The 144,179-nt window shown below is 43.9% G+C and overlaps 1 protein-coding gene across 1 annotated transcript; it reads left to right on the top strand.

Annotated features, from left to right (window-relative positions):
* Nucleotides 1-46,827: 46,827 nt before the first annotated feature.
* Nucleotides 46,828-102,666, top strand: C9H14orf132 (chromosome 9 C14orf132 homolog). Its single transcript, XM_053602710.1, has 2 exons — nucleotides 46,828-47,068; nucleotides 95,653-102,666. Exons 1-2 carry the CDS (start codon nucleotides 47,042-47,044, stop codon nucleotides 95,875-95,877), a joined length of 252 nt encoding a protein of 83 aa, XP_053458685.1. The 5' UTR covers nucleotides 46,828-47,041; the 3' UTR covers nucleotides 95,878-102,666.
* The last annotated feature ends 41,513 nt before the right edge of the window (nucleotides 102,667-144,179 follow it).

Below are 144,179 nucleotides of genomic sequence, written 5' to 3'. Positions count from 1 at the left end.
CCAAGATGCTCTGTGTTACTCATACTTGCTCCTGATCCCAGTATGATGGCTCCTGGAGATAGTTTCATTTCCTTCTTCATTTCGGTCCTCCTCTTTGCACCCTCCTCTTCATCTCGCTAATGTTTAGGTCTCTCTCCTTGGGTTCATTTATCATTTAAAGAACATTATCATCAAGTCCTTCTTCATGTCAATCATACGAGTATATACTTCTGTGGAAAGATATCTTTGGCTGGGCTTTGCTGTCCCCATGATTTTTATTCATCTCTGTGTATGTACAATTACACCATTTTCAATCTTCTAGCTGATGCAGAGAAGTAGTCTGATGTCAGTCTGAGTTTTTCTCCTTTTGGGGTAGTTTATTTCTGCCAAGAATCTTTTGAAATCTTCTCTGTATCCTGAGAGTTAAGAGATTGCCAGGCTATGCCTATGTCTGTGCCTTTTATTATTAATTCTTCCTAGAACTTGGTGAACCTTTTCTGTTCATAGACTCATTTTTTCCCCTCCGGAAAGTTGTCTTTTGTTATTTGTTCATTGATTGTCTTTTCTCCATATATCTCTTTTTTATTTTTTGAAACTCCTATTGTGTTAAGTCCCCCGCATCTGTCCTTCTAGTCACTTATCTTTTACCTTCTGATAATCATGTTGTTCTGGAATTTTAGATATTCCATGCATTCATCCTTTGAGCCAGTGATACGGGTCTCAGCTATGATCAATGCCTCCTACTCTTTTTTTAGCTCAGAGACCACACTTTTCAGTCCCAGAGATCCTTCATACTATCACCCAAACCTCTTTATATTACTCTATATATTTGTTTTTTTAAATTCAAGTCATCATCAATTTCCACCACCTCCTCTATTTCTGTTGGTCATGAATTCCTTTCCTCTGTCTTGCTTTGAACCTTCTTGATAGGTTATGAGATTTTTTTTTTCACCTCTTTAAGGATCTGGTTTATTGATTACTAATGTGTCCTAAGGAGCAGAAGTTTCATAGTTGAGAATGTGTAGACCAATGGAAAGCCCTCCGCTTCTACTAAAGCTCCTGGCTACAGAGTCTTCCCTGCTCTAAAGGCTTCTTGTGCTATCCCAGCATCAAGGCAGAACTTGGTCCACTGCTTCATCATCTTCAGCACTTGATGTCCAGGGGGGTCAGGTATTAAGTGAATGTCAACCTTTCCTTCCATCCCCACCCCGCACTCCTAGAAGTCTTCAGATCGCTAAGGCTGAAATTCTTCCCACTGAATATCTTAAAATGCTCAGTCTTCAGTCTGGAACTCTCAGGTGATCTCTGGGTTCTTGTTAAATCCCATAGGAGATAAGGCTTCATAAACTTAATTACCACAAAGCTCAGTACACCATAGGAACTTGCCTCTGGACCTCACAGGCAATAGATGGAGAAGGGAGACAAGGACATAGCCAGATCACAGGTTTCCAGATTCTCCCTCTTTATCATTATTACCATTAAATATTAGTAGGTAGGAGGTTGACACAGGGGAAAGAGAAAGAAGTATTTTGCAATTCACAGTGCTTGGGAATTTAGAACTGGCATTTATCAGGCTTCTATTATGTGCCAGATAGATCAATACTTCTGTGCATTATCTTATTTCATTTTTGCATCAATCCTAGAATTAGATACATTTATTCCCAATCATAGATAAGAAAGTAACTATAGATGAGAGATACTTAAGTAGTTTATATGTATTGCCTAAGTCAACAGCTAGAAGTAGCAGAGATGGGATCAAAACCCAGGTCTTCCTTATTCCAAGGGTCATGATGTTTGCAGTAAACATGCTGAACACAGGTCTTTTTAAAATGTGTTCTTACAAAACAAAATAAAACAAGCCCCTCTGTCTGGAGTGCCTGATTATTTTATAAGGCTTTATAACATTCACATATCTGTGGGGTGACACTACTTGGAATGAACTTGCTGTTCTGACCAGGGGCAGAGTTCATTTTCCTCTTCTAAGAGTCTGCCAGAACTAAGAATAGGCTGGGGTAGACCTGTGTGTTTAACAATGCTCCAAGTGAGGAGTGCCAGCCTTGCAAAGCATCAGCTTGGCCAGCAGGATGATTAGCAAAGGCGAAGGGGAAGACAGGAAAGGTAGGCAGAGAGAAAGCTGTGTACTCCATGTTGAGGCAGGGCTGGGATCACTTGGACTTGCCTCTCAGGGGTGCAAGACACAAGCATAGAAATATACACACACGCAAGCTGCTATGCTTTCAGTGTGCTCCCCCATCCAGATTTCAGAAATACCCAGTGTGTTGGAAACTTATTCCCCAAATTCATATATTGTTGGCATTTGGAGGAGGAATCTTTGGGAGGTAATAAGGATTAGATAGTTCCACCATGATGGGACTAGTGGCTTTACAAGAAGAGGAAGAAAGACTTGAACTGGCATATTGCTCTGTCTCTTCATCTGATGCCTCCCCCCTGTCATGATGCAGCAAAAAAGCCTTCATTGGATGCTGGTGCCATGCTGTGCTCTTGGACTTCCTGGCCTCTAGAACCATGAGATAACTAAAACTGCATTCTTATAAATTACCCCAGTCTGTGTGTTTGGTTATAGCCCCAGAAAATGAACTAAGACACATACATATACATATGTCACATGTACACACACCACCCACACATGTACAAACAAAACACACACATGCACACATACACATACCACACACATACACACGTGACATACACATACCACACACATTCACACTGCACTGTGCATAGACATACACATAGCACACACATACATACACATGCACCCCTACACACAAATGTACACATGATGTACAGTTCAATGCTTTATTCAACTTGAACATATACTGAACTCTAATGAAATAGCTTTAGTATGGGAGTAAACAATACAAACTTCCCAGTTAATGTCTTTGTATTAAAAAAAAACAACAGTCTTTTTTACTAGTCTTTTTTATATATTGCACAAGCAGCTTTATGCTAGCAATAAAGAAAATGAGAAACAGTTGCCCAGAATCCCTCTAGTCTAGCCTAACACTTTAATTCTTCCATGTCCTTCTGCATCCCTTAGTCAGCTGAAGACTTATTTTTGCAAAGCTCAAATCCTGTCTTCTTTAGTCTTTTCCCTCGTCACAACATTATATTTTTAGAGTTATCAGCCATAATTTATTCCATTCAGTGAAGATAATTTACTTTGTTGTGTAAATATCTCTACTGATGTATCATTTTAGTTGTTTGCAAATTTTTGCCACCATATGTAACAGTACAGAGCACATTTTCTTGAAGACAGGTTCTACAGTTTTGGAGTAGCTGGGTGGCTAGCTGGATGGGTGGGTAGGTGGGTGGGAGAGATTGGGATAAAGCTGCATAGCTCATCCCTCTCTGCCCCAGACAGAGCCTTCCTTTGGTTGCTAAGATAGCAGACGTCTGCAATAATTTTTTTTCAAAAAAGAGTGACATTGCCACCTATGTGTTTGAAACTTAGAGATCAGGATAATTCCTAAGAACATTCCTGTCTGGCTCCCATTGTTCATTAATGTATATTTTCATTCATTAATGGACATTTTCATTTAATTAATCATTCACTCAGCACTTTTTGAAGAGGGTAGGTAAAAATATGAACAGAGAGTCATTGCTTTATTGGGCCACAATTTAGTAGGAAAAAGAGACACTCTAATAATTATCATGATGGTAAAAATTCATGGTTATTGAGGTTTTACTAGTCACCAGAACATTATCTTGTTAATTTACACTAGAGGCTTCACAGGTGCTACCTGTGATATGCCCATTTTACACATAAGAAGATTGCGGGAGTAAGGAATCAAAGGTCCCACAGTGAAGAAGTGCCACGTTGAGCTCTCTACTGCCATGCAACCCTGCATGTCCTTAAGAGGTGACTTTCCAAGCCACATGACAACTATGTACTGTGCAGTACAAACCACAGGCAATGTGAGCCCCAAAGGGAGGCAGGAGAGTCAGGGAGGCCCAGAGGGGGTAAGTGACTGCAGTAAATTTCCCTTCTTTAGGAGGGACAGAGCTGAGGATGGACTCCAGAGTTCCTGCTGCTTCAGCAAGAAGAAAGGCCCTGGCTCCTGTGTCCTCGGCAGAGTTGGGGTGGGGAGTACTGCAGAGATTCCTGGGACATTCAGTGCTTTCCAGGGCAACAACAGCAGAAGTGACAAGAAGGAAAAAGTCCCATGACAAAAGACAGTGGAAAGGCAGGATTTTCAGCACAGAAAATCCTCTTGGGCTCTTTGAAAAACTGGGTCAGCTCCCAGACACAAACACCCTCTTTGCCTGGACTTCTCTACCTGGAACCACATTTCCCACACCACAGACGTCATTACTGTCCCCCAGGGGACTGTACGGTCTGACAAAGCTGCCGAAAGTTAATGACCAAAATGATGTAAAATATCAAGGAAATGAGAGTCAGAGAAAATGTCCCTCATTCTGTGCCACCCTCCTTCTGCACCCTCCACTCTTCATCCTCTAGGGCTGAAGTTTGGAGACACAAAAACCCCATGGAAGCTTCTGGAAATGATGGAAGGGGCTGTGCTTGAAAGGAGATGAAAGCAGGCGAGGCAGGCCAGCTTTGGCTCATTTTCCTGGTTTTCTCGCTGCTATAGACTTCTGCAAAGACATCATCTGGGGGACAGGAAAGAGCCCAGGATGCACTTACCAACTCAGAGTGTGACCTTGGGTGTGTCACTCCCCCTCACTGGTGCTTAATCCCTCCTCAGGGATCCTGAGAAGGCATCAGCCCAGGTGTAACAGTCAGGACCATTCAGAGAACCCACCCAATAAGAGCTGCTCTGTACATGACCTGTAGATATGTGTCTCTGAACTATATGTACACACACACACACCCCTCTTAAAGATATTTACCATATGTATATCTTTATATAACTATCATCCATCTATACAGAGACAATAGATATCTTTATATGTGTGTATATGTGACATATTTTATATGTGTATATATTACACACACTTAAATATACTTGTATGTTTATACATATTTATGTGTATATTTTTATACTATGTGTTTATAATTTATATATCTACGCATATATAGCCTGCCACACAGACACTCACCTGTGAATGCGTCTATAAATATGAGTGACAATGATGACCTTAATGATAATATGACAAAGTGCACTCACCCACAGATGCAGCTCCACCCAATTTGGATAGTAAAAAGGATATAAACTGGCGGTGCCTATGGCTCAGTCGGTAAGGCGCCGGCCCCATATACCAAGGGTGGCGGGTTCAAACCCGGCCCCGGCCAAACTGCAACCAAAAAATAGCCGGGCGCTGTGGCGGGCACCTGTAGTCCCAGCTACTCGGGAGGCTGAGGCAAGAGAATCGCTCAAGCCCAGGAGTTGGAGGTTGCTGTGAGATGTGTGATGCCACGGCACTCTACCGAGGGCCATAAAGTGAGACTCTGTCTCTACAAAAAAAAAAAAGGATATAAACGTGGCGATCAAATGTGAGTTCTCATCCCAAGACTGTCACTTAAATAGCAAGTAGCTTAACCTACTTGAGCCTGATTTATCCCAGAGACCTAGATGATATTCAGCCCAAGAATCAAGAGACAGTCAAGTTCTGCCTTTGCTGGCTGTCATGTCCCATGAGGGAAATTTCAGCTCAGAAAACAGGCAAGCAAAGGAGCTTTTATGACCAGTGGGGACCCTGGCTCCAAAACCTGATGAGGATGAGTGTACCCTACCATCCCCAGAGAATTCCTTTTCCTGAGCTAAGCTGGCTTGACAAGCCTGGAACTGAGGTGGCTTGCTCTGTGCCCATACCCTACCCGCTGACAGCTGTGTCTGGACTCACCTCTCTGCCTCCTGTGCTCTGCCTCAGCTCCCTTTCCTGCTTCCCGCTGCCTCTCAGCTTCCAAAGACATGGCCCCCGCCCTTCATGTAATAGTTGCTTGCTTTTCCTTTCTCATTTTTCTTTCTGCCTTGCTCTACCTGGTATATACTTTACTTTGAGTACAGTGATTTTTGTTTTTTTTTTGAGACAGAGTCTCACTATGTCACCCTCAGTAGAGTGCTATGGCGTCACAGCTCATAGCAACCTCAAACTCTTGGACATAAGCAATTCTCTTGCCTTAGCCTCCCAAGTAGCTGGGACTATAGGTGTCTGCCACAGTGCCAGGCTATTTTTTGTTTGTAGTTGTTACTGTTGTTTGGCTCGCCTGGGCTGGATTCAAACCCGCCAGCACCAGTGTATGCGGCTGGCACCCTAGCCACTGAGCTACAGGCACCAGGCCAGAGCTTAAGATTTTGACTCCTATTTCTACTCTTTTTTTTTTTTTTTTTTTTGTAGAGACAGAGTCTCACTTTACCACCCTTGGTAGAGTGCCATGATGTCACAGGACTCACAGCAACCTCCAGCTCTTGGGCTTTTGCCATTCTTCTGCCTCAGGCTCCCCAGCAGCTGGGACTACAGGCACCCGCCACAACACCCGGCTATTTTTTGGTTGCAGTTCAGCCGGGGCTGGGTTTAAACTCACCACCCTCGGTATATGGGGCTGGCGCCCTACTCACTTAGCTACAGGCACCACCCCCTATTTCTACTCTTAATGTCATGTCCTCCACTTTGTATTTAGTGTTCTCATTTTTATGCCCCAGTAAGTGGGCTGATTGAATGGTACATAGAATAGCCCGTGAGTTGGACACTGTGCTAGGTCCATCTCAGCTTCCAAGGAGCTTGCAGCCTGGCCTCATGATTCCATGCTCACACTTACTCCAATATTCTTTGTTATTGAATGTTTAGGTTTCATTCAGATTTCCCCTTTTGGAAATATTCTAGGATTAATATCTTTGGGCTCAAGAGCCTTCCCAGTTTGGGGATCCTCCATTTCTTCAATGTTCTATGGAACACCTCTACACTGTCAGGTGGTTTGTTTTCAACTGGACAACATCCCTGCCCTTCTGTTCCTTTCTCTGTTGCATCACTATTCCCAGAATCTTCCTTCAATATAGTTTCTGTTTTGATCCTACAAATGAGAGGACCTTGCTTAAGGTATGGAAGAGAAAAGAGAAGAAGTCGTCATTATTCAAAGGAATCTGGGGGCAGGCAGCTGGGATCCTTGGTACCAAATGCCCTTCACTTCTGGGCATCCACTGGAGTCTTCCTGCTTCGGGGTGTGGGCGGCTGGAATCACTGATGGTGTCTTTGCTGGGAAACACTCACATCCCTCATTGGGAATCACCCTCCCAGTGGGGTATGGCCTCACCCAAGGTTATATCCTCACTACGGGAATTGCAAACCTCCAGGTTTGGCCAATGCCTGGGTGCAAAGTTCCAGCTCTTTCTCCAGTTTGAGAGAACACTGAAGGATCATCACAGCTCCAGAGCTCCACTAGCTGGAGCATCACAGCAACCCACACTCAAATCGACTTCTGCCCAGACTGCCTTCCTCTGTTCTATACAGGTCCATCCCTGAGAGCATTCTCAGTAAACTTTTCTACACAACCATCTTCTCAGAGTTGTTTCTGGGGAACCCCCCTCTAAAATACTGATCTCTGCTGCCCAAGCTCTTACAATGATTGTATAAGCCATGTGATTTTAGAGTTTATTTGCTGTGGCAACTGCACTAATTATCTTGACTAAATCAGAAATTGAGACTATAAGGGAAGTTCTGCCATAGCAATAAACCTAAAACACATGACAATTGCTTTGTTGTGGGGTGACAGGTATTGAGGAAAAATATAACTTAGGTTGACAATATGTCAATTCATGTTGTCATAAAATATGACACTACATAGAGTGAAGCCTGCCTATGGCTATTGGGAGGCAGACCACACTCGTACTGAATTGACAGCTCTCAGGCAGGGTGTGGAAAACGTATCTTTCAGGGTGTGTGCTGGTTGCTACTGGCTGCATTTGATAAAGTATTATAAGAAGAGATGAGCTCAGAGCAAAATTGGGGGGATAGAGTCCAGAAATGTGGAGATTACAGGGATAAAAAGCCAACAGCTGGCGGTGCCTGTGGCTCAAAGGGGTAGGGCGCCGGCCCCATATACCGGAGGTAGAGGGTTCAAACGCAGCCCCCAGCCAAAAACTGCAAAAAAAAAAAAAAAAAAGAAAGAAAGAAAAAGAAAAGAAAAGCCAACTGCTTCTAGACCCCACACAGGAAGACATAGGATCAAGCAGACATTAAGGTACAAAGCCCAGCCAAACTTCCCTGTAAAGATCAAGTTCACAGCAAAGATCAGAATAGGGTGTGGATTTCTTACCTACTGTTTGGATAATGTTGATAGAGCCTCCATTCAAATGCATAGGGCTTAGGGCATAGGGCAAAGGGCAAAGGAGCAAAGGAAGAATGCAGGTTGGGAAATAGTTTCAAAACAAATTTTGGGTGCAGTTACTCGGCCAGCAGCAAATAAATCAGAAGTAACAGGCATACGTTGGAGATATTGTGGGTTCAGTTCCAGATGGCTTCAGTAAGGTGACTAGCACAATAAAGTGAGTCATGTGAATTTTTAAATTTCCCAGTGCATAGAAGAGTTATACTTACATATAGTCTATTAAGTATGCAACAGCATATGTCTAAAAGATATACACATCATACTTTTATGAAAAAATGCTAGTAATCATCTGAGCTTTCAGTGAGTCATGATCTGTTTTGCTGGTGAAGAGTCCTGCCTTGATGTTAATAGCTGCTGACCAAATCAGGGTGCTGGTTGCTGAACGTTGGGGTGGCTATGGCAATGTATTAAAATAAGACCAAAATGAAGTTTTCCACGTTGATTAAACTCTTTCATGAAATATTTCTCTGTGGTAGTCAATATCTGTTTGATAGTAGATAAGGTTCTTCTCCCAAAGGAAGAATCATGGCACAATAAGTCAACAAAAAACGTCATTACATACTTTGCATCTCTAAAAGGGTCTTTAAGTACAATCACATATATAAAACCACTCTGGAGTGGCATCAGTGATCAGACTTTGAGTCTACCAAAGGCTAATGGAAATGTTTTTGGAGCCTCTGTCTGAGCCCTTCCAGGAACAGGAAGCTCATTACTCCACAAGACAGATGATGCTTCAGGCTCAGTGCCCATACTTAGCTCAGGGGTTAGGGCACCGACCACATACACTGGAGCTGGTGGGTGTGAACCTGGCCAGAGCCTACTAAACAACGACAATAATAATAAAAAAAAAATAGCTGGGTGTTGTGGCAGGCTATTTTTCCAAGTAGTCCCAGCTACTTGGAAGGCTGAGGCAACAGAATAGCTTAAGCCAAAGAGTTTGAGGTTGCAAGGGTGACATAGTGAGACTCTGTCTCCTCACCCCCCAAAAAAAAGGACAGGTGATGCTCCTGAGTGCAATTCAAACTCCTCTTCACAGGGCCCTTTATTTATTTTATTTATTTATTTATTTATTTATTTATTTTGAGACAGTCTCGCTATGTCACAGCTCACAGCAACCTCAAACTCCTGGGCTTAAGTGATTCTCTTGCCTCAGCCTCCCAAGTAGCGGGACTACAGGTGCCCGGCTATTTTTTGTTGCAGTTGTCATTGTTGTTTAGCTGGCCGGAGCAGGGTTCGAACCCTCCAGCCTTGGTGTATGTGGCTGGCGCCATAACCACTGTGCTATGGGCACCAAGCCACACAGGGCCCTTTAGATGCAGTCTCTAGGGGTCCTCAAACTATGGCCTGTGGGCCACATGAGGCAGTGTGATTGTGTTTGTTCCCATTTTGTTTTTTTACTTCAAAATAAGATATGTGCAGTGGGCATAGGAATTTGTTCATAGTTTTTTTTTTTAAAACTATAGTCTGGCCCTCCAACAGTCTGAGGGACAGTGAACTGGCCCACTGTTTAAAAAGTTTGAGGACACACTGAAACACGCTCCACCCCCCATCCGTGAACCTCACCTCACTCAGGAACTTGGGAGTGTCTAGCTCTGCCAATTGTAGAATTCAGTGTGCTGAGAGAAAGCAGCAATTTATTTAACCAGGGCAAGTTAGCCTATTGGCAGAAGCACATTTCTTATGCACTAGAGCCCTCTGCTGGCTAAATATAAATCTTGACAGTACTGCAGAAGGACCTTCTAATACTGTTTTGATTTGTTAAAGCCCTTTTTTGTTCATATATTTACAGACTTTTCCCCTGTATTTTGTGACTTGCTTAGTCAAATGCTTTGCTCCTCTTTCCACTAACTTTGTTTTCCCTTTAAAGTGGGAGTTTGGATAACAACCAACCTATAGAGGTTACTGGGGAGCAAATTATAAGTTGAAGGCTTGGTCTTCTTCCATATTCATAATTATAAACCTTTCTGAATATATTCTTTACACTCTAATTTATTCTTACCCTCCTCTAACCAGTTATATTTCATTTTCTTCCCTTCTCTTAAAAGCCTGAAGGTAACATCTTTGATAAATACTGGCTGTCATCTGCTGAAATGATAGTCAAGTTCTTGTGAGAGAAATTTATCTTCTCACCAAAAAGCATTCAGTTCCACTTTTAGATGTTCCAAAATCTAGATATTGATTTCTGAATCTTTTGTATCCCCAGAAGTGTACATGTGTAAGTCTTTTTAAAAAGCCATATATTTTTGAAGATCACTCCAAGGAAAAGTCTTCATGTTATCAAGACATGAGCCTTTTCTTTACAATAAACATAAATTTCACATGTTGGTGAAGTGAAAGTGTTTGGAGAAATACTACTGCTAAAATGGCCTCAATAGGCTGAAACTTTGAAAACCACCTCCCTCTAAGCAAAAAGAATAGATGATTTATGATAGAAATAATGAAGCTTCCGATTTTCACATCCATTTAATTCAACATCACAAGTAACCATTGAATGTCTACCCTCTGGAAGTCACTGAGCTCAGCTTGGATAATTTGTCTCCATCTTCCTCTACCTAGCATGAAGGTCCTTGCTCATTCTATCCTCCCCAGCCACGTCTACCGTGGCCTTTCCAGGGCCACCACACAGGACCCTGGGTGGCCCCAGAATGTGTCTCCCGGTTCTCACCCTCTGTATTAGTTGATGGGAGTCCCTCTACATTCCCCCCATCTCCATACCAGGAACTGCTGCTCAGATTCTCAATCTGCAGCTCAAACCTTTTTAGGTGTCGCTGTTTGCTTGCCCTCTGTCCCCAGCAAAGGTCCCCCTGCCTTCACTAAGTATCTATAGTACTTTGTCCACCATTAGCCATGCTCTTTGACATTTTGTTCTTTCCCATACCTATGAGGCCACACAGGGGGGAGTTGTGCCTTTTAGTTGTGCTGTGTGCAGCCTGGAGACACCATAACACATGTGTGAATGGACAAATGGATTGAAATGGAAAGCAATTTGTAGTTTAGGAAATATTTTCAGACGTGAAGCAATTTAATCATCACAGCAGCTCTGTAGGCTTGATACTATTATATTTCATATATCCCATTATTTGCTGGAAATGGGAGAGATGGGAAAAGAGAGAGGAAGAGAAAGAGAGAGAACGAATTAAGTAGGTTCCTGCCCTCAGGAGGTTTACAAGCTAGTGAGGAAGACAGAGACACTGTAAACACTGTAAAAACCTAAATAAAATACTACAAAATCAAATGTGGGGTCAAGAGGCAAAAGAGATGACTTCAAATTTAAGTGGCAAATGAGAAAAATCCTAGCAATAACTTGAACACACCACACAGGGGCAGAAGAAGCTCATTAGAATTAGGATTGAATTTTCCTTACCGAGTATGTGCCTGCTCACAATTCTACATTGGGTGGAGACACAGAAGGAAATAAGGGTCCTTACATTTATTGAGTGCTTTCTGTATACTAGAAAGTTTACATGGCAAGAGTCACCCAATCCTCTATCACAATTAAACCTGTAAGGGATTCTTACCTGTCTTCACCCATCTCTTCTTCTCAACTCCTCCCCATCTCCCCTTCCCCCCCACCATGATTTGACTCGCCCAAGGTCACACACATGACCAGCAATGGAGCTTACCTGCGGCATATGTCACCAGACACTGGTAAGAAAAAGTCAGCTAAAATGTTTAACAAACTACAAAAGGACAAATACGGGCAGGTGAAAGGATGTAGAACAACTGAAGAGCCCAGGACGAAGAAATTTGCACTTATTAGTAAGCTTTTCTGCAAGGAATCGATGGGGATGAAGATGGAGGCAGAGCACGAATCCTTAGAGGCATCCCTGGTGGGTGCGGACCCAGGAGAAAGGCAGAATAGCCACTGTAAGAAAAGCATAACCCCGACCCCATTGCCTCTATGTCTACTGCAGAACAAATGCCTTAAACCACTGAGAATGGGTAATATACACTCTGTCACCTCTAGGGAACTAGTGAAAACCCACTCTAGCTGGGAGAAAGGGACAGAAAAATACCCTTTACTTTGAGAAAGGGGCAAGATCACTGTCTAATGACCAGACCCACGGTTGGTTATGGGCAAGATCACTGAGAAGGCCCCATCTCCAAGACCCAGAGACACAGCTCTTGCCTAAAACTGAAGCTTAGTTAGAACAGAAGAGAATGCCCCACCCTTCCCCTCGCCAGAGGCAGGATGACTTCATGACAGAGTCCGTGCCCAGAAGGGTCCTGCATTTGGCTTAGTACTCTTTGCCATCTTGAATTTTTTTGTAATTTTTGAGCATGGGATCCCTACAGTTTCATTTTTCACCTGAAAATTATGTAGTACATCCTGCCAGTAAGCTGCAAAAGAGTTGAATTACAGCTAACAGTAGTCTACAGCTGGGAGAGAGGCAAGGGCATGGGGACATTCTCTCCCACTCTCTCAGACATGGCACAACAAACCTGAAATCAAAGATGGAACAGATATTGATAAAAAAAAAAAAAATAAAACTCTGCAAAAGCAGCAGATCAATATAAATTCATTGGTAAATTCTACCAGATATTCAAGGAAGAAATAATATCAATGACATACAAACTCTTTCAGAATATAGACGAGTAAAGAGTTCCCAGATCATTTTCTGAGGCCAGCATTACCTAGACATCAGACTAAGAAGAGAAATTGAAATAAAATAAAAACAACAAAATTTTAAGAAAAAACTAGAGATGAATATCATTCATGAGTAGAAATACAAAATTTCTCAGCAAAATACTAGCAAATTGTGCATATGTTTATTTTTGTATATATGTATGTAATATGATATATTATAAGACGGGGTTATTGTAGGAAATTCAGGCTATTTCAACATTCAAAAATCAATCAAGGTAATTAATCACATCAAAAGACTAAAAATGAAAAAACATATGATCGCCTCAATACATGCAGTCAATAAAATTAAACTATTAATCTATTCTATTTTGAATAGAAGGGAACATCCTTAACATGAAAAGTTTCTCTACCAAAAAGAAAAAAGCCACAAGATAATAATATACTTCATGATAGGGTACTGAATTTTTTCCCCCAAATATTAGGAACAAGGCTAGGATGTTCCCTTTCACCGTGCTTATCCATACTGCAGATTTTACCTTATTTAATAAGGTAAGAAAAAGTAATAAAAGTCACAAAAGGGAAGACATAAAACTCTATTTGCAGACAATGTGAATTACTATGTAGAAAATATCCAAAAATGTTCAAAAAAGATCTATTAGATCTAGTAATTTCACAAGGTCACAAGATTAAAGATTAACGTTTTAAAAAACCATCATATTTCTTTATACTATCAATGAGTAATTAGAATTTGAAATAAAAATAATAGTACCATTTCAAATAGTACCAAAAATATAAAATACTTAGGTACAAATCTTACAAAATATATATAATATCAGTATGCTTATATCTTCAAAACACTAATGAAGCAATGAAAAAATACCTAAATAAAAGAAGAGACAGACAATGTTCATGAAATTGGAAGACAGTATTATTAAGATGTTAATTCTTACCACACTGATCTGCAGCGTTAGTGCAATTCCAATCAAAATCTCCACAGGATTTTATTTGTAGAAATTGGCAAAGTGATTCTAAATCTTGTATGAAAAGTTAAAAAAAAAAAAACTGGAATGGCAAAACAAATTGGAAGAAAAAGAGTAAAATTAGAGGGCTCACAGATTCCCAAATATGATCTGAATCTGAATCTGATCACCTCGATACATGCATACAGGTGATACCTAACTGAATCTGATCAAATCAGATTCCTAAATTTGCTATAAATCTGATCGTCAAGATAGTCTGTTATTAAAGAAAGGATTCACATACAGTTTAATGGAACAGGCTAGAATAGACCAATATGTATATGGCCATTTCATTTTTGATAAAGTTCCAGAGGCAACTTAACATGGATAAATGATAGAGTCGTTTTCAACAAATTATAATTGGACTATTGGATATCTCAATGCAGATAATGTGAACATCAAGGCATACCTCACACACGATATAAATATTAACTCAAAATATATTTCAGTCCTGAATGCAAAACCTAAAACCACAATACTTCTGGAAAAAAACGTAGGGGAAAATCTTTATAGCCTTAGATTAGGTGAAGTTTTCTAAATACAATACCAAAACCATGATCCATAAGAGAAAAATGTCATAAATAGGACCTTATCAAAAGGTTTACAAAGTTAAAAATATATTTACCATATGACATAACAATCCCAATTTATCTAAGTTAAACTAAAACTATATTTCCACAAAAACTATACATGAGCAATATATCAGAAATGATGCAGTAAGGATCTTACATAATAAATTTCCACCCCACCTTCAATAATGGAACAAATAGACAAAAAAAAAAAAAAAAAAAGAGGAAATAGAGACTTGAGCAATACCATAAGGCAATTATACCTGTCACTGAGGAAGAAAACATCTGTAGAACATTTCACTCAAAAGCAAAACACAGTTTCTTAAATGTACATGGAACATTCTAGAGGATAGATCATAAGTCAGGTCATAAAACAATTCTCAACAAATTTAAAAGGATTGAAATTATACAATGTATTTCTTTTTTAATGAAATCATAGCTGCATACATTAATGCAATTATGGAGTACAATGTGCTGGTTTTATATACAATTTGAAGTATTTTCATCAAACTTGTTAACATAGCCTTCAGCACATTTTCTTAGTTATTGTGTTAAGACATTTATATTCTAAACTTAGTAAGTTTCACATGTACCCTTGTAAGATGCACCCTAGGTGTGGTCCCACCAATTACCCTCCCTCCACCCATCCTTTCCTCTCCCCTCCCCTCCCTCCCCTCTTTCCCCTTCTTCTTGGGCTATAATTAAGTATAGCTTTCATATGAAAGCTATAAATTGGTTTCATAGTAGGGCTGAGTACATTGGATACTTTTTCTTTCATTCTTGAGATACTTTGCTAAGAAGAATATGTTCCAGCTCCATCCATGTAAACATGAAAGAGGTAAAATCTCCATCTTTCTTTAAGGCTGCATAATATTCCATGGTGTACTATACCACAATTTATTAATCCATTCATGGGTCGATGGGCACTTGGGCTTCTTCCATGACTTAGCAATTATGAATTGGGCTGCAATAAACATTCTGGTACAAATATCTTTGTTATAATGTGATTTTTGGTCTTCTGGATATATACCTAGTAGAGGAATTGTAGGATAGAAAGGCAGGTCTATTTTTAGATCCTTAAGTGTTCTAACATCTTTCCAAAAGGAACATATTAGTTTGCATTCCCACCAGTAGTGCAGAGGTATTTCCTTTTCTCCACATTCACACCAACATCTCTGGTTTTGAGATTTTGTGATGTGGGCTAATCTTACTGGAGTTAGATGATATTTCAAAGTGGTTTTGATTTGTATTTCTCTGATGATTAAGGGTGATGAGCATTTTTTCATATGTCTGTAGGCTGTGCACCTGTCTTCTTCAGAGAAGTTTCTCTTCAAGTCCCTTGCCAAGCCTGCGATGGGATCACTTGTTCTTTTCTTGCTAATATGTTTGAGTTCTCTATGGATTCTGATTATTAAACCTTTGTCAGAGAAATAATCTGCAAATATCTTCTCCCATTCTGAGGGTTGTCTGCTTGATTTATTTACTGTGTTCTTGGCTGTGCAGAAGTTTTTAGTTTGATCAGATCCCAGTAATATATTTTTGGTGTTGTTTCAATTGCCTGGGGGGGTCCTCCTCATAAAATATTCACCCAGGCCGATTTCTTCAAGAGCTCCCCCTGCACTTTCTTCTAGTATTTTTATAGTTTTGTGTCTTAAGTTTAAATCTTTAATTCAGTGAGAGTCTGTCTTAGTTAATGGTGAAAGGTGTGGGTCCAGTTTCAATTATCTACAGGTTGCCAGCCAGTTCATCCAGCACCATTTGTTAAATAGGGAATCTTTTCCCCATTAAATATTTTTAATTGGCTTGTCAAAGATCAAATAACAGGAAGTAGCTGAGTTCATCTCTTGGTTCTCTATTCTGTTCCATACATCTATTTCTCTGTTTTTTGTGCCAGTACCATGCAGTTTTGATCACTATCGATTTATAGTATAGTCTGAAGTCTGGTAGCATGATTCCTTCTGCTTTGTTTTTATTTCTGAGTAATGTCTTGGCTATTGGATGTTTTTTCTAATTCCATATAAAATGAAGTATTATTTTTTTGAGATCATTAAAGTGTGACAGTGAAGCTTTAATAGGGATTGCATTAAAATTGTATATTGCTTTGGGTAATAATGGACATTTTAACAATGTTGATTCTTCCCAGCCATGAGCATGGTATGTTTTTCCATTTGTTAACATCTTCAGCTATTTGTTTTCTTAGAGTTTCATAGTTCTCTTTATAGAGATCTTTCGCGTCCTTTGTTAGGTAAACTCCCAAATATTTCATCTTCTTTGGCACTACTGTGAAAGGAATAGAGTTCTTGACTGTTTTTCCAGCTTGACTATTGTTGGTATATATAAAGGCTACAGATTTATGAGTGTTGATTTTGTAAACTGAGATGTTGCTGTATTCCTTGATCACTTCTAAGAATTGTGTGGTAGAATCCCTGGTGTTTTCCAGATATATAATCATATCATCTGCAAAGAGTGAAAGTTTTATCTTTTCTCATCCTATATGGATACCCTTGATCGCCTTTTCTTGCCTGATTGCGATGGCTAAGACTTCCATTGCAATGTTAAAAAGCAGTGGAGGGGAGGCGCCTGTGGCTCAAAGGAGTAGGGTGCTGGCCCCATATACCAGAGGTAGTGGGTTCAAAACTGGCCCCCACCAAAAACTGCAAAAATTGCAAAAAAAAAAAAAAAAATAGCAATGGAGAGAAAGGGCAGCCTTCCCTGGTTCCTGAGCTGAATGGAAATGATTTCAATTTAACTCCATGCAATATGATATTGGCTGTGGGTTTGCTGTAAACGGCCTCTATCAGTTTAAGAAATGTTCCTTCTACACCAATTTTCTTAAGTGTTCTGATTATGAAAGGATGCTGGATATTATCAAAAGCTTTTTATGCATCAATTGAGAGAATCATATGGTCTTTATTTCTTATTTTGTTTATATGATGAATTATATTTATAGATTTACATATATTGAACCAGCCTTAAGACCCTGGGATAAAACCCACTTGGTCATGGTGTATAATTTGTTTGATGTGTTGCTGGATTCTGTTTGTTAGGATCTTGTTGAATATTTTTGCATCAATATTCATTAGTGATATTGGTCTATAATTTTCTTTTCTTGTTGGATCTTTTCCTGGTTTGGGGATCAAGGTGATGTTTGCTTCATAGAATATGTTGGGTAGTATTCCTTCTCTTTATTTTGGAAAAGGTTGAGTAATATACCAAATCTCTTTAAAGGTTTGGTAGAATTCTGATCTGAGGCCATCTGGTCCTGGGCTTTTCTTTTTAGGGAGATTTTGTATAGTTAATGCTATTTCAGAACTTGATATAGGCCTGTTCAACATTTCCACTTCATTCTGGCTAAGTCTAGGAAGGTGGCATGCTTCCAAGTATTGGTCTATTTCCTTCAGATTTTCGTATTTCAGAGAATAGAGTTTCTTGTAATATTCATTAAGGAATTTTTGAATTTCTGAGGAGTCTATTATTATTTCGCCTTTACTATTTCTGATTGATGAAATTAGAGATTTTACTTTTTCTCCTGGTTAGGTTAGCCAAAGGTTTATCTATTCTTTTTTTTTTTTTTTTTTTTTTTTTTTTGTTGGGGATTCATTGAGGGTACAATAAGCCAGGTTACACTGATTGCAATTGTTAGGTAAAGTCCCTCTTGCAATCATGTCTTGCCCCCATAAAGTGTGACACACACCAAGGCCAAACCCATCTCCCTCCTTCCCTCTTTCTGTTTCCCCCCATAACCATAATTGTCATTAATTGTCCTCATATCAAAATTGTACATAGGATTCATGCTTCTCCATTCTTGTGATGCTTTACTAAGAATAATGTCTTCCACTTCCATCCAGGTTAATACGAAGGATGTAAAGTCTCCATTTTTTTTAATAGCTGAAGAGTATTCCATGGTATACATATACCACAGCTTGTTAATCCATTCCTGGGTTGGTGGGCATTTAGGCTGTTTCCACATTTTGGCGATTGTAAATTGAGCTGCAATAAACAGTCTAGTACAAGTGTCCTTATGATAAAAGGATTTCTTTCCTCCTGGGTAGATGTCCAGTAATGGGATTGCAGGATCAAATGGGAGGTCTAGCTTGAGTGCTTTGAGGTTTCTCCATACTTCCTTCCAGAAAGGTTGTACTAGTTTGCAGTCCCACCAGCAGTGTAAAAGTATTCCCTTCTCTCCACATCCACGCCAGCATCTGCAGTTTTGAGATTTTGTGCTGTGGGCCATTCTCACTGGGGTTAGATGATATCTCAGGGTTGTTTTGATTTGCATTTCTCTAATATATAGAGATGATGAACATTTTTTCACGTGTTTGTTAGCCATTCGTCTGTCGTCTTTAGAGAAAGTTCTATTCATGTCTCTTGCCCATTGATATAAGGGATTGTTGGCTTTTTTCATGTGGATTAATTTGAGTTCTCTATAGATCCTAGTTATCAAGCTTTTGTCTGATTGAAAATATGCAAATATCCTTTCCCATTGTGTAGGTTGTCCCTTTGCTTTGGTTATTGTCTCCTTAGCTGTACAGAAGCTTTTCAGTTTAATGAAGTCCCCTTTGTTTATTTTTGTTGTTGTTGCAATTGCCATGGCAGTCTTCTTCATGAAGTCTTTCCCCAGGCCAATATCTTCCAGTGTTTTTCCTATGCTTTCTTGGAGGATTTTTATTGTTTCATGCCTTAAATTTAAGTCCTTTATCCATCTTGAATCAATTTTTGTGAGTGGGGAAAGGTGTGGGTCCAGTTTCAGTCTTTTACATGTAGACATCCAGTTCTCCCAACACCATTTATTGAATAGGGAGTCTTTCCCCCAAGGTATGTTCTTGTTTGGTTTATCAAAGATTAGGTGGTTGTAAGATGTTAGTTTCATTTCTTGGTTTTCAATTCGATTCCAAGTGTCTATGTCTCTGTTTTTGTGCCAGTACCATGCTGTCTTGAGCACTATGGCTTTGTAGTACAGACTAAAATCTGGTATGCTGATGCCCCCAGCTTTGTTTTTGTTACTAAGAACTGCCTTAGCTATACGGGGTTTTTTCCGGTTCCATACAAAACGCAGAATCATTTTTTCCAAATCTTGAAAGTATGATGTTGGTATTTTGATAGGAATGGCATTGAATAGGTAGATTGCTTTGGGAAGTATAGACATTTTAACAATGTTGATTCTTCCCATCCATGAGCATGGTATGTTCTTCCATTTGTTAATATCCTCTGCTATTTCCTTTCTGAGGATTTCATAGTTTTCTTTATAGAGGTCCTTCACCTCCTTCGTTAGGTATATTCCTAGGTATTTCATTTTCTTTGAGACTATGGTGAAGGGAGTTGTGTCCTTAATTAGCTTCTCATCTTGACTGTTATTGGTGTACACAAAGGCTACTGACTTGTGGACATTGATTTTATATCCTGAAACATTATTGTATTTTTTGATGACTTCTAGGAGTCTTGTGGTTGAGTCTTTGGGGTTCTCTAAGTGTAAGATCATGTCGTCAGCAAAGAGGGAGAGGTTGACCTCTTCTGCTCCCATTTGGATTCCCTTAATTTCCTTGTCTTGCCTAATTGTATTGGCTAGAACTTCCAGCACTACGTTGAATAGTAAAGGTGACAGAGGACAACCTTGTCTGGTTCCAGTTCTAAGAGGAAAAGCTTTCAGTTTTACTCCATTCAGTAAAATATTGGCTGTGGGTTTGTCATAGATAGCTTCAATCAGTTTTAGAAATGTACCACCTATGCCTATACTCTTCAGTGTTCTAATTAGAAAAGGATGCTGGATTTTATCAAATGCTTTTTCTGCATCTATTGAGAGGATCATGTTATCTTTATTTTTGCCTCTGTTAATATGGTGGATAACATTTATAGACTTGCGTATGTTAAAACAGCCTTGCATCCCTGGGATGAAGCCTACTTGATCATGACGAATGACTTTTTGATGATAAGCTGTAATCTATTGGCTAGGATTTTGTTGAGAATTTTTGCGTCTATGTTCATGAGTGAGATTGGTCTGAAATTCTCCTTTTTGTTTGGGTCTTTTCCTGGTTTTGGTATGAGGATGATGTTTGCTTCATAGAATGTGTTGGGGAAGATTCCTTCTTCCTCAATTTTTTGGAATGATTTCTTCAGTACAGGAATAAGCTCTTCCTTGAAGGTTTGATAGAATTCTGGAGTGAAGCCATCTGGACCAGGGCATTTTTTGGTTGGAAGCTTTTTTATTGTTTCTTTGATCTCAGTGCTTGAAATTGGTCTGTTCAGGAGCTCTATTTCTTCCTGGCTGAGTCTAGGGAGAGGGTGTGATTCCAAATATTGATCCATTTCTTTCACATTGTCAAATTTCTGGGCATAGAGTTTCTGGTAGTATTCAGACATGATCTCTTGTATCTCTGTGGGATCAGTTGTTATTTCCCCTTTATCATTTCTGATTGAGGTTACTAGAGATTTTACTTTTCTATTCCTCATTAGTCTGGCCAATGGTTTATCTATTTTATTTATTTTTTCAAAAAACCAACTCCTTGTTTCATTAATTTTCTGAATGATTCTTTTGTTTTCAATTTCATTGATCTCTGATTTGATTTTGGATATTTCTTTTCTTCTACTGAGTTTAGGCTTAGATTGTTCTTCTTTTTCCAATTCCATAATATCTCTCGTGAGATTGTTGATGTGCTCTCTTTCTGTTTTTCGAATGTAGGCATCTAAAGCGATGAATTTTCCTCTCAAAACTGCTTTTGCAGTATCCCACAGGTTTTGGTAGCTTGTGTCTTCATTGTTGTTATGCTCAAGGAAGTTAATGATTTCCTGTTTTATTTCTTCCTGCACCCATCTGTTATTCAACAGAAGATTGTTTAGTTTCCATGCCTTTGGGTGGGATCGAGCATTTTTGTTAGAGTTGAGTTCCACCTTTAGTGCCTTACGGTCTGAGAAGCTATAAGGTAAAATTTCAATTCTTTTGATTCTGTTGATATTTGTTTTGTGTCCCAGGATATGATCAATTTTGGAGACTGTTCCATGGGGTGATGAGAAGAATGTCTATTCTTTATCTTTGGGATGGAGTGTTCTATATGCGTCTATCAAGCACAGTTGTTCTAGGGTCTCATTTAAGTCTCTTATATCCTTGTTTAATTTCTGTTTATAGGATCTGTCCAGCTCTGTAAGAGGAGTGTTAAAGTCCCCTGTTATGATGGTATTATCAGATATCATATTGCTCAGACTGAGTAAGGTCTGCTTCAAGAATCTGGGAGCATTTAAATTGGGTGCATAAATATTTAGAATTGAAACATCTTCTTGTTGTATTTTTCCCTTGACCAATATAAAGTGACCATCTTTGTCTTTTTTGACTTTAGTTGCTTTGAATCCACATGAATCTGAAAATAAGATTGCAACTCCTCTTTTCTTCTGAATGCCATTTGCCTGAAAAATTGTCTTCCAACCCTTGACTCAGAGCTTTCATTTGTCTTTTGAAGCCAGGTGTGTTTCTTGCAGACAGCAAATGGATGGCTTGTGTTTTTTAATCCAGTCAGCCAATCTGTCTCTTTAGTCGAGAATTCAAACCATTAACATTTATGGAGATAATTGATAAGTGTGGTAGTATTCTATTCGTCTTATTTTGTGAGAGTCCATTGCTTAGTTTTATCTTTTGCATCAGTGTGGAGGTTAGGTTCTGTCCTTTAATTTCTGAGTTCTTACTTTGCTGCTGATCCATTGTGGTGGTCAGTGTGCAGAACAGGTTGAAGTATTTCCTGTAGAGCTGGTCTTGTTGTGGTGAATTTCCTCAATGTTTGTATATGTGTAAATGATTTGATTTCTCCATCAATTTTGAAGCTTAGCTTAGCAGGGTACAGAATTCTGGGATGGAAATTGTTCTGTTTAAGTAGATTAAAGGTAGATGACCATTGTCTTCTTGCTTGGAAAGTTTCATTAGAGAAGTTTGCGGTCACTCTGATGGATTTGCCCCTGTAGGTCAACTGGCGCTTACTCCTGGCAGCTTGCAGAATCTTTTCTTTTGTGTTGACTTTGGACAGGTTCATCACAATGTGTCTTGGAGAAGCTTGGTTAGAGTTGAGGTGACCTGGGGTCCGATAGCCCTCTGAAAGCAGTGTGTCAGAATCTTTGGTGATATTTGGGAAATTTTCTTTTATAATATTCTCTAGTATGGCTTCCATTCCTCTGGGGCATTCTTCTTCCCCTTCTGGAATTCCTATAACTCGTATGTTGGAACGCTTCATAAAGTCCCATAATTCTGACAGTGAACGTTCTGCTTTCTCTCTCTTCTTTTCTGCCTCTTTTACTATCTGAGTTATCTCAAAAACTTTGTCTTCTACCTCTGAAATTCTTTCTTCTGCATGGTCTAACCTGTTGCTGATACTTTCCATTGCATCTTTAAGTTCCCTGATTGACTGTTTCATTTCCTTCAGCTCTGCTATATCCTTTTTATATTCTTCATATCGTTCCTCTCTGATTTGATTCTGTTTTTGGATTTCCTTTTGGTTATTTTCCACTTTATTAGCAGTTTCCTTCATTGTTTCCATCATTTTTTTCACTGTTTTGAACATGTGTATTCTAAATTCCCTTTCTGTCATTCCTAACATTTCTGTATATGTGGAATCCTCTGCAGTAGCTACCTCATGGTCCCTTGGCGGGGTTGTTCTGGACTGGTTCTTCATGTTGCCTGGAGTTTTCTGCCGATTCTTCCTCATGGGTGATTTCTTTTATCTGTTTCCTTGCCCTAATTTTCCTTTCACTTCCTCGTGCTCTTTAAGTTCTCGTGCCTGTGGAAGTTGCGGGTGGGTTTAGACGGATTGAACACACGCGACCACTTGCCGGTTTTCCACTGTTTTAGTCCTCCTCTTGGGGTCCAAAAGTCTCTCGCTGACTCCCTGTATCCTCTCAGGGGTGATGATAGGCAGATCCCACCAGCCAGAGATGCCTGGAGTCCCTTATCCCCAGACTCACAGTGCCCAGATGCAAGGAAGCTGTTACTCAGCTGCCATCTTGCTCCGCCTCCAGAATTAAGATCCAAAGGTTTATCTATTCTAATGACCTTTTCCAAAAACCAACTTTTTGATTTATTGATCTGTTGTATATTCCTTTTGTTTTCAATTTCGTTTCATTCTGCTCTAATTTTGGTTATTGCTTTTCTTCTGCTGGGTTTGGGATTGGAATGTTCTTCCTTTCCCAGTTGATTGAGATGTCCCATTAAGTTGTTAACTTCCTCTCTTTCTGTTCTCTTTAGGAAAGTTTGCAGTGCTATAAATTTCCCTTGTACGAATGCCTTTGAGGTATCCCAGAGGTTCTGATAATTCGTGTCTTCATTATCATTTTGTTCCAAAAATTTGGTAACTTCCTTCTTAATCTTGTCTATGACCCATCTATCATTCAGCATAAGGTTATTTAGTTTCCATGTTGTTGTATGAGTTTGCAGATTCCTGTTGTTACTGAGTTCAACTTTAATTCCATGATGGTCTGAGAAGATGCAAGGAATAATTTCTATTCCTTTAAATTTGCTGAGGTAAGACTTGTGACCTAAGATGTGATCAATTTTGGAGTATGTTCCATGGGCTGATGAGAAGAATGTGTATTCAGTTTTGTTAGGATGAAATGTTCTGTAGATGTCTGTTAAATCCAATTGTTGAATGGTTAAGTTTAAGTCTAAAATTTCTTTGCATAACTTCTTTTTTTTTTTTTTGTAGAGACAGAGTCTCACTGTACCGCCCTCAGGTTGTGTGCCGTGGCGTCACACAGCTCACAGCAACCTCTAACTCTTGGGCTTATGCGATTCTCTTGCCTCAGCCTCCCGAGCAGCTGGGACTACAGGCACCCGCCACAACGCTCGGCTATTTTTTTGTTGCAGTTTGGCTGGGGCTGGGTTTGAACCCGCCACCCTCGGCATATGGGGCCAGCGCCCTACTCACTGAGCCACAGGCACTGCCCTTCTTTGCATAACTTCTTATTGGAGAATCTATCCAACACTGCCAAAGAAGTGTTAAAATCTCCAACGATTATGGTACTGGAGGAAATCACATTGCTCATGTCTGTTAGAGTCTCTGTTATAAATGGAGGTGCATTCTGGTTCAGTGCATAAATGTTAATAATTAAAATCTCATCATGTTGAGTGTTACCCTTAACAAATATGAAGGTGACCATCCTTATCTTTCCTTACTTATGTTGGTTTAAATCCTATCGTATCTGTGAATAAAATTGGAACACCTGCTTTTTTCTTATTTTCATTTGCCTGAAATATAGATGACTATCCCTTCACCCTGAGTCTATATTTATCTTTTAAGGTAAGATGAGATTCTTGTATGCAGTAGATATCTGGCCTGAGTTTTTGTATCCAGTCAGCCAACCTGTGCCTCTTTAGAGGACAATGTAAGCCATTCACATTAACTGTGGATATTGATAAGCATCTTAGAATTTTGAGTATTGAGTTTTTTGAAGGTCCAGGCAACATTTTTAATTCTTTCACCACTGTGGAAGTTGGAATTTGGTCAAAAGTTTCTGAGTGAGTTTACTTTTGTGGTGATGGATTGCGCTGGTCATTATGGAGGATAGGTCTGAGAATATCCTAGAGAGCTGGGTTAGTTATGGCAAATTTCTTCAACATGTAAATGTCATTAAAGTATTTAATTCTCCATCATAAATGAAACTTAGTTTCGCTAGATACAGGATCCTGAGTTGAAAGTTATTTTCTTTTAGGAGATTAAAAGTTGATGACCACCCTCTTCTAGCTTGAAAGGTTTCAGCCGAGAGATCTGCAATCATTCTAATGTTCTTTCCCTTATAGGTTATGGTTTTCTTAAATTTGGTTGCTTGCAGAATTTTCTACTTCATATTAAATTTGGCAAAGTTGATTATAATGTGCCAAGAGATGTTTTATATGGGTTTAGTCATGCTGGGGTCTGAAACTGTCTGCCATCTGAATGTCAGAATCTCTTGGCATGTCTGGAAGTTCTCCTTCATTATCTCATGAAGTAGAGCATCTGTACCTGTCAAAGCCACCTCGATGCCTTCAGGAATTTCTATAAGGCAAATATTAGTTTTCTTCGAATGATCCCAAAGCTCTCGGAGAGATTGACCCATTTTTGCTCTCCACTTCTCTGCCTCTTTGAGTGTTTGTGAGCATTCAAAAGCTTTGTCTTCAATGTCAGAAATCCTTTCTTCTTACTGCTCCATTGTGTTACTGACGGATTCTACTGTATTTCTCAGATCTTTGAGGACTGCAAGTTCTTGTCTCACTGTGTCAAAATCTTTGGTGATTTTTGTCTTTGAATTCATGGAATTCTTGAGACAACTTTTGAAATGCTCCTTGAATTTCTAATTCTAACTTTACCTACATTCTATTAATTTTATTTGCAATCCAAATTCTGAATTTGACTTCTGACATCTCAGCAATTTGTTTATGAATAGGATCTTCTGTTATGTCCTCCATGTCGTTCCTTGGGGGGAGGGGAGTTTGATCTACTCTGGTTATTCATGTTGCCAGAGTTTTTCTGCTGATTCCACCCCATGATTATTTTACCCTGTTTGGCTAGATGAGCAGATAAGGTGAAGTTGGGTTGGGGGCTCCTGGAGTAGTGAATAACCATCCCTTTGCCCAAGAGGTGGGACTGCTGTCTGTACCTTTTCCCCTAGAGCTTTGCAAAGGACCTGTACAGTGCTATAGCCTGAGACACTGGGGACCTGCTTGGTGTGGTGGGGCTAAGTGGCTCTGTCTTGTTTTCAGTTGGTCTCTGTCCACTCCTAGTGAATCAGTAACTCTGGGTTGAAGTCTCAGCTGTGGAGAAATGCAAGCAAGTCCCGCAACCCCCTACGAGCAATAACTGGAAAAGGAAAATCAAACTTTCCCACAAACACACACCCAGGGTACCACTTTGGATAGTCCTCAGGTGATTTAACTGAGTCCTCAGTTAAAAAAATCCCAATTAATTGTCCCAGTCAGCACCCAGTCTCAAGTGAGAGAGTTCAAAAAGTCTCTGGCTACTAGATAGCAGGGGTCTGCTGGCAGCTCGAGTATGACTCGCTCCAGTGCTCTGTGGAGTCATAAGGACCCACCCAGCAAATGAATTCGTCTGGGAAGGTTGATTCCTCCTTCCCCACCTTACACCTCTGTCACACCCAGTCACTGGTAACCCCGTAGGGCTGTGACCCAGTTCCCTCCAATGAGCAGATGCTCCAGGGGGTTGCACCTGCCTGGGACGCAGGAGGATCTATGTCTCCTTGGCCAGGCCACCGCACTCTGCCACCATCTGGCAGTGGGAGCTAAGGCCTGACAACCTCGAGTGCTTAATGGAAGCTGGGGTGGTTCACTCAGTTCTAGCCACATTCCTGATTGATGTTGCTGACCTTTATATTTTTACAGAATTTGTGTTTCTATCCTGGCTATATTCCCCTGCATGCCAGGCACTGTTTGAGTTCACAGAAACTGTGCCTCAGTCCTGCCCTGTGCTGTTCCTGGAGCTGGCATCTCTGTCTTTGCTGAGCTCTGTGTTGGGGTGGGTGTGGTTAGAGCTCATGCTCAGCTCTCAATTCTTGCCTCTCCTTGGGCTGGTGCAGTTGCCCCACCTGTTTTGTCTCAGCTATGATCCCCTTGGGGCTGGGTGCTTCTTAGGCTCACTAAAGCAGTCCTTCTGACTCAGCCCTGCCCTGGGAGTATGCCCTCTCTGCATGCGCATATTCTATTTTCTGTCCCAGCTGATATATGTCCCTTCTGTGGCTCATTTATCTTGTTTTCCAACAATCCTCCCTTTCAGAGGTAACTGATAGATTTGATTCCAAGCTACACCATATTTCTTTGGCAGAAATATTGACAATTTTTGGAAGCAATGCTGAACAATCTTATGATCAATAACAAAGACAATCAATGTCTTTCTTTACTTTGCATGGAGGATTCATGCATTTGTGTGTGTGTGTGTGTGTGTGTGTGTGTGTCTATGTGTCTAATTGGAAAGAGGGAAAGCAATGGTTTGCCATGGTAATGTAAATACTATATCTTTTTTTGTATATTGTTAACCATGGAGTCTTGAACCTAGAAGGTATTTACTAGACCCAACGGGAAGGAACCATGGTTAAAGTATTCACTGTGAAACACCCAGCATCTAACATGAAGTGAGTAGGAAGTAAGTGTTGAATAAACAATCCCTCACAGTTAGTCAGTCTGATCCAGCCAGTACATTTGAGTATTTACACCCTTAGGCTTTGGAATCAATTGTGTGAGGTAGCCTGACAACTTCCACATCTCCTTCTCCACCTTTAGATTCTCTTCTGAGCTCTAGGACTGCAGCACTGCCTGCCTACCAGACACCTCCACTGGTATGGCCCAACTGTACCCCAACTACCATCTGACAAAACTGGACTTGGTTTCCCCTTTCTGCTCCTCCTCCAGGGTCCTCATCTCAGGAAATGGCAAAACTACCCACTTGGTTAGGCAAACTGAAACTTGGGCATCCCCATATCTAATCAATTCTCAGTCCTCTGAAAACCACTGACTCCTATACATCTCATCATCACAACCACATCCAAGCCATGTCTCAGAATAAGTACAGTCTCTTCTCAACTGATCTCTTAACTGATGTCTTCCTTTATTCCATCCCGCAATTAGAAAGAGTGTTACCTTTAGAAAGATGCATGCTTCAGTTCTCCCAGCACCATTTATTAAATAGGGATTCTTTTCTTCAGTGTATACTTTGGTTTATCGAAGCTCAGATGGCAATATGAAGCTGAGTTTCATCTCTTAGTTTTCTATTCTGTTCCCTATGTCCATTTCTCTGTTTTTGTGCCAATACCATGCTGTTTTGATTACTGTGGACTTGTAGTATAAACTGAAGTCAGGTAAACTAATGGCTCTGGATTTATTTTTATTGCTGAGAATTGCCTTGTCTATACAGGGTTTTTTTCTGAGTCTATACAAAATGAAGAACCATTTTTTCAAGTTCTTCAAAGTATGATGTTGGTATTTTAATGGAGATTGCATTAAATGTAGATTGCTTTGGGTAGTATAGACATTTTAACGATGTTAATTCTTCCCCATCAAGAGCGTGATATGTTCTTCCATTTGTTAATGTCTTCTGCTATTTCTTTTCTCAGGGTTTCATAATTCTCTCTGTCCATCTTCCCTAATTACCAGCAAGAAGTAATCAAAACCACCTTGAGATATTACCTAAACCAGGTGAGTATAGCCCACATTACAAAATCCCAAAGCTGCAGATGCTGACATGGGTGTGGAGAAAAGGGAACACTTTCACACTGTTGGTGGAATTGCAAACTAATACAACCTTCCTGGAAAGAAGTGTGAAGAATCCTCAAAGAACTAAAAGTAGACCTTACATTTGATCCCACAATCCCATTACTAGGTGTGTACTCAGAAGAAAAAAATTATTTTACCATAAGAACATAGGCACTAGAATGTTTATCACAGCTCAATTCACAGTCACCAAGATGTGGAATCAACTCAAGTGCCCATCAACCCATGAATGGATGAATAAACTATGGTATATGTACATCATGGAATACTATTCATCCATAAAAAAGATGGAGACTTTACTTCTTTTGTATTTATCTATATGGAGTTGAAGACATTCTAGTTAGTAAAGTATCACAAGTGTGAAAAAGCAAATATCCAATGTACTCAATTCTAATATGAAAGCAGTAGACAAACAAATATATACCCACAAAAGAGAAAAACACAATTAAACTCAAGTGAGAGGGGGAGGGAAGAGGAGAGAAGGGACAGAGAGAAGGAGGAAGATGGATTGGTGTGCTCTCAACTAATCAGCACAATATCAGGGTACATGGCACACCTCCTTGTGAGGGGCACAACTGCAACTTAGACTCTACCTAAGGTTGCAAACACTGCAACCTAATTATCTGTATGCTTGTGTTAAGCTGAAATTAAAAAGAAAAAACAAAGTTCTCACTCCTTTGTGTGTCCTCCCAGTCTGCTGTGACCTTTCCCTTGTCTGCCTGTCCAGACAGACACCCATTTGCTTTTTTCCCTCCTTTCTTCTCTTTCTCCCAGAAACTTTTGCACTAACCCAGTTTGGGGTTATTTGCCTACCCTATGTGCTCATGTGACCCTTGGCGCATTCTAGCTCTTTTCACAATATATTGCAATTACTTATTTCATGATTTGTTCTTTCCACTTGAATATGCATTCTAGGAGGGCAGAGGGAAGAGTGTGGTCTTAGTCATTTTGTCTCCAGAAGTTACTGCAGTTCCTTTCAGTGTAAATAATAATAACATAGTAATTGGAAGAGGAGGATAAGGAAAAAGAGGACCAGGGGAAATGGTAGCAAAAGAGGAAGGGGAGGGAGAAATGGAGGAGGGACAGGAGAAAATGGAGAGAAAACGGTGCTCAGTAATATTTATTAGATGGATAGATAGATAGTTGGATGGATAGATGAATGGATGGATGAACGGGTGGTTGTCAATCCCTACTTGGCCACTTACTAATAATTGGAATGTGACAGTCATTGGTGCTACTCATGGATACCCAGATCACTCCTTCCTCTGGCTATCTGGTAGATCTGTGGTCCCTAACCCCTAGGCTGTGGACCTGTACTGGTTCATGGCCTGTTAAGGACTGGGCCACACAGCAGGAGGTAAGTGGCAGGTAAGCCAGTGAAACTTCATCTATATTTACAGCCATTCCCCACCATTTGCATCACTGCCAGATCAGAGGAGGTGTTAGATCCTATAAGAGCATGAACCTGTTGTAAGCTGTGCATGTGAGAGATCTAGGTTGCTAATGTCTGATGATGTGAGGTAGAGCTGAAATGGTGATGCTAGTGCTGTAGAAAAGCAAGCTCAGGGCTCTCACTGATTCTGCATTATACTGAGTTGCATAATTATTTCATTATACACATATTACAAAGTAATTATAATATAAATAAAGTGTGCCATAAATGCAATGTGCTTGAATTATCCCTAAGTCACCACCCCCACACCAGGTCTGAGGAAAAATTATCTTCCATGAAACCAGTCCTGGTGCTAAAAAGGTTGGGGCTTCCGTGGTATGCCATACTTCCTGACTTTCTTGTGGTTCTAAGAAGGGATCTATATCACTTTTGTCCCAGAGCAGTGTGAAATCTTCTATTGTCCCCTTCTCTCTTAACATGGCAACTGGCAACATTCAAGATAGTGGTTGCTCTGTCAGCCTGGATCCTTGGCTTCCACCTCCTCCTCCCCTTCAGTAGAATAAACAGAACTTCCCTGATGATTTTCTATGAATATGTAGCAGGAGTGAGAAATGCCATTTATTGTTTTAAGTCAGTGAGACTTTGCGGTTGTTTGCAGGACAGCTATCCCAGTGGACACAGAGCATGAGTAAGGCAGATAACCTCTGTGAATCACAACTTCCTTTTCTGTAAATGAGAATAATGATATAGCCATAATGATTGAAGAAAGAAAGTCTATATGGCAGACAAGCCGGGGCCTTTGCTGCTCTACCTTCTGGGGCCTTCTCTGTTCTCTCCAAGGGCTGCCATCTGCCTGGGTTACTCTTGGGTAATCCAGGCAGAGGTTCACTTGGCTCTGGGGTCCTCCCAAAACTTCCATGAGATCTCAATACTTTGCTCCCGCAGCCCTGGCCAACATGCCCTCCTGATTCCTCTTTCCCTAGCCACTTGATTTTATCTGCTTTTGTCCAGAACTAGGTCTTATATCACCCTGCATTCTTCTAATTTCCATTGTTTGTGAGATACACTTTGCTTTGACTCACTGTTCAAAGATAAACTTTTAGAACCTCAGTCAAAACACAACTGATTGAAACCTTGGCTTTTACAGCTGTTTTGTCAACTAAGAGTATAAGAAAAATGAATTTAGAAACCCAATTAACCACTCTGTTCTCCCATAGATTGGTCATTCCCTCAAGGCCATAAGCCCCAGCTGCTGAGTTTACCTTTAGTGCTGGAAGACTGTAGGTAAAAAGGAATTACCCAGAATAAAAAATGTAAATGTCAATATTTCAGAGTGCTAGCTGGCCATCTGATTTGGAAGTAGAAGGATGTCCAAGTAATACATAGGATGAACCTGGTGTCTGAGCTCAGATTCTCAGTTCTGATCAGAGTCTTCACAACAGCAGGCTCATTTCTGATTCTGTTTTCAACTGTGGAAGACAAACTTAAATGTGACACATTCTGATCATTGGCACTTTTTCCACTAAGAATTAGGAGATATGTTGACTGCGGGGGAATAGAAACCTATTCACGTGATCTCACACACAGATGGGATGTCTGAAATGGTGAAGGGAAGCTTACAGATATCAAGCACAGGGAGTCTCTGGAAACTGACGATGCCAGCCTCCTGCTTCTCCCTGGCCAGTGCACAGACGTGGTGGGTGTGCCTCTTGGATGAAGTGGCTAAGGGCAACACCAAGAGATGAGGAAACAACAAGAACCCCGGTGACCTGGCAGAGTGAAGTCCTCCCCAGTGTAGAACAGACAGATGTGCTGCCCCATTTGGCAGGCCCAGGAAGGTGTTTATGATGATAATGCAGGATCACTTGGATTGACACCATCAATGGATATCCAGAGTGGTCATTTACAGCTTGAGAAATGATTAATAAGCATAGTTATCCATCACTGGAAATCAAGGTCACTGATGTGGGATTCTCTTCTCTGCTGCCAGGGCTCCTGGGCTGTACAATGTGAGAGAAGGCAAGCGGGTGAGAGAAGGCAGCATGCCCTTGAAACCTGCCTGTGCCTATCCAGCAAAAGGACCTGCTCCCCAAACAATGCAAAGTGCAGCCTCTCTGACAACGCCAGTGGCCCAAACACTCACGCCCAAATCCACTCCTTTTGACCAGGTGGTGTCAAATTTGGTTTACTCTGAGTGTGAGATAAAGAGCTCCCATGGGCAGTAATGATTTGTGGGAGCCTGGGCATTCACTGTGGGCATGTGGCCATCAGATACTCTGACCAAAGACCAGGAAGTGGGTCCAGCAGGCTGTATGCTTTAAGGACACACTGAAAAGCACAAGGACCTGGAGCCCCATGAGTGAATCACAAAGTAAGTCAATTAACTACTCGACTGAGAATAGTAATGGCCTGTTTTACTGAATGTGCGCCATGCACAGGTGCTGGGACTGGCACTTTACATGTAATTTTCATGACAAGCTCATGATGTGCTGTCATTGTTCCCACTGTGTGAGTAGAAAGTCTTTGGCTTCTAGGTCTAGAGATATTTCCATCTCTAAACCCAGGGTTAGGCATGGTGATGCCATGTGTCCAATCTCAGCATAGGATGCTTGTAAAATATGGAAAGTTCCATATGCCTTTGAACATCCTTCTTCAATAAGGGGACTCTTGTAAAAAAAAAATCTATATCCCAGGTATAAACCTCCCCTACAACCACATACATGACCACAAAATGTCATACTTAGAAAATCAAACTTTAAAAAATCAAATCAGATCCAGCTCTAGGCACCTGTCTTAAAAGTTTCCAAGAAGTCCAATATCCCACACGGGAGGATTTCCTCTCACTTTAGTTACACTGGAGCCCTCAAAGCTTACTTAGACCATAAATCTCGGGGAAACTTGCCCTCTCCTTCCTGGTGCCTGGACTCACTATTTCCCACTCACACTGGATGTTTGTAAGAGCAAAGCCCAGCCATCCTCTCCTCCAGGAAAAACCTAAATCAGCACCTTTCTAAGCTCAGGGCCAGTCCACACCCTTCCCCATGGTTTATGAAAAGAAACACCTGAATCATGAAACAGAAAAGTTATTAAATTCTCTTTGAGAATAGAGAGCCTCCCATTTGAACCGAAAGCCTGGCTGTCATGCTATTAGGCTAGGGCAGGGGACAAATCCATTTCACTTTCATGGCAGAGTCTTCAGCAGCCAAAGAAGCCAAATGCCAATTAATTTCTCAAACATTCACTCTGTCACATCTGTCTGTTCACTGGGCTTCTTTGAACAAAGTATACCACAGGTAAAAACAAAATGGTTGAAACAAGTGGGGCCCACTGTTTGCACCTCACAGGTGAGGGACCAAGAGTTATCCCAAGGTCTCTGAGCTGCCAGAGAAGCTCATCAGACCCAAATATTGCCCGAAGCTGGGCTCAAAAGCCCAGCACTTTTTAGATCTTGGTTTTTAAACACCAGTCCCACTAAAAGAAACCAAAGATCCTTGGAAAAAATGACAGTCCCCAGGCCAGGACAGGAAAAGTATACTATGGGGCCTGTAACATATAATTGTGTCTGAAAAGCAAATGCTTAAAAAAAAAAAAAAGATAGGAACATTTGAAAAGGACACAGAAACTAACTTGAATCAATTTGAAGGGCAAAATATCAGACGTGAGCAGCAAAATAATGGTAGTTGCTATGAACTGAATTGTGGCCTCCCTTAAAGTCTTTTGTTGGAGCCTTAATGTTCAATGTAATGGTATTTGGAGATAGGGCCTTTGGGAGGTAATTAGGTTTACATAAGGGCACGAGAATGGGGCCAGCATGATGAGATAGTGTCCTTATAAGAACAGACATACCAGAGAGCCTCTGTCACTCTCCCTGCCACATGAAGACACAGCAGGAGATGGCTATCTTTAATCCAATGATGCTGCTGCCTGCATGTTGAACTTTTAGTTTTCAAAACTGTGAGCAAATCAATTTCCAATGTTTAAGCCTCCCAGACTGTGACATTTTGTTATGGCAGATCTATAACTGAGTAAGACGATAAAAAGAGACCACGCTGGAATCTAGCTGGGTACAGAGGAGCAGATGAACACACTCAGCTCTCTGCACTTTGTTTGAATAAAACAAAGAATCCATTGAATAAAATAAAAATCCAATAGTCCACACAGATATGAAAGGAAACCAGCCAGGAGTTCCAGAGAAAGTGTTTAACTCTCATTGTAGCAGTGTGTCTTTACCTGATAGATTGTGAAAGGTAATCACAGACAGCCAGGTTCAAGTCGTGAAGTGACCCCAAAGAGTGAGAAGTTGGGAGGTAGAGGAGTTGTTACCCTGAGTGACCACTGGGAAGGTCTGTTCCCCAAGTGAAAAGCAAGGTTTTTAGAGCAGAAAAGTCCAGTTTGGGCGCGTTAGGTAGGTGAAAACAACAAATGTCAACTACACCCTGTCCTCCGACTGCCCAGCTTCCACATACCCTCCAAAATGCCCGCACCTAACAGAGTGCAACAAACCATATACAATCAAACACAGCCCTCTCCCCCACTCCCAAATAGAGACACCGTCAAGCCATGTCCACATCCATATCCAAATCTGTGATCTCTGGGCAAATGTCATTGATCTTGGTTAGATCAGAATGCAATTTCTGCAGGTCCAGAAGCTTAAGGCTGAATGATAAACTGACTCCTCCACTTAACACGTCTCTTGTACAACAGTGGAGAGGAAAAAAAGAAAAAATTGTAACAAAAATCCCTTTAGGAAAAGAGAAAAGGAAGAAAGAACATAAGACTGTCACTTCACATTACCTAGCTCATGCAGAAGGACAAGGACTCCCTCCTGGCAATGGTTAAGTTCCTTGGGTAGCCACTTTGGCCTCTCTCTGCTTCTGCCATCTCCCTCATCTGCTGACCTTCACTGCTGGGTTGTGAAGGGTATTCCTTTGACAGCTACACTCTCTGGCAATCCAATTCCCAGCGCTGAAAGTTTAAGGCTTCCTGATTGCCATGATTGCCTCAGGGGTTGAGCAACTCAAGCTTTTAGTTTCTCAGGATTGGGGTTTCTCTAGAAGTCCAGTGACCTGCAAATTCATTAAAATTCTGGCATGTTATGTTTGTTTTAGGACAATTCCTTGCACCAACACCCAAAGCTAGAACTCCGCTTGAGGTGTAGTCTTTGCACCCAGGCCACAGCTTGGAAAATTCTACAGATTAGAATTTGCCAAGTGTCCCTCTGTTCTCTGTCTACCCCAACCATTCATCAGTGATGTGGCCTCCATCTTGGCCAGGTAACCCAGCAAACACAGTGAAGGGAGGTGAGTGGGCTCATCTGCGCTGTGCCCAGGCCAAATCACAGTGATGTCTCTTTTTATGGGGCAACTCTCACCCTTGTCTGTGGCACACATAGGACATCAAGGTCATACTTGAGAGGGATTAGGGGGTTGGACGAGGCAGTTATTACACTTTCTGAGGATCCCTACATGTCTTGCTCTGTTTCTTTCTTCCAGATTTACTTGATTAAGAGGTAGGGCTGATTTTCCTAATTCTGTAAGAAGGAAGATTACCTGGCTCTCAGTCAACTTGGATTATTGACCACATGCAGCAAAAGCCTTTTTTAGGAAAACTATCACTCATCACTGGGACGTGTCTGCTTCCACCAAAGATCATCTCTTCTCTGTAGGAATTTACTAAAGCCCACAATAAGCAGCCAGCATATCCCAAGATCCTTTCTTCTGCCATGTCTCTAAATGTCCAATACCAGCAGGCACATGGCCCCAGTTTCAGTACAAGCAAGTGACTCTCAACCTGCTGATTTGTTCCTGGGTAACAGGGACTGCCAAATTTCCAGCTGCAGATAAATTGTCGTTGCTATCCACCATTCACCTGATTCCTCTTTTCAGATGCTATCACTTGCAATACCCCATTTCTGCTACCAACTTTAATATTGAGTCAGATCTTTTGGTTTCAGGAGATAAAACTGAAAAATCCAAGGGTAACTATGCCTTCAGGCACCATAGGATTCAGGCTGATGCTACTGAGAATATTTCTCAGCAATTAGCTCTGTTTTCCTATGTCTTTGGTAAAAATATGGCTAATAGCAGCTCCCAATTTTTGTCCTACCAGATTAGTGACTTCACAGAAAGACAGCTTCTCATCAAAATGCTAATTCTCATTCGACCAACTTGGCATTATGTGTTTAACCCTGAATCAAATTCCCATAGTGGTGGGGGAGGGGTTTAGCCTCAGCAGAGCCCCCTGGACAAAGAGCTGAGCATGGGAGAAATTAGGGCCTTGTCACCAGAGGAGGGAGAATGAATGCTTGGTAGGCACAAGCAACACATGCCCACCATAACTTTCCAGCTTTAAATGGCAGCCATACCTGGAGAGCACAGAGAAGGAGGGAAAGAATGACTGTGGAACATCCACTGTGTGTCTTTCATTTGCTTATTTTTCAACACAATTTTTTGATCACCTATTATTACAAATAATAGAAGAAGCTAATTTGTATATAGCAATGAATTCATGTATAGCATTTGTTTACTGTGCTTCACACTATTAATTCATTTGATCTTCACAACTCTGCAAGGTAAGTCTCAAAATTATCATCCTCATTTTACAGGAAACAGAAGCACAGAAAACGTGCAAACCATTCAAGGTCACACAGAGTCAGTTGTAGAGCTGGGCCTCTGTGTTCCTTTCCTAGGTCTATCATGACCAGATACCATGAACTGGTGGCTTAAAAGAGCAGAAATTTATTCTCCACACTGCTGGAGACTAGAAGTCCCTGAAGAAGGTGTCAGCAGAACCATACTTCCTTGTGACTCTGGGTAGATGCCCTCCTGCCTCTTCCTTGAGTTTGGCAGTCATGTTTGGCATAGCCTTCGTTCAGTCTGCTTTCATGATCGTACGATGTCCTCCCTGTGTGTCTGGCTCTTTTCTCCTCTTCTTACAAGGACACCAGTCATATCAAATAGGTCCTACACTATCTTATTTTACTTCTGCAAGATCCTATTTCCAAGATGGGTCATAGTCAAAGATACTGGGGATTTGAACTTCAATGTATCCTTTGGAGGCACACATAGAGACCTTCAAGCCAGGCCTGGTCCTGGAGTCTTTGCTCACCTCTTAGCCCCAGGTCAGAGAGACAGCCATCAGGGTGCCCAGGGTGAGGAAGCCAGAGTGTGCCTTCTAGGAGCTCTCATAGTGCAGGGAGACGTTTGCAGTAAAGAGACCTCCGTGGAGGCCAGGCACCCACTCAGCCTGAAGCAGGTTCCACGGGAGGTGAGAAGGATGTAGCAGCAGGGTCAGGGAAGGTGGGAGTGAACCGCAGATAGAAGGGGCATCATGGACAAAGACAAGGGAATGAAGGAACTTGGTTTATTTATTAAGTCAAATCAGTTCAAAGGGAAGTCCGAGGGGGAAATGGGAAAGAGGATGCTGAAGAGACAGCAGGGGCAGAGCCCTGAGTGTGCAGCAGCTGTGCTGGAGCGCTGAATCAAGATGGCATGTCCTGGACATTGTGAGGAGCTGTCCCATGGGGCAAGCAAGGGGCTAGAGCAGAGGTGCTGAGTCTTAATCAGATCCTCACTGTCCTGTGAGGTCGGTGCCGCTAGCCTCATTTTATACAACATAGAAATCGAGGCTCCCAGAGATTGGGAGGTGGATAAGAGGGGCTTGGGGACTTGACATGGCTGGGGCAGCCTGGAGCCACCAGGGTTCTCACAGTCAGTGTTATTGTTGTTCTGAGAGATGACAGCATGTGGCTGCTCTGGACAGGCAGAGTGGAGGAAGAAGCATCTTCCAATTAGCTTCCTACATCACCGCCCTGCCACCCACCCCCAGCAGAACTGCATGTTCTCCCACTGTCTCCTCCAATGCAATCAAGTGCTTTAATTAAAGTGAGTTCGTCAGATTCTTCACAGGCACAGCCAACAAAGGAAGCAAAAACAGCAATTATCTTCTTGAGACAAAGCCTGGAGATTTGGAAGTTTCCAGTGAAGAAAAGCAAGTATGGGTGTCCTGGAAGGATTTAGCTGGGGGGTTGGAGAGAGGGAGGCCCCATCCCTTCTGTGCCTGAGAGATGCTGGCGGACACACAGCCCGGATTCCTGAGGGGGCCCTGGGATTTCTAGGGTAGGCCTTTCAACTCCGGCTGTCAGTGGAGTTCCCGGGACTGGGCCTGGGATGCCAGGGTGAAACAGGCTGCTGCCTTCCCCAGAGAGCAAAATGAGGTGGCTGGGTTTGAAATGACTCTCTGTTTTGTCTATTTGAGAAACAGGGGGCTTATGCAGGTTAGAATTGCCTATGCCTGGTCCCCTTGCTAGAGTATCCTTTTTTTTTTTTTTGTAGAGACAGAGTTTCACTTTATTGCCCTCGGTAGAGTGCCGTGGCATCAAACAGCTCACAGCAACCTCCAACTCCTGGGCTTAGGCGATTCTCCTGCCTCAGCCTTCCGAGTACCTGGGACTACAGGCGCCCACCACAATGCCCGGCTATTTTTTTTGTTGTTGTTGTTGTTGCAGTTTGGCCGGGGCTGGGTTCGAACCCGCCACCCTCGGCATATGGGGCCGGCGCCTCACTCACTGAGCCACAGGCGCCACCGGAGTATCCTTTATTTTGAGACAGGGTCTCCCTATGTCACCCTCGTAGAGTACTTGCCATGGCATCACAGCTCACAGCAACCTCAAACTCTTGGGCTTAAGTGGTCCTCTTGCCTCAGCCTCCCAAGTAGCTGGGGACTACAGGTGCCTGCCACAATGCCCAACTATTTTTTGTTGCAGTTGTCATTGTTGTTTAGCTCGCCTGGGTCGGTTTCAAACCCACCAGCCTTGGTGCTACCAAGCAACCACTGTGCTATGGGTGCCAAGAGCCGTTGCTAGAGCATCTTGTCTGCCCTCTGCTCACCTGCTCCCAGCCAGTCATTCCTGAGGGCCAAAAGCCTGCCCAGACCCCTCTGGCCTTCCTGCATCCCAGCCCAACTCCACAAATGAGTTGGGTGGACTATGCCAGTGTTTGACAGTAGAAACAAGGCACAAATTATATATACAATTTAAAATGTTCTAAGTAGCCACATTAAAAAGAAAACTAAAATGAAACAGATTAAATTGATTTTCAAAATATAGCAGAACCTCTGTAAGTTGACCATCCAAGGGTCTGTAACAAACTGGTCAACATTCAGAAGTGGTCAATTTAAAGAACTTCCATCAAGTACATGTAATGCATGTCCAGTCCATGAAAATTAGGTCAACTTAAGGAGGTGGTCAATGTAGAGAAGTGGTCAGCTATGGAGGTTCTACTGTATATTATTTAGCCTAGTAGGTCTGAAGTATTGTTATTCAACATGTAACTAATATTAAAAATCATTAAGTCTTTTACACTAAATCGTTGAAATCCTGTGTGTATTTTACACTTCCATCTCAATTCTGTTGTCCCATATTGCAAGGACCAGTGTGGTCAGTGTTGAACACAGCAGGTCTGCATTGTGTGTTAATGGGGGCTAGTGGTCTCAGTTCCATTTACCAATTTGGCATATCTCCCTGCTGTGGAACTGTGGCCCGGGAGGGTGCATTCACCACCCACCCTCAGGAAGCCTGGCAAAGGGCCTGGTGGCTGTTAGGAGCTTTGAAATTTCTTTGGAGTGAATGAATGATTGTGTGTGAGCATCCTTCTGCCCTCACAGTAAGAAATGATTCTAGATGTTAGCCTCTATTTCTCTGGGTGTGGCAATGGCGAGGGCATCCTGCTCCAAGTCCCCTTTTCTTTCCTAAGCTACGGGAACCCATTGTCAATGAGGAAACCAGGGACCAACAGGTGAGCTTCTGTCCATCATTTTAAGTACCAGCCCTGATGGGTGTGCAAGAGCAAAGGAAAGGAGATGGGGCCATGGAAGGGCCAGAGGGAGACATTTTGCTTTCTGCATCCTTCTGCTTACTTTTATCCACGTATTTAACCATAAATTCTTACTAGCTCATTAGTTTGTTCATTCATGAAACACTCCTACAGCACTCCATTTAAGCCTAGTACCTGCTAGACGCTGGTGCGTTTGGTGAGTAAACTAGAAACCATTCTACCTCTTTCGCTGTAATTCTCTGATGTAACTCTTCTAGCAGAACATTTGTAAAAATGAGAGCAAACCTAAGCACATGAGTGACCCCTGTATACCGTGGCTCCTCCCTTCTCTCCACACCCTCTAATTAATCTCTCCTTGCATCTACAAAGTGCCTACTGAATGCCACCGGGCACTCTTACCATCATCTCATCAACCCTCCACCTTTAGAGATGAAAAGCTCTGGCTCAGAGGCTAAGTGGCTTGCTTGGTGTCATCAGCTTTGGGGAGAAAGCCAAGATGCAAACTCGATTCTTCCACCTCCCAAAACAGGCAGTTTGGGGCCACACCTCAGGTCTTTGTCACTGCTGTTGAAGCACTTTGCAGTTCTGGCCAACAGTGCCCAGCACACAGAGGGTGCTCAGAAAGCATGTACTGAGTGGATGGATGAATTAATTAAATAATTCTCCCTCCCTTTATAATTATTTGTGATTTTTCATTGTTCTAACTAAAATATAGAAACCCTGGCATAAAAGACAGATGGGCTTTGGAATCATCTAGGTCTGCATTCAAATCCTTCTTTTACCTGTATTTGCTGAGTGACCCGAAAAGGTTAACCTCTCTGAACCCTTATTCTTTGTGGTTTAGAGGCAACATATATGAGATACTATGCCTGCAGGGAATAGTGTTAGGCTCTCAGTAAATTGAGTACCTGTTGAGTTGAATTTGAATTGCAATTGCAATTTCATAGCAGAGTCCTAGGGAGAAAATCAGGCTTAATTTTGGTTGGAAGAAAGATGACAGGGCACCAGACTCACCTGGGGAATGTGCAGAATCCAGATTGCACAGCCTCCGTCCAAACCATCTGGTTCAGGAAGAATCTGCGTTTTAACAAAGTCCCCTGGTGATCTAGTTTCCAGCAGCCCAGGGGTCACATCTGTCCCTGGGGGAGAGCCTATAGTGAATAGTCAGAAAAAACTGTGTCTCACTGAGTGACAAGCATTGGGGCCAAGCCTCATAGGACAGCAGGGCTTCTTGTTCATCTTGCTGCCCCCATTGGCCTCAAATTTTCCAATTGTTAAAAAGGGGTGAGTCCTAGGCTGTGTCCAGCCCTGTGATGTGCCTTGAATAATTTATCAAGTCACTCAGCAAGAAGCTCATGAAATCTTAAACCCTTTTAAGTCTTCCCAGGAAGGGCAGGCATTCACCCAAAGACTCTGTGCTCCACATGGGTCCCAGCTGAAGAGTGGTGCCAAGGTCAACGCCCTGCTGTGACCTTTAGGCTGAGATCCTTTAAGGAACAGACTGTTCCTTCTTGCTGGATCTCAAGTTCTCCACACACATGAATTATGTATCTAGTTCTTGGCCTAACAACAGTTGAGACTGCTCCTGGAACCCGCAGGCACATTCCCTAACCCGCCCTCACACCACACTGCAAGGATCAAGACCATGCAGGTGGCCCATGACCGTAGGCCTGGCTCCAGGGAAATTTCCTCTTGCCTCTAGTCCTTAGGCCTGGCTCCAGGGAAATTTCCTCTTGCCTCTAGTCCTCTGTGTGGTCAGGTTAAGCAACCTCACTGCTCCTGGCCTCAGCTGGGGATCATCAGACCTCTTGGCCTGACCCGACCGTTGTGAACATGCCTCTGAACGAGGCAGTCAGTCGTGAAGATAAAGACTATTCTCATTGTTATTCCTGACAGTTATCCCCACACCCCAGTTTCCTCGGGGAGGTGCCACTGGCTTCATAATGAGGGTCACACATGCAGAAGGCTGTATTACAGCAGGACAACCTGGAGGCTCAAGGATTTACCACTTTGAAAGTGAGCAGTGAGTGAGGCTGCTTTGTGTCCTAAAGGAGATATGACCTCACTCCCTCTAGGTTACTCACTAAAAACAAAATCCCCCCAAAATAGCCTAGGGAAATTGGCCATCAGAGCCTCAAATTCTTGTCATTCTCCATAAGAACATGCAGGGATGCTCAGGACTCACAGCAGATTGCTTCTCCCAACAAGTAAATAACATTGAAAAGGAGAAATTCTATGGAAAAAAATAAAATAAGGTTTTGTGATAGGGAATGATGAGTTCCTTGAACCAGGATAATCGGGAGGGCTTGCTGGAGGAGGTGGGTTTTGAAATGAAAAGTTAACTGTCAGAAGAAAGATCTAGAGAAAGAGAGAGTTCCAAAAAGAAGGAAGAGCAAAGACTTATTCCCTGTGGGTGTGATCCTCAGACAGAAGGAAGTGCTGTATAGCTGACACACCGAGAATGAGAGGGTCGCTGGGCTGAGAATAGGGTGGAAGGGAGAGAGAATACTGAGGATGGATCCTTTGCTAATTCTCCTAAACACCCTTAGGAAAGGCAACCTTTCCCCTAGGAGGACACAGCCCTTTGCTTGGGCACAGAGTTCAATGAGGGAGGTATGGCTGAATCTGAAACCCTCCTCACCTCTCTGCCAGACACCTTGTGCAGTGTGCAGCTTTCAGAACTGTACATGAGGACCTAGGTAGCTTGTGATGAAGCCAAGTGGAAGGTGAAAATAATAGCTCGGTGCTGGCCAGGTTAAATTTAAGATGCTATTAGCAACCCAGGAGAGGTAACTGAGTAGACAGTTGAATGAACCCCTATGAAGCCTGGGACAGGGGTCTGGGACCATTTTACATGCCTGGATAAGGTCACTCATGTAGTGCATAAAGAGAGTAGCATGATCTTTCTAGTGTGCATATCTGCCTGTGGAGGGTTTACCAGTCAGTGGGTGACACCAGCAAGGTGCCTAGGAATCAAAATTTAAGGAAGCACTCTATGGTCATGATCCAGCAAATGCAGGGCTGGTACCTGAGAGTGAATGCCACCTTAAATCATGAGTCTCCTTAAGTCTAGTCCCAGTCCTAGGTAATTCAATGGAAACTGGAAGGTCATTACAACAAACGTGCTGGTACAACTGGGCATCTCTTCAGGGAAGAACAAGGGAACTTCAACCTTTATTCAACATCGTATATAAAAACAAAAATGAATTGTAACCCTAAGCATAAACCCTACAATTATAAAACGTTTAGAAGAAAATCTTCATGATCTTGAGGTAAGCAAAGATTTCTTAGATGGGACACAAAAAGCATGGCTCATAGAAGGAAAAAGAAGATCAGGTGGATTTTATCAAAACTGAGAACTAAAATATATATTTTATATAAATGATAGAATATTAGTCATCCTTAAAAAAGAAAGAGATCCTGCCACTTGCAATAGGATGGATGAACCTGGAGGATATTATGCTAAGTGAATGAGCCAGACACAGAAAGAAAAATATACTGTATGATATCCCTTGTGCACGGAAACGGAAAGAAAAATTGAATACATAGAGAATAGAATAATTGTTACCTGAGGTAGAAGGGGAAATAGTAAGATGTAGGCCACAGAGTACAAAGTTTCAGCCATGTAGAATGAACAAGTCTAGAGACCTCAGGTACAACATGATGACTGCAGTTAATAATATTATAGTATAAACTGGTGATTTACCTTATCAAAAGAGTAGATTTTTGGTACTCTTATCATGAAGGAAGGAAGGAAGGAAAGAAGGAAGGAAGGAAGTTGTATAAGATGATGGATATGTTAATTTGCTTGATTATGGTAATCATTTCACTATGCATAAGGCATATGGAGATAAATATATCAAAACATCATGTTGTACACCTTAAATATATACAGTAAAAAAGCCAGAAACAAAAAAATAAATAAATAGCTATGTAAAACATTTTTTAAATAAAAAAGTGCTGTAGACTAAGAGAAAATATCACAGTTTATGTATTGGACATAGGACTTGTATCCAAAATAAATAAAGAACTCAATATTAAAACTTAATACTGTCAAAAATATTAGGAGTAGAGTATAAAAAAAAAAGAGGGCAGTGCCTGTGGCTCAAAGGAGTAGGGTGCTGGCCCCATATGCCAGAGGTGTCAGGTTCAAACCCAGCCCTGGCCAAAAACTGCAAAAAAAAAAAAAGAGTAGCGTATAAATGTCTTAGCACAACAAGTAAGTAAGGGAGGTGAAGGTTATGTTAATCAGTTTGATGTAAGCATTCCAGAGTGTATATCAAATCAGCACATTGTACCCCATAAATGCATTAATGTCCACGGTTATGATTTAATAAAAAAAAACTTAATACTAAACTAATACTTAATACAAAAAAGACAAGAGATCTAGTTTTTTAAAAATATGCAAAAGATTTGAACAAACCATTCACAGAAGAAAATAAATGAATGACCATTAAGCACATGAATTAGTGCTCGACATCACCAGTCATCAAAGAAATGCAAATTTAAACCATAATGAAATACCACTTTATACCCTCCAACATGGCTAAAAAGAAAAAAAAAAGCAATGAAAATACCAAGTGTTGGTGAGAACATGAGGCAACTGGAATTCTCATACACTGTTGGTGTGAACATAAAATGTACAAACACTTTGTTAAACAGACTAGCAGTTTTTTATAAGCATATAACTAAGAAACAAAATATCTATACATAACCTTCACAGACAATCTAAACATAGACCTTCACAGACAACCTGATGGGCCTGACAACTAGGGGAGCACATGTTATAAATCCCAGCTGGAGAACAGGACAAGTTGAGATGTGATGTCAGGAAAGGAGGCAGTAAAAGCAGGCAAGTTCTTTCTTTTTCTGCCTTTTTGTTCCATTCAGGCCCCCACTAAATGACCAAAATATCCATCAAACGCCTAGTGTATCAATAAACGGATATAGACATATAAATAAGATATCATATAGTAGCGAAAAACAACAGACATCAGCTACTTAAATAATGCTGAGTAAAAAAGGGAAGGGGAAGTTACCAAAGAGCAATTTTATCTTATAAATACTTAAAACAAAGTAATCTATAAAGGCAAAACTATTAAGAAAAGCAAGAACAATAATATGCCTATTTAGGTGAGGGGGCATGGAAGAGATGCCTTTGAGAGATACACACCAGGACTTGAAGATTATTGCATATTGTTTTAGTCCTTTTTTTTTGTTTTTCCTCTTTAAAATTCATTTCAGGTTAATGTGAGGGTATAAGCAACCAGGCCAATATATTTGATTTTGTTAGGTAGAGGTCATCTTATGGTTATGTCCCACACACGCGGGTATGCCAACTGCCCCCCAACCCCATGCCCACTCAGTGAGAGCATCCTAACCCCCTCCCCCTCCCTCATTACTCCTCCCTCCAACTTGAAATGAAAGGAGTTTTTCTCCTGTTTGGGTTCATTGGATCGTCTACTGGCTTCATATTAATATTGAGTACGTTAGATATTTGCTTTTCCATTCTTGTGATACTTTACTAAGAAGATGTGTTTCAACTCCATCCAGGAAATTACAGAAGATGTGAAGTCACCATCCTTTTTTACAGCTATGAGAGGCTTTATTATTCTTTAAATTGTACAGACACAACATATATGTCCTTATGTACAGGTGAGACTTCAAGATAAAAGTATACAATATTTTACAGCTAACGAGACACCATGGTGGGTGCTGAGCAGGCTTATCAGCCATGGGACACAGGAAGGATGGGACCGAGGGAGGCAGCTCTTGCCTAGACTGTCTGGGCAGGTACATGGGCTAGGCTGGGGAGGTGGCAGGAATTATGGGTGGTGTGGAGGCAACCAACTGGCTGAGGTCAAGGAGTGGAGGGAGGGCCAAGGGCCTGGAAGGTTTAGAGACCCACGAAGGAAGGGAGGAGGCAGGCAAGATGAGAAAGGAGAAAGGTGGGAAGAGAGAGGCAGGGAGGGAAAAAAGCAAAAGAGAGAAAGAAGGAAAAGGAGAAAGAGGAGAGAGAAAGAAAGGGAGAAGAAAAAGATAAGACAACTTGAAGACCCTCTGTGAGTCAGTGAGCTCCTGGTCCCTTTCCCACAGCCCCTACTGGGCCCTCAGTTGCTGAACGACCTTGAATAAACCTCTTCATCTGTCTATGCCACAACTTCCTTGCTTGTGAAAAAGTCTGCGAGTATGGGGCTGCGATAGGCCCCTTCGGACATCCTTGCTGTTCTCATTTTAGCTATGGGATCTGCATGGTTTGGGGTATTTGCTTGAGGTAAGAGAAAGTGGTAAGAGAGCCACAGAGTACCAGTTGTGCAGGTTGTGCACTGTGCAATCCTAGAAGACAATCTTCACAGTGTAGTCTCCATTACATTATTAGCTTTGTTAGTGCTCACATTTATTAAGACCACCACATGGCATACACGTTATTTCACTCAATTCTTAGGTTTCGTTACCCTTATTTTACAGAATGGGAAATCTAGGCTCAAAACATACTAACTTACAAAACAAAGTAGAACTAGGATTTAACCCCCCTTCTTCCCAGTTCTAGAGTCGGGAGCACCCCGGACACTGGGTGGAGACTTAGCACTGACAGCCGGGTCCCCTTACCATGGTCCTCAACGACGAGGGCAAGGCATGTCAGCCTCACGAGAGCACTGCCCACAGCCCCTGGCGCGCTGGGCTCGGCTGCACGTATCAGGGTGCCAACGGCGCTGGATTTGGGTTGCAGGCTGGTTCTTCCACAAACTAGAGGGACGACTTCAGGCCTCAGTTTTCCCATCCAGCCCACACAGGCAGAAGACTGTAGGCCGTTCGGTTTGGCCCCGCCCCAAGAGGTGGGGCTGGTAGTGTCACGTGGAGGGAAGCCCCGTTCCCCGGAGCCCCGCCCCGCGCTACAGGCCCTCCGCCCAGTTGCCGTCTGGAGCTTGGAGCCCAGAACGTCCAGTCCAGGGCACGGTGAGGACTCTGGAGGACCCGCCAGGCCAGGGCTGGCGTGGTCACTGCCGCCGCTAAGGGGGGCCCGGGCGCGCTTGCTCACTGATCGGCCAGCTCCCGGCCAGCTGTGCAGACGGCTGGACCAGCAACAGCAGCGAGGACTCCAGCGCGGGCGGTAGCAGCGACATCATGGATCTCTCCTTTATGGCTGCGCAGGTAACGGGGACCCTTCGCCGCGCACCTTGGGCCACCAGGTTTGGGGAGCTTTGGGGCCACAGTCTTTCCCTCCCCGCTGGACCAGACGCACCCGGAGGGCTCAGGTTAAGCAGTGGCGCGCGCCCGGGATCCTCTCCTGGTCCTTTGTCCCGAGCGGGGCACCCCCACCTGGTGCTCGCTTCGTGGGCGGCGAGCTCGTCTCCCGGGGTGGGGCTGACGGTGCGCTCTGCGCGCAGCTGGAGCTGTTCCCGCCGAGGTGCAAGGAGGCTGCGAGGAGTCTGCACAGCCCGAGTCGTACCCTCCTTGCCCATCCCCCACTTGCCGTCCTCTTTCTGTGTCCCGGAGCCCTCCAAGACTGGGGCAGCCCAGACTCGCGGGAACACGAATGGGTGGACATCCTACCTCTTCTGTTTTCCCGAGGCGCCGATAATTTATCACTTGCCGGTGACCTCGGACGCCTCCCTCACCACTTGTCTCCTCTGTGAGTGGGGACCAAAGCCCCAGCCGCCTGAAGAAGGCGGTGAGAACTGTGTTGTGTGACCTGCCAAAATATAAGCGCTGCAGTCGTTTTATCCCTTTTTGCTTTGTGCTGAGGCTGATTTGCCAGCAGTGCCTAACGTGACCATAAGCCTTCACTAGACACAAAACAGTCTCCCAATGACAGGAAAAACAAATGACCTCTCACTGCTTGGGTTTTTTTTCCAGGAGAATCCCCTTGAGTTCTGAGCGTGTGTGGTCATTGTGTTTTCTGTGCATTTAACTCTCTCTGAGCCAGAACAAAGATGAACACCCAGTTTCTCCATCCTTTGGTGGCACTTGGAAAGACCCAGTGCTACCCACAGTCGCTACCGAAGGTCTGCGAATGGTTTGGAAGAATAAGTCCCTTTGTACCAAATTCAGAACTTGCATCTCCTCTGGTCGGGACCAGACAGGTAGAAAGGCCTCTCATGCTCCCTTCTGTCTGATGGGTGTGTGACAGGGACCCCACTTACTTTGACAGGGAATGAAGTTTGAGGGGACACTTTCCTTTTCCCCAAACTTCACGAGTGGTGGAAGGAAGCCTGTCTAAAAAGTAACAGCAAAATCCAGACTGTGTATGTGGACGTCAAGTCCCCAAATAGAGACATAAAAGGATGTAGAACCCTCAAGGTGGCTTCAAGGAACCCAGATCCAGGCTCTTTGGCAGCCTCCTGACAAATTTTCAATCATGCTAATTGCTCTTCTGAGTATCACTGGCCCCTTTTTGCCTGATTTTTTGTCTCCTGTTTCTAAACCCATGCTAATAAATATGACTGTGTAGACATCATTTTAGGTGATGGTGACATTAGCCACATGATTACTGAGGAGGCTTTCCAGAATTTATTTCTAGTGGGAAGAAGAGTGTACACAATGTCTCTGCCTCCCCCTCTGGATCCCACTGCAAGGCTTGAGTTACCATGGTTACAAGATAAATTGATCACTGCAAACCCTGGGGCTGGCTAGAGCATCAGGGGTTGCCATGGTAATTTGACAAAATAAACAGGGCTTTGTAGCACCTTCAGCAAAACCTGCACAGACACTAGGTTCTTATTTTTCTTTTTTGTGGAATTCAAATTTCACTTGGTCAACACATTCTCCTTGATAGATGTTTGGCATTGATTACGTGTTCAGTACTGTGCTGGCCAGGAGGATCAGAAACTAGAAGTGCCACACAGATGGGAACAAGTGCTGAGGTTGGCTGAGCACCTACTGTGTGCTAACCTCTGGGCACTTGAGCACTTTACTACAGGAAATCCTTGCAAGTCTGTGATGTAGGCCCAGCTTTACAGATCAGGATACTAACCTTCAACAAGATTAAATAATTTGCCCAAGGACACACCATTAGTAAGGAGAACTGGGTTTCCAGTTGGGACCTGAGTCTTTTTCCATCTTTCATCCCGAGAAAGTCACAATATAAGGGACAGGACAGACATGTTTTGAAATGGTTCATCTCTTCTTCCCCCAGGAAAGTGGTCTTGCTATTATGCCTCTCTGTCACGTAGTCCCTGCTGGGTTGTACACTGGTTAGTGGAGAGCCTTCTAGTGTTTGGTCTGACCTGCATATCCCTGTCAGGGTGGGAACCGCTATCTGTGGCACTTAGTAGTGCTCGGCCAGAGTGAGTGCTCAGGACCACCAGCTGTGTATGACAGTCAGTCACTACCCCCCACCGCAGTCTGTCCCAGAGAAATGTTAGTGGACCTTCCCAGTTCCTCAGCTAGAGTTGAGTATTTGCCTTGTGCCAAGCTCCATGCCAGGCACTGGCACAAGGATGCTGGGGGCAAAGTTGAATGTGATATAGATTTTCTTTCTGGGTGTTTATAGGGAATTGGAGAAATGATAGCCCAGGCCAAGACCTAGTGTGGAAATGGCTCAAATGCTGGGCTGAGCAAGGAACCTGGCACACAGTAAGTCCTCAACAAGTATGTGTTGGATGATTAGATGAGGATGATGCAAGCTGTGTGTTCATAAAAAGACACTAGTGGAAAGAGACTGAACTCGAGGTGTTGAAAGCCCTCCCCATTAAACAGCTGTCATCATCAGGCCTTTGAAATGAAGGCTCTAGATGGGTTAGAGCTATGGGAAGATTTCCCCTGGTAGGCCTGGGAATACGAGTATTCTAGGTGGAGCCACATGGATGTAGGGCAGCCCAGACCCCTCCAGAAAGCTCGTTGGGGGCTGGGGGCACAGGAAGACTGAGAGAGCGAGGCCATGGCCAGGTTAAATAAGATGCTGACTGTTGGGATGAGAAGTTCCCATTTAATCAGTAGGTATTTGGAGCCATTGCAGGTAATTGAGCAAAGGAATGGCACATGTAGTTGAAATAGTGCCTTGGGAAGACCCGGCCCCAGTGGAGGATAGAAGCTAGAGAGATGGGCAGAAGTGCAGGCTGGCACCATTAACTGATTAAGGTAATGAAACCACATCCACATGACTCAGACTCCATGCTCCCAAGCTGTTTCTCCTTTCCCATGTCATTAAATGTGATTCCTGTTTTCAGCTTAAATCCCAGAACATATTAACCATTCTAGAAATATTTTCCTCTCAAAAGCTGAGCATTAAAAAGACACCCTCTGTGAATGTATGCAATGACACCATTTATCAGCAAATCCTCCTAGGCAGGGGTAACCCCCCACCCCCACCCCCACCCCCAGCACAGTACATGAGGCTGTAAGGATGTGGGACAGACTCTGGACACGATGGTGTGAAGGTGCAGCTTGAGGGCCCGGTCTCACCTCTGAGCCTAGCTGCCCTTGCCCCAAGCTCCACTCCAGATAACTCCTGGGCCCCTAGAGACTCTAAAGTGTGTGTAAAGTGAAAAGGGGCATTGTTGCTCTATGGCTGGAAGTGGTCAGGAGGGTAGTGCCACCCAGGCCCCCTGGATAGGGGGCCTAGGAGGCTGGATAGAGGCGGAGGGTCACAGACTTTTAAATCTGAGCCCCAAATTCCTGTGTCACTAGTGGGGTAGCCCCTGTCCAAAGGCAGCCACCATCTAATCCTTCCCCCACTCCTGTACTCACTTGCTGCCCCCACCACCACCCTCAAGAGCTGTAATCTGATTCCCCTCCCCTTGAATATGGAGCTGGCCTTAGTGACTTTCTTGGCCAAGCAAATGCAGTACTGGTGACATTCTGGAATTTCTGAGCTAGATCCTAAGGATCTGGGATTGTGGCAAGCTTGCATGCAAGATGTACAGCAATGCTGAGGGCCACTGTGCTGGGGGAAGGGAACAAACACTTAAGGAATCTTCAGCATGCTGGGCCAACACCAGTTACAGGGGCCTGGGGCAGACAGCAATGACAGGCGTGCTCATTCATTCACATATGTTCACATGGCATCACCCTCCTGTTGTATAGCTCAGCCTCATTTTTCTTGTGCACTGTCCCATTCCTTTACTCACTGGTGTCAGTCCAGTAGTTCCCAAATGTCACTGCCATTGGAGTCACCTGGGGGCTTTTTAATCATTCTGCTGTCCAGGTTTCCCCCAAATAATCCCGTTGGGATCTGGGGTGGGAGCTGGGCGTCAATTTTTGCTCATCATCCCCTAATTGATTCCCAGGTTTTGTCAAGGGTGAGACCCAGAGTATAAACCCACCCTCTAGAGTTCTCCCCTCGCCCACCCCTGGGTGAATCTGATCCTGAGCTAGCTCTCTGGTCACTCTTAGGTCATTAAAACTCATGTGGTCACTGGATACCACCAGACATATTGTTGATTCTGCAATTTAAAATATTTAGGCCCAGAATAATCAAACTTTGGAAGTTGCTCCAAAATTGAAGTTCTCCTTATGATGTCATCACTACACCTTATACAGCAGTCCAAGAATGGGAGGGAAGGAAGGGTCCCTGACCAGGAATCAGCTTCAGAGAATCTTCCATCCTCTGATTTCTGCAAAATGTTGTATTTGTGCATATTTTTAAACAAAGCCATGAAGAGGCCCCTAATGGTTTCCTAGGGCTGCTGTAACAAATCATCACAAACTGGATGGTTTACAACAATGGAAATGTATTCTCTCAGTTCTGGAGGCTAAGAGTCCACAGTCAAGGTGTCTGGAGGGGTGTGCTCCTTCTGAAGGTTCTGAGGGAGAGTCTGGTCTGTGTCTCTTAGCATCACAGTGTTGCCTGCAGTCCTTGGCATTTCCTGGCCTGTAGACCTGTCACTCTGATTGCTGCCTTTGTGATCAGGTGACGTTCTCCCCGTGTGTCTTTCTGAGTCTCTTCTTATAAGAATACCAGTCATACTGGCATAGGCCCCAGTGACTTCAACTTGATTACATCTTCAGAGACCTTATTTACAAAGACACATTTAAAGGTACCAACAGTTAGAACTTCATCATATCTCCCAAGGGGACACAATTCAACAGGATCTAAAGACCTTTGTGTTAGTGGCCATTGGTCTAGAGAGGCAGTGATCAGATCACTTACATAAACCTTAGTTTCATCACCTGTGAAATTGGGATAAACTGCCTTCCTTGAGGAACTGTTCATTTAGTCATTCAGCAAATGTTTCCTGTATGCCAAGCTCTCCCTACATGGAGTGCTGGGGGAAGGGGGTATTCTGCAGGCCCTGTGCGTGATACATGAGAGGATGGGAGTAAAGACAGGGGCCTCAGGAGACCCAGGAGCCCAGAGGTCAGGGAAAGCTTCTGGAGCTTTGAGTTGAGCTGAGTTTGAAGGATGCAGAGTTGCTATGCAGACATAAGAGTTGGGACTTCCCAAGCGCGCAACTGCGTGCACAAAGGCAAGAGGCTTGAAATGATGTCTCCTGTTGGGGGTGTGAATTGTAAGCAGGCATTGGCTAGAGCAGAGGAGAGAGGTGGCAAAGGAGTGGGAGATGAAGCCAGGGAGCCTGAGGCCAGCTGGGTGACCTCAGGAATGGAGTCAGGTGTGGTGGGGGTTGTGGTGCCCCGGAGAGCTGGGCCTGGCCTGGAAGGGGCCTCCCCTTAGCTCCAGCCCTTTATGTGTGCCATGCAGACACACGGGCTTGAGGCTGCAGGTGCTTCAGGTTTTAAAGAAAGCTGAAATTCTGGATTTTTAAATGGCAACGAATTTATTTATTTATTTATTTTTTATTTTTTTGAGACAGAGTCTAACTGTGTCGCTCTGGATAGAGTGATGTGGCGTTACAGCTCATAACAACCTCAGACTCTTGCTTGAGCTCAAATGATCCTTTTGCCTCATCCTTTCAAGCAGCTGGGACTACAAGCATCTGCCATAACATCTCCCTAGTTTTTCAATTTTTTTATATTAGAGACAGAATCTTGCTCTTGTTCAGTGTGGTCTCAGTGTGGTCTCTGAACCAAGCAATCCACCTGCTTCAGCCTCCCAGAGTTCTAGGATTACAGGTGTGAGCCATCCTGCCTGGCCTAATATAAAATTTTTAACAAACAATAAAAACCATGATGTAGACTGCTGTGGTTACTTAACTGCTTATTATATCAATTAATAAGTGGTTTAAAGTAATAACTTATTTTGCTCATGATTTTGTGGGACCAGGATTGGACTTGACTAGACAGCTTGTTTCCCCGGTGGCATCAGCTGTAACAGCCAGGGCTGGAGTTTAGGCTCACAGTATGAGGCTTACAGCATTTGTCGGTACCTCTGGGCAACTTAGCCACTCTGTCCACTTAGGATTTTATCCTGCAAGGGTTTCTTCAAGTGTCTTGGGCTTCCTGTTAAGGTCATTGCACTACTCCTATGATGTTAGCTTCCCCCAGAGCCAACAGTCCCAGGTGCAAACTGCAGGCTTCTTAGGACCTAGCCTTGGAAGTCTGAGAATGCCACTAACATTACATCTTTTTGGTCAAGAAACTCCTAAGTCCAGCCCAGATTCAAAGATAAGGGAGATAGATTCCAGCTCTTGATATTAGGGGCAGTGTGCACGTCCAGGAGGGTGGGATAGAATACATAGTGGTTGTGTTTAGAAACTGGCTACCACCCGGACCAAAGAGAACAGGTGGGAGGGCTGGATCCATCCTGAGCTGCCGCCTGTTATCTCTAGACTGGGCAGGTGTGTGCAGAGGTTGGCAAAATTTGTATACTGCCCAGCTCTGGAGAGAAGGAGGTAGGCTATGACTTTATTTGGCTGAAGCAAACAAAATTGCTGATACTTGACCATTTTTGACCTACAAAATGACGGTATCATTTGGTTCAAGCTCATGTCAGGGAGCTGTGAGAAGTTTTTTTGTGTTTGAAGAGCTGGGAATACCCCCACTTCTCCCCTCAGCCCACCTCTTAGAACCTTGGCCTTGCTAGGTGGGAGGACACGGTCACACTTTGAATGTCATATTGGCACTGAGCCTGTCCATCTGGAAGATGCCATGTGTGAGTGTGCTCATGGGTGAAATGCCAGCCCTCCTTCTGCAGACCCCCAGGACCTGAGAGACTCACAGTTGATTTGCACTTTAATAATTTGTCCTGGAGGGGAAAAAATCAAAAAAGACATCTGGTGGTTTTGGAGCTACAATTCTGTTATTTCTTGAAACAATCTTTGCCACCCTCAAGGACCTGTGGAATTCTGACAGGTCCACAAGAAACTAGCAGAAGTTTTCTGTCCCCAGAGAAATACACTACTACCCAGAAAAACAGAATTCCAGGGAGTCTGGCAATCTGCTACTTGGAGAATATATTCTGCGGCCAGTGGTTGCTCCTTTTCCTTAAAATAAGAATCATCATTAAAATGCAAATTGTCTATTATCTCAAATGATTTTAACCAAAGTGTCTATCTTCTTGTGCTTCAAATTCCCATTGCAGATATTTAACTATTTTATCATTCTACTTAGATCTGCTTCAGGAGAGAGAGGATAAAGCTGCATGTTTGCAGGGGTGTAAAGGAAGAAGTAAAAATCATGGTGATTTTTGTAGACCAAAATTTTCTTCTTTTTTTTTTTTTTTAAAGTGAAATCATATTTATTATTATTTTTTTTAAGCACATGACTCAGTTCCCATCTCTCAACAAATGCCTGGCATTTTCTTTTTTTTCTTTTTTTATTTTTGGGGATTCATTGAGGGTACAATAAGCCAGGTTACACTGATTGCAATTGTTAGGTAAAGTCCCTCTTGCAATCATGTCTTGCCCCCATAAAGTGTGACACACACGAAAGCCCCACCCCCTTCCTTCCGTCCCTCTTTCTGCTTTTCCTCCCCCCAACGTAACCTTAATTGTCATTAATTGTCCTCATATCAAAATTGAGTACATAGGATTCATGCTTCTCCATTCTTGTGATGCTTTACTAAGAATAATGTCTTCCACTTCCATCCAGGTTAATACGAAGGATGTAAAGTCTCCATTTTTTTTAATGGCTGAATAGTATTCCATGGTATACCTATACCACAGCTTGTTAATCCATTCCTGGGTTGGTGGGCATTTAGGCTGTTTCCACATTTTGGCGATTGTAAATCGAGCTGCAATAAACAGTCTAGTACAAGTATCCTTATGATAAAAGGATTTTTTTCCTTCTGGGTAGATGCCTAGTAATGGGATTGCAGGATCAAATGGGAGGTCTAGCTTGAGTGCTTTGAGGTTTCTCCATACTTCCTTCCAGAAAGGTTGTAGTAGTTTGCAGTCCTACCAGCAGTGTAAAACTGTTCCCTTCTCTCCACATCCACACCAGCATCTGCAGTTTTGAGATTTTGTGATGTGGGCCCTTCTCACCGGGGTTAGATGATATCTCAGGGTTGTTTTGATTTGCATTTCTCTAATATATAGAGATGATGAACATTTTTTCATGTGTTTGTTAGCCATCCGTCTGTCATCTTTAGAGAAAGTTCTATTCATGTCTCTTGCCCATTGATATATGGGATTGTTGGCTTTTTTCATGTGGATTAATTTGAGTTCTCTATAGATCCTAGTTATCAAGCTTTTGTCTGATTGAAAATATGCAAATATCCTTTCCCATTGTGTAGGTTGTCTCTTTGCTTTGGTTATTGGCTCCTTAGCTGTACAGAAGCTTTTCAGTTTAATGAAGTACCATTTGTTTATTTTTGTTGTTGTTGCAATTGCCATGGCAGTCTTCTTCATGAAGTCTTTCCCCAGGCCAATATCTTCCAGTGTTTTTCCTATGCTTTCTTGGAGGATTTTTATTGTTTCATGCCTTAAATTTAAGTCCTGTATCCATCTTGAATCAATTTTTGTGAGTGGGGAAAGGTGTGGGTCCAGTTTCAGTCTACTACATGTAGACGTCCAGTTCTCCAACACCATTGATTGAATAGGGAGTCTTTCCCCCAAGGTATGTTCTTGTTTGGTTTATCGAAGATTAGGTGGTTGTAAGATGTTAGTTTCATTTCTTGGTTTTCAATTCGATTCCAAGTGTCTATGTCTCTGTTTTTGTGCCAGTACCATGCTATCTTGACCACTGTGGCTTTGTAGTACAGACTAAAATCTGGTATGCTGATGCCCCCAGCTTTATTTTTATTACTAAGAACTGCCTTAGCTATACGGGGTTTTTTCCGGTTCCATACAAAACGCAGAATCATTTTCTCCAAATCTTGAAAGTACGATGTTGGTATTTTGATAGGAATGGCATTGAATAGGTAGATTGCTTTGGGAAGTATAGACATTTTAACAATGTTGATTCTTCCCATCCATGAGCATGGTATGTTCTTCCATTTTTTAATATTCTCTGCTATTTCCTTTCTGAGGATTTCATAATTTTCTTTATAGAGGTCCTTCACCTCCTTCGTTAGGTATATTCCTAGGTATTTCATTTTCTTTGAGACTATGGTGAAGGGAGTTGTGTCCTTAATTAGTTTCTCATCTTGACTGTTATTGGTGTACACAAAGGCTACTGACTTGTGGACATTGATTTTATATCCTGAAACATTACTGTATTTTTTGATGACTTCTAGGAGTCTTGTGGTTGAGTCTTTGGGGTTCTCTAAGTATAAGATCATGTCGTCAGCAAAGAGGGAGAGTTTGACCTCCTCTGCTCCCATTTGGATTCCCTTTATTTCCTTGTCTTGCCTAATTGTATTGCCTGGAACTTCGAGCACTATGTTGAATCGTAAAGGTGACAGAGGACAACCTTGTCTGGTTCTTGTTCTAAGAGGAAAAACTTTCAGTTTTACTCCATTCAGTAAAATATTGGCTGTGGGTTTGTCATAGATAGCTTCAATCAGTTTTAGAAATGTACCACCTATGCCTATACTCTTCAGTGTTCTAATTAGAAAAGGATGCTGGATTTTACCAAATGCTTTTTCTGCATCTATTGAGAGGATCATGTGATCTTTATTTTTGCCTCTGTTAATATGGTGGATAACGTTTATGGACTTGTGTATGTTAAACCAGCCTTGCATCCCTAGGATGAAGCCTATTTGATCATGATGTATGACTTTTTTGATGATAAGCTGTAACCTATTGGATAGGATTTTGTTGAGAATTTTTGCATCTATATTCATGAGTGAGATTGGTCTGAAATTCTCCTTTTTGTTTGGGTCTTTTCCTGGTTTTGGTATCAGGGTGATGTTTGCTTCATAGAATTTGTTGGGGAGGATTCCTTCTTCCTCAATTTTTTGGAATAATTTCTGCAGTACAGGAATAAGCTCTTCCTTGAAGGTTTGATAGAATTCTGGTGTGAAGCCATCTGGAACAGGGCATTTTTTGGTTGGAAGATTTTTTATTGTTTCTTCAATCTCAGTGCCTGAAATTGGTCTGTTCAGGAGCTCTATTTCTTCCTGGGTAAGTCTACGGAGAGGGTGTGATTCCAAATATTGATCCATTTCTTTCACATTGTCAAATGTCTGGTCATAGAGTTTCTGGTAATATTCAGAGATGATCTCTTGTATCTCTGTGGGATCAGTTGTTATTTCCCCTTTGTCATTTATGATTGAGGTTACTAGAGATTTTACTTTTCTATTTCTCATTAGTCTGGCCAATGGTTTATCTATTTTATTTATTTTTTTAAAAAATCAACTTCTTGTTTCATTAATTTTCTGAATGATTCTTTTGTTTTCAATTTCATTGATCTCTGATTTGATTTTGGATATTTCTTTTCTTCTACTGAGTTTAGGCTTAGATTGTTCTTCTTTTTCCAATTCCATAAGATGGCTTGTGAGATTGTTGATGCACTCTCTTTCTGTTTTTCGAATGTAGGCATCTAAAGCGATGAATTTTCCTCTCAAAACTGCTTTTGCAGTATCCCACAGGTTTTGGTAGCTTGTGTCTTCATTGTTGTTATGCTCAAGGAAGTTTATGATTTCCTGTTTTATTTCTTCCTGCACCCATATGTTATTCAACAGAAGATTCTTTAATTTCCATGCCTTTGTGTGGGGTGCAGCGTTTTTGTTACAGTTGAGTTCTACCTTTAGTGCCTTATGGTCTGAGAAGATACAAGCTGATAAAATTTCAATTGTTTTGATTCTGTTGATATTTGTTTTGTGTCTCAGGATATGATCAATTTTGGAGAATGTTCCATGGGGTGATGAGAAGAATGTATATTCTTTATCTTTGGGATAGAGTGTTCTATATGCGTCTATCAAGCACAGTTGTTCTAGGGTCTCATTTAATCTCTTATATCTTTGTTTAATTTCTGTTTAGGGGATCTGTCCAGCTCTGTAAGAGGAGTGTTAAAGTCCCCTGTTATTATGGTATTATCAGATATCATATTGCTCAGACTGAGTAAGGTCTGTTTCAAGAATCTGGGAGCATTTAAATTGGGTGCATAAATATTTAGAATTGAAATGTCTTCTTGTTGTATTTTTCCCTTGACCAATATAAAGTGACCATCTTTGTCTTTTTTGACTTTAGTTGCTTTAAATCCACATGTATCTGAAAATAAGATCGCAACTCCTCTTTTCTTCTGAATGCCATTTGCCTTAAAAATTGTCTTCTAACCCGTGACTCAGAGCTTTAATTTGTCTTTTGAAGCCAGGTGTGTTTCTTACAGACAACAAATGGATGGCTTGTGTTTTTTAATCCAGTCAGCCATTCTATGTCTCTTCAGTGGGGAATTCAAGCCATTAACATTTATGGAGATAATTGATAAGTGTGGTAGTATTCTATTCGTCTTATTTTGTGAGAGTCCATTGCTTAGTTTTATCTTTTGCATCAGTGTGGAGGTTAGGTTCTGTCCTTTAATTTCTAAGTTCTTACTTTGCTGCTGATCCATTGTGGTGGTCAGTGTGCAGAACAGGTTGAAGTATTTCCTGTAGAGCTGGTCTTGTTGTGGCGAATTTCCTCAATGTTTGTATATCCATAAATGATTTGATTTCTCCGTCAATTTTGAAGCTTAGCTTAGCAGGGTACAGAATTCTGAGCTGGAAATTGTTCTGTTTAAGTAGACTAAAGGTAGATGACCATTGTCTTCTTGCTTGGAAAGTTTCATTGAAGAAGTCTGCAGTCACTCTGATGGATTTGCCCCTGTAGGTCAACTGGCGCTTACTCCTGGCAGCTTGCAGAATCTTTTGTCTTGACTTTGGACAGGTTCATCACAATGTGTCTTGGAGAATCTCGGTTACAGTTGACGTGACCTGGGGTCCGATAGCCCTCTGAAAGCAGTGTGTCAGAATCGTTGGTGATATTTGGGAAATTTTTTTTTATAATATTCTCTAGTATGGCTTCCATTCCTCTGGGGCATTCTTCTTCCCCTTCTGGAATTCCTATAACTCGTATGTTGGAATGCTTCATAAAGTCCTATAATTGTGACAGTGAACGTTCTGCTTTCTCTCTCTTCTTTTCTGCCTCTTTTACTATCTGAGTTATCTCAAGAACTTTGTCTTCAGCGGCGCCTGTGGCTCAGTCGGTAAGGCGCCGGCCCAAATGCCGAGGATGGCGGTTTCAAACCCGGCCCTGGCTGAACTGCCACCAAAAAATAGCCAGGCGTTGTGGCGGGTGCCTGTAGTCCCAGCTTGTCAGGAGGCTGAGGCAAGAGAATTGCTTAAGCCCAGGAGTTGGAGGTTGCTGTGAGCTGTATGATGCCATGGCACTCTACCAAGGGCCATAAAGTGAAAACTCTGTCTCTACAAAAGAAAAAAAAAAAAAAAAAAAAACAGAACTTTGTCTTCTACCTCTGAAATTCTTTCTTCTGCATGGTCTAAGCTGTTGCTGATACTTTCCATTGCATCTTTCAGTTCCCTAATTGACTGTTTAAATTCCTTCAGCTCTGCTATATCCTTTTTATATTCTTCATATCGTTCATCTCTTATTTGATTCTGTTTTTGGATTTCCTTTTGGTTATTTTCCACTTTATTAGCAGTTTCCTTCATTGTTTCCATCATTTCTTTCATTGCTTTAATCATGTGTATTCTAAAGTAATTCCCTTTCTGTCATTCCTAACATTTCTGTATAGGTGGACTCCTCTGCAGTAGCTACCTCATGGTCCCTTGGCGGGGTTGTTCTGGACTGGTTCTTCATGTTGCCTTGGGTTTTCTGCTGATTCTTCCTCATGAGTGATTTCTTTTATCTGTTTCCTTGCCCTAATTTTCCTTTCACTTCCTCTTGCTCTTTAAGTTCTCGTGCCTGTGGACTAAGGGTTTGATGAGTCCTTTTGGTACAGGACCAAAAGGGTGAGAAGGTTGAAGAGCAAGAAAGGGATGAAAGAAAGGAGCACCGAGTGAAAAGAAAAAGAAAATAGAGAAAGGAGAGGAGGTAGGTAAAGGAATATTGACAAAAAGAGGAGAGGCACAGAAAGAGGGAGACAGAGCAATATAGGTGTACAGTAGGGTACTTTGACACAACTTTAAAAATACCACCTTCTGTGGGTGCCCAGTTGGGTGGTTCCCTTGAGGTCTGCAGCTCTTTGCTAACCTGATCAGACACAGTACCCCACCTCCAATAAGTAGAGAGGAAAGACAAAAATGCTATAAATCAAACCCAAAACAAGCAAACAGAAAACTTTACGGGATAATATTTGGTGAAAAACCAAATAATAGCAGTAAAAACACCAGCAAAAATGAAGTTCTGGTTCTTGAAAAAGGCAGCAATGGGAAATTATAATTAAACAAGAAAAATTGAGAAAGATGAAAGATCTGTACGAAAAAGGTTGAAATTAAAAAACAAAACAACAGAGAGGCAGAGCAAGATGGCAGCCGAGTAACAGCTTCCTTGCATCTGGGCACCGTGAGTCTGGGGATAGAGGACTCCAGGCATCTCTGGCTGGTGGGATCTGCCTATCATCACCCCTGAGAGGATACAGGGAGTCAGCGAGAGACTTTTGGACCCCAAGAGGATGACTAAAACAGTGGAAAACCGGCAAGTGGTTGCGTGTGTTCAATCCGTCTAAACCTGTGCGCAACTTCCACAGGAACGAGAACTTAAAGAGCAAGAGGAAGTGAAAGGAAAATTAGGGCAAGGAAACAGATAAGAGAAATCACCCATGAGGAATAATCAGCAGAAAACTCCAGGCAACATGAAGAACCAGTCCAGAACAACCCCGCCAAGGGACCATGAGGTAGCTACTGCAGAGGATTCCACATATACAGAAATGTTAGGAATGACAGAAAGGGAATTTAGAATACACATGTTGAAAACAATTAAAGAAATGATGGAAACAATGAAGGAAACTGCTAATAAAGTGGAAAATAACCAAAAGGAAATCCAAAAACAGAATCAAATCAGAGATGAACGATATGAAGAATATAAAAAGGATATAGCAGAGCTGAAGGAAATGAAACAATCAGGGAACTTAAAGATACAATGGAAAGTATCAGCAACAGCTTAGACCATGCAGAAGAAAGAATTTCAGAGGTAGAAGACAAAGTTTTTGAGATAACTCAGGTAGTAAAAGAGGCAGAAAAGAAGAGAGAGAAAGCAGAACGTTCACTGTCAGAATTATGGGACTTTATGAAGCGTTCCAACATACGAGTTATAGGAATTCCAGAAGGGGAAGAAGAATGCCCCAGAGGAATGGAAGCCATACTAGAGAATATTATAAAAGAAAATTTCCCAAATATCACCAAAGATTCCGACACACTGCTTTCAGAGGGCTATCGGACCCCAGGTCGCTTCAACTCTAACCGAGCTTCTCCAAGACACATTGTGATGAACCTGTCCAAAGTCAAGACAAAAGAAAAGATTCTGCAAGCTGCCAGGAGTAAGCGCCAGTTGACCTACAGGGGCAAATCCATCAGAGTGACTGCAGACTTCTCTAATGAAACTTTCCAAGCAAGAAGACAATGGTCATCTACCTTTAATCTACTTAAACAGAACAATTTCCAGCCCAGAATTCTGTACCCTGCTAGCTAAGCTTCAAAATTGACGGAGAAATCAAATCATTTACGGATATACAAACATTGAGGAAATTCGCCACAACAAGACCAGCTCTAAAGGAAATACTTCAACCTGTTCTGCACACTGACCACCACAATGGATCAGCAGCAAAGTAAGAACTCAGAAATTAAAGGACAGAACCTAACCTCCACACTGATGCAAAAGATAAAACTAAGCAATGGACTCTCACAAAATAAGACGAATAGAATACTACCACACTTATCAATTATGTCAATAAATGTTAATTGCTTGAATTCCCCACTGAAGAGACATGGATTGGTTGACTGGATTAAAAAACATAAGCCATACATTTGCTCTCTGCAAGAAAGACACCTGGCTTCAAAAGACAAATTAAAGCTCCGAGTCAAGGGTTGGAAGACAATTTTTTAGTCAAATGGAATTCAGAAGAAAAGAGGAGTTGCAATCTTATTTTCAGATACATGTGGATTTAAAGCAACTAAAGTCAAAAAAGACAATGATGGTCACTTTATATTGGTCAAGGGAAAAATACAACAAGAAGACATTTCAATTCTAAATATCTATGCACCCAATTTAAATGCTCCCAGATTCTTGAAACAGACCTTACTCAGTCTGAGCAATATGATATCTGATAATACCATAATAACAGGGGACCTTAACACTCCTCTTACAGAGCTGGACAGATCCTGTAAACAGAAATTAAACAAGGATATAAGAGACTTAAATGAGACCCTAGAACAACTGTGCTTGATAGACGCATATAGAACACTCCATCCCAAAGATCTTCTCATCACCCCATGGAACATTCTCCAAAATTGATCATATCCTGGGACACAAAACAAGTATCAACAGAATCAAAAAAATTGAAATTTTACCTTGTATCTTCTCAGACCATAAGGCACTAAAGGTGGAACTCAACTCTAACAAAAATGCTCGACCTCACCCAAAGGCATGGAAACTAAACAATCTTCTGTTGAATAACAGATGGGTGAAGGAAGAAATAAAACAGGAAATCATTAACTTCCTTGAGCATAACAACAATGAAGACACAAGCTACCAAAACCTGTGGGATACTGCAAAAGCAGTTTTGAGAGGAAAATTCATCACTTTAGATGCCTACATTCGAAAAACAGAAAGAGAGCACATTAACAATCTCACAAGAGATCTTATGGAATTGGAAAAGAACAATGTAACCCTAAACTCAGTAGAAGAAAAGAAATATCCAAAATCAAATCAGAGATCAATGAAATTGAAAACAAAAGAATCATTCAGAAAATTAATGAAACAAGGAGTTGGGTTTTTTAAAAAATAAATAAAATAGATAAACCATTGGCCAGACTAGAGGAATAGAAAAGTAAAATCTCTAGTAACCTCAATCAGAAATGATAAAGGGGAAATAACAACTGATCCCACAGAGGTACAAGAGATCATCTCTGAATACTACCAGAAACTCTATGCCCAGACATTTGACAATGTGAAAGAAATGGATCAATGTTTGGAATCACACCCTCTCCCTAGACTCAGCCAGGAAGAAATAGAGCTCCTGAACAGACCAATTTCAAGCACTGAGATCAAAGAAACAATGAAAAAGCTTCCAACCAAAAAATGCCCTGGTCCAGATGGCTTCACTCCAGAATTCTATCAAACCTTCAAGGAAGAGCTTATTCCTGTACTGCAGAAATTATTCCAAAAAATTGAGGAAGAGGGAATCTTCCCCAACACATTCTATGAAGCAAACATCACCCTGACACCAAAACCAGGAAAAGACCCAAACAAAAAGGAGAATTTCAAACCAATCTCACTCATGAACATAGATGCAAAAATTCTCAACAAAATCCTAGCCAATAGATTACAGCTTATCATCAAAAAAGTCATTCATCATGATCAAGTAGGCTTCATCCCAGGGATGCAAGGCTGGTTTAACATACGCAAGTCCATAAACGTTATCCACCATATTAACAGAGGCAAAAATAAAGATCACATGATCCTCTCAATAGATGCAGAAAAAGCATTTGATAAAATCCAGCATCCTTTTCTAATTAGAACACTGAAGAGTATAGGCATAGGTGGCACATTTCTTAAACTGATTGAAGCTATCTATGACAAACCCACAGCCAATATTTTACTGAATGGAGTAAAACTCAAATCTTTTCCTCTTAGAACTGGAACCAGACAAGGTTGTCCTCTGTCACCTTTACTATTCAACGTAGTGCTGGAAGTTGTAGCCAATACAATTAGGCAAGACAAGGAAATAAAGGGAATCCAAATGGGAGCAGAGGAGGTCAAAGTCTCCCTCTTTGCTGACGACATGATCTTATACTTAGAGAACCCCAAAGACTCAACCACAAGACTCCTAGAAGTCATCAAAAAATACAGTAATGTTTCAGGATATAAAATCAATGTCCACAAGTCAGTAGCCTTTGTATACACCAATAACAGTCAAGATGAGAAGCTAATTAAGGACACAACTCCCTTCACCATAGTCTCAAAGAAAATGAAATACCTAGGAATATAACTAACGAAGGAGGTGAAGGACCTCTATAAAGAAAACTATGAAATCCTCAGAAAGGAAATAGCAGAGGATATTAACAAATGGAAGAACATACCATGCTCATGGATGGGAAGAATCAACATTGTTAAAATGTCTATACTTCCCAAAGCAATCTACCTATTCAATGCCATTCCTATCAAAATACCAACATCGTACTTTCAAGATTTGGAAAAAATGATTCTGCGTTTTGTATGGTACCGGAAAAAAACCTGTATAGCTAAGGCAGTTCTCTGTAACATAAATAAAGCTGGGGGCATCAGCATACCAGATTTTAGTCTGTACTACAAAGCCATAGTGCTCAAGACAGCATGGTACTGGCACAAAAACAGAGACATAGACACTTGGAATCGAATTGAAAACCAAGAAATGAAACTAACATTTTACAACCACCTAATCTTTGATAAACCAAACAAGAACATACCTTGGGGGAAAGACTCCCTATTCAATAAATGGTGTTGGGAGAACTGGATGTCTAAATGTAAAAGACTGAAACTGGACCCACACCTTTCCACACTCACAAAAATTGATTCAAGATGGATAAAGGACTTAAATTTAAGGCATGAAACAATAAAAATCCTCCAAGAAAGCATAGGAAAAACACTGGAAGATATTGGCCTGGGGAAAGACTTCATGAAGAAGACTGCCATGGCAATTGCAACAACAACAAAAATAAACAAATGGGACTTCATTAAACTGAAAAGCTTCTGTACAGCTAAGGAGCCAATAACCAAAGCAAAGAGACAACCTACACAATGGGAAAGGATATTTGCATATTTTCAATCAGACAAAAGCTTGATAACTAGGATCTATAGAGAACTCAAATTAATCCACATGAAAAAGCCAACAATCCCTTATATCAATGGGCAAGAGACATGAATAGAACTTTCTCTAAAGACGACAGACGAATGGCTAACAAACACATGAAAAAATGTTCATCATCTCTTTATATTAGAGGAATGTAAATCAAAACAACCCTGAGATATCATCTAACCCCAGTGAGAATGGCCCACATCACAAAATCTCAAAACTGCAGATGCTGGTGTGGATGTGGAGAGAAGGGAACACTTTTACACTGCTGGTGGGCCTGCAAGCTAGTACAACCTTTCTGGAAGGAAGTATGGAGAAACCTCAAAGCACTTAAGCTAGACCTCCCATTTGATCCTGCAATCCCATTACTGGGCATCTACCCAGAAGGAAAAAAATCCTTTTATCATAAGGACACTTGTACTAGACTGTTTATTGCAGCTCAATTTACAATCGCCAAAATGTGGAAACAGCCTAAATGCCCACCCACCCAGGAATGGATTAACAAGCTGTGGTATATGTATACCATGGAATACTATTCAGCCATTAAAAAAAATGGAGACTTTACATCCTTTGTATTAACCTGGATGGACGTGGAAGACATTATTCTTAGTAAAGCATCACAAGAATGGAGAAGCATGAATCCTATGTACTCAATTTTGATATGAGGACAATTAATGACAATTACGGTTATGTGGGGGGAAGAGAAAGTGGGAAGGAGGGAGGGGGGTGGGGCCTTGGTGTGTGTCACACTTTATGGGGGCAAGACATGATTGCAAGAGAGACTTTACCTAACAATTGCAATCAGTGTAACCTGGCTTATTGTACCCCAACCATAAAAAAAAAAATAAAAAAATAAAAAAAATCAACAACATCAAAATAAAAAACAACCAAACCAAAAAAAAAAACAAAAACAAAAACACAACCAAAAACAAAGCACTGTGTTTATGTTGTTGAATATTGTCTGGGCAACACGTGGTCTTCTGGGGTATGAGATGTTAATCACAGTTCTGATATGACTGGAGGCTGCTGATTTCTCAAACCCCAGCAGTAGACACCCTAAATCTCTCTTCAGCCCACTTCAAAGGCACTTTGAGCTTGTAAACTTGCTTAGCAGAAGCTTTTCCAAGAAAGTGCTTGTCGCTGGAATCACTGCTGAAGTGGCTATCCACTTACCCAGTGTGCCAAAACCAGTCTCACTCTGCTCCTGAGGGTTAGGGCTGCAAGGAGGCTCAGACCTCACCTTTAGGCTATTTGATCACTGGGTTACCAGCTCCCACCTGATTCTTTCTCTGCAACCCTGAGGGTGGAGCTTGCTGGGGCAAATTGCTCACAATGGCTCCCTGTGGCCCACAGCCAAACACTGTTAGCTCCGTCTGGATCAGGAACTCAGACCGGGGCCCTAGACAACAGCCAAAGTTCTCCGCATTCCTGCTCAGGCTCTCCCCAAGGCAGTTCAACTGAGTGCCAAGTCCAAGACACCAAAACAGTTCACAGGTAAGGCCTTTCCGGTTTGCAGTCTCGCTGCTACTGAACTTACAGTTACAGGCGGGTTTAGACCAATTGAACACATGCGACCACTTGCCGGTTTTCCACTGTTTTATTCCTTCTTTGGGGGTCCGGAAGTCTCTTGCTGACTCTCTGTATCCTCACAGGGGTGATGATAGGCAGATCCCACCACCCAGAGATGCTGGAGTCCTATCTCCCCAGACTCACAGTGCCCAGATGCAAGGAAGCTGTTACTCGGCCGCCATCTTGCTCCACCACCACCCACCCCCCAAAATTTTCAAAAGTGTTTTAAGATGCCAGACATTTGATTTGAACTAATGGAATCTCACAGAGCTAAGAGAACAGGGGCATCTGGAGGGGGTTTATAAATCTCCAAATAAATGCTTGAGTGTTTACAGAGGCCGGGCTATGTGCTTTGCCCTCCTTTGGGGCCCTTACTCCAGCTCCTGCTGAAGTGAGGGAAACCCATCTCTGTTCCTGCCCTCCACATTCTAGCCACACAGGATGTACCTTCCCATCATAGCTGTTGTTTAACAAACACTTTTGAGGTACCAGCAAGCCCGGTATTTAACAATACACAGAATCTCCCTAAATCCTTACAATGGCTCCACCAAATAGGCACTTTTAGTGCCACTTTACAGATGAGGAAACTGAGGCTTAGACTGGCAATGTCCCTTGTCCAGAGCACATAGCTTAGATTCAAATACAGGTCTCTGTGCCATTTCAGCCTATTTTTTAAAGACTGTTTTTTTTTTTTGTCTGTTTCTTTGTTTGTTTAAAGAGAAGTTTTAGGTTCACTGAAAAATTGAGGGGCAGATACCAAGATTTCCTTTAGACTCTTTATACACACATACACAAGCTCTCCCAATATTGACATCCCCACCGTTGTGGCACATTTTCTCCAATTGATGAACCTACATTAACACATGATTGTCACCCAAAGTCCATAGTTTACATTAGAGTTCATTCTTGGTATTGTACATTAGTTAAATGTATAATGACACATGTGCACCATTACAGTATCATATCTTCTAAGTTGCTCAGAGGTATTTTCGCTGCTCTAAAAATCACCTGTGCATCATCCATTTATCTTTTTTTCCCCTTAACCCTAGGCAATCACTGATATTTTTACTGTCTCCATAGTTTTGCCTCATCCAGAGTGTCATGTAATCAGCATCACACAATATGTAGCCTTACAGATTGGCTTCTCGTACCTGGTTATATGAAGTTAAGCTTCTTTCAGGGTTTGATAGCTCCTTTCTTTTTAGTGCTTTATAATATTCCATTGTCTAGATGTTATTAATCTATTTGCTTACTGAAGGACATTTTGTTTTTTTCCAAGTTTTGAAAGTTATGAATAAAGTTGCTATAAACATCTATCTTGCAGGATTTTGTGTAAACAGAAGTTTTCAAGAGCCTGTTTTAAAATCCAATCCAACAATCTCTGCTTTTTTTAATTGAAGTATTTGAACCATTTACATTTAATGTGATTATTGATATGGTTGGGTTTAAATCTACTATCTTCTATATTTGTTTTCGGTTTTTCCCATCTATTCTTTGTTCCCTTTTTCCTCTTTTGCCACCTTATGTGTTACTTGAGAAATTTTTATTTTTCCATATTATTTCCTCTGTTGACTTCTTAAACACAACTCTTGTTATAATATTTTAGTGGCTGCTTTAGTATTTACTAGATAGATTTTAATTTACCACAGCCTATCTGCTAATGATATTATATCACTGCACATATATATGGTAAGAATTTTACAACAGTATACTTCTGTTTCTCACTTCTCAGTTTTTGTGCTGTTGTTGTCACAAATTTTGCCTGTACATATGTTATAAACTTTACATTACATTTTTATTATTTCTATTTAGTCAGTTTTCTTATAAATGATTTAAATTTTAAGAAAAAAATCTTAAAAATTTTTTCTTATATAGTTATTATTTCTAGGGCCCTTCATTCCATTGTATAGATCCATATTTCTATATGGTGTCATTTTCTTTCTGCCTGAAAGACTTCAACATTTCTAGTAATGCAGAAGTGCCAGTGATACATTCTTTCATCTTTTATATTTTTAGGGGAGAAAAGACTTTTTAAAAACATTTGCTTTCCTTTTTAAACAGTATTTTTTTTTTACAGAGCATAGAATTCTAAGTTGACAGTTTGCTTAAAGACATTGCTCCAGCTTCTAGCTTCCATTGAGAAACCTGCTATCATCTTAATTTTGTTCTCTGAACATAATGTGTCTTTTTGCCCTCCTCCTGCTTTTCGTATTTTCTTTTTATCACTGGTTTTGAGCAATTTGATTATGATTTACCTTAATGTAGTTTTCTTCAAGTTTCTTGTACTTGGAATTTGGAGAGTTTCTTGCATTGATGAATTTATGGTTTGTGTCACATTTGGAAAATTTTCAGCTATTATCTCTTTGCATTTTTTTCTGTCATTCCTTCTCTCTAATCTCCTTTTGAGACTTCACTTACATATACGTTAGGTTGCCTAAAGTTGTCTTATATTTCACTGATGCTCTGCTCATGTGTCTTTTCTGTTTGTGTTTCATTTAGATAATTAGTATTGATATGTTTTCAAGTTCACCAAGTTTTTTCTGCTGTATCTAATCTGATAATCTCACCTAATGTATTTTTAGTATTAGACATTGTGTTTTCATCTCTAGAAGCTAATTTGGGTCTTCTAAAAGATATATCTCTTCTCTCTTTCATATGTCAGTGTTTCTAGCTTTTTGAACATATGGAAAATAGTTTTAACAAATGCCTTAATGTCTTCATTTACTAATTCTAAATTCAAAATGGCTGTATTCTTCTCAGGGTCTTGAAGATTTCTTTCCCATAAAATTCACATCTGTTCTGGTTTGGTTTTGATTGATTAGTTTTTCTTCTCATATGGTTTCTATTTTCTTTCTGCTTTGCATGCATAATAATTCTTCATTGGATGCCATACCTTGCTGGATGCTAGATAGTTTTGTTTTTCAATAAATATTCTTGAGCTTTGTTCTGGGATGCATGTAAGTTACTTGGGAATCATTCAATTTCTGAGCAGGGGAGGTATTGCTTTTAATATTTTTTAATCAGGACCAAGCCATATTTAATCTAACAGTAATTATTCCTCACTTTTGAGACAAGGCTGTTCTGAGTATTCAACTCAATGACCTGTGAATTATGAGATTTTCAAAATGGTTCATGGAAACAGGTACTATTTCTGGCCCTGTATGGATGATTTTTTCCCTGCCTCAGGTAGTTTCAGCACATGTGTGCACTCACCAGTTCTCTGTTAAAGGTTTGAGCGGTCGTCTGCAGATCTTCCAGGTTACCTCTGTATGCAGCTGTCATCTCTCCATCCTCTGACCTGCTTATACAGTGTCACATCTGCAGTATCTAGCTGCCTGATTTCTTCACACTCTGAGATCCATTTCTTCAAGTCAAGGAGTCCATTGAGCTCTGCCTGAGGTCCCTGATGAAGACCTGGAAACTCACCAAAGGCAGTAAACTGGGCAAGATATATGGGTCACTTTGCTTATTTTCTGTCTTTCAGGGGTCATTGTCTTTCACTGTTTGATGCCCAGTGTCTTGAAAACTATTTTTATATATTTTGTCTGAGTTTTCAGTTGTTTATGTTAAGAGGGTATATCCACTCCCTATTATGTCATCTTGGCTAGAAGTGGAATTTTCTTTGAGCCTGTGTTTTTAACAACTCTATTTCCACCCTTTCTCCTTTCCTCCTATGGAGGAAAGAGGAATGCAACACTGGATCACTGCCTCCATCCCCCACCTCTGGAACCTTGGTCCAGTGCTTCCCTTTCTCTTGCGAGTGCCGTTAAATGTGAATAACATATGTATAAACCTTGCAGGTGGTTTGAAAGTCAAACCACTCATGGACTCACCAAATTCCTTTCCAGCCTGCCATTGCCACTTGGCGTTCTTCCGTGTGTCCTATTATAGGGTGTTCACTGGGATAGTCTGAGGAGCCAGTCTGTATTTTAGATGTTGGATTTGCATGCTGGTAGCCAGATCTGGGTGTTTTGGGGCCTCTGTTCTAGGCACCCGAACCCTAGGAAGCCTCATTCCCCACAAAAATGAAAGCAAGGGCTTGCGAAAAGCAGGTGGCTCTAGCAGAGGCCCGCCCCGCCCAGGTGGCAGCCCTTCATTCAGCAGCCCTTGCATATTCCCATCAGACCCCATGAGGACCCCTCATCCATCTCCTGTGCACAGAGTTCCAGAAGCTGATTAGAAATGCATGAAGACTTAGATTCCAGTGGCTTTGAAGGAGAAGGCCAACTAATGTGCTCTTTTGGGCACCCTTTGTCACCACCTCTCCTTGCCCAGTTATAGCAGCACCGCCTGCATCTCCTGTCTCCTCTCTGACTTCCTGCCAGTCCTCTTCCCCCACCACAGAAATTCCACCTGGGCCCCAGTGTGTGTTCAAATAACCAAATCAATCAGGCAGGGTCAGCTGTGCAGGCAGACTGTGTTGGGGAGTGCTGGGAAGCCAAAGAGAAGCTATGCCAGCCTTTGTCATCTTTGTCATCCTCACCAACATCATGAGAGCAGCCTTTACACACAGAACATCATTCTTAGCATGCAGACAGGTGAGGCAGGAGCCCTGCCCTCAGGTAGACGAGGAGGAAAGAGATGACATAGATGAATTTGAGCACCTGATAAGCACCAGGTTCTACGCTGCGCAACCATCCTATGAGGGGGGTACTATCTGCACGCCCATCTTAGAGAAGAGGATATCAAGGTGCCAAGAGCCCTAAGGTCTTACCCAAAGTCATCCAGGTAGGAAGAGGCCAAGCTGGGGTCAAGGCTAGGTCTGAGCCCAGAGCCCAGGTATCAGCCTTGTCACAGCTGATGGATTGCAAAGTCCTGGGGTGAGAGTGGAGGGAGATTGGAGACCCACGTGTGGTTCTCCATCATAGCCCTCTCCAGCACACCATCTCCGGAGTCTGTGTGGGCAGAGTAGATTATGGCTCAGACAGGCTGGTGGCAGAGGTGGGAGGGAGGCCACAGGAGGCTGAAAGACCCGGCAGGGGCACCAGAGGAAGGGAAGCTTGCTCCTTACTGAGGGCTTGTCCCTAACCCTGTAGCTCTGTCCTGTCCTTCATCAGCGCACCCTTCCCATCTAAGGGTCCCTGGGGCAAAGGTTCTCATTCTCATCTAATTTATGTCCGAATTGCTGCTGCCCAGCCTGGGTCTAGACCCAGTAAATATTTAATAAATGAATCCAGGGAGAGCAGGGACTCAGTAAAAACACAAGAAAAGCTGGATAAAAAAACCCACACCTTGTATCAGCTTACTGGGCACCTCCTTTTTGGATTACAGCTGCCCCCAAGGCCACTGTTCCCTGACAGCTCCATTCTGTCCTCAAACTCCCCAGCCTCCAGCACCCTCCCTTGTCCCTTGGAGTATGTGCTGCATGCCAGGCCCAGCTGTCTTCTCTGGGCCACCTGCCACCCGCCACCCAGATGCCTCCCAATATTGTGGAACACTGTTATGGGAGCCAGCCCAGCCAGACCACAGGGCTCACCCTGTCGGTCCCAGGCAGCCCATCTGAGGAGGAGGTGAGCAACAAGGGGGGATATCCCAGACATGAGACCTTAGGGAAGACTGCCCCACACAGGCTACGCCACACCACACACCCCCACAGCACTCTCTTTACCCGAGTGAGTATCTGCTCCCCTTTGTGCAGGAGACCCTGAGAGGCTAACAGAGTAAGCTTTGCCTCTTTCTAGAGCAGCAGTTCTCAACCTGTGGGTCGTATTAATTTAATATAGTCAACCTTTGGACTATATTAAAGATTCATGGCATTAGGAAGGTTGAGAACCACTGCTCTAGAGCCTCAGGGCCTGGCTTCTGGGAGGTGTAATAAATGCCCTTGCTGAGTCATAATGAGCCATAATGAGCCTCTACTCAGTGTGAGTCCTGACTTGCCTGTTTACATTCCTCTAAGACCCTGGCCCATCCACCCATATAGGACCATGTGCCCAGTCCCTCCCCAGCACTCCTTGTGAATGTATCTGTATCTTCATTGTGAAGCATTCACTGTGTCCGTATCTTCAGCACCTCACAGAGCAGCACCTTCCATTGGAGTCAGGTGGCCTTGGACTCAAACGTGGCCTTGCCACTGTGCTGCTGGGGAAATCAATCAACCGCTCCCAGGCTTGGCATGCTTGGCTGTGCAATACAATGATTGTAATTATGATAAGTTCCAATGAGCCTTGGGATTTGGAGGCTTAAATGTAGTAATGTGGCATCTCATAAGAGATCAGTAAATTGGAATTGTTCACTACAACCTTCCTTTCTTTAGACAAAAATCTCCTCTTTCACTCTGTCCATTGGTCGTAGGAAACCAGTCTAACCTTTGGTGTGTGGTAGCATGTGATTGCCCTCGGGCTGTGGAGAGCACCTGAGAAGGGAAAGCAGGAGGCCTCAGTTCCAGGCCTGGCCCTGCCACTCATGACTTGGAACAAGACACTTAACATCTTGGAGCCTCGGTTTCTTTGTCTGCTAAATGGGAACACTAATGTAATACATAACTTATGGGGTGGGTGAGAGAATCAAGTGGCATGATGGATGTGAAAGCACAAACTGTGCAGGACTGCACAAGAGCCAGAAATTATCCTCAATATCCTCCCTCTGCAACATCTGTTTTTTGGGGGACTGAATGTGGCCACTTCCCTCAATTCTATTCCCAAATGCATATTCTGTTTGGAATCGTCACCAGGTCAGGTCCTGGTCTGTCAGGATTCTCATAAAACAGGTTGCTTAGAATAGGATATGATATTCCAGGAAACTCTATAACCTCCTTGCACCTAGCCCTAATAAGTTCATTAATGTGGCCAGTGAGGGACAAATTTCGCCTTGTGTGATGCTGAAACTTGGACTGCTTCTGAGGGGAGGTCTTTCTTTCCTAAGTGCTGCTGTTCAGCCATGTCTCTCCTCCAGAATTTGTGCAGCTGATATTTTTGAACCTTACCACGGATATGTCAAGAATTGTGAAAGATCTGGAAATTTTACTCAGCTTTCGAGTTAGCCTGCCACAATTTCAAACATGCTAACAGAACACTTGAGACTCCTGGATTTAAAGTCAGAGGACGTTATTCTTCACACCACAGCAAACAGCTTGAATTTCACATTCCCATCAATACCCTCTGCTCTGCTAAATCCCATGGGGGCAATGTGTGGCCACCCAGGTGGATTCTGTACACGCAGTGTGTTTGTGTAACAGCTGAAGAACCTCTGCTCAGGAAACCCCAGTCTTTTAAAGGAGGCTGCTAGCAAACATGCCCAGCCTTTGCCTCAAAGGGAGAGATGTCGTGCTGGTGTGGAAAGCAGCATGCCCTCCTCCTCAGAGGGGACATTATCTCTTTTGTCAGGGCTGTTTACTATACAAACATCTTTGAAAAGATAGATAGTTCACAATAGCTACCAATACCTTCAATCAAAAGGCAGAAAGGAGAGGCCCATTGGCATATTTATACTTACCCCTTACAAATGCAGCTGCACAGACCTGGGCTTGATCTCAGCCTAGCCACTCCTGAGCTGTGCCTCCATGGGCAAACTACTTAACCTCTCTGATCTTCAGTTTCCACAGCCTGTAAAGGAAATACAATTTCTACCTCTCAGAAGTGCTGTAAGGGACCCCTTGAAGTAGTGCTCCTGAAGCGGGACAGAGGTCACTGTGATTTGGAGCCCATCCCTCTGACCACTTAATTCTCCTCCCTTGACTGTTCCTCTCTGATGTGGTCCTTGAGACCCCTGCCTCTTCCCTGTCAAATGGGGCAGACTCTCAAGGTCCTGAGCCCACAGAGCAGCCAGTGTTGGAAGGCCTGGAGCAGAGCGCTCAGAGCCTGGGTCACACCTGGGCTCCAGGGCCAGGTGTTACTTTCTGCACCTCAGGTTCCTCATCTGTAACATAGAACCCACCTCCTGGGACTTAAGGAGGCATTAAAAAGATAATAAACACCGGATGTTTGGAATGTTCCTGCATATGACAAGAGCTCAGTGAAGCCACTTTGATGCCATTTGGGTAATTCAAGCCTCAGGGAATGCCTGGTGATGTGGGCCATTCTAGTTGTTCCCTGGAGGGAGCTCATTAGGAAAAGCAAAACAATCTGCCAGCCTCTTGCTGATCCCTCAGCATGCTGGTGGCTTTCAGCAGTGGTTTGGTGTGCATCCTCATGATGGAGATCTGGGAGCTTCCTGCCTGGGGAATACAGACTTGCCCAGGGAACCCTTCATGGGGAGGGGAGGTGAAGGGACTTGGAGCTGGGCCTCTTTGCTTTTGACAATGCTGCTTACAGATTGAGTGACCCTTAGAGAGAGGTGAGTGGTGGCCAGCATCCTCTCTCTGTGCTTAGTTTCCCTGAAACAGCATAGAATGGTGATTAGGGGTTTGAGATGCAGAGTTAGTTATCAGGATCCCTCTCTGCTCCAAGGTTGTCAGTCACCAGGGCTGCAGGCTTCAGAATGCCCCATCTAATCAGGACTACAGCCAATATGAAGTGTCTGGTGTATGAAGTAAAATTAGGTGGCAGAGCTGGGATTTGAACCAGCCACCTAGCTGCCCCATGCTCTTCCTTGGGGCTCACTCCCTCCGGTCAGGGCCTCTGCTGTCTGCTCTGCACACAGCTAACTCACAAACACGTCTTGTGGGTCCAGCACTACCTGCTGGCCTAGTGCTCTTGTGAAAGAAAGTTCCTCAGTGACACCACTTCTACCTCCCCTATTCCCTGACCCCAACTCTCAGCTCCCCCTTCTTTTAAAAATCTTATGGATATTGGCTTATATAAATTTATGTACCTTCTCATAGCTCCCAAAGGATCCTTGCTGGAGACTTTTTAAAAGACTCCAATGCTTTGCCTCCTCTGAGAACATATCAGGCAAAGCAGGATGCATCACAGCAGTTTTTAATTGAAGTTAACAGTGTGGTCTTTCCCAGCCAGCCAGACGCTCAAGTGTGTTGGAGAGATTAATAGTGATGTTGGAAAATGCTTCCATGAGTCTGTGCTCTAGAGCAGCAGGCAGCAGGCAGCAGCCACCTGTGCGCCTCCGTGAGCCAGGGTGGGCCTCAGGCAGGGCTGAGAGCAGGCTTTCCATCTGCCACAGCGGGTGTCCACAGGGTGTCCAAGGGGTTCTGACTTGCAGGTACGGGGGATAGTTTCCACTGGGGGGAGCCTAGCTGGGTGGGGTATTTCTTAATGTGGAAACATCCATCCCCAAATTCTGACACCACTGCTGCAGCCCTTGGTCAAACCTCCTTTGCTCCCTTGACCCCTGCAGGAGCTTCTCACCTGGGGTCCTGTCTCCACTTGTGTCGGGTCTGCTTCTGTCTTCATCCTTGCCGGAGGGAGCTTTTTCCTCAGAGGGTCTTTAGTGCTCCATCTGTGGGATAAAGTGCCAAGTCCTTGGGCTGACTTTGTTCCCAGGAGCAGACCCAGGTCTCTGAACTTGGCCCGAGATGCACCTTCCTGGCCCCCATACTGGCCAAGCTGAGAAGACACGTGCAGCTCCCCATGGTGGTCCCCAGACTTTCAATGCTTTGTCCTTCAGATGCCCCCTCTCTCTTTCAAAGCCAGGTTCAGAGCCCTCTCCCATGAAGCCGGGTGCCCTAGATCCCACACTCTAAGTCGTTGCCCTTCCTTCCAGTGACCAGTGCTCTTCTTCCGTAGCATTCTTGTGGCCTTCTCCCTTCCTACCCACCAGGCCATCATTTGTGCAGACGACTTTGCCCATTCTTGTGTGTCTCCTCCTGGCAGGGGTCATGGGGCTGGTGTGAAGTCAGTTCTGCATAGAAGGTGAAGCACATCAGATTGGGGTTGCGGGGCCAGGTCTGCACTGGCCCCCACACTTGCCATGGGACCTTTGGCCATAGCCGCCATCTCCTCAGTGGTAAAATCAGAACGATGGCCATCCCCATCGACACAGCCAGCACCGGACAAGCTGAGTGAGTGAGACGTGCTCTGTGAAGTGTGTTGTCCAGTGGATAAACAGAATGCTGAGTTTATTCACATGGATGGTTCCCACACTCTGCACCCTCCTTCTCATGCTACCAGCTGGGGATTTGGGGCTCTGCCCCCCGCAGAACAGTGTCCCTCTTCACTCTGTGTTTCTTATGCTCCTCCTACCCCACCCACCCACCCAGCTGATTTCCTCCTCAGCTGCCCCCAGATCCCCTGCTGCCTGGACGCAAGAGGCAGAGGTTCCATCTCCATGCTACAGGCCAGTGGCTTCTTCCCTCCCACCCACACCCAGCACTAGGGACTCTGCCCACCATCAGCAAGTTCAGCAAACACATTGGTCAGAGGAGCAATACGCCCCGTGCCCCTTGCACCAAACATCCCAGAAGTCCAGTTAGGAAGGGCCTGGACAAAGGGTTCTCTGATCCCCCAAGCACCACCACCCCCCGCCCCCGCACCCATTTCTCTAGCCCATTGCATATTTGCTGTCGACTCTTGATTGGAAGGAAAACATTGAGCTCATAATTTCTGAGTTAGAAAAAGTTATTTCTAGAACATGTACCATCTTAAACTACAGCCAGTCTCCAAATTACAAATATCTGCCTTCAGTACAGCTCACACTTATAAACAGAGGTTGTTACAGTTAAGTCCCCGAGTTACAAATATCTGAGTGACATACAGTTTGCTCTTGTGAACAGAGGGTATTACAGGTAATAGGTAAATGTACCTGTTCTGACTTGTATACAAATTCAACTTAAGAGCAAACCTACAGAATCTATCTCATTTGTAACCCTGTAGTGAAAATAAACATGCTGCCACCACCAACCACTGCTAATAACACCCCTGACACTAAGTCACGTGGCAGCTTGTAGGCTATCACTTTGCTGGTGCAAGGCCCTGTGCCTGATACCATGTGCCAGACCTTGTGCTCAGGGCTTTATATCTATCAGCTCGGGAAGTTCTCTTCGCACCCCATGGAGGGAAATATTCTCATTAGCCTCATTTACAGGTAAGAAAAAAAGGCACAGAGTGGGTAAGAGGTTAGTCCACGGTCACACAGCAATTTGATAGCCAAGTCAGACATGGAGTACGGTGGCCCGTCTCCCTGTCCCTGTCCTTTCTCTCCACTGTAGTAGCAGGGATGGGTATTACCTGCCTGTGGGTGTGGGTATTCCCAACTTTCGTTTTAGTTTATAAGATCACTTAAGAAACCACCCGTGTGTCTGACAGATAGCACGAATGTCCACCTGGAGAGCCCACTGCCTATTGCTAGAGCTGTATGTTGTGACCATCTGGCCTGCAGTAGTAGCTGTGATCCCCTGGGGGTCCAGCTGGGGTGGGGGGGATGTGAGTATGTGTAAAACGTATTGTTATTTTCTTTTAAGTAGCTCTTGTCAGCTACCATGTACCCTCTGTGTAACAATAATGCCTCTGAGTGAGCAAGATTTAAAGAAATAAACATCTCAGCATAATTCTGCAGCTTTCTTACTCATCCTCAACAAAATTATTCTAATACTATGTCTTCTAGCTCAGTTGCCACATTCCTTCTTAATGAGGAACTTCCTAAGGATAAACCCTGTCTCCAGCTGGCCTGGCCCTTTGGCACAATTTGAAAGTGCAGTTGTTCTTGTCTGCTCGTGGCTTTTCTCCAGCAAGTTGCTCCACTGAGTACCTGCTGTGTGCACGTGTCATCTCGGGATCTTCTGGTCTGCCAGTCGGGGTGTTTGACCCCAGGTCAGACACAGAAATTGGTAGAGTCTGTGGCTGCACCACCAGTAGTGGACAGATTCCTGAATTTGTCCCCACTGGCTTGAACCTTCAGCTTTCTTTCCATTCAATCCTGGGATGAATTTCACCATCTCTAAATGCTGCCAGTTAATCAATAGAGAAAGAAAGCAGGACCAATGGATCTTTATGTTTTCCTTCATTAATCTACTCTGCTGTACTGTCTGTTGTAAAAGCTGATGTAGTGATTACAGCAATCCACATGGGACTCTATGTTAATAAGTTGAAACACCAGCACTGTCTTCTTTAATTGGAAAGGAGACATTTTCTGCCTCTTCTGAGGGGGAATTCCTCCTGCCAGCTCCCTGACAGCTGCTGCTGACGCCCACATGCTCTCGCTTTTCTGAGCAGCATACTTGTCAGACCCCTCAGGGAACAGCCCAGACCCTTTCCCCAAACGTTTCTGCTGGACCAGGGTTTTTCAACAGAGGATTAGAGTGCCATCTCCTTCTGGGATGGCAACCATAGCTTTCTTGGGTTGTTCTAAGCTCGGAGTGCCCTTAAGTACTCTGGGGATGAATCCAATCTTGTTTTTGAGATGATTTTTCTCTCCAACGGACAGGTTACCTGTAGAGTATAACATGGGCTTGACTTTGCCCAAACAAGCTAGCACTTACTGAATGCCTGCTGTATGCAAAACATTCAGGTTCAAGGAGACAGACCCTCCCTGACTTGAATCACAAAAGGGATGGGTGTCATTCAGAAAGAAAAGTCTTTGCATCTGATGCTTGCATGGCATTTGGGAGGTGGATGGGGCAGGGATCATGGAGTCTGTTTGAAAGCTTGGTGAGTGGAGGTCAGGGAAGTTGCTCTGCAATTGTGGGCCAGGTCTCAGCCTTCCTTGTCTCCTGCTCAAAGTTCTTTGCTCCTGGCCACCAGGGGGCCTCCATCCCCACCCCTGCAAATGGTGGATGGTTGCTTTCAGGAACAGAGAGTGAAAAGGATTAAGATTCCCTTTTAAAAATGACCTCTTAAAAAGTGCTCTCTACCCAAGGAATAAGACTGTGGCTTCCTTGTGAGGAATAACAAAAATCCCATCCTTCCTAGTCTTTTTTGCTTTCCTGGTGGGGGCTCATTCAGATGACTGCTGCCCAGCCCTGCTGGGTGGCAGGGATCACACATGCACGTGTCACTGGCCTCCCTCAACTCTGCCCTGTTTTTTTCCTAACCCAGGGCACCTTTTCCTCCCATGCACAGGCTGGAGGTTTTGGAAGGCTTCCTGAGGTTTTGGATGGCTTCCTGAGTCTTTCTCCCTCTTCGGATCAGTTAGGTGTGTCAAGATAACTATGAGGTTGCACATATCCTGAGCTGTGTTGGGTCAGCAAAGGACAACCACCTCCGTGCCTCCCTCTCTGCTGAGGCAGGTATCTGTGTCTCTGTGGAGGAGAGCACAGTGACAGCCACTCCGTGCCTCCCTCTCTGCCCAGACAGGTGTCTCTGTGGAGGAGAGTACAGTGACAGCCACTCCGTGCCTCCCTCTCTGCTGAGGCAGGTTTCTCTGTGGGGGAGGCTGCAGTGACAGCCTCTTCTGTACATCTCTCTCTGTTCATGCAGGTGTCCCTGTGGAGACGGGGCGTAGTGGATCTATGTGGGAGCCACATTGGTTTGGAGGAGGCACTGACATTTTAATAAAGTTCTTTGGCAGATTCTCATGTGAACCTCCAGTGGAGAATCTGGCCTTCTGTTCTTGTTTGTTTCATGCCATGATTATTACTGAAAACAATTTTTCAGTGTGAGTGTGGAGGGGGGGGGAGTTTAAAAAAATCCCGCAAGGATCTCTTTGGGAGATAAAAACACTGGGTATGCCATTGCCCTGGCCTCCGACCACTCGAGGATGTAGAATGATGCTCTATCTCAACTTTGGTTTTTTTGTCCCCCTACCCCTCTCCTTCCCTCCTTCTCTTTCTCTTTCTCTCACTATTTCCTTCCAAAATAAGGATTATATCGTTTTTTTTATATAGTATCTCTGGCTTCCAGCCTGACCCCCTGGCATGTAGTAGACACTCAGTAAAATGTCTGTTTAGTCTGAGTGAACAGTTGAACATATTTTGTACATTCCCCTAAAGACTGGAGACTACTCTGCCCAGCAAAAAGCAATGTAGACGGTATGACTAGGAGGTCACCGGCTCACACAGGAGGTATCCATTTGGTTCCAAAGATGCTATTAAATTGCTCAAAAGATGGTATCAAATTAATTGGCGTTCAATAAGTCCTAATTTATGACAACCTTTGCCAGCTATTCTCCAAGGGAAAACTTAAAAACTCCTCAGCCACTTACATTTGCTGAACTGCTGCATCTAGTGAGCGTGGCCCAAACTTTTCGTAGCTGAACCAGCAGAGGTATACCTGACCACCCATAGAAAGCCACAGCCACAGAAAGGTGGTGGTCAGGGGCAGCCCAGGAGGCAGGGTTGTCCCAGCTGGTGTTGGCTACTACTCAGTGAAGTTCTCAGCCCGTCTTCTCTAAAAGCCAGCTGTGGCTCTGGGGCTTCTCTGGGCCCCCTGGCTTCCTCTGCTGACCATGGATGCAGTGTGGTGGTCAGAGACCCCGGCCTTCCCATCTGAGCATTTCTGTCCCCCAGCGCACACATTTTCTCCATTATTGGTAATGAAATATGATGTGCTCTGACAAGACAGCATTTTCTCCTGCTGTGTTGCACTGAGTTACTATGGCAACAGTTTCAAAAGGGGTGAATTTACTTTTCCCTCTTAATTCTGTCATGCTCTCAGGCTTTCCAAAAATATCCTTATTTCCCTGGGCCCTACTGTGGGTCTGGGGACATTGAGCACCCAGCAAATAGAGCCAACTCCTCCTCCACCATGCATGTACTGCGTCAGATAACTCAATTCCTAGCAATTTACTGAACAAGCTTCTTTTAAAAACACAACATCGGCTCGGCGTCTGTAGCACAGTGGTTACAGTGCCAGCCACGTACACCAAGGCTGGTGGGTTTGAACCCAGCCGGGCCAGCTAAAGCAACAATGACAACTGCAACAACAACAAAAATAATAATAATAATAATAATAATAATGGCCGGGCATTGTGGCAGGCGCCTCTAGTCCCAGCTACTTGGAAGGCTGAGGCAAGAGAATCGCTTAAGCCCAAGAGTTGGAGGTTGCTGTGAGCTGTGATGCCACGGCACTCTACCCAGGGCAACATAGTGAGACTCTGTCTCAAAAAAAAAATTAAAAAAATAAAAACACAACATCAACAGTATGTTTGTAATGTCTACTCTATGTAAATAGATGTGCTAGACAGGTGAGATTCAAAGAGAAATTGGATTCAGCGTATATCCTTAAAGAGCTCACTGTTTCTAAGAAAAACTGATAAATACACAGCTGACTGTAATATAATGTAACATAATACAATGTAATATTATAAGTATATTAATAAGCATAGTATAATGTAATGTAACATAATAAGTATTTTGTCAGTTGTAGGAGTAAATTAGCATGGGGTCTCAGGAGAGAAAGCTCTTAATTCAGCCTGGAAGTGTCAAAGGTTATGAGTCAGTAGACTTGCTGTTTAATCCCTGGTCTATCACATTATGAGCTGTGCAAACTTGGGGAAATAACCATACCTCTCTGAGCTCCAATTCCCCCACCTCAAGCTGGGCTGTCGTGATAGTGAGGGGACTTCATGAAGTTACATCACCCAGGTGCAGAGCTCTTAGCAGTAACTACCCCTCCCACCCCCGGGGCACCCAGGAGAGCGTAGCTGGAGAAGGACCCACAGGCTGCCGCAAGGGGCTGCATGAAATCACCTGGCACATTCAGTGCCAGGGCAAATAAGAAAGCCAGGTGGCCAGCACAGGGCATTGGATCTGAGCCCAGCGCCCTTCCCTGGGCTTTGGGTGGCGCCACCTTTCAGAGCCTCAGCTGAACAAGACCAACGTCACCATGGTTAAGGTCTACAGGGGAGTACAGGGAAGGCATGGAAACAAGCATGAGCGCTGCTCCGGCACTTCCCAGTGTGCACTCAGCGCAGGGCCCAATGTCACTGCGCCCTGGACACGTTTTGGGTACTGCAGGTGTGGCCACAACCTTCCCCACTGGTTATGTTGCTGGACCAAGGAGTCTGTCCACCTGTCACCCAAGCTAATCCACAGAGAAGCGGATGAGAGATTAACAGTTCTACTTTTATTGACAGAAAAGCTGGCAATTCCGGAGAACAGTGGAACAGGCTGTCTCCTCAAAGAGCTGTTCTGCCCTCCTGTTTCTCCTTGTGCTTTGTATACCCTCACAGCAGAAGCTTACGTCAGCAGGGTTAGTAATCAGCACAGTACACATTAAACAGACCCCCCCTTATAGGTTACAATGTCAAAATATCTCTTGCTTTCAAAGTGGCTATATCTTCAAAGCATTTGTAGCTAGACTAAATTTACAGCCCTGCGCTGAGTACACACTGCGTCACTGGGTGTACACAGTGCCCTGGGTCCTTGACCAGTGTCAAGGAGTCCAGTTCCCCATGCTATCTATGACAGCAGGCCTTGGAAGTGAATGAACAACCTCCAGATGCCGGCACATAGGTTCATTTGGCTTTGCCAGGGCCTGTCTAGCAGCGCCCTGTCTGTGATGGTCATTTAGGATAACAGTGGCCACCATCAGTTAGGTCCTCTCCGAGGGAAGGAAGTATCCCTCTGTGTCTAGTGTGTGTTAGCACATGGAGGTGGCCGTTTACTGTGGTTCTGGAGAGGGCTCTGTGTGCCTCAGTTTCCTCACCTATAAAACAAAATGATGATAGCGTCTACTTTGCAGCATTATTGATGATAAAGTCCAGTCATGCCTGTAAAGTGTCCAGCACGTACCTGGCACACAGCAGGAGCTTAGTAGATGTTCACTCTTATTCGATTGACTTGCACCTGGCTTTCATTGAAAACTCTCCGCGTGGAGAGTGGCAGATACTGATATAAGGCAGCAAATGTTGCCATCCACAACAGCCTACATGCCAGAAAAACACAGAAAGGGCTGGTAGCTCTCTCTGTGTTGGGAATTTTAATGGAAGGGCAGAATTCTTTTCTAAATTAGTCTCTTTCAGTAAAATAGCCAAATTTGGAGGCCAGTTCTCTGCAGAACATCATCCCAAAGTATTACAGGGCTGGGTGACTTAATGGGAAACGGGGTTTGGGGGTCTGGAGGAGGACTGGACACTGTATAACTGGAGTGATCTTAGGCGAGGTGCTCAGGGCCTGGCCTGGTAGGAACTCACTGCCGACCAGTGGGCATTGATTCTGGCCTTTAGTTTCCCCATTTGCAGGAAAAGACAGAGCCCACCCACTGACGAGGCAAACAGGGGCTCTTTGGAGCTCCTTCCTTCCACCTCCCTCAGGATGAGCCGTAATGGTGCAGGGAGCATCAGCCTCTCAGTACTGCTGGTGGGGGGCTGCACAGCCACATCATTGGCTTCTATAGAAAGTTCTGTCCCTGGACGCTTGTCACCCCGCAGCCCATGACAAGCTCAGGTACCACGCTCAGCACTAGAGGACCGGGATGGTTAATTTATTGTGCCAACTTGACTGCCCATGGGCCTAGATTCAACATTACTTTAGGGGTGCCTGTGACTGTGAAGGTATTTCTGGATGAGGTGGTGGACCTAGGACAGCAGCTGGCCCTGTCCAGTGTGGGTGGTGCTGACCGGTAGAACAGGAAGGTGAAGGAAGGAGGACTATATCTCTTTTCTCCGGCCTCAGCTGGTTCATCTCTCCACTTCTCCCGCCCTCTGACTGGGCTGTGCACCATCAGCTCTTCTGGTTCGCAGGCCCTTGGACTGAGACTGAATGATGGCAGGGGTTTTCCTGGTCTCCAGCTTGCTGCTGGGAAACTGTGGGATTTCTTAGCCTCCATCATCATGTGAGCCAGTTTCTCATAATACATCTCTTCATATATGTATCTTATTGGTTCTCTCTCTCTCTCTCTCTCTCTCTCTCTCTCTCTATATATATATATATATATATATATGGGCTGTCCAGAAAGTGTCCAACAATGTAATATGAAGAATAGTATTGACAATGGTTGGATACTTTCTAGACAGCCCTCCTGTATCTTATTGGTTCTTTTTCTCTGGAGAACTCTGACTGATAAAGATTTGGTAAAGACTACTGAGTTCCATAACAATAATCCTAGAGTTTTGCAGAGAATGCCACTATAAGAAGTTGGAATTCTGGCCCTAGGACTTTGGGAATATATAACCTACTGAAGCCTTGGTTTTATACTATGTGCATGATGGGAAGATGCTACCTCCAGGTGCCATGGCTAACCAGGCCAGGCATGGGATGTGCGTGAAGCCAGGTGACATGGGATGGATACCTGGCCACCTACGTTGGAGCTGGAGCAGCCAGCCTGGGCAAGTGGGTGGCTTTTGAAGTCTTCAGCCTCCTCCCCTGGCCTCAAAGGCCCAGGGCCCGGAGTCTGACATCTGGCCGTGACCTTCTGTTAATCACTCACGTGATGGATGCTGAGTTGGGTGCTGGGAAATGCTGCTTTTCTGTTAGGTTGTAATGGATCTCCATGTGTTCCTTTTTGGAGAGATTGTCCTTGCTTTGTTTTGAGATTTCTTCTGCCCAGCACACACCAGACTGACCTTTATTTTTACAGCTTAGGAGTTTTTTATATGGTGCTCTTGGCACAAACACTTCATTAAGGAGTTGTCTTCAAACCTGTGCTCATTAGCGCTTCTTCCAGGGCCTTCCAAAGACCCCAGGTGAGGAAATTAACAGAGCGAGATACCATCCTGCTTCCACTTATTATTCCACACCTCAGAGCCCTGCCCCAGGAACGAGTGGCCTTCTGTACAAAGCCAGCAGATTTGCTGCAGTGCCCCCACTCCCACCTCACTGCCACTTGTAGGCTGGGCTAAGCCGGGAGCCTATGCGGTGCGGTGGACCCTTTGGGCAAAGAAGGGTTTTGTACCATGAGGAGTGCCAAGGTTGTACTCCACCGCATTGTCCGTTTTCCTTGGTGATTAAGTCTAGGTGCCTGGAGTCCTACACTCTGAAACTGCTCAGTCATTTTTTACATTGTCTACTGTGGTGTCCCACCAGCACTCAGTGTCTAGATCCAGCTGGTGTCACATCCCCTTTCTCCTCTGAACCTTTCTCCTTTCTCTCCTGTTGGGGAACTGTGGCAGATAAAACTCAACCTCACAGTCACTGTTTGTGGCAATGCAAGTCCTCGGGGAGGAGATGTGTAAGGTGTGTCACTAGGAGACCCAGATTCTGAATCTGAACTGGTGTGTGGATTGCAGAAGTTTGTTCACCTGTGCATGGGAATCCTCTTTCACATATCCTTTCTCTCTCTCTCTCTCACACACACACACACACACACACACACACACACACACACACCTCTTTCTATTCTGCTCCTTGCCAGGTGAAAGACTGACCTTGGGCGAAACACACTTCATCCTTCTAGGGGCAGTTTCTGCATCTGTTAAAGAAAGGCATTAATAGAAGTTATTCTATCTGAGTCACTGGCAGTTCTGAAAATCCAAACAAAAGGTGTGTGGGGAAATAGTAGCTGCCTGGGCTGCGTCCCCTGTGCTGCTGGCCTGTGCCCTTGGGGGTGCTCCTGTGTCATCTTACATTCTCCATCCTCAGAGTGGAAGGGTCCCTGGAAGACAGCTAAACAATTGTGGGTATGAACCCAGACACGCATTTCTAATGGGTGTACAAGCCAAGCAGAAAGGTCCCAGAAGAAGCCAAATCCTGCCAACACTTTGATCTCAGACGTCCAGCCTCCAGTACCAGGGGTAAATAAATCCCTGTTGTTTGAGGGCTCCAGTCTGTGATACTTTGTTATGGCAGCCCTAGCAAACTAATGCACTGGGTCTTGTTCAAGTTTTTTAAAGGACGTTGGGTCCAGTCTGCAAATTCTTGCCTTCGGTGAGCAGTGGTTGCGTGTGGTTCAGACTGTGGTTTGCGGGGCTATTTGAGTCTGTCCTGCCGGCGCACCCAGCGTGGACAGGGGTTCGCTTCGCAGAGCATTTACTGTGCTTCTTTGGGTCCCTTCTATGCATGTACAACTGGGGGTGAGCCTAGAATATATGTGGGCTCACACACAGACGTGGGCAGTTCCGTACTCCAGCTTCCTCCCCCTGGGATTTCCCAGACACCCTCCAGCTCCCAGGGGCCTTTCCCCCTAACTCTTTAGCTAGAAGATAAGTGTTTCTGCCAGCCACATCCTCTTGCATTGCCAGCGCACCCTATGGGCAAAGCAGCAAGAGAAAATAGGAAGCAAAGATCTAAGCAGCCCCCTCCCTTCTCCAGATCCCTCTGGTTGGCAGGAAGGGTTTTCTCTTGTGCTCAGTTCCCTGATGCCATCACCGTTGTGGCAGTGCAGCTTGGCAACAATTGCCACTATCTTGGAACAGGATTAGATGAGGGAAAAAAAAGAAAAAAATGGGATCCCCCCAAACTCCAAGCTCACAAGAGCCCCACTCCTGAGTCTTCTAAGAGCAGGTTTCTCCTAGAACTGTTGCACTCAGCGCTGGAGATAAAGGAGGAAAACCCCCAGTAAACTCTCCTCGCCCATCTTTCTTCAGTTGGTATCTTCCCTCCCAATCTGATCCACGGGGCTGCTGAGTTCTTGTCATAGTCCTTGCACCACTGCTTGTTGTATTTTGTCCGGGGTTCATGGTCGTAGTCTGCAATGAGCTCATTCATTCCACCTGGGCTCACAAGACATTGTATTCTCACTTTTTCATAATGATCCCATGGGTCCCTGGTCAGGATCCTCATGTGGAGGTAGGGAACATATCCAGCAGTGGAAGGTGCCCCCTGCAGCAGGCAGACTGGGCTGGAACCAGGGCCTGTGTCCTCCTGGGGGACATCTCTGCACGTCGCCCACTCCTCCAGTGGGACCTGCCTGGCTGTTCACTGCCCTACAGCACTGTCCGCCCCATGTCAGGAGGCCGCGGCTGGCCAGAACCCAGCCTCCTGGGACAGCCTGCTGATTTGTGAGTCCTTGGACAGGAATTGAAAGCTTGGGTACCTTTCATCTCTGCCAGCCTTCCTGCTCTGTGGGGCTTAAGCCCTCAGAGTACATTGTGAAGGCATCACTATCTTACAGGGGGGTTTCTTTCTTCTTCTTTTTTTTTTTTTTCCTATTCCCAGTGGAATTTGCATACAAATTAACCAGGTACAAAAAATTGTGAAAAAATCAGAAAAGCTCCACTGTGGTGTGACCTTGAGACAGGAGGTCTGGCTCCCTGCCCTGGGAGCCTTGAGGCCACACAGTGATGATGACACTTACAATGATGTCTCCCAAGTGTGGAGAATCTGCAACTCAGATCCATGAGCGCTTGTCACCCCCAGCACCGGAGGACGTGGTTCTCATTCTAACCCCCATTTTACAGATAAGGAAACTGAAGGATGGGGAAGGCTGGTCACTTGACCTCGTTATACAGCTGGAAAGGAATCACGCTGGGGCTCAGTGTCACACCTGAGTCCTCAGCCTGTGTCATTTCCCCAGCCTGTCCTGCCTCCATCTGGCTTAAATGTCTCCTCACACCACTGCCAACCCTTGCCTTGTTTCTATTCCTGTTAAAGTGCATGTGACACTATTTTATGACCCCGTGTTTCAGTCTATTCTTTTTAAATGTTGAACCCTTCAAAATCAGAGGTCTGGGTAACCCCATGGCATCCCTAACATCGGCCTAGCACCTCCTGGTGCAGAATGGGCCTTTACTGTTTAAGGAGTGAGTGATAACTAGATGGGGTGACCCTGTGCATCTATCCAGCCTTTTATATTTTGACCATAGAAACCCTGTGAGAATTTAGTGATGAGACAAATTATTTTGGTAATGTTTGTATGCTAACTGATGGCTTCTCTGGAATTTTCTGAGGAACTAGGTCACCCAGAGAGCCTGAGCCACAGATTGTGTGCTCTGAAGAGACAAAGCTGAGGATGTGGTCCTCGTACAAATTCTGAAGTTGCAGCTTTTCTCAGATTGGCCACCCATAGAGTTCTCAAATGTAGCAAATAAAAAATGCAGGGTGCCTAGTTAAATTTCACTGTCAGATATATAACAAATAATTGTCCAGCGTAAGTCTATCCTATGCAGTATGTGGGATATGCTTATGCTAAAAAATGTGTTATTGTTGTTACTTATCCAAAATTCAAATTTAATTGGGTATTCTGTATTTTATCTGAGGATTTTATCAAAGGGTTTATCCGACGATCCTTGCAACACTGGCTCTCACTTTAGGCCCATCAGTAACTGATGGTGGCCTTCTTGGTATTTGGCAGCAACTTCTGAGCAATGGATTTGACCTTGGAAGTCACCCCATCCAAGTCGCTCCCCAGTGAGGTCCAGAGAGGGGCAGGGCTGGAGCAGGGCCCAGAGCAGCAGGGAAGCACCACACCCCACCAGGGAGGAGGGACGGTTGAAACATTTTTACTTCTGTACAATTTTGAAGTTCATAGCCCAGGAGCATCAAATTCTGGTTTGGCTGGGCCAGAAACTCTGCAGGCCAGGCCAAGCCAGGCCAGGCCAAGCTAGACCCTGAAAATTTTATTGTGAGAGAAGAAGGTCTGGTGGTCTCTAAGGGAGCACAGGACAAGCCCTACATCACAGAGGCTCCACACAAACATGCTTCCATTCACTCATTTCCCCCCTCTGCAAGGAAGAGTCTGCAAGAGTTACCTCTGATAGCCACACTTTGAAGATTTCTTTTTGCAAGCATTTTCTATCCCTTTCTCTGGAGAGGCTTGGCATAGGGGAAATTTTTATTTTTTATTTATTTTATTTATTGTTATTTATTTATTTATTATTATTATTTTTTTTTTTTTGCAGTTTTTGGCCGGGGCCGGGTTTGAACCCACCACCTCTGGTATATGGGGCCAGCGCCCTACTCTTTTGAGCCACAGGTGCCTCCCGGCATAGGGGAAATTTGTGTAACCAGCACTGCCTTAGCAGGAGTAGATGGGAACCTAGAGGGCACCCCATTCCTTGGACAGCTCCACTCAGGTGGCAGGGCAGAGATTGCTGGGACAGGCAGGGTCCTCTGAATCCCCTGGGGATGTTGCTCCAGTGTCCACAATGGCCCTGCCCACCTGGAATCCCCTCCACACCACGCTCAGCCACCACATTCCACAAGGTGACCCCAGTACCAGGGGATGGGAACCCCAAGGCTGGGTTCAGAGAGCACTTAGTTCCACAGCCATGATGGTAACCCTCACATGTATGGTACATTCCACTATTCAAAGCATTGCTCTTAATTTTGTCAAGTTCAAAAGTAACAGAGACCAAAATGCCCAGCAACCAGAATAGATCGTTTTTCATATTTCCTAGCATTTGCCTCATCATTTCTTATAATAAACTGTTCCAGATGAACTCAGTCTCCTTTGTCCTCATCTCCCCCCTTCTCAGAGGCAGCACCATCGGGGATCTGGTTTTGCATTCCACGTTGATGCTTTTGCTTACATATATGTGCATCTGTGCATAATGTATGAGGTTATTATGTGTGCATATGTTTAATTTCAGAAGTGTGCTCTGAGTGTATTTTGTGGCCTCTCTTTTTCCCCAGAGAGCATTTTTCACCCATTCTCAGAACCTCCGACAGCCCCTTTCTGTGAGGCAGCCTTTATTATTGTTCCAGTTTTTTTTTTTTTTTTTTTATTGTTGGGGATTCATTGAGGGTACAATAAGCCAGGTTACACTGATTGCAATTGTTAGGTAAAGTCCCTCTTGCAATCATGTCTTGCCCCCATAAAGTGTGACACACACTAAGGCCCCACCCCCCTCCCTCCATCCCTCTTTCTGCTTCCCCCCCACATAACCTTAATTGTCATTAATTGTCCTCATATCAAAATTGAGTACATAGGATTCATGCTTCTCCATTCTTGTGATGCTTTACTAAGAATAATGTCTTCCACTTCCATCCAGGTTAATACGAAAGATGTAAAGTCTCCATTTTTTTTTAATGGCTGAATAGTATTCCATGGTATACATATGATGTTGTTGATGTTGTTTTGTTTTTTAAGTTCAACCTTTTCCATACAGATCCTTTTTCTTTCTCAATTTTTCTAGTTTAATTATAATTTCCCATTGCTGCCTTTTTCAATAATTAGAAAGCACCAAAAATTTTGCTAGTGTTTCTACCGCTATTATTTGGTGTTCCAGTTTTTAAATGAGAAGCTCGAACCTCAGAGAGGTTAAGACATGGGCCTAGATCACACAAAGAGGAAATGTTGACCCTGGGGCCACCTCCCATCATGCTTGCAGGATTCATGGCTGGTGGTCCTAGAATTCATTTGTTCACCAAATATTTCTTGACTGTCTGCTCTGGTTTAGGCATTGGGGATTCCATGGCACGCAGGGAGGATTCCCACCTTCTGGAAAGTATGTCCAGGAAGCACAGCCTCTTTAGGGAACATCGACCTTAAAGTTTTCTGGCCCCTCTGTTCTGGTGTCCCCTCTTCAACAAGCCAGCAAGTGTTTTTCTGATGTTGACATGACCATCTCTGATGGGAAAGAGTCCCCCACGCTCTACCCCACCCCGTGTTGTCCTGATGGCTAGTGTCTGACTCCTCAGAGGAAGCTTGTCTTCTTATTCTGCCTCCTTGATTAGGGTCCTTCTTGTGTTTGAAGTCAGAGGTCGTACCTCTAAATCTGCTCTGAGACGAAATCTCAGAGGTCAGGAGCTGCGCCTAATCCCTGGTGTAAGAAAGCACAGATGCTTATTTCAACAGGGGCGTGCCACCAGAAGGCCATCTCCGAAAGCGGCTAAAGGTTGACCAGAGCTAGCTGAGCCACCTTTGAGAGTGATCTTCTCTCATGACCAGCTTCACAAGTGACTTCGGCTGATGTTCCCTCAGTCTAACCATGAGCCAGCCCTAGATCAAATCTTCCCAACTTCCAAGTGATTGAGATTGGGATTGAGATTGACCTTTTTTGTTGTGTGTTTTCTAATCATGGGATTTTGCTGTTTAAAGTTATTTTTGTGTCCAAGCCAGCACTTCCAATTTAGAATCTATTTTACAAAGGAAAGAACATCAAAACAAAATAAAACAAAACCTGAGACATATGGATTGAGCAACAGTGCTGGCCAGATTGGGGGCATCTCTCAGTAGTCTGTCTTAGCACACATTGAGGGTGTGAGCAGCCGTTTGCTACAATGGCCACTGAGTATCTGATTAATTGATCACACAAACAGCACATGACTAGAAATGCCTTGTTCCTTATTTTCTCATTTTAGCTTAAGCAGTTGGATATAAGATCCTTATAATACTCTTGATTTTTAATAACTGCAAAAAAATAGAGAAAGGATATTAGTAATTACTGATTCCTAAATACTATTGATTATCAGTGATTATCATATTTTTTCATATATGATCGTATTCACTTCTTGCAACAATCTTGCTAGTTGGACCGTATTCTTTTTGTTATTATGGGACGGAGACTGAGGCAAGAAGGTAAGTGACTCACTCAAGGCTGCACCATTTGTGGTGAAGCAGGATCCACCCTCAAGACCTTCTGACACCAGAACCCAGCATTGCCCCCCATGCTCCGAGGCAGCAGACCCAGTCTGACCCTGACCACACTCTCAGACACTTCTGAGCTCTCACCCCAGGTGCAGGGCAGAGGGGACTCACCAACAGAACTGTCTTGCCACTAGGACAGTGCGATTGGGGATTATGAAGTACAGCTTGTGTGGGCTTTTCTGCTCATCTCAGATTCATTAATTCCATGTGATTTTACTTGTTATCTTTTTGTGTTAGGAATGGTGCTGAGGGAGTTTGTGAGGAGCAGGAAATATCTTTGCCCTCTAAGAGTTCTCTATCTGACCGGAGATGGACGTCTAGTTATGCAAGTCATGCTGAGTCCTCTCTGTACTCCTCCAGGGTATGGCGGGACAGAATAAATGCCCGCCTCAAGGATGCCACTTCTTAATCCCCAAACTCTGTGGATGGGTGACCTTTCATGGCAAAGGGGACTTTGCAGCTGTGACTAAGTTAAGGACCTTGAGATGGAGAAAGCAGCCGCAATAATCCAGAGTAGGCTCAGTGCAATCACAAGGGTCCTTATAAGAGGGTGACAGGTGGGTAAGAGGGAGAGTGATTGGAAGATGCTACCCTGCTGGCTTTGAAGATGGAGAAAGGGGCCACAAGCCAAGGAGCTTGGGCAGCCTCCAGAAAGCTGGAAAAGGCCAGGCTTCCGAACTCCCCTAGAGCCTCCACAGGGGCACAGCTCTGCAGACACCTTGATTTCAGTCCGGTGAGACCTCCAGACTATCAGATAATAAATTGGTGTCATTTCAAGCTACAAAGTTTGTGGTAACACTGCAGCTAGAGAGGGGAGAGCCCCCCTGCCATTAAGCTGGCGTGTACCTAATTCACCTGTATCCCATCTGACCTGCATCACCACTGGTAGGCAAAATGAAGTCATAGTTCTTTTAATTCCATTTTTAATTGTACTTTTAATATTATAATTTTCAATATATTTTAATATTTATATATATAAACTGTTGTTAATATTCTCATATGTGTTTGTCATTATATTTATTAATATATACTAAACCAAAATGTCAATTTAGCCAGGTGCAGTGGCTCTCACCTGTCATCACAGCAAGGTAGAAGAGTCACTTGAGGTCAGGAGTTTAAGACCAGCCTGGGAAACACAGTGAGACCCTGTCTCTACAAAAAATTAAAAAATTAGCCAGACATGGTGATGTGCCTGTAGTCCTAGGTACTCAGGAGACTGATGCAGGAGGAGCTCTTGAGCCCAGGAGTTGGAGTTTGCTGTGAGCTATGATGACACCACTGTACTCCAGCCCAGGAAAGAATCTATTCTCTAAAAAATAAAAGAACCTAGATTTCTTCACGGCCTCCTGCTCCACCATCCCTATCTTGAAGCTTGAACGAAGTGTTAATTTAAATATTCTAACAGGGTAGGTTATACATATAATAAGATGTTAATTGTTGGAAAATTGTTGATTTAAATGCATCAACAGAATATGTTCTACATATAAGAAGTACATGTATCTAAGTGTGCTACTTGAAGGGTGAGCACAGCCCTGCAACTGCAGCTCCCATCAAGAAACAGTGCCTGGCTGGCTCTTGTTTCCACCAAAAGGACAGTTCTGTAATTTGAAAACAGATGTCGAGCACCTCTAAGCACGAGCCCATCGCAAGTTGCTCTTCTCAGTCAAAGGAGGTGTCAGGAGCCACTTGTTGACTGAGTAATGATCATGCTTTAAGAAGAGGCCATTGAAATTCAAGACAGATCAAGCCTAGTGCTATTGAACAGTAGCTGGACATAGACCCTAGGGGCTCCCTGTATCCCTAGGCCTGCATGGAGTCTGACCCTGGAATCCGTGAGGCTGGGAGCACCAGGCTCATGTGAAACACACCTGGCTTTCAACCCTGACTCCACCACCAATTGGCACTGTGGCCTTGACCTTTGCTTACCCATCTGTAAAATGGGGATAATGGTACCCACCACCAGGATAGTTCAGTGATTAAATGGGAGTATTTTAATATCTCTGACGCATTCCGTGACTGTAGCAGAGCTCCACATGGATAGTAACAGCGTTCAACATGAAGCTGTCACTGTTTAGTGTTCATTCATTTAGGTCCCGTTCAAAAGAAGCATTTATTATGGGCCAAATAGAAATCAGAGCCAATGTTGGGGTTTACTGCCCATATATGTTCTGGGTCTGGAGAGCATCTGGAAGGACCTGGAATGGCCTGGACATTGGTCTTTTGGACTGGAGAAGGGAGGGGCCTCTTCACTGCTGTGTCTGGGGTCACTCCCTCCCATGGAGCAACCCACTCTCCCACTCCAACCTGAGTCTGAGCAGCAAAGAGCTTTTACAGATGGAAGTGGGGAGTTCTGATGCCTGGATGTAAGCATTCTGGCCTCCTTATGTGCAGCAGTGTGTGATACAGGCGGTAGGAATTAGGATCACTTTGCTGGGGAAGTTTGTCCTGGTGCACCAGGAGCTATAAAAGGTTCATACCTGCTAACTCAGAAATTGTGTATCTGGGAGTCTGCCCTAGTAAATAAAAATGTGTGTGAAAGGATGTATGCAAATCCAAGGATGTTAACTAGTACATTGTTTTCAATAGGAAAAGTGGAAATTCCTGAATCTCCAGCTGTAGAGGAATGGTTTAATTATGGCTTGTATTTATGGCAGAATATTATACAACTGGTAAAGTGGAATTTAGAATTTTTATAGATTTTTTAATGCAGGGATTTTAGAAATACATGTTTAGGCCAGGTGTGGTGGCTCACACCTGTAGTCCTAGCATTCTGGAAGGCAGAGGTAGGAAGATCGCTTGAGCCCAAGAGTTCAAGATCAGGTTTAGCAAAGTGAGACCCTGTCTCTATTCAAAATAGAAAAATTATCCAGCCATTACGGCTTCTGTAGTTCCAGCTATTCAGGAGGCTGAGGCGAGAGGATCACTTGAACCTAGGAATTTGAAGTTGCTGTGAGCTAGATTGGAGCCATGGCACTCAACCCTGGGCAACAGAGTGACTCTCTGTCCAACAACAACAACAAAAACACATTTAAATGTGTCCTCTCTCTCTCTTTCTCTCTCTCTTCCCCTCCCCTCTCACATACACACAAAGAAAAAAGATGGGAACGGGGGACAGACTTATCAAAATTTTAAAAGTGATTATGTGGTAAGATCGTGATTCTCCGTTTTTTTAATCCTCTTTAATGTTTTCTTAGTGCTCTATGTTGAGCATACATTATTTCTAAAATTAGAAGAGTAATAAAGCATTTTACAACCCATGCTATCATGAAAGGGCCTGCTAGGTGGGGGAGAGGGGCCTGAATGAGTCACCAGCTACCTGTCAGGTGAGTTCCTTGACACCCTCTCATGTAGACAGGGTGGGAGAGGGCCTGGCTCAGGAGGTAGCTGTGAGTACTAATTTGTATAGAGTGAACTATGCATTGTTAATTATAAAAACAAAACCAAAGCCAGTCTAGGGCTTTGTTTTTGGGTTTTTATAATTAACAATGCATAGTTTGGATAGAAGTTGTGGTTTCTTTTTTAATTAAATCATAGCTGTGTACATTGATGCGATCATGGAGCACCATACACTGGTTTTATATACCATTTGACATATTTTCATCACACTGGTTAACATAGCCTTCCTGGCACTTTCTTAGTTATTGTGTTAAGACATTTATATTCTACATTGAGTAAGTTTCACATGTACCCTCATGAGCTTGTTTGATCAGGCCAGTTTCCTTTTGGAGGGCACACCTGCCCGAGCCCCTGTGGGCCCTGGTTAATGTTCTCTCTCCTTCTTTGCAGCTGCCCATGATGGGAGGCGCTTTCATGGACTCACCCAATGAAGACTTCAGCACTGAGTACTCCTTGTTTAACTCTTCCTCCAATGTCCACGCGGCCTCCAATGGCCAGGGCCAGCTGGAAGAGCCTCCCCGGTCCTCCAATGATGCCGTCTTGCTGTGGATTGCCATCATAGCGACACTGGGGAACATTGTGGTGGTGGGGGTGGTGTATGCCTTCACCTTCTGAGAGAACAGGATGATGGGTAGCCACAGCTCGGCTCACCCTGTGTTGGGCTTACCATGGGTTCGCGCTCTGCACATGGCACTGTCTTGCTGTTGGCCCTTGGCTATTCCTATGTTCTAAAACCAGGAATTCTGACCACTTGAATGGCCTCTAGGGGCAGCATCCATGCAATTGGAATTTCCCCCAGGCTGCCCTGATTTCTAATATTCCATGCTGTGGTCAAGCTGATTCAGAAAACAGGGAAGTAGGGGCTTCCTGCCCCTGGAGGTGTAACGGAGCAAAGCTTTCAAAGAGCAGCTTGGGGAATTCTTGAAGCTGCATTCCAAGAACATGAGACCAGATGGAACAGTTAGGTGGATGTAACATATAGCTGTGATTTGATGACCACTTGCTGGTGGTAAATAATCATTCACGTGTCTTGTGTTTGTACAAACTTATCAAACCTTGTGTACAGGGTGCCGGTGCAAGAGTGGCTCTTAGAACTTCAGTGTTCCCAGCCCAGTCTCAGCTCCATATTCAGCCCATTGGCATATTGGTGGCCACCATGTAGGGCCACAGGACAGTCTTAATTTGACTTGAAAATGGCACCCACGTCATCAGACACCTGGCCTCTTATGAGGCCCAGACATATCAGAATACTCGTTACTAGTAACATGCTGGGGTTCCTGGGGGTGTTGGTGGTGGCTTTTATCTTCTGGATGGATTCTCTTCTTATTGAGGAGAGGAAAGGATATCTTTAAAAACTAGATCTGCCAAGCAGTGAGTTCCTTGGGCTACCCACATGAAGATGCTCTTTCTTCTTTGAGGGACCTCGAATTTTAGAGATGAATAAGCTTGTGTCCACAGAATTCTCTGGAGAGGGGCGTGATTTGCCTGTGGTCAAATGGCAGCTTAATGGGGGCATCAGAATAGAAGGATATTTCCTAACTCTGGGCTCAGCACTCTCCCTGCCCCCATCTGCATGCTCTCCTGAGCAGGCCCTGCCTTCAAGGATTTAGGACAGTGACACTACCTTGGGGAGATCACCCACGGGGTCTGGAAGCTGGATGCAAGATCCCAGGCCATGCACATACCTACATTGTACACTCGTCTTGGACACCATGCACTCTTCTGCAGTTGTGAATATGCTTCTGCTCCAGCCAGTTTTCTTAAATTCTTAAAAAATCCATGTCTGAGGGTCGTGGCAAGCAAGGAAGCTCCCAAGTAAAGACCAGAGCGGTCTGGGGAGCAGCACTTAGGGAAGGCCACTGCATGCACCCCTGTCCTTACTGCGAGGCAGCCCTCCTGTGCAAACAGGAGTGGAAAGGATCTCCGCAAGGGGCTCACTTGCCTACAGCTGCAGAGTGGCTCACTTTTCTCCCTACACCTCAAAACAAAAAGACAGATGGTATAAATGTCTTTCCTTGGTAGAGAAACTTTAAAGACTATTAAGAAGCCCGTGGTTGTATTTGGGGACAATTGCAAAAAGGCCAAATTTGCTACTGCAGTCTCAGGAGAAATGAATGTTCTTGATGACAGGCAAAGAGACATCTTAATTGTCCAGAGGTGGCACTCAACTCTTGGAGCTGCTATGGTAACGGGATTGTTGCTCACAGCGCCAGCTCTTACTGGCCACATCTGTCACCACTGCCACGTGTCCATGATCTAGTACTTCAGCTCAAGTGGTCATGGATGCAGAAAAGCAGCCCTACCTTGGCTCTGAGGAAGAAGGGACGTGGACGTCTGCCTGGGACTCCTTCTGGCTAGGCTGAGCAGTCAGCTGTTGGGTGGATGATGTTCATCCTGGCTGCTTCTCTAGCAAACTTCAGGTCTGCCCCTGCACAGGGACTTTAGTAAACAGTTGTCTCCATGACAGAACCTTAGGAGAGAAGTCCGGAGCCAGGGAGGAGGCCATGACGTCTTCATGAGGATCACGCCAGCCCACACCTGATTCTTTACTTTCTGGCTCCACATCTCCAGGAGGACCTGCAGCCCCAGAAAGAGGCAGGCGGAAGCTCCCTGGTCTCCAGGTGGCCTAAGAAAATGGCGGTAGGGAGAGAGGGCTCCGTGTGCTGACAGAGGGAAGAGGGCAGCAGGCAGAGGAGGGCTTCTAATGCTGATGAAGACCACGGTCCCAGCCCCCGAGTACTTCTGACTCCAGGAATCTCCCCTATGACACATCCCTCAGCCCCTGGCATAAATGTCAGTTAAATTTGATGCTCGAGTCTCTCTCCCTTTTCAGTGTCAGCCACAGGTGGTCAGGCTCATTGGGGTCCACCTTGTCTACACTGCAGTATGCAGATGGCAGGGATGGGCTCAGGGTCACTCCATCTGTCTCCGGTGGTTCTCCAGCATTCCTCACCTAACAGCGAGGACGGATGTGCCTGTTAGTGTCCACTTCAGGAGTAGAGGATAGATTTTCTCCCTGGGAGTGAGCTATAGTCTCCCTCCTGCCTCAGCTGTTACCGGAGGGGAGGACAGGAGCCTGACCTCTTTGCTTGAGTGTTGTGTTCAGGTACTGGTAGAGTCACAGGCATGTACCTAATCCTTACAATCACCCTACAGAGTCACTGCTCCAATACACAGATAAGGAACCTTATCTGTGAGGCTCAGAGGAGTGAAGTGACTTTCCTGAGGCCACACAGCATGGAGTGATGAGCTAGGATTTGAACCTGGGCTCTAAGCCAGGCTCTTTCTGTCACTCCATGCTTCCTTCTGTGGCTGGGTGGCACCTCCAGGGCCTATTTGAACCAGACCCTGTATCTGCAGAGGCCGTTTCTCAAGGGGCCATGCCATGATTTGGCCTTGGCCACCTCTGGTTTCCACAGGTCCCTGATCGTCCTCAGAATGAGACACACTCAGCCCCCTGCCTCATGCCCTCTCTGCCCAGACTTCAAGGGTGGTGGTCCCTGATACCCGATTGAACTCAATTCTCCTTGTGAGGCCCCAGTGAAGTTCCCAGAGACCAGTTTTCTGGGGATACACGCAGAATGAGACCCCAGCCAGGACTCGGGAACTCAATAGAAGCATTCACCCAGAAGCTCATGTAGCCAGAATTGGGATCAAGAGTCGTGGGATGGTGCTGCTTTGCAAGTTGACCCTGGCCTGGGCTCAGGCCTTTCTTTGGGCTCCAGGACTCTCCAGAGTAGGGCAGTCAGAGATGCCCCCTGGCTTTTCCCTGGGTGAGGTGGGCCCCAGCACCCACTTGATTTGAATAGTCAGTGTGGAGGAAGGAAGGGGCTGGCCCCTTCTATAGCTGCCCCTCAGGGGAGGGCTCCTGCATGTGCTGGGATCTTCTCTGTGTTTGCCCCTCCATGTGCCCCTCACTTCTCCTCTGCAAGCCCAAATGGTGTCCCACATGTGTGTCTGCGTGTGAGATACTTCTAAATCAGAACAGTGAGTGACTTGCTGCTTTGGAAGTTGTGAGTTGCCTTTGAGGAGAGGCTAGAAGCCGCTTCAGCCAGGCCTGTCCTAAGGGCGTTTGTGCTTCTTCAGGGCCAGACCCCTTTCTACCTTGCATTGTTGTTGGACCTTCCCTTTCTTATGAAATCAAGGTCAAGAGGCAAATGAGACTCCCCACCCCACCCCCAGAGAGAAAGTATTTTATCTCCTTGTATGTCCCCTAGGATGGCGAACAGGTAGTAGTGCTTGGAGGGAGAGGCAGCAGGCTTTTCTCCAGCCCATGTTCAAGTGCAAGGCTTGGAAGCTTGCTCAGGCCTTGGCAGATACCAGGATCGGCCCCTGGAGACTGGAGAGACCAGGCCACCTCTGTCTGCTGTCATTACCGCTACCTGGTTCCATCAAGACAAATGGTGTTTTCCCTCTCCAGGAGCACCATCTGCCTGCATTATTAGCAGTGATATTACTTATTATTCTTCCGGCTGCCGGGTTTGCACACTTGTGTTGTGTGCTCTGTGTCTCATTTATTTCTCAAGTCACCCCAAGGGGGCAGGATTGAGTGTGCAGAGAAGTGCACATAAATTACTGTGCCATTTTTCTGTTGAGAAAACTGAGGTTGGATCATTCACCTGATTGCTTGCAGCTAAGGAGCTGTGTACAGACCAATTTCTGTCACATTAGAGGCTGGGTCCATGCCCCACACCACTCTGTATCCACGCCCTTCATTTTGAGCCCTCTGAAATGGACCAGCATAGGGCCCAGGCATGGGGCCTCAGAGGCTGAGGCTGAGGTTTGGTCCTGGGGAACTTGTAGTCAGACAGTCACATCCCAGTGTAAACCCTGGAAAGGGGAGGGCTTTAGTGTACATTCAGAACCTCACAGTGATAAGTTTATAGAGCATCTAATCAGGACCTTTCATATTTGGAGAGTGGATGAGACTGCATGGAAAATGAGTGGAGAGCTGACAGTCTGCATGCCTGACCCAGGGCTCATCATCTGGGTCATGTGTGTTTGCCAGGAAGCAAAGGGATTACCCTGGATTACCAGCTCAGCCTTGAGATGGCTCGTGTTCTCTCTGCCAGCTGCCACCTGGGCCCCTCTGCTGCATCCTGACAGATGTCCATTGATTGCCCCTAAATGAATCCCAGGGTGCTCTGAGCTACTGTGATGGGGAGGCCCACAGAGCTCTGCTCAGGGAGCCAAAGGGAACAGTCATGCCTGGATGTCCCACATTCACCTGTCTCCACCCCTCCCACCCCGTGGTCATTCAGTGAGAGGGATAGAGGAGAAGGTGGGTGAGCTGCATGCTGGAAACAGAGGGACAGAGCCTGTGGCCTCCAAGCAGGAAAAGGAGACTCCCTGAGAAACCCAGATAACCAGAATTATAATGGCACCAAAATATTCCCAATGCATTCTCCTGAGATAAGAGCTTCAACATTTACTGAGGGTTGTCCGTTTGTCTGTTTGTTTGTTTGTTTGTTTGATGGAGGGGTCTTGGGAAGGGCAGGTGACAAGGAACGAAATAATGATGCAAACTCTAGTGATTGAAGAAGATAAAGGGTTCCCCCAGAGTGAGAAAATGACAACTGTCTGAAGCATAAAGGTATAGTCAGAAGTACGCAAAATTGACCACATAAATTTTGAGATAGAAGTCTATGTTGTTCTTACTGTAAATATCACAGATTTTTTTTTAATCAAGATAGAAAATAAAAGCAGAGAATGACTCAGACACTTGCTCTTGGAGAGGCTGCACAGGCAGCAGGGTAACTGGGGTCCTGCACATCAATCTTTTGACCACGGTGATGGTCTTGTGCCTGTTCAGACCACCCCACCCCTACATTTCTAAAGCTCATCATCCATTCCTGTGTTCTTGACTTCCTGCCTCCCCTATAGGGGGTTTGAGCTCCATCTGCCTTGGTAATAAATCCCACCAGACACACTGTGTTTACCAGGAACTTGTCTGCCTCAGTTATTGGGGAACCGGACCTCAGCTCACCCCAGTCCCTGTCCACATGGCTGAGCAAGCCTAGGTGACCCCTCATCTGTCTCACCGGCCGTCTTTCTGCCAATGTCTTAATAAAACCAGAGAATTGCCATGTTTGCAATTCTAAGCATTGTCTGCCAATCCAGACGATGAGGGCTCTGCAAGCTGGCAGGAAGGAAGCTCCCAACTTATTATCTCAAAGGAACTGAGTCTGCAAGGGGGTTGGGAGTGTTGCCAGGTGGAACTGGTCAGCAGGAGAGCAAGGTCTTTAGCCCAAGATGCCTAACTAAGTTTTCACTAGGAAATTTAGTGGTTGATTCCATTAGGCCAGTGGTTCTCAGTCGAGGGGCAACAGATGTTGGCAATGTCTGGACACATTTTTGGCTTTTGCAGCTAGGTGAGGAGGGCTACTGGCATCTAGAGTGTAGAAGCCAGGGATTTGGTGAACATCCTCTAATGCACACACAGGACAGCCCCCCGTAACAAAAGAGTTATCCAGCCCCCCAAATGCCAATAGTGCCAGAGTTGGGGAACCTTGCACTAGGCCATACCATCTCTGATTCCAAAACCATTCATGTTTTCCAAAGCTCCACTTTTCCCCTTTTGTGAGTCATTGACTAAGTCAACGCTCTTCTAAGCAACAGCAGTGATCATGGCTACTGCTCCAAGCTCAAGTCATTCCAAGTGAGGGCAACAATCTGGAACTCCCAGCAGGTTAGATTAGTCTTCTAGAAATCCATGTGGCTCTATTTCTGCCATCCTGTGCTTTCATGGGGACTCCCACCCTTCAAATTCAGTGGGAGGGTGAGGCTGAGCTTGCCTGTACCAGTAACACTGTGCCTCTGGAACCTCCAGGCCCTGGCTGCTCACCAGTGCACTGAGAGAAACCACCTGTAGTGGAGCATAGGAATTGGGTAGGGCTGAGGGACAGCTCTGGGTAACAGCATAGGAATTGGGTAGGGCTGAGGGACAGCTCAAGGTAATTTTCGGCATCTTCTCATGTTTCTTCCCTATTTCCCTGTTGAAGGCATACTAATGTTGTTTATATTGAAACTTTTGCAGAAACCTTATTCTTATAACTCACCACTCTCTAGATACTAATTCTTCATGCTAAGAGAAACAGAAATGTTTCCGTGTCTTACTGATGTTTTCATAATCAACTTGTAACTGTACGCTGTTTACTTCATAAAAAGGTACTTTATTCTTGTAATCCTTTGCTCCTCAAGCACCTGGTTTCACCGTGAGATCACTGACTTTTGCTATACTAAAAAGACTCTTTCTTAATGTAGGATTTCAACGTGCTCTTTTGATTAAACATATCTAACGTGAACGATGTAAAAATGTGATTGCGTGGTCTTCTTTGTCAGCACTGTTGCTGTTGTTGTCATTTTCTATTATGGTAATTGAAAAAAGAAAACTTGAACTCCTTGGTGTCTGGTTCCAATCTGTGCTTTATAAAAAGCCTTCTACCTACTGATCTTGGAAAGGCTCAGCTCCAGAGTCACCTCCATTTATGCTCCCCACTGAGGCAGCACTGGTTCCCTCTTCCCTGTCCCTCTCCCGAGCCAGCTCTGCCATCACACCTGTAGCAAATCACAGTGGATGTGTTTGTTTACCCATCAGTTTTCCCACCTCTCTGAGCTACCTGAGAGCGAGGTTTATTTTATTCAACACTATAGGCACCACCTAGAACAGTGCATGTAGAGTATTCAATGAAGGAATGAGTGATACCTGAATGACCAGCACAGTACATTGCAACTCCACAGGAGGCATGGGCTGTAGAGTTTATTCATTAATTCACTAATGTAGCAAATGTTCATATAAGACTTTCCAAGTGTGTGGTACAGTTTTGAGCTCTTTACATGCAAATTAACTTGCTCAATTCCCATGATGACTCTGTGAAGTAGGTACTTTTATTATCTCCATTTTATAGATGAGGAAACTGAGGCATGGAGAGGTTTCTTGCCCAAGGGAACTGGTGTACCAGGCCTGGAAAACCGATTCTGGGTCTGTCCTAGGCTTAAGCCTCAAGGAAACTGACTTTTAGCCACTTCTTTGTTGACTTTGAAACCCCGAGGAGCCAGGGCCAGTCTCCTGGGTGAGGAGAGACCAGGGCCTGGCTGCTCCCAGCCTGCCAACTGCCCAATAGGCAAGTGAGCCCAGGGAGAGGCTAGATCGAGAAAGAGAAGGTGTCCCAGTGACAATGTCAAATGTGGCACGGACTCCCTGGGCAGCAAGTAGATCACTGAGGAGTGCCTGGCGGTGGCAAGACATCCTTGCTCTGCAGAATCTGGAAAAGCGGGTGCACCACAGGGGAGTTGGAGTTGTCTGGGAAGGCCAGGCTGGAGCCTGAAGGTCAAGGGAGTAGTGGAATGGGCTGATGAGGGAATAAAGCCACCTAGAAGGAGCCTCTAGCGTCAAGGTGGGGACAGCACTGGGCAATGGGCTGCTACCGGCTGTATGGAAGCATAGATGGTGCTCTGAGTAGAGGGGGTACGGTGTCTGGTGCAGGATGGCAGCAGAGGAACCCGGTAGTGACTCCTGATTTTGCCTCTCACACCGTCCTTCTAGCTGCCTTCTCTGACTCAAGAGTGCGGACACCTCCACCTGGCCACCAGCTTGGCCAATAACTTTGGGTCCTTCTGCCCATCGCATATTTTGTGAAGACAGCAGAGACAACAGTCTATGCTCTCAAGACTGAGGAACATCATTTTGAAATAATGAAAAGAGGCGGTTTCCAAGGTCCGATGCTGTTGAATTTATATTTAACTGTAAGTATAGCCAATCTAGCCGTACCAAAACATATCCTCTGCTTCCCACCCCAACCCTCCCTGCTGGAATTTATACTACATTTTTGGTTTTACAAATTTGGTTTGTAAATACATGTGTTCTATTTGCCTGGTCCCATCAGCCTTAGAACTGTAATGGTGTGGCATGGCTTTCCTGGAGCATCAGAATGTGACATCCGGACTAGACAGGAATAAAGTGTCATTTTGTTCAGCCTCCCGTGGGTGCGGCCATCTCCTGCATCAGCTCCTTAGAGCTGCCTGAGCCTTTAGGGGTGGAGGAGGAGGAAAGAGAGGGAAGGGACAGATTCCTAGGACCGAGATGGGACCCCAAGTGAGTTGGTGAGGCTTTTTGTTTATACAGCTGCTGGCTACCCATGATCTCCAAAACCTGCCCTCACCGGGGATTTTCCATTTGGTTTCTGACTGCTCTGGCTCCTGTGGAGTGTTGGCCTTCCCAAGGCAGCAGAGATGGCCCCATGATTAATGTTTATACAAGCCAGGCTGCTGAGGCCTTTTCTGCAAACAACACAAATAACATTAACTACCACGGCAACCAGTACTGTGCTGCCCTCAGGGTTTGTGAGTACTTTCCAGTCCAGCTTCCCTTCCTCTGAGCAGCTGCTCATGTGCTGGCCCCTCTTACGCCCCTAGCAAAACCTGGCAGGGCACCGGTTCTTGGTCTGGTGGGAGGAGGGAAAAAATGATCAGCTGAAGACAACAGGATCTAAGAGTGTGGCAGAGAGAAACTCCGTGAGCCGTGGATGGGAGAGAGGAAGTCAGAGGAGGGCCTCCTAACCAGGGGAGCAGCACAGGCCAGAGAGCCAAGTCTCCAGGTTTTAGAAAGGAAAACTGAAGTTCATTTACTTGTGTGCTCAGTAAACAAGAACTGAGCACCTGCTAAAAGCCACAGGGGGTGTAGCATGAACAAAACAATGTCTCTTTACCTAATGGCGAAGGTAGACAAGGAGGAGAGAAATAATTCAAGTCTTATTTTCTGAAAGAGTTATAGAATATAATATTAAATAATGACAAGTGTTGGGGGAAACAAAGTGAGGGCAGGCCAGAAGGGAGGGGTATACTATTTTGGAAAGGATGGCTGAGAAACTCCTTACCCTAGAGGAGAGGTGGGATCAGTGGCTCAGGCCAGGGTGACAGTTCAGAGAGGTGCCCCAATGTGCCCCATGCACCTCAAAGTGTGAGGTCAAGAGAGTTTTGTACTCAATTCTGATAAAATGTTCTCTTGTCCTGAAAGTGCCTTGGGAATAACACCGTTCATTGATTCACTCATCAACCGAGCCTCCACACAGAGCTGGGCAGACAGGAACACGCCCTGGTTCCTGCCGCCACGGAGTTTACAGTACAGTCTTAAAGTCACAAGTGGTGCTTTATAACCTAGTCCTCTGTTCAGATTAAGCCCCTGAGGGCAGCTGGTTAGCAGCCAAGGTCTACACTTGGGTAACACAAGCAGGGGACTGCCGCCCTTGGTGTATGCCCAGATGGTACACTCTACGTCCATCATTGGACCCTTCTTCTAAGCGGACAGAGCACCACCTGTGGATCCCTGCAGGTGCCCCTGAAGCCTGGCACCTCAAGAAGTCAGGCTGGGCTGCCGGGCCTGAGATGTGTTGGTATTGGGTTGCCTGGTATCCAATGCCACTCATTCTGGTGTAACCACCCATCTTTGTATCGGGAGCCACACCCCTCAGTCTATGTTCTTGGTCCATCCCAGGCTCAGGACCCTGAACACCATGACCACAGGATATGTGCAGGGTGGGCACATGGTTCTCGCCTGGGCAACAGTGATAGGCCAATCGCTTGGCACCAATGACTGGGTTAGGAGTGACTACATGGCTGACCAGGTTCATGCAGCAGAGATGCCCCAACTTTAAGGAGACACTGGGAGATGGTGCTTGCAGGGGAGACTGTCTTTCTTCTACATGGAGAGTTACAAGGAGGGGGCCTGCAGTGGTAGCCACCCTCCCACCACTGCGGAGAATGGAGCCACAGAGGAAGGAGAGCCCAGAGATGGAAAGAAGGAGATGAGTCCCTGAGTCATCTGCCTGTCCCTGGAGGATTAAGCCACAGCTAAAGGTCTATCCATAGTATTCTATGTGAAGCAGTTTGAGTTGGGTTTCTGCCCCTGGTAACAGAAGGAACCTTGACAGACATGCCCTCAGTGCACTCTGACCTTTACCTACATGGTGAGGGCCCACCCTCAGATGGGGAGCTCCAGGGCCCCTATCCTATGTGCCATCAGCCATCCTGGGCCCTCTAGCCTCCTGCCACCTCGTTCTATTCCAGCTCTCAATCGTTTCCCCTTGTCCTTGGTGGTTTGTACCTTGACACTGTTGGAGAGCTTGGGCATTTTTTAAATTTTTATTTCAGAATATTATGGGGGTCCACACAATTTGGTTACATAGTTGGCTTTTATATATTTTAAATCAACGTTATGGTATGCCCTTCATTCAGAAAGTGTGTGGCGTCCCTCCCACCTACTTGAATTCCACTGAGTTTTGCTTCCACATGTGCACATAGTACTGATCAACAGGTTCCACGCGGGCTTGTGCATTTTGACACACCCCAAGCCACTGCAGTGGGTTTTGCCTCTACCCTGTTTCCCCAAAAATAAGACATCCTCCGAAAATAAGACCTACTTACAGGAAAGATAAGACGTCCCCTGAAAATAAGACCTAGCGCATCTTTGGGAGCACACTTTAAAATAAGACACTGTCTTATTTTCTGGGAAACAGGGTAACCACACACCTGCAAGCTGCCTTCTGGCTGTGGGGGCAGTTGCTTTGCCCAGATGGAGTTTGTTCCCCATCGTTCCACCACCAGTGGACCTCAACCACCAACCAGCAGGTGTCCTGGCCCCTCTGCCTTGGGGTGGAAGGCTCAGTTTACCCCAGAGCTCCCTGCAGAGTCAGGCTGAGGCTGCCCCTTGCAGAACTTTGCCTGATACTCTTCCCCTGGTTTAATCCCTGCCTGCCCAACAGTAGCCCCAGGAGCACTTCCTTAATAAACCTCTTGCACATGGACACTTGTCTCAAGTCTGTTTCTGGGGAACATGTCTAAAGCAATCATCCTAACTACTCTGAGAGTTAGATATGTTTATCTCTATTTTACAGATGGGGAAGCTAAAGCTCAGAGAGGTTAAGCAACCTGTACAATGTCACACAGCCAGTGAGTGATAAGGAGGGCATCAAACTTAGATCTTCTAGACCCCACAACCCAAACTACTTCATCTTCCATTGACCATTAGATACCTGAGAATGCCACAAGCAATCAGTCCTCATAAACTGGACATTAGGACCAGAGCCCCAGGGAGCTCTCTGCCGCCGGGAGTCACGGTAGAACACTGACTGCCAACAGCAGCCACAGCCCTGGATTTCATCCTTCCTCTCACCTTAAACTTGTGTGTCCTGTTCTTGCTTTGTAAGCCAACAATGTGGATCCTAGGATGGAAGGAAGCCTTTGCCTGTCCGTCCCCAGTAGCCCTGAAGAGGAACAGGAAATTTAGCCCAAATTGCTACAGAGTCTGAGCATAAGTGTGATCGCTTCCCGCCCAAAGAAAAAGATGCTTGTCACAAAGCCACTTACAAGGGTTTTCCTATATTCACTTGAGGTTTTTCCCCTCCTTCCAGTAAGGTCAGGATTACTTTTGTTTGGAGGAGGGAGGAGCCTTATTGGGTGAAAGGGAAAATGAAAGTGCAGTGTGATGGGTCAGCATGGCACAGGAGTATGGAATGACCCCTGTGGAGCTCATCAGCACCAGGTGTTGCTGGAAGCCAACTCAGAGGAGGGACTGCTGGTTTGGCTTGGAGCTGTGAGAGCCCCAGGCCTGAAGGATAGTGGGAGGCATGTGAGCTGGGGCTGCCTTCAGAGGGCCCACTGCTTCCTCTGCTGCTTTCTGCCTGCCACCGCTCCTCAAGAAGAGAGTACCCTGTGTTTGCTTGGACCTGTGTTGACTCTCTATTTTCAATTCTCTGGAAGCTCATTCAAAATCCTGCCTTGGCCTAAGGGTTCCCAGGGCATTTAATTTATTTCCAAAAATTGTCCCCAGAGGGCAATGGTGAGTTGCCAGGACTGGAAAAAACAGCCCAATGGAAGAACATGCCCAGCCCACACCAGGAGGGGGCAGCGTGGTGTTAGGGATGGGCAGACCTTCAGTGGTCCATCTGGCTGGGTGGGTTTCAGTTTCCAGCTCAGCTGCGCTTAAGAACCGTGTGGGCAAAATCGCCCCTTACCTTATCTGCTGACCTCTTACCAACTGACACCTCCTGGTGACTGCAGGAAAAATGAGAGCCCCCAAACACACACCTCTGCATACCTTTCAGCTCTTGTTCCCACACAAAGAGTGGCTCCTAAACCCTAGGATTCCAGAAGGGAAATTAGTTGACAATCTTTGCCAGCACCCTGCCCTGCTCCCCTGAATAAATGCCAAGCTTCAAAGCCAGAGTCCAAAATGGTGGTCCACAAGCTGAATCCCATCCTCAGAAACCTTCTGATGTGCCTGGGCCTGGCTCTGCTTTGACTTAATAAAGCCTTTTACTAAAGGATGACATACAAACAGAAAAATGTGTGTGCAGTTCAATGCATTTTTACAAAGTCATCACACCCATATACCCAGAAATTGGGTCAACAGCTGAACATTCTCAGTGCATCTGGAAACCCCTTCGGCCTGCACAATGGTATAAAATTCTCTTTAATTAGTTGCCAACAATGTCAGCAACAGAAGATCTGGATTTCTGGGTTTTCTTGACAAAATGGAAAGATGCACACCATGGCTGCCAGCCCATGGGGTGGGGAAGCTAAGGTTGGCTGCCCTTTTTAAATAGCAGTTCACTGCAGGCTGCCCTGCCCAGGCGAGAGGGAGCCTGCCCTGGGCCCCACACTGTCAAAGGTTCCTCCCTGCCCTCCTCCCACACTGCCAAAGGTTCCCTCCCTTAAAGGAAATGGACGTGCAGAGGAGGGTAGGGAGGGACCTTTGAGGCTATGCCCACCTGGGTCTATCATCCTCCTTCTAGACGTCACTTCAGTACTGGGGACCCTGAAATCCTTGCTCTCCTCTAGGCCCGTGCAGGTTTGTATTTCTGAGAGCTACCTGCCATGGGTGTCTGCACCCTTGGGCCCCAGGGAAGGGCCAAGGAGAATCCATCTGTTTGTGAGATGGAAAGGGGGCACTGAATGGAGCTCAGATGTGCAAGCTGTGGGTGAGAAAGCAACGGGGCAGACCTAGGGCTAGGCCCACTATGCCTGGGCACCACACTGTAGCCCCGGACCCACAGAATCTGGAGTGGTGATTTTCAACCGGTATGCCTAAGGGGATCTGAGGTGTGCTAGGAGGGGATCTTAGGTGTGCCTTGAAAAATTTTAAAGATTATTAACTACATTATTTTTGAAATAAGTTCAAAGCACACTAAGTATATTCTTTTCTTTTAATCTTATTTCTTTTTTTTTTTTTTAATGTTGGGGATTCATTGAGGGTACAATAAGCCAGGTTACATTGATTGCAATTGTTAGGCAAAGTCCCTCTTGCAATCATGTCTTGCCCCCATGAAGTGTGACACACACCCCCCTCCCTTCGTCCCTCTTTCTGCTTTTCCTCCCCCCCCCCGCATAACCTTAATTGTCATTAATTGTCCTCATATCAAAATTGAGTACATAGGATTCATGCTTCTCCATTCTTGTGATGCTTTACTAAGAATAATGCCTTCCACATCCATCCAGGTTAATACGAAGGATGTAAAGTCTCCATTTTTTTTAATAGCTGAAGAGTATTCCATGGTATACATATACCACAGCTTGTTAATCCATTCCTGGGTTGGTGGGCATTTAGGCTGTTTCCACATTTTGGCAATTGTAAATTGAGCTGCAATAAACAGTCTAGTACAAGTGTCCTTATGATAAAAGGATTTTTTCCTTCTGGGTAGATGCCCAGTAATGGGATTGCAGGATCAAATGGGAGGTCTAGCTTGAGTGCTTTGAGGTTTCTCCATACTTCCTTCCAGAAAGGTTGTACTAGTTTGCAGTCCCACCAGAAGTGTAAAAGTGTTCCCTTCTCTCCACATCCACGCCAGCATCTGCAGTTTTGAGATTTTGTGATGTGGGCCATTCTCAATGGGGTTAGATGATATCTCAGGGTTGTTTTGATGTGCATTTCTCTAATATGTTCAGATAATGAACATTTTTTCATGTGTTTGTTAGCCATTCATCTGTCATCTTTAGAGAAGGTTCTATTCATGTCTCTTGCCCATTGATATATGGGATTGTTGGCTTTTTTCATGTGGATTAATTTGAGTTCTCTATAGATCCTAGTCATCAAGCTTTTGTCTGATTGAAAATATGCAAATATCCTTTCCCATTGTGTAGGTTGTCTCTTTGCTTTGGTTATTGTCTCCTTAGCTGTACAGAAGCTTTTCAGTTTAATGAAGTCCCATTTGTTTATTTTTGTTGTTGTTGCAATTGCCATGGCAGTCTTCTTCATGAAGTCTTTCCCCAGGCCAATATCTTCCAGTGTTTTTCCTATGCTTTCTTTGAGGATTTTTATTGTTTCATGCCTTAAATTTAAGTCCTTTATCCATCTTGAATCAATTTTTGTGAGTGGGGAAAGGTGTGGGTCCAGTTTCAGTCTTTTACATGTAGACATCCAGTTCTCCCAACACCATTTATTGAATAGGGAGTCTTTCCCCCAAGGGGTGTTCTTGTTTGGTATATCGAAGATTAGGTGGTTGTAAGATGTTAGTTTCATTTCTTGGTTTTCAATTCGATTCCAAGTGTCTATTTCTCTGTTTTTGTGCCAGTACCATGCTGTCTTGACCACAATGGCTTTGTAGTACAGACTAACATCTGGTATGCTGATGCCCCCAGCTTTATTTTTATTACTAAGAAATGCCTTAGCTATAAGGGGTTTTTTCCGGTTCCATACAAAATGCAGAATCATTTTCTCCAAATCTTGAAAGTATGATGTTGGGATTTTGATAGGAATGGCATTGAATGGGTAGATTGCTTTGGGAAGTATAGACATTTTAACAATGTTGATTCTTCCCATCCATGAGCATGGTATGTTCTTCCATTTGTTAATATCCTCTGCTATTTCCTTTCTGAGGATTTCATAATTTTCTTTATAGAGATCCTTCACCTCCTTCGTTAGGTATATTCCTAGGTATTTCATTTTCTTTGAGACTATGGTGAAGGGACTTGTGTCCTTAATTAGTTTCTCATCTTGACTGTTATTGGTGTATACAAAGGCTACTGACTTGTGGACATTGATTTTATATCCTGAAACATTACTGTATTTTTTGATGATTTCTAGGGTCTTGTGGTTGAGTCTTTGGGGTTCTCTAAGTATAAGATCATGTCATCAGCAAAGAGGGAAAGTTTGACCTCCTCTGCTCCCATTTGGATTCCCTTTATTTCCTTGTCTTGCCTAATTGTATTGGCTAGAACTTCCAGCACTATGTTGAATAGTAAAGGTGACAGAGGACAACCTTGTCTGGTTCCAGTTCTAAGAGGAAAAGCTTTCAGTTTTACTCCATTCAGTAAAATACTAGCTGTGGGTTTGTCATAGATAGCTTCAATCAGTTTTAGAAATGTGCCACCTATGCCTATACTCTTCAGTGTTCTAATTAGAAAAGGATGCTGGATTTTATCAAATGCTTTTTCTGCATCTACTGAGAGGATCACGTGATCTTTATTTTTGCCTCTTTTAATATGGTGGATAACATTTATGGACTTGCGTATGTTAAACCAGCCTTGCATCCCTGGGATGAAGCCTACTTGATCATGATGTATGACTTTTTTGATGATAAGCTGTAACCTATTGGCTAGGATTTTGTTGAGAATTTTTGCATCTATATTCATGAGTGAGATTGGCCTGAAATTCTCCTTTTTGTTTGGGTCTTTTCCTGGTTTTGGTATCAGGGTGATGTTTGCTTCATAGAATGTGTTGGGGAAGATTCCTTCTTTCTCAATTTTTTGGAATAATTTCTGTAGTACAGGAATAAGCTCTTCCTTGAAGGTTTGATAGAATTCTGGAGTGAAGCCATCTGGACCAGGGCATTTTTGGTTAGAAGATTTTTTATTGTCTCTTTGATCTCAGTGCTTGAAATTGGTCTGTTCAGGAGCTCTATTTCTTCCTGGCTAAGTCTAGGGAGAGGGTGTGATTCCAAATATTGATCCATTTCCTTCACATTGTCAAATTTCTGGTCATAGAGTTTCTGGTAGTATTCAGAGATGATCTCTTGTATCTCTGTGGGATCAGTTGTTATTTCCCCTTTATCTTTTCTGATTGAGGTTACTAGAGATTTTACTTTTCTATTTCTAGTTAGTCTGGCCAATGGTTTATCTATTTTATTTGTTTTTTCAAAAAACCAACTCCTTGTTTCATTAATTTTCTGAATGATTCTTTTGTTTTCAATTTCATTGATCTCTGATTTGATTTTGGATATTTCTTTTCTTCTACTGAGTTTAGGCTTTGATTGTTCTCCTTTTTCCAAATCCATAAGATGGCTTGTGAGATTGTTGATGTGCTCTCTTTCTGTTTTTTGAATGAAGGCATCTAAAGCGATGAATTTTCCTCTCAAAATTGCTTTTGCAGTACCCCACAGGTTTTGGTAGCTTGTGTCTTCATTGTTGTTATGATCAAGGAAGTTAATGATTTCCTGTTTTATTTTTCCTGCACCCATCTGTTATTCAATAGAAGATTGTTTAATTTCCATGCCTTTGTGTGGGGTCGAGCGTTTTCGTTAGAGTTGAGTTCCACCTTTAGTGCCTTATGGTCTGAGAAGATACAAGGTAAAATTTCAATTCTTTTGATTCTGTTGATATTTGTTTTGTGTCCCAGGATATGATCAATTTTGGAGATGGTTCCACGGGGTGATGAGAAGAATGTATATTCTTTATCTTTGGGATGGAGTGTTCTATATGCGTCTATCAAGCACAGTTGTTCTAGGGTCTCGTTTAAATCTCTTATATCTTTATTTAATTTCTGTTTAGAGGATCTGTCCAGCTCTGTAAGAGGAGTGTTAAAGTCCCCTGTTATTATGGTATTATCAGATATCATATTGCTCAGACTGAGTAAGGTCTATTTCAAGAATCTGGGAGCATTTAAATTGGGTGCATAAATATTTAGAATTGAAACATCTTCTTGTTGTATTTTTCCCTTGACCAATATAAAGTGACCATCTTTGTCTTTTTTGACTTTAGTTGCTTTAATCCACATGAATCTGAAAATAAGATTGCAACTCCTCTTTTCTTCTGAATGCCATTTGCCTGAAAAATTGTCTTCCAACCCTTGACTCGGAGCTTTAATTTGTCTTTTGAAGCCAGGTGTGTTTCTAGCAGACAGCAAATGGATGGCTTGTGTTTTTTAATCCAGTCAGCCAATCTATGTTTCTTTAGTCGAGAATTCAAGCCATTAACATTTATGGAGATAATTGATAAGTGTGGTAGTATTCTATTCGTCTTATTTTGTGAGAGTCCATTGCTTAGTTTTATCTTTTGCATCAGTGTGGAGGTTAGGTTCTGTCCTTTTATTTCTGAGTTCTTACTTTGCTGCTGATCCATTATGGTGGTCAGTGTGCAGAACAGGTTGAAGTATTTCCTGTAGAGCTGGTCTTGTTGTGGTGAATTTCCTCAATGTTTGTATATGTGTAAATGATTTGATTTCTCCATCAATTTTGAAGCTTAGCTTAGCAGGGTACAGAATTCTGGGCTGGAAATTGTTCTGTTTAAGTAGATTAAAGGTAGATGACCATTGTCTTCTTGCTTGAAAAGTTTCATTAGAGAAGTCTGCGGTCACTCTGATGGATTTGCCCCTGTAGGTCAACTGCCGCTTACTCCTGGCAGCTTGCAGAATCTTTTCTTTTGTCTTGACTTTGGACAGGTTCATCACAATGTGTCTTGGAGAAGCTCGGTTAGAGTTGAGGCGACCTGGGGTCCAATATCCCTCTGAAAGCAGTGTGTCAGAATCGTTGGTGATATTTGGGAAATTTTCTTTTATAATATTCTCTAGTATGGCTTCCATTCCTCTGGGGCATTCTTCTTCCCCTTCTGGAATTCCTATAACTCGTATGTTGGAACGCTTCATAAAGTCCCATAATTCTGACAGTGAACGTTCTGCTTTCTCTCTCTTCTTTTCTGCCTCTTTTACTATCTGAGTTATCTCAAGAACTTTGTCTTCTACCTCTGCAATTCTTTCTTCTGCATGGTCTAACCTGTTGCTGATACTTTCCATTGCATCTTTAAGTTCCCTAATTGACTGTTTCATTTCCTTCAGCTCTGCTATATCCTTTTTATATTCTTCATATCTTTCATCTCTTATTTGATTCTGTTTTTGGATTTCCTTTTGGTTATTTTCCACTTTATTAGCAGTTTCCTTCATTATTTCCATCATTTCTTTCATTGTTTTCATCATGTGTATTCTAAATTCCCGTTCCGTCATTCCTAACATTTCTTTACAGGTGGAATCCTCTGCAGTAGCTACCTCATGGTCCCTTGGCGGGGTTGTTCTGGACTGGTTCTTCATGTTGCCTGGAGTTTTTGGCTGATTCTTCTTCATGAGTGATTTCTTTTATCTGTTTCCTTGCCCTAATTTTCCTTTCACTTCCTCTTGCTCTTTAAGTTCTCGTTCCTGTGGACTAAGGGTTTGATGAGTCCTTTTGGTACAGGACCAGAAGGGTGAGAAGGTTGAAGAGCAAGAAAGGGATGAAAGAAAGGAGGATCGAGTGAAAAGAAAAAAAGAATAGAGAAAGGAGAGGGGGTGGGTAAAAGGAATATTGACAAAAAGAGGAGAGGCACAGAAATAGGGAGACAGAGCAATATATGTGTACAGTAGGGTACTTTGACACAACCTTCAAAAAAAGCCACCTTCTGGGGGTGTCCAGTTGGGCGGTTCCCTTGAGGTCAGCAGCTCTTTTCTAACCTGATCAGACACAGTACCCCACCTCCACCAAGTAGAGAGGAAAGACAAAAATGCTATAAATCAAACCAAAACAAGCAAACAGAAAACTTTACGGGATAAAATTGGGTGAAAAACCAAATAATAGAGGTAAAAACACTAGCAAAAATGAAGTTCTAGTTATTAAAAAAGGCAGCAATGGGAAGTTATAATTAAACTAGAAAAATTGAGAAAGAAAAAAGATCTGTACGAAAAAGGTTGAAATTAAAAAAAAAAACAACATTGACAACATCAAAATAAACAAAAGAACAACCAAACCAAAAAAAAAAACAAAAAAAACAAAAAAAAAAACCCCAAAACACAACTAAAAACAAAGCAGTATGTATATGTTGTTGAATATTGTCTGGGCAACACGTGGTCTTCTGGGGTATGAGATGTTAATCACAGTTCTGATACGACTGGAGGCTGCTGATTTCTCAAACCCCAGCAGGTAGACACCCTAAATCTCTCTTCAGCCCACTTAAAAGGCACTTTGAACTTGTAAACTTGCTGAGCAGAAGCCTTCCCAGGAAAGTGCTTGTCGCTGGAATCACTGCTGAAGTGGCTAGCCACTTACCCAGTGTGCCAAACCCAGTCTCACTCTGCCCCTGAGGGTTAGGGCTGCAAGGCGGCTCAGACCCCACCCTTAGGCTACTCGGTGCTGCGTTACCAGCTCCCACCTGATTGTAGCTCTGCCACCCTGAGGGCGGAGCTTGCCAGGGCAGATCGCTCACAATGGCTCCCTGTGGCCCACAGCCAAACACTATTAGCTCCGTCTGGCTCAGCGGCTCAGACTGGGACCCTAGACAACGGCCAAAGTTCTCCACATTCCCGCTCAGGCTCTCCCCAAGGCAGCTCAACTGAGTGCCAAGTCCAAAGACACCAAAACAGTTCACAGGTAAGGCCTTTCTGGTTTGCAGTCTCGCTGCTACTGAACTTACAGTTGCGGGCGGGTTTAGACCAATTGAACACACGCAACCACTTGCCGGTTTTCCACTGTTTTAGTCCTCCTCTTGGGGTCCAGAAGTCTCTCGCTGACTCTCTGTATCCTCGCAGGGGTGATAATAGGCAGATCCCACCAGCCAGAGATGCCTGGAGTCCTATCTCCCCAGACTCACGGTGCCCAGATGCAAGGAAGCTGTTACTCGGCTGCCATCTTGCTCTCCTCCCCTTACTCTTATTTCTTGATACAATTTAAGTTTTCTATAAAAGTTTAACTATAGGTTTCAAGTGTGCCATGAGATAAAAAAGGTTAAAAACACTGATCTGGGCTCGGCATCTGTGGCTCAAGCGGCTAAGGCACCAGCAACATACACCTAATCTGGTGGGTTCTAATCCAGCCCAGGTCCTGCCAAACAACAATGACGGCTGCAACCAAAAAATAGCCGGGTGTTGTGGCAGGCACCTGTAGTCCCAGCTACTTGGGAGGTGGAGGCAGGAGAATCACTTGAGCCCAGGAGTTGGAGGTTGCTGTGAGCAATGACACCATAGCACTCTACCCAGGGCAACGGCTTGAGGCTCTGTCTCAAAAAAAAAAAAAAATACCACTGATCTGCATAGTGGTTCACGCCTGTAATCCTAGCACTCTGGGAGGCCAAGGCAGGTGGATTGCAGGAGCAATCTAACTCCTGCCTTGTTCTCAGGAGTTAGAGACCAGCCTGAGCAAGAGCAACACCCCATCTCTACTCAAAATAGAAAAACTAACTGGGCATTGTGGTGGGCCCTGTAGTCCCACCACTTGGGAGGCTAAGGCAAGAGGATCTTTTGATCCCCAGGGTTTGAGGTTGCTGTGAGCTACGACATGGCACTGTACTGAGGGTGACAAAATGAATCTCTGACAAACAAACAAAAAAACTGATCTGTTTACTCAAGGGTAATCTGTTTACTCAAAGTCTACTGATTCAAATGTTAATCAGATCTAAAAACTACCTTCACAGTACCATCCAGGCTATGACCAAATAACTGGGCCACCACAGCCCAAGTTGACACATGAAAGTAGCTGTCACAAGGGCGGTGCCTGTGGCTCAGTGAGTAGGGCGCCAGCCCCATATGCCGAGGGTGGCGGGTTCAAACCCGGCCCCGGCCAAACTGCAACAAAAAAAAAAATAGCCGGGCCTGTAGTCCCAGCTACTCAGGAGGCTGAGGCAAGAGAATCACGTAAGCCCAAGAGCTAGAGGTTGCTGTGAGCCGTGTGATGCCACGGCACTCTACCAAGGGTGGTACAGTGAGACTCTGTCTCTACAAAAAAGAAAGTAGCTGTCACAGGGTGCAAGTTGGCTGTGTCCAAATCCAGCCTTCTTTCAAGGTGTTATGAAAGTGTATCCACCAAGGTGAAAAGGCTGGGCATATTTTACTCAACAAATTATTAGCTGAGTTATGACTCTTAAACATTTTGGTGAATGGAATGTGGTCCTCCATTTATACAGTTGCCCCAGCTCAGCATGAGTCAAAGGCATCTTGCCTACAAGTCCAGATTGTTCCACAGCACTGGCTTTATCCTTGCCTTACTTGTCTGCTCCCCCTCATAGGTGTTGGGTTTGCAACCCTGGATTTAAAGAACATCAGTTTGGAAAGGGGTAGAGGGAGTGGAATCATTAGTCTGCCTATTAGTGTCAGACTGGCTTGAGCTCTGTGAAGATTTACAACCTTCCATCAAAGGAAGATTATGGAAGAGGATCTCTTGCCTGCCCCACCTTATGTTGAGTATTCCTGGGAATAAGTGAGGTTGTTTACAGCTCCATTTCCTGGGAATAAGATGCAAAAGTATCATATGGATTTAATGAGCTGGCCTTGCACACAGTACACTCACACAGACCCTAGCAGTCATTGCCATTCTGGGACTCTCCACTTGACAGAGAGGCCAGCCTCCCATTAAAATCCATTCTCTCCAGGTTAGAAAAGTTGGGGCAGGCCCTCTCTGCCTTAGAGTTCTTTGGGTAGCACCTGTCTCCTTGGTTAGTGTCCTGAAGGAGGCAAGAGAAAGGAAAATTCTCTCGTACAGGGGCCAAGTCCATCCCACTGCCTGTTTTTATTCATTAATAAAAATAAATAAAGTTTATTTTATATATAAATAAATTTAAAAAAATAAAGTTCCAACAAAGTTTTTTTGGAACACTAGTATTTCCATGGGTTTATGCCTTATCTATAGCAGTTTAAGCACTGCAATAGCAGCTGAATAGTTATAATAGAGACCGTATGACCAGCAAAGTAAAAAATATTTATTATCTGTCTGTGTACAGAAAAGTTTGTCAACCCTACCAGAGAAGGTGTAATTAGGTCTAAAGATCCAATTAGGTCACCTGGCTAGCCCAGTAGGCAGGTGTCTCTTCCTGACCCTCCTCTTTGGCATTTTTAGGGGAAGCTACCCCTAGGGAGCTTGGGAGGAGGCTATTCTGTAAATAGCACAGATAAAGCAGACCCACTCCCATGTTTCCCAACATTCCATCTATATCTCAAATAGCTGACCAGTAGCCACTGAGCTAAGAGAAACACATGGGAGAAGTCTTGGGGCCACATAGAGCTGCGCAGAGGCATCTGGCTTAGAGGCATCCAGAGATTGGGCCACTAACCAAGGTGTGTGCCCAGCATGGGCTGCCTCTGCCCAGGGCTGCCCTCCTACCTGTCATACGTAGGTATGTCATAGCCCTGTGAGCTAGTGCAGCTGCCCTCTGGGGCTTGGGCTTTGAATCTCATTGTGATCTCACCTTAGGGAAGAGCCACAGTGTCTCCTCATCTATAAAATGGGAGCAAGACAGTGCTTTGATAGACTAGTGGAAGGCCTTCAAAAGATAGCCCTCGAACCTGTGAATACATTATCCTATGTGGTGAAAGGGACTCTGCAGATGTGATTAAGTTCAGGATCTTGAGGTGAGAGATCATCCTGGATTTTTTGGGGCAGGCCCAGTAAAATCACAAAAGTCCTCTTAAGAGGGAGCAAAGTCAGAGTGAATAGTAAGAAACATGACGGGGGAGTTAAAAGGTTGAGGTGATGTAAGGAGGGGGCCCCAAGCCTAGGGGTGTGGGCACCCCCTAGAGACTGGAAAAGGCCAGGGCATGATTCTCCCTAGAGCCTCCCCAAGGCACCAACCCTGACAACACTTTGACTTTAGCCCAGAGACATGAATTTTGAACTTCTAGTCCCAGAAGTGTAAGATAATACATTTATGCTGTTTTAAGCCACAAAATTCATGGCAGTCTGTTTCAGCATACCTTGAGGCTATGCCACAAGCACCCCACAGAGGATAACTGTAAGCATGAATTGAGTTGACACCTCTGGTCTTCCCGTCCACTGTCATCAACACTGAGGCTTCCTAACCTCCACCACCCCTCCTGCCTCTCTTTCTGGCCCCAGGGAGGGCTGACACCCCAGGAAGCTCCTGGGGAAGCTGGAGGTGACCTCTGACCATGTCAGGCAGGGAAAGAGGCCAAAGAGCCATTTGGTGAGGATTACTGTAATTGCATTCCCTGGCCTCTTCCAGAGTTGCCAAACCATGGGAGGCAGGCCAGGGTGACAGTAAGGTCATTATTTACATGCCTCTGCTTGCATCATTGGTTTCAAGTGCAGCAAGCCAGTATAGCCAAAGTTAATCCCAGGCCGGTCATAGGTGGCTGGCAGGCCAGACCACTGCCTGCAATAATAAACCATGTGTGGTGAGTTGCCCCATATACACACTTTCCCTTGCTTGTTCAGCCTCCACCACCCACTCTGGGCCTGGCTGCAGCTGTCTCTTCCCTGGGAGGTTTCCCCGATTGATCCAGCCCCAGTGGGACCAACTGGTCCCAGGTGCCCAGAACTTTCCTGGTCAGCTGGCACTTAGACGGTCTACCCTGTAGTAGCCCCTGAAAGCCCTGCAACCAGGGATGCCCCTAGGTCCCGGGCAAACCAGGATGGTTGGTCAACCTACTCTGGTCTCAGCAACCAGACAACTTGCACTACCCCATGGTGGGTTCCTGCAGTGGCCGGGCCCCTCCCTGTTCCAGGATATTCTTGTTTCCTCTGGGCTGTATCTGACGCCATGGCTGCCCCCACAATGACCTCAGAATCTTCTTCCTCCTAGTTTGTCATGGCTTGCCCTGTCCTTGGGCCCTTACCACACTATTTTGTTGTGGTCACTGCTCCTGTGTCGTTTCTGCCATGGGCCTTTGCTTACCTTCTAACTACATGTTTGTTTGTCTCCCTTTAGATCAGTGGTTCTCAACCTTCTTCCTAATGCTGTGGCTCTTCAATACAGTTCCTGTGGGTCACGACCCACAGATTGAGAACCGCTGCATTAGATGATAAGCTCCAGAAGGCCAGGGACCCTTCTGCTTTAGTCAAGGACCTCAAATCCCCAGCACCCGCCACAGTGCCTGACATGTTGCAGATACTCAATAATATTTTTCAAAGGAAGAAGGGGAGGAAGGGAAAAAAGAGGGAGAGGGGAAGGAAGACGGGATGGAAGACAACCTTCAAGGTGTCTGGCCCTTTAGACTCACAGTCCTCAACCTGACTGATGTCATAGAAAACATGCAGAAGATGGGTTGCTTGGCGTTTGGTGCAGCTGGAGAGTGGCCTGACCTGGTGTGTGAGTCTGACAGGCTATGACTCACTGTGAGCTCTCAGGAGTTCAGGCTCCTGATTTTCAGGTCATGTAGACACAACCCTTCCTCAAAACTGGCTGTACTGAGACTTCGTACCAGGCCCCGTGTGTATGGATGTAAACCAGAGCAGCTGGGAAGCCCCCAGGCCGGCCCTAGGTAAGGCTCTGGATGTAGCATGAAGCCAGGGCACATGAGCCTTGATCCTCTCAAAGGGAACTTCCCACATCCCAGACACTTCTCACACACATTGCTGAAATCTGTCCTTCCCCTACCTCATTCTATGCAAGCACATTAATCCAGGTATCCATGGCAATGACTGTGGGCTTCAAAGTTCCTCTTCCCACCCTCTGGTGAAAATGGAGGGCCACGTGCAGGGTGGTCCTCTCCAGAGTTGTTCAGGCAGTGCTGCAGGGTTCACCTGGGAGCTGTGGAGCTGCAGACCCTGTGCAGCTATACCTGAGCTGGCTGCAGGCCAGGCCTGGAAGACAACATCACAGCCCACTTGTATCCATTGAGACGTTCCCTCATCAAAGACTAACTGAACACGTGCTGTGTGCTGCGCACTAGGGCAGGCTCTGGGGACAGAGCTGGCACGTGGCAGCAGAGATCCTGCCCCCTGTGGACAAGAAGCCCCATAAGCAAATAAGCTCACACAGCAATAGGTATGAGGAAGAGAAAAGCAAGCCATGCAGACCGGCTGACCCTTGACCCGCCTCTCATAATGACTAGCCCTGTTATGCAAGTTTTTCATGTCAGTGACTCAGTTTCCTCATCTGTACAGTGGATAGAACCCAACCACGGCACCACCCTGAAGACCAGGGAGACAGCAGAGGTGGCTCCCTCATCATTCCCAGCAGCTTCCCCCATGCCTGGCAGATGCAGCCAGAAGGATAACTAGTCAAATAATAGGGATGATATCATATATTGGAGAGGGTATGGGCAAATGCAATGTATGAGGCAATTAAATTCATGAATTCATCCTAGAAAAGTGGCACATACCTCATTGCTGAATATCACTATGATCACCTTTGAAATATTCTTCTTGGGAAGCTATGCACTGATGCCAGTCCCTAAGCCACCCTTCAAAGCCATTTTAGAACTCTTTTTCTGGAATGCCCACCAAAACTGTTGTCATATTACCCTTGATTTCAGGAATGTCATCAAAATCTTTTCCTTTTAATGTTTACCTTCAGGTAAAGAAAAAAGTCATGGGAGGCCAGATCAGGCAAGTAGGGAAGGTGTTCCAATTCAGTTATGTTTTTACTGGCTAAAAACTTCCCAGACAGTGCTGTGAGCTGGTGCATTGTTGTGATGTAAGAGCCATAAGTTGCAGGCCAAGATTTTCAATGAAGATTTTCCTGTTTCTCTATTGAAGTTTACTTATCTGCTAAACTTCTTACAGTCAGACAATGATTTTAACACACAATTCAATGAATTTTTGCAATTCTTAAAATCAGTATTGCTCATTACTGGCTGCCCTGCCCTCTCTTCATCAGTGATACTTTCTCTCTCCCAAGAAAAATATTTAAACCATTTGTACACTGCTGTTTTCTTCATGGCATCATTCCCATAAACTGGACTAATATGGGTGTGATTCCACTCCCACTCTTGCCAAGTTTAAGAAAAAATTTACAAATAAATGTTTGCTCGTTGCTGTAATTCAAGCTCCAATATTCTTGCAATGGTACACAAAGACACACAACAATAATGAACGCCACTCAACAAGACACTGCCACACATCAACACAAACACAATTGTGAATCACTGACATACCAAAGGTATAAAACCTTACTGAGTTGTTCATACAGTGCTGCCAAAGGTGGTGAGTTCATGAACTTCATTGTGAGACCTTGTATGCATTCATAGGTACAATCACATCGCAGGGCACATTTAAAAGAGCTATGAATCTTTTAATGATATACAGAGTTATCACCCAGAAATTCCACCTCAAGTAGATACCCAGGAGAAATCCCTCCATGAACACATACAGAATATAGATGAGGATTTTAATCACAGCATTGTTTGCAATAGTGTATACTGGAAATGGGGCCCGTTGACCTGAGGACAATGAGAGGCAGTCAGAAAGGAGAAAAATGTACTTGCACTGGAGCAAAGATTCTCCAAGATGTGATCACTGGCAAGTTTTTGGAAATGCAAGTTGTTGAAAAATAAGTGTGATATAGAAGACAAAAAACTTTGCTCTGAAGCGTCCACAGGTCCACAGGAGTGTAAATGCATAGGGAAAGGATGATAACCACAATTACACCCAGGGAGAAGACTGGGAAATAGGGGTGGTCAAAATATCCTTGACTCAGATGTCCCAGGTTTTTGCACAGAATGTATGCATGGATTATCTGTATGATTTTTACATTTGTACAATTAAACATTCAAAGTAAAAGGAATGAAGGTGATAGAACGGTTCCCATGTTGCATACTTCAATGTCAGCTCAGAGGTCATTATCCAGTTTGACAATAAAGACAAAATTCTAATGTCTGCCAAGACTCAGCCACATTTCACTCAGATGAACAGGTAATAGTGCTATCAGCTAGCTTTTGTTGGGTTTAAAAATAAAGAAAAAAACAAAACATTCTAAAAAGTAGTGACTTAAAATTATGATCATTTTACTCAGCTCACAATTCTTGGGTCAGTAGAATGAGGTTTATGGTCTTGGCCAGCCAGGCTGATGTTTGCCGGGCTCCCCTGCAAGTCTGTGGTCAGCTGGCACTTAGATGATCTAGATTAATCCAACTCCTATATCTGGCATGTCCTTGTTCACCTCCCCAACAGGCTAGCTTGGGTTTGTGCACATGGTGGCATCAGAATCCTGGGACAGGCCACAGTGGAAGCTGCAGAGCACCCAGAGGCCCATGCTCTGAAATTTACAGTGTCATGCCAGGCATTCCACTGCTAGGAGCAAGTCCCAAGCCCAGCTGTGACCAAATGATGGAAAATAGACTTCCCTCTACCTAGCTAATAAGAGAAACACCCACTGTGTGCCAGACCCTGTGCTGAGCATACTTTCTCATTGTAATTTCATAGTAAACCCATGAGGAAGTTGTATATTTTCCCTTTATAGATGAAGAAACTGAGACACAGTGGGTAGTCAGAGAAGAGAATCTCTGCAGTGGATTCTAGGGGACCTCTTTCTACCCACAAACTCTCCCCAGTGGATGACCCAAAATGCCACCATTCCCAATTCCTTCTTGCTATGAACTGGATTGTGTCCCCCCAAGATTCATATGCTGAAGCCCCACTCCCCAGTGTGACTGTATTTGGCCTAAAGACATAGGTTAAATAAGGTCATAAGGGTGGAGCTCTAATCTGATGGGATTAGTGTCCTCATGAGAAGAGACATCAGTTTTCCTCCTCCTCCCTTTCTCCTATTCCCTGACTTGCAGACAGAGTGACCAGACAGAGGTTGTAAGCTAGGAAATGGACCTTCACCAGAAACCAAACTGGTTGGCACCTTGATCTTGGATTTCCAGCCTCCAGAACTGTGAGGAATAAGTTTCTGCTATTTAAGCCACCCAGTCTATGTTATTTTGTTATGGCATCCTGAACAGACTGAGAAGCCTCCCTCTTCTCTCAATCCTCTATTAAAATGCAGTGCCCTGGGCAGACCCAGGGAGACAGAGTGAAACATTGTCTCAAAAATAAATAAATAGGTCGGGCACGGTGGCTGTAACCCTATCACTCTGGGAGGCCAAAGCAGGCAGATTGCCCAAGCTCACAGGTTTGAGACCAGCCTGAGCCAGAATGAGACCTCATCTCTAAAAAATAGCTAGGCATTGTGGCAGGTGCCTGTAGTCCAATTTACTTGGGAGACTGAGGCAAGAGAATCACTTGAGCCCAAGAGTTTGAGGTTGCTGTGAGCTATGATGCCACAGCACTCTACAAGGGGTGACAAAGTGAGACTTTGTCTCCAAAAAAATAATAAATAATAAATATAATACAATACAGCACCTGTTTAGCTATGGTCACACATTCCCCAGTCCCTCAGAATGGGCTGCAGTTCACTTTACCCCTCTCCTTCCCAGTAAGACAGACTTCAAGAAGATGTTCCCAGGAACCCATCTCAGCCCCCATTTTTCTCTGCATGGAAGACACAAGTTTAGCAACAACCACTTGTACCCAAAGGGTATTTCCTAAGTCTAAAAGGAAAATCTCAACAGGAAGAGAAATAGTTCTGACACACCTTGACTGTCAGTTGAGTATCTGACATGAACACTTAGAGGATGAGGATGATGAGAACAGAGCTCCATCTGGCAATGCTCCACACAACAGTGCTCCACCCCCGACTCCCAGCTCTGAGCAGAGGGATGACACACTGCCCGCGCTCAGATTCCATCTCTTACCACCAGTCACATCACCTGGGACACATCTCTCCACCTCTTCAGCCCTCATTTCCCATCCCTGAAATAGGGACAACAATGGCACTCTCTCGTAGAGTTGCTATGAGCATTAAAGGGGTTATCACCCATCAAGTTCTTAGGGAACTCTCTAAGGAGTTCCTGATATCCAAGGAAATCAGTATATCCACAGATTTCCTCTATGCCACAGGAAATTTCTGAAACTATGAAACGTTATACTAAAAGAAAACATTGTGGAAACACTCCATGATATTGGTCTGGGAAAAGATTTCTTGAGTAATACACCAAAAGGCAACCAAAGTAAAAACAGACAACTGAGATCGCATCAAGCTAAAAAGTTTCTGCACAGCAACAGAAACAATCAACAGAATGAAAAGACAACCCACAGAATGGGAGAAAATATTTGCAAAATATCCGACAAGGGACTAATACCCAAAATATATAAGGAGCTCAAAAAATTCAATAGGAAAAAACCACATAATTTGATTTTAAAATGGGCAAAAGATCTGAATAGACATTTTTCAAAAGAAGATATACAAGTGATCAAGTATATGAAAAATGCCCAACATCACTAATCATCAGAGAAATGCAAATCAGAACTACTATGAGATATCATTCTCACCTCAGTTAAAATGGCTTTTATCCAAGAGACAGGTAATAGCAATGCTGGTGTGGATATGGAAGAGGAGGAGTCCTGATACACTGTTGGGGAGATTATAAATTAGTACAGCCACCATGGACAGCAGTACGGAGGTTCTTCAGAAAGTAAAAACAGAAGTACCTTACAATCCAGCAATTCCATTGTTGGGTATTTATCCAAAAGGAAGGAAATCAGTATATCCAAGAGATAGCTACACTCCCTTGTTTATTGCAGTGCTATTCTAAATAGCCAAGGTGTGGAATCAACCTAAGCTTCCGTCAACGATGAATGGGTAAAGAAAATGTGGTGTTATCTACACAATGGAATATTATTCAGCCATTAAAACGTCCTACCTCTTGTAACAGTGTGCATAGAACTGGAGGACATTATGTTAAGGGAAATAAGCCCATACAGAAATACAAGTATCTCATGTTCTCCTTGATCTGTGGGAGCTAAGAATTTAAAAACTTGAACAGTAGAGACAGTAGAATGATGGTTACTAGAGGCCAGGCAGGGTAGCAGGGAGAAGGGAATAAAGTGGGGATGGTTAATGGGTGCAAACATACATTTGGATGGAATGAGTAAGATCTACTACCTGTTAGCACAACAGAGTAACTGTAATTAACAATAATGTATTGTATATCTTAAAATAACTAAACAGTGGGATTGAAATGTTTCTAACCCAAAGAAATGATAAACACTTGAGGTGACGGATACTCTAATTACCCTGATTTGATCCTTATACACCGTATACCTATATCAAAGCATCACATGTACCCTGTAAATATATACAATTATCATACATCTATAATAATTTTTAAAATAAAAAGTAAAGAAAAAAAAAACAGAAGTGTAACCCATGTACCCTGTGTACCATGGAGGCAGGGGTATCTCAGCACCACCCACACCCAAGGTCTCTGCCCCTCCCTGGGGTTCTTGAAGGAAATTTCTCCCCTGTGCATATCAGAACTGGCAGAACAGACCGTGTGTGTGTGTGTGTGTGTGTGTGTGTGTGTGTGTGTGTGTGTGTGCACGCGCGCGCACGTGTCACACCAAACTCTCCTTCCCCTTTTTCACCTCCTTGGTGGAAAAACAAGGCAAACAAAAGTGAAGTACCTTGTCCCTTCTCACGTTTCTGATTTCCAGGCATCTTTAGCTCTACTTTGGACAAGGGAACAAGAATCCTGGCAGGTTTCCGGGTCAAATGCCACTGTCCCCCCACTTAAAGCGCTCAAGAGACAAGAGCGCCCTCTCTCTGTCGCTTGTCCAAAGCACATTTCCTGAGGGCAAGCCGCGCGCTGAGCACAGAAGCACAGTGGGAGACCTAGAGGAAACACAGGTGACACACCCGGCCCCTGCCCCGGTGACTCCGCAGTCTCCAAGTGCAGACAGCAAGAAACACAGCAGCCGCGGAAAACCACTCCTGACTCCCACCTGTTCTCCAGAGCCTTCTTTCATGCTGGATGATGATGACATTTGAAAAGGAGTAGAAACGTTAAACCCCAAGCAATCATAGAGGAATTCCAGATACCCCAGGGGAGGTGAGGGAAAATTGGGGAAGGGGGAGTGGATCTTGTACAATTCTCTCAACATCAGACCACATACATGATACCTAAATGCCGATTCATCCACCTATTTGACAAATGTCTACGGACTGCCTCCTATGAGCTAGGCACGATGTCAAGAGCTTAATGCACAAGCCTGACTTTTCGTTTTTGTTTTTTTCCCTTCATTTCAGACAGAGCAGAAGCTGCAGGATGAGGTGTCTGCAGGCACATCCCCCAAAGAAGCATATTGGGGGCCCTTGGAAGAAAAGAAAATAACTACTTTCCTCTCAAGAGAATCACTGGCATTATTAATTCAAGAACATCTTGGAGTGACCACTCCTTGTCTGTATGTCGGCTTGTGGAGAGTCTCCTCCTCTCTTGTGCTCTACAGTCTGGTTATCTTTTCAGCTTTGGATAAACCACAAACCCCTTGGCCCCCATTTCTGTAACTACAGAGGTGGGTTCTGGCTTGAAGCTCACAGATGTGCCTTTCCCTCTGCCACAATGTTAAATGGTGGACATGTAGCCTCAGGGTATACTGGAAAAATGGGGAGTCAGCGATGTAAATTATGGAGAAGTACCATCAATGAGTCTTTACTCAAAATTTAAAATAAAAAGAAAAGAAATGAACGGTGGGTGGGTGGGGCGGAGGAGAAATGCTGGTCAGTTCAGAGCCTGCAGATGGTTCCCAGGGAATAGCTGTCAAGAACCTGTCATTGCCCACAAGGGTGAGTTGCTGACGGGAGCTGAGGACACAAGCTGAGTGTAACCATGGTAACTGTGGTGCAGTACATGTCGCCTCCTGCCTCCAGAGAAGTCACCAGCCAAAATATGAGGTTCTGATGTCTTGACACATGAAGGGAAGAGGGGAGGGAGTTCTTGACAGTGAAGAGAAGACGGTAGCCTCAGAGAGCAGGGGCCTGGAGGAATCCCAGGGTCCTAGAGAATAAACAGAGTCCCCTTGAAGGGATCTGTAATGAAGTAGTCCATTCAGGGACAGTAGAAAGTCCTTGACTTCGAGAAAGAGAATCTGTTGCCCTCGACCTGCCCCAACTTCCTGGCCATTGATTTGTAACATAAGTAAGATACTGGGAATAGGGCTTTGATGAGACCTCTAGGTCTCGAATGCCACCCAGTGTTCTGTTAATTAACCCTCTCTGTCCTGCTTTGACAAATGATGCTTGCAAGGTGCTACCAAGGAAGGTTCCAGAACATTCACCAGGAGAATAGCAGACACTTAGGGGGCATGTATTGAGACCCACATGCAGGACCAGGATTAGGGGGGTAAGTGAAGCACTAAACTTCCCACAAAATTCCAGGGGTGGCCCCCAACAGCTGTGGAAACCAAATGCCATTTTAATGTGATGTTTTTAAAAATCCAAATGAATGCAAAAAAAGGAACCCATGACAGATAAAATACCAAATTTTTCAATTAAGTAGATAGGTGTTTAGCACCATGCCTGGCATGTAGCAAACTAGTAAATGGCAATGTCATTTTGTAGCAACGTGGAGTTCCTAGGATCCTGCTTACAGGCTCTGAGAACTCAACCAAAGAAGGGAATCTTGTTTCAAGAACATTAGGACTGAGAATATTTCTGTGGCTCAGTGAGTAGGGCGCCAGCCCCATATGCTGAGGGTGGCAGGTTCAAACCCAGCCCCGGCCAAACTGCAACCAAAAAATAGCCAGGCGTTGTGGCGGGCGCCTGTGGTCCCAGCTGCTCGGGAGGCTGAGGCAAGAGAATCGCGTAGGCCCAAGAGTTAAGAGGTTGCTGTGAGCTGTGTGATGCCACGGCACGCTACCTGAGGGCGGTACAGTGAGACTCTGTCTCTACAAAAAAAAAAAAAAAGGGATTGAGAATATTTCTTTGTAAAAGTTACATCTCTCTTTTTTTTTTTACTCAGCCTCTCACCCAGCCCTACCACATAGCGGGTACTTAATCACTTACTTAATCAGTGTTTGCTGAAAGAAAGAATAAAAAGATAGAATACAGTTCACTGGTCTGTATCAAACAATGTCCAAGCACAGTCCTGAGCAGAGAGAAGGCAATCAAGGAGGGCACGATGCCCAGGACTTCCCCCACCTCCCTGTAAGGGCCACCTGCTCAACCCAAGTTTTACACTGCTTTTTATTTTCCCCTTTTATTGTAAAATTCAAAAATATAAAAAAAAAAGGTAGAGACAATAGTACAGTGACACTCTCCCTTGTATCCATCATAATTATTAATAATATCACATTTTATTTGATTTTTGCAGTTTTCTTGGCTGGGGCCGGGTTTGAACCTGCCACCTCTGGTATATGGGGCTGGCGCCCTACTCCTTTCAGCCACAGGCACAGCCCTAATATCACATTTTATTAATCTTACTTCATCTATTTTATCTCTTTTTCCTTTAACTTTTCCAAAAATGTTTTAAAGCCAATTCCAGATGTTGTATCATTTCACCCATAAATACTTCAGTTTGTATCTCCAGCAGATAAGGACTTTAAAAATATATAGCTGCAAAACTGTAACAAATTTAAAAGGTATTTCTTAATGTTCGCTGATTAATGCATAGCCAAAGTCTAAAATTTCCCCGTCTGTCTCAAAGGTGTTTTTTTAATAATAGGAACAGTTATTTAAGCCAGAATCCACATAGGTCTATCCATGCATTGAATTTGGCTGGTATGTATGTTAATTCTCTTTTAATCTGTAACAGTTCCTCTATCCCTCTTAACCTGGGAAAAAACAGGCTGTTTGTCTTGTAGAATTTCCTACATTCTGGATATGATTGAGCACATCATGCAACTAATGTCCTTGAGTGAGCTCCTCTAACCTTTATATTTCCTATAAGCTGGAAATTTGGTCTAGAGGCTTGATTAGATTCAAGTTGAGTGATTTGGGCAAAAAATAGTTCCTAGGTGGTATTGTGTACTTCCTACCACATCAGACCAGAAGCACAGAATGTCTGCTGTCCTACAATTAGAGGGTTAAAGCCCCTCCATATAAAGTCCCTCTTTAACCTTTCATCTCGTGGTTTTAGCATCCAGTCCTGTTTGTTCGTGATGAGAAGTCGAAAAATTCCAGCTGACATTTAAAAGACAGGCTTCCCCTGAGCTCACAATTTCTAATGCCTCTTCTCCATGTCACTCGAGGTGTAAGGTTAGACATTGGTGGCTCACCCTCTAAATGTAGTCTAAAGATGTGTTTCATTTGAACTTCCCAGTGGTGTTTAACTAGTTAAAACAATATTCCAAAGTGAGGATAACGTATAGTTAAAAATGTGCATTTTCAGCTTCCTTTGAAATACCAGAAATCCAGCAGCATTGGGTCAGCCCTGTTACCTGGTGACAGTCTTCAAGATTTTAGCAGTGACTGACCTGCACTCTGGGCTATCCATGGACTCTGCCACTGCCCCCTGTGATAGGTTGGTGAGAGGAACTCTAACAACAGAGCAAGCAAAGGCCACTCCATTTTGAGCATAAGGCACTCCATCTCGGCTGTTCAGCAACCTCTGCTGAAACCATCCCCTTCCAGGACCCAGCCAGAAGACTGAGGAGCTAGCAAACACAAAGGCTCCAGGGGAGCTAAACCAGAAATGAACAGAACAGTCTCAGGGGGAAGCGGGCTGTAACCGTACTTGACAACAGTCGTTAGACACCAAAGTAACACTCTCCCCCTCCTACCCTACCTAAAACCTTAGTAGATAAGCGCCTAAAACCCTTAAAAGATAAGCACCTTGCTCTTCCAGGCTGATGCCTATTGAGGCTCAGCTGCCTTCACTGAGGCACCAAATAAACTTTAGCTATTGCTCTACATCTGGCTTTCTGACTTTGTTCAGTCTACCACGACCTCACACCCTGGACCCCCAGAGCTGAGGCTAAATGTCAGGTGCACCTACCAGGCATTTATAGTATTGCTTTTCTTTTGATAGAAAAATAGATCTAAGTGTTAGGGCTGCCATCAAAAGTCTGAAACCAAAAGATATATAAGAAAAGAAGCTTGTTTCAAGAAAATTAGGGGGAAAAAAAACCTTTGTTTTGACACTTTTTTTAAAAAATGAGACTAATAGTCAAGTAAAGCAAATCTGTGTTAAAAGATATGACTTGAGATGCTTTTTTGTTACCACCAGCCCACTCTACTCATCAATCTCTAGAAGACAGAGTTTGTGACCCCTGTTTTATCATCTCTCAGTGACATCATCCATTCCTACAACTTTAGGGACCTTCTAATTGTGGACTGACCTTCTAGTTGTCTCCCTCCAAAATTGATGTTGAATGTCAAACACGCCAGAGATCAGCACATGACTGTATTTAGACATAGGACCTTTAAAGAGGTGATTGAGTTAAAATGAAGCCTTTAGGGAGGCCTCTAATCCAATCTGACTGATGTCCTTATAATGAGAGGAAATTTGGGCACATAGAGACTCCGGAGGCATGTGCATACAGGAACAGCCATCTGCAGGCTGAGGAGGGGGCTTCTGAGAAACCCACCCTTCCAGCACCTTCATCTGGGACCTCCAGCCTCCAGAACTGTGAGCAAATAAATGACTCTTGCTTATGCCACACTGCTTGTGGAATTTTATTATGGCAGCCTTAGCAAATTAATACCCATCTCTATGCTGGAGATCCCAAATCCAAGTCCCCAACCCTCCCACTGCTGCTGTAAACCCTGGACCTGAATATCCAGTGGATTGTGCCACAGCCATGAGCAAAACCTCACTGGGCTGAGCAGAGCTGCAGTCAGGAATAGTCAATGGTGGGAAGACATAGTGGAGGCTACATTAAAGAGTGACATAGTTCTCCTTATCCACAGGGAATACATTATAAGACCCCCAGTCGGGCCAGGCGCAGTGGCTCACACCTATAATCCCAGTACTCTCAGGCTGGTAGATCGCTTGAGCTCACGAGTTCAATACCAGCCTGAGCAAGATCGAGACCCTATCTCTACTAAAAATAGAAAAATCAGTCATGCATTGTGGTGGGCACCTATGGTCCCAGCTACTCGGGAGGCTGAGGCAAGAAGATTGCTTAAACCCAGGAGTCTGAGGTTGCTGTGAGCTATGAGGCCATGGCACTCTACCCAGGGTGACAGAGTGAGACTCTGTTTGGAAAAAAATGAAGACCCCTAGTGGATGCCTGAAACTGAGGATAGCGTAGAACCCTTTGGATGCTATGTTTTTTCCTATAGGTACATACATATTATAAAGTTTAATTTATAAAACAGACTCAGAAAGATTAATAACAATACCCAATAATAGAATAGAACAATTATAACCATATGCTGTCATCATTACTCTTTCACTTTGGGGCCATTATTAAGTGAAATAGGGTGACTTGAGCACAATCAGCCCATCTGATTGCTGAGACAACCACTAAGTGACTAAGGGGCAGGGAGCATCTACAGCGTCTTGGATAGACTAGACAAAGGGATGATTCATGTTCCAGGGAGGATACAAGATTTCATCACGCTACCCAGAACAGCATAGTTTGAAACTCATGAATTGTTTATTTCTGTAATTTTCCATTTAATATTTTTAAACTACAGTTAATCTTGGGTAACTGAAACCAAGAAAGCAAAATCTCAGAAATCCCAACAGTTAGGTTGTGATGAGATTGTAAAGTGCAAAGAAGCAAAAGGTTTCCTGAAGGCCACCAAAGATTTTCAAAGTGCTATTTTGAAAAGATTAATGATGCAACTGTTACCTTCCCTTATTAGGACCAATTAATATGCCTTAAGAATGTTTTGTTGTTGTATTTTAATCCTTAGTCTCACCAACCAAACATTGCAATGACTGCAATAAACATTTGCTGAGTTCAATTGATTAGAGTCATTCCACATTACAGCAAAGGGACAGCACGAGCTTAAATTATTAATAGTATCTGGCCAGATTGTGCAAACCAACATTATTTAGTGTACAAGCAAAAATCACTTAGTTTCCTCGTGGAAAAAGGCCTGGGTTTTGGCCCAAGTCAAAGGGGGGGAGGATATTCACAGAAAGAGTTGGGGGAAAAAGTAACACCAGTAAGGAAGGATTCTCCAGTAGACCATTTAGAAGGGCCTAGCCCTGCTGACACCTGGACATTGCACTTCTGACCCAAATCAAGAACAGTAAGATAATGTTTTGTTGTTTTCAGTCAGCAAGTTTGTGGCAATTTGTTGCAAGAAACTAATTCAATAGAACTATACATATGCAAGCAACTTATTTTCAACAAAGATGCAATTTTTGAGAAATGGCTCTGGAACAGCTAGATATCCAAACAAAAAGTACAACAAACCTCAACATCTACCTCATACATAAAATTTATTTTAATAATCATAGATCTAAAAGCTAAAACTGTAAAGAAGTTTTACAGAAGAAAACAGAAAAGTTTTTGTGAACCTGTAGTAGGCAAAGACTTAAGACAAAAAAAAAAAAAAAACCACTGGCTTGGCTCAACGGGCTAGGGCGCCAGCCACATATACCTGAGTTGATGGGCCCGCCAAACAACAATGACGGCTGCAACCAAAAAATAGCCGGGTGTTGTGGTGGGCACCTGTAGTCCCAGCTACTTGGGAGGCAGAGGAAGGAGAATTCTTGAGTCCAGGAGTTGGAGGTTGCTATGAGCTGTGATGTCACAGCACTCTACCCAGGGCGACAGCTTGAGGCTCTGTCTCAAAACAAACAAACAAACAAACAAAAAAAACCACTAAACATAAAAGAAAAAAATGGTGAATTGGACTTCATAAAAATTCAAAACATATACTCTTTAAAAGACACCATTAAGAAAGTAAGAAGACAAGCTACAGACAACAATATTCACAGTACATGCATCTGACTAAAGATTTATAATCCAAATATATAGTACAAAAAAGTTTTAAAATTCACTAATAAGAAGGTGAACAACCCAATTCAAAAGAAGAATGACCAGCCTGAGCAAAAGTGAGACCCTGTCTCTAATAAAAATAGAAACACTAGCCAGTCATTGTGGCAGTGTTGGCAGGCACCTGTAGTGGCAGGCACCTGTAGTCTCAGGCACCTGTAGTCTCAGTTACTTGAGAGGCTGAGGCAGGAGGAGCCCTTTAGCCTAAGAGTTTGAGGTTGCTTGAGCTATGATGATGCCACTGCACTCTACCCACAGTGACAGAGTAAGATTCTGTCTCAAAAAAAACAAAAAAGAAAAAAAGAATGGCAAAACACTTGAACAGAGCCTTCATATAAGAAAATATGTAAGGTTGAGCACAATGACTCACACTTAAAATCCCAGCACTTTGGGAGGCTAAGGCAGGAGGATTACTTGAGGCCAGGGTTTTTAGCCCATAGATGAAGCAACATAGTGAGACCTGTCTCTATAAAAATTTTTTAAAGTTTTTTTTTTTTTTTTTTTTTTTTGAGACAGAATCTCACTTTGTTGCCCTCGGTAGAGTGCTGTAATGTCACAGCTCACAGCAACCTCCAGCTCTTGGGCTTAGGCGATTCTCTTGCCTCTGCCTTCTGAGTAGCTGGGACTACAGGTGCCTGCCACAATGCCCGGCTAGTTTTGTTGCAGTTGCCACTGCTGTTTTAGCTGGCTGAGGCTGGGTTCGACCCTGCCACCCTTGGTATATGGGGCCAGCACCCTACCCACTGAGCCACAGGTGCCACCCAAAATTCTTTAAATTAGCTGGATAGGGTGTACACCTGTAATATCCGCTACTGGGTAGATTAAATTATGAGGAACACTTGAGCCCAGGAGTTTGAGGTTATAGTGAGCTATGATCATGCAACTGCCCTCCACCCTAGGTGGCATATCAATGACCCATTAAGTTCACAAAAAAGGTTCAATGTAATTAATCATCAGGGAAATGTAAATTGAAACCATAATAGATACCACTTCCCACCTACTAGAGTGGCTAAAATTAAAAAAAAAAAAAAAACTCTTAACACCCAGTGTTGGCAAGGACATGGAGAAACTGGAACTCTCACACACTAACAGTAGTAATGTAAAATAACTTGGCAGTTCTTATAAAGATAAACATACACTTACCATATAACCCAGCCATTCATTATACTTCCAGGTATTTACCTAAGGAAAATGAAAACACCCCGTACTCCCACCCCACACACCACTTATATACCAATATTTCTACCAGCTTTATTCATAAAAGCCAAAAACAAGGGGGGGGGGGGAGGCAATTCATCAATAGACGAATGAAGAAACAAATTGTGTATAACCCTATAGTAGAATACTACTCGGTAATAAAAAGGGATGAATTACTGATATACACAACAACATAGTCTCCAAGAGCTTGTCTTTAAGGAGAGAAGCCAATTAAGAAAGGGTGTAGGATGAGATTGAAAAAAAAAAAAAAGAAAGGATGCATTAATAAGAAGTTCTAAAATGGACATAATTTATCTACAGTCATGGAAATCAGAAAAGAGGCTGCCCAGAATTGTTGACGGGGGTGGCTGGGAAAGGGGTACAAAGGAAACATTTAGGGAGCTGGAAATCCTCTTTTGTGTGGTAGTGGCTACATGGTAAATTCATTTTTCTAGACTCATCAAACTGGACACATATAAATTTTAATAAAGTTTTAAATTATAATAAAGTTGTAAATTATAATAAACTTTGTAAATTATAATAAAGTTGATTAAAAATGCCTTTTACTTCTGAGATTTTGTTTCCTTAAGAACCAAAAGTAGGAGGAAATTTTATATTACAGATGTCATTTATATGAATGAAAATTACAAGGAGCAGCAACAGATAAACAACCAGGCAAGGCCTAACTATGACCGGCTGCTCCTTGAAGAATTTTGCCAGTTCTGCTAAAATACTTGGATTTTATTCAGTCTTAAAGGCAGTATGATGACAGGTGAGTTTTATGAGATCTTTCTGAAACGTTCCACCTACCCGGTTGTTATGTTATTATAGGGAAATACATTTATTTTTCAACATAGGTTACGGACAGTGAAGCTGACATGTTCTTCCCGGGAGGTTTGCAATTTATACATACCCAGCTGGATTAGCAGTCCAGTCAAACAAATTCCGTTCATCAACATGTATCGATTCAAGTATTTAATTTGTAGTATCTAATTTTAGATACTACAGCACTAAAAGCACTGAAAGATAAGCATATTGTATCAGTTGTTTTGCTGCATAAGAGTGACTTAAAAACTCAATTAGTGACTTAAAAAAATCAACCCTTTATTTAGCTTTACTATTATGAGGGTAGATGATTTAGATCACCCACTCAGCTGGGTGATTCTTCCAACCTTAGCTGGGTTCATTTACACTTCTGTATCCAGCTGCTGGGTTGACTGGAGACTGATCTAGAATGGCCGTCATTGAAATGGTTTGTTTCTGTTTTACACATCTCTTATCCTCCAGTACACATCTCTTATCCACTGAGTCACAGACGCGCCTTTTAATCTGTTACTTCTTCCCTCTATAATGTTTTAGACTCAACAGATGGGAGAATGAAGGAACAGGAAGTTTATGACCAGTAGATATTTCCAAAATGATTTCAGATGTGATGGATTATTTTCGGAGACCTAAACAGAAAAGAAATTGACTTCCAAAATTGGCAGCATCAAGGGCTGAGAATGTCTCCTATAAATGTCCCATTTTTCTTCATCCCTCGGAGAAAGAGAACATAAAAAATGCCAAGATCTCTGTACCCAGAACTATTGGGGATACACAGCACACGTCTGTGGATGCAGCCACAATGTTTGTGAGGAGCGGCAGTCAGCCTTCCCTTCCCGAGGAGGGAAGCAAGGGGAGCAGAGTCTGTAGCTAGGCTACCAGTTCCTGTGTGGTCATCTCAAGATTCAGGCCCATGGAAAATTTCCCATGTTTAGAAACATTATCAGGTGGTTGCCAAAATAAGGCAATTTGGAACCTAGCACGACAAATGGACATGTGAGGTTGCGTGTCATTAGGGGAACGCCCTCTTCCTGAGATTCTGACAAAGGTGATGGGGTGAGGCAAGCAGAAAAAGGCTCACCAAGGGCCCCAGGGCCGGTCCAGGTGGTGACGGCATGGCCAGGCCAGTGCAGGACGTGGGCCAAGGCATGGGTGTGACAGACAGCGAGCCTGGAAACACACACATATATGTTGACAAAGGGAGGAAATGACCAGGAAGAGAGGTGGAAACCATGAGAGCTGGGGGCTTTTGTCTGTAAATTTGCTTACATGTGAGAACTGGTGAGAGTTATGTACTGTTGCACCCCCAGATTTGAATGAATCAATCCTTCTTACCGCAGCCAATGGACTTGCATAGAATCCCCAAACTTGCCCAGTCGCACAGTCCCCCAGAGAGCTTGTGTATCACACTTACTCCTGGGAGATTCTGATTTAGGGATAGAATGGAGAGGCCCAGGGGTCTTTGTTTTAATAAGAGGTCCAGGGGACTGTGATACTCAGGTGAGCATGGATTATACCAGCATGCACTTGGGCAGAGCATCCCAACTTTTCCTCAGTTGGACAGAGAAAATATTTGGAGGAGGGGAGTGTACTCTTCTTGGCAGAAGGTAACATACTCGAGGCCGGTCAATATCGTAGCACACCTCTAATAGGTGTGATAATCACAATGTGTAGCTATGGAAGAGAACTGTCTCTACCTCTGGCACTGGAGCCAGTCCCCAGAGCATCCCTGTTCGGCCAAGTGCTGCCCCTTGCACAGTTGCTGCACTGTGGGAGAATCTGGGAGGTTCTGCAGAAGGGGCAGGGGCAACAGCATAAGGCTGGAAGCCTCCTTAAGGCCTGGGTTATATATCACCTTATAAGGAAGCATTCCAACACACAGCACAGCAAGACTGAATAGCGGCATGGCCTGAAACATGTTCACGGGGCACTGACTGTTGAAGAGGCTTTGCAGCAATAGAAAAAGTTTGGCATTTGGAGCTTCCCAGTTCTCATACAGGCACCAGCATTTCCTGATTATGCGATGACAGCCGTGTGCAAGCCTCAATTTCCTCATTTGCAAAGGACAGTAGTGATGCGTCTTCCTTTATAAGTATTAAATACACAGTGGATCCCCAAGACTTTTGTCGGGTCTAATCCATTGCAGGAGTGTTGGTTTCTTTGTTCCCATCATGAAATTCAAAGACAGGTGCCTCCGTTTAAATGTTGTGGGGATTTTAATTTTGTTTTGCTTTTTTTCAAGTTAGTGAAATGCTTTTAGAGTTCACATACACATCAATAATCCCTTTTCTGAAATTCCAAAGCACTTTGATTTCCAAACGACTTCCCATATTTGATGAGACTATGTGACTTCCTTGAGCCTGTTTCCCAGCAAAACCTAACAGGAGACTCTGCGTGGCTTCTATTTATCATCTGCATATGGTTTGCCCCAGAAATCCTAGTGTGTTTTATTTGGGGGTGTTTCCCAAACTCTCTTAGTAGTGCTATACAATTTTTGGCACATTATGAAATCTGGGAAGTCCTGAATTCTGGAATAATCTGGTCCCAGGGATTTCAGAGGAGGAATTGTGGGCCAGTCTTCCCCCACTTACAGTCACAGAATTGTCAGCTTTAAAGGGGGTCTGTAAGATCTGTGCACTCAGCTCAGGGATCTCTTCTGCTACATCTCCTATGGATATCTTCTAGTGCTGCTTGGAATCTTCCAGAAGCAGAACCTCACTGCATAAATGTAAAATCGTTCCACTGTGAATCACTTCTACTTCTGGCATCTGCACCAAATCTATCTGTTCTGGACCCCTCAGTGGTCCTACTCTGTGCTTGAGAGCCCAGAGAATCTGGGAACCCCTCTTCAGCCAGAACCAGTTCTCAGGGCTGGCTACATAATTTGTAGGATCCAGAGAGAAATGGAAACATAGTATCCTGATTTTTTTAAATGCCATTGAAAGTACTAAAATATAAAACTTTTTTCTGTCTTTCACTCTCTCTCAATTTGTCATGGTGTTTTTTACTTCCTATTTAATATTGTAAATAAAAAAATGAAAAGGTGAAATTACCAGCTTAAGTTTTGTTCATCTCAACATTGTGCATTCCTAGTTTTAAATGCAAATATAAGGTCATATAACTTATATTCAGAATCACTGGAAGCAGCCAATTGGTATCTTGTAGCTAGGACATACATACATATTTTGTTCTTACCAGAACACCTGAAACACTGCACAAAATTAACTCAACTATTTTAATTTTATTTCTTGAGATGTGCACATTCTACCCAAATGCTTTCCCTTCCTCTCACTGATGAGTAAGGAAGGACTAAAAAGAGGAGGCACTTCCAGTGCCCTGACCTCCCCTTTCCTTCTGTGCCACTGTTGTCACTTTGAGTAGTTGGCCAACACAGGGAGGTAACATGAATGAGAAACAATATGACAGGATTCCTTAACCATTTCTGTTTCTTAGAACACCATTGCCTACTTTGTGTTTTCAAAACAAGTTCCAGTTCCCAAGGAAAGTATGACCCTTTTGGGGTGTCAGAGCCCCTTTTTCAGTAGTAGCTATGATACAACTGTACTTAACTTCGAGTCTCATTGAACTCAGAGGCATTGTGGGCCCAAAGGGCCAGAAGTGAAGTGAACACAATATGTAAACATGTGGCAAAGGACAAGAGACAAACACATTGCACTTACCCTCTGTGCTCACGTACTTGCTCCAGCGTCCCAGTGGTCTTCATTTATAAAATCCAAGGTCAAAGACAAAATTAATAAGAATTTCAAGACAACAGCAGCAGAGTATGAAATTAAGCACAAAACATTACTGAGCAGGGGACCCTGTAGGATTGTACATGGCCCCACGGCCACACATGCACGGAGCGGGGCTACAGGGTCTACAAGGTGGAGCCATGCATTGGAACTATGTGGGAGCCCATGTCTAAGTCCCTGAGGGGTTCTAAGTGGGGGAAGTTCACATGTGCAGTTTTCAATGGCTGAAAATGGCTTCCTATGCTGGTCCTAACAGATGATGAGAATTCAATGTCTGGAGTTATGGCTGCCATCTTGTGACCAGGAGGAGACAAGTCTAGGTGCCAAAACTAACCCGTCAAAGATGGTTGTGCAGGAAGATGGAAAGAGCTGGGCCAAACCACTAGACTAAAAAAAACCACTAGACTAACAACCCTCCAACTGCCCTGCCTCAAAAGTCCTTATTGTGTTAGAAGATAAATGCCCTTAAGGTTTCAGCCACTTTGGGTTGGGTCTTCTACCCCGTTTCCTCAAAAATAAGACATCCTCCAAAAATAAGACCTACTTATAGGAAAGATAAGACGTCCCCTGAAAATAAGACCTAACACATATTTGGGAGCACACCTTAAAAAAAGACACTGTCTTATTTTTGGGGAAACAGGGTATTAGTGTGGGCAATAGTGTCAACTATTAACAGTGTCAACTGATAAACAGTGTCAACTGATAAACAGGCTCGGTGCCTGTAGCTCCGTGGTTAGGGTGCTGGCCACATACACCACTGGCTGGTGGGTTTGAACCTGGCCTGGGGCTGCTAAACAATGACAACAACGACAGCAAAAATAGCCGGGTGTTGTGGCGGGCATCTGTAGTCCCAGCTGCTTGGGAGTCTGAGGCAAGAGAATCACTTACGCCCAAGAATTTAAGGTTGCTGTGAGCTGTGATGCTAAAAAACTCTAGCAAGGGCAACATAGTGAGACTTTGTCTCAAAAAAAAAAAATAAAATGATAAACACTACTATAGAATAGACACAGCTTCACCCTCTTGCACAAGCTATGTCAACCCTGTTGCTACAGCCCCTATTCTGAGAAATGTGCGTGCAAGCAGCCTGATTTAGATCACCTCCCTAGTAGAGAAGAGTGAGAGGTGAGCACTCAGCCCAGGCCTCTAACTTATCTACTTGTCAGCTTCCCAGATTAATGACCACCTCATTCTTCCAGTTTCAATTCAGGCACTTCAACTCACACTAGCTGAGCACAATCTATGTGTCATTCACCAAGGCTGGGAGGACAAATAAAACCTACACTCTGCCCTCAAGCTGCTCACAGTCATGCTAGAAAGAAATGCTAACAAAGATCATCATTAGTGTCTAAACCTCAGTTCCCTGGAGAGGAGCTCTGAGATGGGGAAGTGGATTCCGAAAGGTTACAGAGTGGTGCTCCTGGTTACAGAGATGCTCCAGCCAGGAAGTGAGGAAGACAGGATGGGGAGGAGAAGCTGAGCCACACTGGGGTGCTGCTGAGATCTCAGCTGTGCGAGGGGAGCTCTGCAATGGGGACAGCCCCTCAGAGGGGCTGGATTGAGGCAAGTGGGCTGGATCTTCAGCTCCCGATGAGCCAGTGACTTGGGGTGGGCTGCTCCCTGAAAGGCGATGTGACAATGGGTGAGACAGAGGATGATGATACCCAGGGAAGGGTGGAGCAGGGCCAGGGGCACACCAGGTGGCAGAGCCATCATCAGTGTATGGTTACAGCTGAAAAAAGAATGTGTTTCTGACACGAATGATGGTTGATTCTTTTATTTGCATTAATGAATAAGACAAAAGTAATATTTCTAGCCAGAGGATGGAAGTGTTGCCCAAGGGGAGAACCTTGGTGAAGCCTTATAATATTCATATTGGTTAGGTTGATCATATAATTTATCATCCAAGCTAAGATATTTTTGAAATATCTATTCTCAGTCTATCTATTCTCTCTTTATAGATGAGAATATTGAGGCACAGAAAGGCTAAGTAACACACATTACAAAGCTACCAAGCTACCAAGCAGTGGCACGATAGGCTCACAGCCTGACCTGAGACATGGTAGACTAGAACTGGTTGACTTGGTGATGAATTGGTGATGGGTGTAAACTAGAGGGTCAGAAGGGACCCAGGAATTCAGGCTTGGGTGCCTGGAAAGATGGTATAGCCACTGACCCCATAAGGTGTTAAAGTCAGGGGTAAATGAGGGAGAAGGGGTGCCTCAGACCTTCAGTGAATGGCATTGCAATTACTTTGCTGTAGTAAGTAGAAACTGAAAAATAACTTTCTCCAACCATTTACATTTATTATAGAATCATCCAATTCAAAATAATATCCTATGTAGAATTATTCAATCTATCTGGACCAAAGTTGCCTATTCATATACCATACACACACACACACTGTCTCTCCTTTAGGAGAAGAGTGGACAGCCATAGACACTAGCCATTCATTAGGTGAAGAGATCATAGTGACCCAATAACTATGTATGCTCTCTTCTCACTAGGGACTGCTTCCTGTATAAGGGTTCTCTTTGAGTAAGAAACTTCTAGCACTGGCAGGGGAAGCAGAGCACATAGCCCTGTGGTGGCCACAAGGGCTGGGCTGTTAAAGCTCAGGGTTCTGCTCATACTGGGACATTTCCTTCTGGGTTTGATGACATGCAGACTAATAACCACTAGTGAGTTGATCTTATATGCTATTCCCTTGGCCACCTTTGTCCATTTGGCTGTGGTATTTCCTGACAATAAAATTAGGCAGCCTTTAGAGCAAGGGCTGATAAAATGCTATGGTCAGAATAGGAGTTATAGGCCAGAGTCCCAAATGATACATGCTGCAAAAAGGTATCCAAGAAGAGAAGCAAATTTGGAAAGGAAGACTAAGAATTCAGCCTTGCACATTATGAGTCTGAGGTACCAATGAGGCATCCAAGGGAAATGTGTGTCCATGGGAGGCTAACTTTGTAGGTTGGGTATATAGAGAAAGAGATCTTGGCTTCTGATAGAAATTTGGGGACAATAAACTGGTCAATGGTCATTATCTACCAGTGAAAAGTATGGGCATGAAAGGAGCCCAGAACAGGATGGTGAGGCACAACAACATTTAAGGGTTGGGTACAAGAGAAGGACCTGGCAAAGGAGTCTGAGGAAGAGCAAGGTTGGGGAGGAGATCAGGAGAGTAGGTTATTAGAGAAGACCAGGGATGGGGTTTTAAGGAGGACTGGTCAGTGGTTTAAATGCTGTGGATATGTATGCCAGGTATCAAAAGCACTAGTTGCATTTAGAGACATGTGGGTCACCCTGGCAAGAGTAGATCTCAGTGAGTTGGGATGTGGAGAGCAGAAGCCAGAGGACTGCTTGAAGAATTAACAAAAATGAAGAACAGGAGTTAAGATGGATTGATAATTTATTCTTGAAATTGCATGTGAATGGGGAGGAGACAAAGAAAGCCCTAGTGGATGGAGTAGACGTTCAGGAAAGAGGTTTGCACTGATAGGAAGGAACCAACAAGGTGATCAGGATGGGACAGACTGAAGACACAGTAGAGGCAGGAGGCCGTAAACAGGCTGAGGTCCAGAGAGGGTGGATATTAAAGGCAAGAATGAAAAATTCCATGCTTCCTCCATGGAACTCTGCTTTTGCTGGTAACTGAATTCTACAACCTGAAGGGACAGGATCTACATCTAAACAGGCAACTACAAAACCATCTGACCTTCACTGTTAGCAAGTGCCAGCTATAAAATGGGGATTCCAGAGAACTTAATGAGAAAACTGAGGAGAAAGGAAAGCAGTGGGATGGGGTGCTCCATCCATCCATCCACCCACCATCCATCTATCCACCCACCATCCATCTATCCACCCATCCATCCATCCATCTATCCATCCAACTGTCCATCCATCCATTCAGCATCCATCCATCCATCTATCCATCCATTCATCCACCCACCACTTCTTGTCCCAGCTTAGTCATTACTGTACAGTCTTAAAGATGTGCACCTTTCTATTTCCTCATCTGCAAAATGGGAGGGATTTTGGCAGGCAATACATGATCCCCCAAATCGTTTTCAGCTCTGAGGTTAAAAACAGTTCTAACCCAATTAAAAACTGGGCAAAGGAATTAAATAGACATTTCTCCAAAAAAAAAAAGATATACAAATGGCCAATAACCATATGAAAAGATGCTCAACATCATTAATCATCAGGGAAATGCAAATCAAAATACAGTTGAGATAGCACTGCACACACACTAGAATGGCTATAATCAAAGCAATGGAAAATAACAAATGCTGGCAAGGATGCGGAGAAATTGGAACCCTTGTACATTGCTGGTAGGAATGATGTAAAATGGTGTAGCCACTGTGGAAAACAGTTTAGTGGCTCCTCAAAAAGTTAAATTTAGAATTACCATATGACCCAGCAATTTCACTTCTAGGTAGATACCCAAAAGAATTGAAATAACTCAATTAATAAA

The sequence above is a fragment of the Nycticebus coucang genome, chromosome 9 (assembly GCF_027406575.1).
Source record: "Nycticebus coucang isolate mNycCou1 chromosome 9, mNycCou1.pri, whole genome shotgun sequence".
Taxonomy (NCBI): Eukaryota; Metazoa; Chordata; class Mammalia; order Primates; family Lorisidae; genus Nycticebus; species Nycticebus coucang.
The sequence above is the reverse complement of the archived record's forward strand: the minus strand, read 5'-3'. Positions and strand labels throughout refer to the sequence as shown.

Coding starts and splice junctions, on each gene's coding strand:
- C9H14orf132 (XM_053602710.1), top strand. CDS start 47,042: ATGGATCTCTCCTTTATGGCTGCGCAG. Junction 47,069..95,652: donor TCTCCTTTATGGCTGCGCAG/GTAACGGGGACC, acceptor CCTTCTTTGCAG/CTGCCCATGATGGGAGGCGC.